Source organism: Amblyomma maculatum, chromosome 2 (genome assembly GCF_055883805.1).
Source record: "Amblyomma maculatum isolate TAMU_Amacu chromosome 2, ASM5588380v1, whole genome shotgun sequence".
Classification (NCBI taxonomy): domain Eukaryota; kingdom Metazoa; phylum Arthropoda; class Arachnida; order Ixodida; family Ixodidae; genus Amblyomma; species Amblyomma maculatum.
This window is the reverse complement of record NC_139345.1, coordinates 116,263,938-116,385,833: the sequence shown is the minus strand read 5'-3', so window position 1 is coordinate 116,385,833 and position 121,896 is coordinate 116,263,938. Positions and strand designations below refer to the sequence as shown.

The window sequence follows — 121,896 nt, the reverse complement described above, 5'->3', positions numbered from 1 at the left end:
AAGTGAGAACATTTTTTTCTCAGCATCGCCAAGCACTTTGCTTTGCACACACTGTCGGGAGGACCGTTTTCTCAAAATGGAAGGTCCCTCTTCACAAAAGTCTCATCACGTTTTGAAAATGCAGACAGGAGCCATCAAAGCTGTCAACTAAAGTGTGCACCTAGAATTGGCTGACCAATGTGAACAGGCTGTCATCATGCTAAGGTAGCACTAGTATCTGTTACAAAACTCACAAATGAGGATGGAGCTCATGTTATAGTAATGTGCGTTGTTTTCTTTCATCAAGGTCTGTATTCCGATTGAATCAAGATTCAAAGTGAATTTTTATTATTCTTTTTAACACCTAGCCTTAGGTGGCAATTGCAGTCAACATTTCTCGCGAGTTACCCCTGCTTGAAATATGTAGAGCTGTGCAGAGAATAAGAGCTCATCTACTACTTAATGCCATGCCAAATCCCACTCTAGGCTACATTTATTTCAAACAAACCCAGCGGTAAATAAAAAAATACTATATATTAATGTAAGGAAACATGCAGGTATTCTTCGAACTGCTCCAGAGAAAAACCAAGAATTTCATGTAAGTAAAGGTACCTGTGGTTACGGCATGGAACACCACTGTGCCCTAAAATCATTGCACTCGACTATCAAAGGCAACTGCAACAATAAATGATTCTGCTCATGACTGTACCCCATGCCGACGCACGGCAGTTTAGAAAAGTGGCACAAATAGGCTCTAAGCAAAGATACGGTAAGCAGCAAAAAGTTATTGGGGCAGAAATATTAATTAACACAAGGCATAGCGGTACAGCTTTCAAAGCTTAATTATTTATAGCAATTGTTCAGGGTTCTGTTCTCATCATGGTAAAAACACCCCAAGGGGATTCAAAATCCAGTACAGTTTCAAAGAAAACACGACTTTTAGATTTGCTTAACTAGAAAATGATGTCCGATTTTAATTCCCAAGATTTCAAGAACATAAAACCTCCAAAAATAATTGGTTGTACAGAAATATAACAGAAACAGCAATCATTTTCCAGCACAGAAGTGTGAAGGAAGTGACACTGGGCACATCTGCAGCCCATCATAGAAGCATTGTTAAGGTATTTGCGAAGTTACAGGCCAAGAAAGACAGGGGTAAGACTTACTGAGGCACTCCTTTTTAAATACTTTGAGAGATCATTAGGAAAACTCAAGGGATTACAGGGTGCAGGTTTAAATTGAGCACTCACAGCGCACACTAGCACAAAAACATTGCTTACGTAATGTGACGTCTAGGCACCACACTGGCTCTCACCAACAATTGGAATGTCGCATGCATTGATGCTCCACAAATGAATTTGAAGTTAAAAACAATAATTTATTTCTGGTGTGCAATTTTCGCAGGCAGTAAGTGGCATTTGCATGAGTAGCAGTACTGCTGCCCATTTGAGCTTCCAAGTAAAAGCACACAGAGATGCCTTTGACTAGAAGTCAGGCACATACAAGCATGGAAGCAGCATGCATTGATGACCGAGGCACATCAGGCACGGTTAGTCTGAGGCTTCTTTCGATGCTCCTTGACGCAATTCATTGTGCAAAACTTGTTTTCACTGTACTCAAATGGAACTTTTCCAGTAATGTCGGTGCCGCACATAAAACAGCGTCTAGGGAAAAAGAGAAAGAAAAAAAAATTAACATAAGTCTCGTTATACAATGATGCTGTTATCAGGAACACTAGTAAAGAAACTTGCATGCATATCAGATTAAGGTGTGGATATTTTATAAAGTCAAATGACCTTTACATATTATGCACTATGCTTAATCCTTGCAGGGTTGCACATTAGGCACATTGTTTTCTTTTTTTTTTACACATAAGCAACTCTGTAGCACAGATTCCTCCCTAGAGGCTCTAAGTGTAGCTTTCGTCTGCACAAGTACTACCTATCACAGTTCCTTCAAGTTTAGGATAGTACACCACATTGTTAGGAGGCTACCTCTGAAGGAAGGTACCTATTAAAAGAACATAAAGGCCCACTTAAACAAATTCTAACAGATTTCTGCTTGCACACAGACAAGCATGCGTTTGCAAAAATGTTTAAGTATAGGCGACTAAGGTAGAACAGCAATGCAAAACATCCTCTTCAACATATGCAATCAAATCTATTTTCAGAACCAAGCTCACATAAGCACGACGTGGGTTCCATTAGTTTCCAACAGCTGCTTTGCGAACCGCCGTTCAGCAGCCAGCGCCCTCTGAAAAAAAAAAAAAAAAAGCAAGCCGTGTCAAAGAATAGGCATGTACTACAAATTTCAGCACGCACATACCTATTATGCATGCCCAAAACATACAGTACATGCTACAGGATGAGTGACTTGGCCATGCCTGGATTTAATAAGTCAAAGATGCTTCAGAATTCATGACACCTTCCTCCCTAATAGCAAAATCGATACAGTGACACTTTGTGTGCTGTAAACATGGGACGTCATGAACAAAGTAATTCACTGTCCTCTTCTGTGAATTAGGTGGGCATATATGTAGAGAACATTGCTCTAGAGTGAATATTATTCAATCCGAACTGAATGAGACATCATCCAAGTGTGTCATAAGAGCAACTATCTTTGACTGCTGCAACTATCCCTACGCAACTATGGCCCTATGCAACTATATTTGGCTGCTGAAGAAAAAGGAAAAGCACAGAATTATTTTTCTACAACAGCATATTAATGCACCAACCCAGTTTGCTGGTATATTTCAAAACATGCAAGGAATGAACCTCATGTGCATGAGAGGAAACACAACAGACTATGCATCACAATTTTTTGGGACCCATATGACCAATGTTGATGCTCTTTCCTGGTTCTGCCATCACAGCACACTCAGACGTTCACAGAAACAAAAGTCAAAATCGCTCAGTATGAATAATGCAATGATAATTTACCGCACATCTACAAAGACCAGACATACTGGAGCAACACGCGACATTTGAAACAAAGAACGAAGCAACCAAAAATTTGATGTCCCCACTGTTACATCATACTACAATCAAAACTCAAGTTACTTTTCAAGTAAGTACCTCACTCATACTGTATACACTCATGTAAGGGCTGCATTTTTTTTTCCACGGCTTCTGATGGGGCTGTGGCTCTTTCAATGGAATGGCATCTTTTTTTTTTGTTAAAATTTTCTAACCACTGCCCAGCCCTGATTACGCATTGATTTTACTTTTATGACGAATGACGAAAATTGCATGCCATCCCGCTCTATCAGCAGATGCACAGTGAGCATTGGGGTGTCTGCACATAGGCTGACCCATCTCGATAATGTGATGCTTTCGTTATCGCCGCCACGAGAAAGCCGCGCAGCTACCACCACTGTGCGACAGGGCCTTCAGTAGTTCAGGGAAAGGTTTGTTGCTTGTCCAGGCAGTGCATAAGCGTCAAGCCTTTGTCAGCATGCGCTTTATGCTTCGAATTGCAATTTTTGTCTGCGCGACTGCCGTCATTTCCACTTCACTTGGTGGTGAGCTAGTGTGCTAAGGAGTGTAAATGCTCCTGCATCGCTTTGGAATGTGCAATGAAAATTCTGTCTGGCTCAAAGGAACGCATGAAAAAAGTAATAGCATGCACGCATTGGCTATGCTGTCTTCGATAAAATTACGTGCTCAGCAGTATAGCGAGTTAACAGAAGACCATTTGCATCAACACAAACTGGCTTTCTTACACTGGAGAACACAAAGTTCAGCAATGAAGAGGGAAAGAGTGACAGATGAAAAACACTCCCAAAAACATTTTTATGCACACCCAAAGATTAGTAACCAGTAAAGCTCCCACGCCCATTGACAACATCGGCCATGCACCGAGCAAAAAAGTTCTCGTACAAAGAGTAGACTAAATGGGTTGCTCTCGGAGGTTGTCCTACTCATTCTTGACAGCCTCCAAAGGTCATCTGCACCCATGCTGCAGCTTATACACGTTATGACTCCTTTTATGCTTTCTCCAAAGGATCTTAATTATATTCCCACTGGAGTTCTTTGGAAGTTACTTTTATTTTTTACATTGTCTCCAAAATGTATTTCGCCCTGCATGTTTGTAAAATACAGCCGATCGCGGATGACTAAATCAGGGACAACCTAGAGTTTTACGACAAAAATTTCTTAACTGTTGTATCCCCCAGTTCAAGGAAGCCAATCTGCATCGAAGGAAGTGATCCTCAATCAGTTCACTTATGTCATTGAGCACCTATTTGCATCACAAAGACAAAACAGCGAACACATGCACCCTATTCTTGTTTCACACATTTGTTTGAGCCAAATAAAATTTTGACCACGCTTTTCAAACTGATCCACAAGCATTTATATTCCATAGCTCGACATAAACCCGCCGCCAAATGAAGCACAAGCCAGAGAGGTGGTGCCATGGGGCCATTCCTGACGAAGCATAAAATGCATGCCTCCGAAGGTGAACATTTCTGCATGCTAGGGCAAAAATAAACCCTTGCATGATGCATTGAAAGATCCCCTATTGAGTTGTATCGCAGCTTTGCTCATGGCGCCAAAGTGGTGAGCATCAGGTCACTGAGATGGGTTAGCCGGATGTGCCAACACAATTTCGCTCTCTGCTTCGCACCTGCTGATACAGCACGCCGGTACGCAGTTTTTTCCAGTTCGACCACCATGCGCGTGCCCCGTTTTACTTTTGGTGCACCTGTACAAGGTGACACTGGTCACTGTAAAAATAAAATGGCTGCCTTGAAATCATAGTTTTTAGTTTTCATCGGGCCACTGCGTAACAAAGCTCGACTTCAACTGCACACACAGAGCAAGCATGCAGCTAGTGAACTCTCTTTTTTAAAAAACTTGGCTTAGCAATACATCTCTAGTTTTATTAAACAGGAATGGTGAGCATAATATGTTGGCACTACGTGGCCTCAGTATATTTAAACCAGAATACCATAAGTGAGAAAGGCCTGTAATCTTTAACTACACGCAGGTTTCTGTTGTAAAGTTCCAGGGTGAAGACTGGAGAGGGCAAAGTTAAATGAAAACCAATATTAGAAATAAATGTGGATGACATTCCCAAACCAACATTCACACTAAACCTTTGTTCCCGAAGTTGTAAGAACATAGAAATATTTAACGATCTTGTTGATAATGTGACTGCAGCAGCAGTTACCAAATTTCTGCCACCTTGGATAGTGAAACAGCGCTACATACGCACGGGGTGCAGAGAGTGCCTGAAGTCAGCAGGGCACTCTCCACGCTTCCCTCTCCCATAATGCACCTTGTGTTGTGCAGATATAAAGACCTGTAACATAACACTGATATGTTCTTTTTGCCATATTAACGCACCTTTTCCCTGTCGCTAAGTGACAAGAATCTCTGCTTCTCTCGTTCCTCTTGCTGCCTCTGAACTTCGGCAGCTTTCCTTTCCTGCAAAGAGTGAAGAGGTGTTGCCATGCACTGCCTTCAAGGGCGTAAACAAAGACAGCCTGAGAAACAAATACCCACTTTCAGCTTTTCTCTGTGCAGCTTCCTCTTCTCCCGCTGCTTTTCAGCTTGTTTTTGCGAGCGTTCCCTTTCCATTTCCTCAGTTAATGCATCTGGAATCTGCATAAGTGCAACATGAAGTAAGATAAAGTAATGCATCTGGGTTTGTGTGCTGACACCGCTACATTGCTTTGCGTTTAGCAGCCCAAAACCGCTACTTTTCTTTCTTTCAAAAGGTACAAGGCACGAGGGAATTGGACGGCACAAGGAATTTTCAAGGTCATGAAAGGAAAGGCAAAACTAGACTATGAAACCATACCTGAGCTGCACTATAGTCATATTTCTCTGGGTGTGCACCCTTGAAAAGCCTGAATTCATTCCTCGTTCGTTTGTCTGGGCAAACCGCATAAGGTGTCTGTCCTTTAGCATTCCTGTAAGGAAATAAAAAAAAATGCACAAATTCTTAAAAAGGTAGCTTAAAAGTGGCAAAAGCCATGTGCAGCCAGAAACACTTCACCAAAAGACATCTCACCAAAAGAAAATACCTATAAGCTTTTTGCCATGTATTCTGGTGAAAAAACCACACCAGGTTACACTGAGGTACATGATACGGGATAAGAGGTGCTGGATAATGAATGTGCAAGGCTAATTTCAGACTGTTGTCCATTCAGAAAAATGCAATTTCCAATAAAATAAGGTTTGCTAGTTATTCTGACAAACATCAATAGGTCTATCCAGCAGGGCTATTTCAGAATGTTTGAAAGGTAAGGGGCAAAAACACTAGAAGCTTCAAATAGTTTGCGAGTACACTATATATAACATGATTCAATTTGTAAATATACTTTAAATACTGAAGCATTCTGAACGCTGAGAAATTATGAAATTTCCTATTCACATAAAAGTGCAGGTAAACAAAATGCCAATTCCCAAATGACAACTTCCTGCACTTCCTTGTTTGGGCCGATTATAAGCTAAAAGTGTGCTAAAATAGATACACAAGGGCTAAGCAGGCTATGTTTCGTTCATACTGCATTTAAGGCAGCATTTAACGGCTGGTTTGTATCAGGCATCGCAAGGAAGGGTGGAGCTCCATGTCACATTGTAGGCTGGCAGCTCTCTCTGCTTTCAAGCAGTTTTGTTGCAGCAGGGCAGTGCCCTTGCTCCTTTGGAAATAGGCTGTTGATGCCACTCCTCACATAATGACTAAGGTATGACGTATCCGGTCGTATTAAACCACTTCGTGACAATGTTTAGTAGGTTTCTTTAGGTTGTCCTGCGAGAGTATATCAAACAGTAACGTTAAACTTAGTCACTAAACAATTATGTTATTCAAAAAACGATAGTCAGCTATTAGTCTACAAAAAGAAAACTCATTGCTGTTACTAGAGTGAGATTCGATTTGCTGGTACTTTTGGATTCATTTAGTTTGACACTGGATTCATTTAAATGACACAGGCTACACAAAATGGCATAGTGGAGGGCTCTGGATAATTTTGACATCTTGGGTTTCTTGAGTTAATTAATGCGTGGTAGGCCACACAGGCAAATCATGCTGAGGTAGGTGAAAACAAAATTTGGCTGTAGTATATGTGCTTATTTTGATAGCCATGCTCCAGAAAGAGTATTCATTTTTGTTTAAATTGCCTTCATTAATGTTTGGAACTTCGAAAATATTCAGTTCGTATGTAGCTTTTAAAAATTCATAAGCATTTTACAACCAAGAACATTATATATTTGTGAACCTCTACTTTAAACACATGCCTTCATAAAGTTTATGTAAAATCCACTGGAAACCTTCCTCACACAGCCTGACTGCTATTGCAACATGGTATACATGGCTTATGTTGTTGACGTAGCCGAACTACAGCTTTCAAATCAGCTAGCTGGGTAAAACAGAAACACAAAGAAAAGTAGGACATGGCACAAGAATATTCACCCGAGCAACCCAAACAATGCATATGCAAATGGCGAAGAAACAAAACTGAGAGCGGCACACACAACTTTCCTTCCTACCTAGGCATGCACTGGAAATATTGTTGGAGTGAATGCTCCCAGAATAAGCGTCACTGAATTATAAGCAGCTAGTGCACCATTTTCTCGTGCTTTGGCGTGTTATCTTATCACTTCCATTGAAATGCTGCTGCCTCATGCAGGATACCATTTTGCGACCTTAGGCTCAGTTATGGCAGTCAAACGCCATAACCACAAACAACTGCAACAAATTTTTCCTGTGTTTGTTTTTGCTAGTTTATAAATTACGAGCACCAACTGGCCCAACTCTCATTATTACAAGATGAAACTGCAAGTTCATGTTAAGGGGGGACATGGCTCTTAAAATTATTTTTCCAATTATTGACCAAATTTCATGAAACCTAATATTCTGATTCAGTTTATTGCACTGATTTCAAATATGTAATTGTTTTTCCAATTGGCCAATCCGCCTTTTGCGCGAGTTTTCTGCGCATGCGCGAAGCCCCAGCGGCGACTGATGAAAACACATTGAGAGGCGTCGACGGCGCTTCTCGTCGCCGCACTCATAGCCAACGCACGGGGGCTGGGGGCGCGGTACGTTCACAGCCTCGGTAAAACGATGCCAACCACCTGTGCCGCTTACGGCTGCCACTCTCGAGGCGTGCCGGGATGCAAGACGCGTTTTGTTAGGTTTCCTTCGGCGAGCCGCGACCTGCAACGGCGTGAAGCTTGGATTAGGGCAACCAGGCGTCAAGACGTGAATGGGCGACCTTGGCAGCCGACTGCGTACTCTCGACTGTGCGAAAAACACTTAGTTACAGGTATGTATAATGCATCTAAAGGAAATGTGCATGATGAAAAGTATCTACCAGAGTTTGCACCAAGCTGTAACCCACCAGTGATAGCCGCAATGAGCATTTGTTCAGCGCGTCTGCTGGCGATGTATTTTGTCGTTTGTTTTCTTTATGTGCGAAGGGGCCGGGTAGCGCAGATATCACAGGTGGCTGTGTGCGCTAGACCGTAATATTTAGCATGTTTTATCGCGACTGCCGCCTGACTAAAAAGAAGAAAAAAAGGGTGTTTGTTGTGATGCACCGCCGTTAGCGAGCCGAGTGGTTGAGCTGGTCATGAGGCTCGCGAACGGCAGTGCATTAAAACGCCGTATTTTTTTTTTCTTGTTAGTGAGGTGGCAGTCACGATAAAACATGCTAAATATTACGGCCTAGCGCACACAGCCGCCTGTGATATCTAAGCTACCTAGCCCTTTCGCACATAAAGATAAGAAGGGACAAAATACGTCGCCTTCAGGCCCCGATGCAACCGAAGCAATCACGCACCGAAGAAATCCTCATTGCAGCTATCACTGGTGCGCTACAGCCTGGATGAAAACTCCAGTAGGTACTTTTCATCATGCCTATTTCGCTTAGATGCATACATACCTGTAGTATCTGTGTTTTTGCTGCTCGGAGCATATGACGCACTTGACACTTGCACGACGCACAGTATTTTTTTTTTTAATTAAAGGCTCGCCTTCGTGCACGCCAAAGCATCCGGATTTTGTTCCTTTGGTGTACGAATTATCAGATGCACTTCGTTAGGGAGCTTGATAATCGTCGTCTTCGTCCAACCGTTTGCAACGTCAAGGAAACCGCCCGGCACAATAAATTAGTCTCCTGGAGGGTTCATGCTCGTTCACTTGCAGAGTGGATCGCTCTGGACGTAGAACAGGGTTGGTTCCTGACCGAGATGCGCATCAGATATGTAGGAGATTCACATGTGTCACCAAGTTGTTGATTCCGCAGAAATCGCGGCGGAGGCAGAAATGAACGTTGGAGATCCTTTCACAACAGAATGACCATTCTCTGCGCACCGAGAACCTTTTCACCACTGCGACCACATCCGTTCTGACTCCTGAGGCCAGAAACCGGCTACAGCTCTGAATCATCCATTGCCAGAAAAATGCAGCGCGTTTCCTGCAGGTGTGCATTCCGGCCGGGACAATGCCCTTTTCACGGGGTGTGCATGTGTGACTCTCTGCCGATCTTCGTGGATGAAATCCTATAGCTGCACGGTTGTAGATGACGCGAGGAGGAAGCGACGCCCATTGCACCATGCCGGCGCCGCGGTGACCGCATTGTGCTCGGTAACTCAAGACACCCCGCGCATATGCGCCGCTCAGTCACAGGAGACGATTCCACCTAGCTCTGCAGCATCAACAAACCCCTGGCTGCTTTGCCCTTTGAGATCCCTCTCTCTCTCTCTGCCCCCACGCTCTCCTGTCTGCCGAAAACCTGCACGCTGAGAGCGTCTCATTCTGTCACGTCGAACACGGCCCGCGCTACACGCTCTTACAATACGAAGATAGTATATGCGTACGTGCGTTATGAGTGGATTGTGAAAACGCTCTACCTTCCCCCATACTGTGTGAACATGATATGCTGCAATCACTGTCACTACTTTCCGCTACGAGGCCAAAAAAGGGGGGAAGCTTTCGCTTTCTACCAGCGTTGGCGTGGCCATTTCGTATGGTGCGCTCTCGCGTCGTCTGCTACACTGCCGCTCAATGTGTTTCCCGCCCGCTCCCGCATGATGGCGCCACATCATCGCGCAAAAGGCGGATTAGTTCAAGAGATAGTGAAATTAATTGTACAAATATTAGCAATGTTATACCAGTTCAAAGTTTTCAATTTTGCTCTAAATCAAACAGGAGGGCACCCACATTTGGAACAGTGAACTTTGAACTGCTATAACTTCGCTAATATTTGTTATATCAAAAGTGCTCCTAAAGTTGTATTCATTATGCTTTTTTTTTCTTGTAGTGCAGTTATTTTTCCATTATTCGCACAAATTATAAACAATTATTTTAATTTATCTTTTGAACTAATTGGTAAATAGAAAAAATATTTATAGATTTGAAATCAGTGCAAGAAACTGAATCAGAGATACCAGGTTTTATCAAATTCGGTCAAAAACTAGGAAAAATAGCTAAGCTGCCTGGCCAATGCTTCCCGAACATATTTATGCCAGCACTGTTCTGCCATCAAGGCGGTGCAAAAAAAGCTGCTTATAATTTATAAATAATGGCCATTAAAGTGTCCAGAATTTAGAATAAGAAATGAGAAGACGCACTTGACGGCAGGGTCAGCACCCGCTTCCAAGAGGCACTGGATCATCTTGAACGCCGAGTGCTTTGCACAGTAGTGGAGCAGTGTTGAATCTGACGAATCCACAGGACCATTCAGCAGACGGTGTTCCAAGCCATGGCTCCGCACAACCTCACCGCACGTTGCCACTGATGGAGACTCGACAGAGTTGCAACGTTCCAACTTGGCACGAGCTTCCCACTCCACAGCTTTCTCGACGACAGGCGTGGCGTCAGGGTCAGAACCGACGGGACTCAGCAGGCAGTACTCGCCCACTGGTAGAGGTGCAGAAGAGGCTACGTTAACAGACGGTGCTGTTTCGGAGATCACAGTGGTCCCTTCGTTTTGCTGAAGAATAGTATCGCATTGCTTTGCACCAGTTCCTGAGATGGCCTGCAGGATGAACATCAGTGCATCTTTGTTGGCTGCTTTGCAGGCGTTGAACAGCGCTGTCTTGAGTGCTCTGAACTCCCGCGGCACTGGGCATAAAAGGAAAAGTCAATTGAAAGAAAGCTTCTATGGCTGAAATGTACACAAGACCGTAAAGCACTTGGGTATTGAGGGAAGGAGGTTGCCCGCATTAAAGCTACTTGTGGAACCCATGATTCCTGTTATATATTTATGGGCTCCTTATAACCAAGCTTGAAAACTACTGCAGAATAGGACAGATACAGTTGATGACTGAAAATATGGACAACTGTTGTTCCAAACGTGCTTGGTTATTCAGAATTTTTCGTGGCACCGCGACATGCTCTTACAACTACAGTAATCCCTCGTTATAATGAAATCGCTTTATTCGAAATATCGTTTTATTCGAAATATCTTCCGGTCCCGACCCAAGTGCATGCATTTTAAGCCGCATTACTCGAAGTGCACGAAGAGCTTTACCTGCTTACAGCGAAGTGGCGAGCGGAGGCGTCGCCGAGCGGCAGCGTCGCTTTTGCGCATACAGCGGTAACAGCCACTGGCGATGTGTCATGCGACGCCAACGCCTGTCGTTGCCGCTAGCGCATACCGCTCAGCACGGAGCGGGTATCTAAAAACCCAAAAACGGAGCGACAGCAACCAGCAGCAATGCTTTGGCAGTCCTCAGCCGTCGCGCGGCCTGTCAACTCCGGTCGGAATCGTATCGTTGGTATCCCCCGTGATAGAATCTGCACAAAATTGATGTTTTTCTCATGATTTGCGATGCCAGAAAAGCGCGATCTCTTGGATGCTGAAGTGGCCAAAAGACCGCGTTGGCATGGGGTGCGTTCGGTGAGCAAATTTTTACCGCTGGAAAGAGCTCTTCTGGCGCTAGCACAAAAGAAAAAAAAAAGTCCGTCGTTAGCTTTCTTGCTCTTTTGACGGTGGAAACCGACGGATAGCTTTGCGAAAACACACGAATTCGAGCGTCGCAGGCCGCGAGGCCAGCGAGGCAGCGGCATTTGCGGCGCTACCGCGCTACCCAGCGTCATGCGCACCTCCCCCCAGCTCCCGAAGTGGACTCGCCTAAATTGACGGACAGCTTTCCGAAAACATCGGCGGCAAGGCAGCGTCAGCGGAATAAGCGGCGCTACCGCGCTACCCATGCGCTACCCAGCGTCCCGCGCTAGGGTGCCTCTATGCGCGCCAAGCGCGTGCGCATGGGGAGGCGGGAGACCGCGCGCATCAAGGCACCCTCTCCCGCGCACCTCCCCCCCACCTCCCGAAGTGGCTTCGCCTTCCCTCACCGAGATAGGCATCTGCGAAGTGCGCATGCACGTCGACTGTGCGATCCGTTTGAACTGCCTGCTGCCAGTTTTGAGTGCTGTCGCTGTTCCTGCCTCCTCCTGACCTCGCGAGGCCTTCCGTGCTTCATACTTCTCGGAACTCCGGTCGCCTTTCTTCCGTCTGCACACGCGAAGCCCGCCATTGCAACCGTCATCCCCAGCGTGCTCCGACGAGGACAGCGAGATGACCTGAAGGCATGACCACATTTTGAAGCTTCTGCCGTCTTCTTCGCCCGCCGCTTTCGCGCCGACGGCGCATGCATTTGGATCTGTGCTGCAGGCCACGTGGTTGCGTGTTATTCGGAATGCTACGTTAGTCTTGCCTCGCGTGTGTTCTTGTGGTCTACAGTGACAAATGGCTCCGTCAGTCTCCAGGCGAAAATTTCTGACTTTGGAGCAGAAAGTTCTGCTGATAAAAGAAGTGGAAAAAGGCCGCCGGCAGAAAACTGACATCGCGAAGGAATTTGGCATACCGCCGTCAACTTTATCAACTGTGTTGAAAAATAAGGACGCTGTGCTGGATGGCTTTGAAAAGAGCTTCTCGTCAAAGAGAAAGAGGAATCGTGATTCAAAATATCCGGAAGTGGAGGGTGCACTTCTACAGTGGCTGAAGAACGCCAGGAGCGCAAATCTCCCTGTAAATGGACCTGCACTTACTGCAAAAGCCGAAGCTCTCGCCCTCCAAATGGGGCATAAGGATTTCAAATGCAGCAATGGCTGGCTTGAGCGCTTCAAAAAACGACACGGCGTGACCTTGAAGACGATCGTTGGCAAAAGCGCAGCCGTGAGCCGTGACACTGTAGACGTATGGCGTCAACATCGGCTCCAAGCTCTACTTGAAAAATATGAAGACAAAGACATCTACAACCTTGATGAGGCAGCATTTTTCTACAAAATGCTACCGAATCGCACGTTCACGACCCCTGGCGCATCCTCATCCGGAGGAAAACAGCAAGGAGCGTGTCACAGTGCTTTTTGGTGCTAATGCAACAGGCGAGGACAAGCTTCCCTTGTTGATACTGGGAAAGGCGGAGAAACCGCGGTGCTTCCGAAATGCAACTGTTCCAAATGAATGCGTCTACAGAAGCAATAAGCGAGCTTGGATGACTGCTGCAATTTTTGAAGACTACGTGCGCCTAATGGATAGACGGTTCGGCGCAAAGAATCAGCAAGTGCTCTTCATCATTGATAATTGTCCGAGCCATGGGAAGATCGACCACCTCAAGGCGATCACTTTGGAATTTTTGCCTGCCAACACTACCGCGGTATTGCAACCGATGGATCAGGGCATCATTGAGACCACCCGGAAGCTGTACCGTAAGGCTCTTTTGCAACGCATGCTCACAGCGTATGATGCCAGCAAGAGTTACAGCATTGATTTGCTTGGTGCGATCCATTTGCTAAACTTTTCATGGAAAGAACTTGCACCTTCGAAGATCGCCAACTGCTTTGCGCACGTCGGCTTTTCCCGTGCCGCCGTCACCGACCCGGACGATGACCAGCCTGACGATGACCAAATTTGCAGCGATTTGTACGAGGCTGTACATAAAATTGCTGGCGAAGAGGTAGACGGTGACTTCGACACATTCGCGTTGGCTGACGCGGCTGCTCCCGTGGTCGCTCCAGCGACGGACGCGGAAATAATTGACGCTGTTGGTGGCCCCGCCGAGGACGAAGAGCCACGTGAAGTGCCAACTATGGTGCAGACACGGGAGTACCTACGCCTGCTACGAAATAAGGTTAAATGTATGGGCGGCGACCACGGCCTCGTGCAGAGCTTGTTCAAATTAGAGCAGGGGTTGCTTGCGCCCGGTAAGAACTTCAAGCAACCAAAGCTCACTGCTTTTTTTTGCACATGAATAAAGTTTTGATTCGCTGAAAATATTTATTTTGACTTGCTTGCAGTTTTGGTGCAATTAAAGCCCGACTGGTCAAGACTTTGTCAAGTGGTCGCGTATATCGAAATACCGCTTATAACGAATTTTTTCGCTGTCCCGCTGATTTCGTTATAACGAGGGATTACTGTAAATGTATGTGAGCTCTCGAAATTTCTGGTGCATCACAAGTGATTTTTCTATTTTTTGGACTTCAATCACATTCGACACGGCACCACTGCCAATACTCAAGCCTCTATATAACATTTATTGTGGAATGTCATTACACCAGGCTTCAAGGGGGTCGAAAATGTGATCCCACAAAGCAAATTTTAAGCTAGAAATACGGGGCCCTGTGCGCAGTGCAACGCAGTAGTTGCAGATATGACCTCGCCACCGCTTTTTCGAGGATCCTTCATTGCACGGCAAATGATGACTATGCGGTAAAGCATCCTTAAAACGCGACAGTTCAGCGAATTCGCACTGGCAAATTCGCTTTCGCGTCTGGACCTCATCTAAGCCAGTGCACGTTTGCCCGCCAGGTGCTGACAGCAGTACAGCCATCGAACGACGATTGCTGCCCGATGTCTTAGTAAATATTACCGTCAATCATGAGACTTGCTAGTGACCCCTTCCTGCACCATAGTGGCAAGCAGAAGTTCGTATAAAGTAATATTTTCTAAACAATTTGTTTTTTCGGACTGCCCGAATTTTCGGACGTTTTTGTGGTCCCTAGAGAGTCTGAAAAATTGGCCTCTGACAGTAAATTATTCAAATAATCATGACGGCATTAGAGCATCTGGGAAGACAACGTTGGGGCTTCCTAAAGAAATGCTTTATTGGGCTGCCCTTGTGCTTGCTGACTTAAGCTTGCAAGGAAAGGAACAATCTGGTGGCAGCAATGGCGGTCGTCAAACTATAGAATGCACACTTCATTCAGGAGCACTCAGTTAAGAGACTGCAAAGAAGCATTAAGATAAACCCACCAAAGGCACCAAAACAATCTTGAATAACAAGTAAAGTCGCGTATAGCTGCTGTCATTCAATATAAACCTTGGCGCATCTTGCGCTACAGGGAAAGTGATAATATTGCGCCTGGTAGTGTTGAGCATGAAAAAAACAAAAAGCTTTCCAGCTTTTTTTAATTAGAAGACAAAAATGAACAACGATAAATAGATTTTAATGTCATTCTCACCTGGCTTCTCAGCATGTTCTCCATCCTTGCGGTCACCTTTTTTTCTTTTGCGCTTCTTCTTGCGAGGTTTCCTTGTTCCGGCAAACTCTCTCAAGTCACCGAGGTCAATGACTTCAGTGGACACTTCCCAGTTCACAGTGGCATCGGAACCGGATCCAGAGTCATCTTCTGTCTTATCCTCTGGGAACTCCAAGGTCCCTAAGTATGAGAGAAAGGCAAAAATATTTTATTAACCTCAGAGACAGTGAAGCAGTTAGGCTATCTTTACATTGCACAATAATGACAGAACTGAAAGGCACAAAAATGAAATTAATGAATAAATCCCTAATCCAGTCCGTACTAGAATATGGTTATCCAGCACGAGGTTTGGACAAACAATGCAAAATTAATCAAACTGAGGCAGGAGAATGTGATCTGCTTCACGTGCTGCCAGTTCAATAACAATGTTTCACCTTCCACAACATTTTCATCTCTAGCTTTGTAACTGCTCTTGGTTAGACGACACACTGAATACTGAAGTTTGTGCATTCTGTTATTAACACTTCTTGCCAAATTTCTTCAAATAATTAGTTAATTGTCTAAAGCCTGCTAGATCATCTAAATCTGGAAGTCACCACTGGCTAAACATCAAGCACTATTTTGCCAGCATGAACACTTTTATATACTGCTGAAATTTCTTTTCATCAACTTGCTCACTGACTGACTGAGTAAAAAACAAGCCAATATATAAGGTTAATTATAAAACGTCTTGATATCTCTCCATTTTCTTCTTTTATCCTTTCTTTTCTGGGGCAGTTTCGATGTCCACAGAGTCATTTGTCATTGAACTCAATAGGAACCACTAGGCTCAGTAGTATTCAGGAGAAGCCAACTTTATGTAAGCCTTGGAGCCATGAGAGAAAGCATGCAGCACACAGAAAAAAAAGAGAAGTAAAGCTGTCTACAAGCATGAAAAGTAGGCGGTGTGGTCCGTTCAGGAATTAAAGGAGAGTAAAAGTGCAGCGAGAAATAGGGAAGGGAAGAAATGACCGAGCATTCACAGCACTGTGCAGCACGAGGCAGCAGTGGCAAGAACTGAAGGCGCGGCATGTGCGATTTTGCAGAACTTAACTGCCGCGCGCATTTCTCATCAATTGCCTTCATACCGACAGGAACAGTAGAAGATGACACCATGTTCATGCAATGCTTTGGTTTTCACATGAAATCAAACTCAGTTGTATTCATAGCCACGTTGCCCTCACGCTTAAGAAGTACTTCCACAAGATGTAAACAAAAAATCTTATAACTGAAAAAGAAAAAAAATGGGATGAAGAGACGATAAGAGAGAAATGGAAGGTATCCGAGAGTGCTTTTTTATTAAGCAACAAGACGTGTTCAGTAAGTAGCTATTTAGTTACCGAATGGCAACTTAGAACCATGTTATCACCAACCACTGATTAGTAAAGACCTTGGTATAGTAAAGATTTTTGCCAGTCCCACTGACTTTACTATAAAGGGGTTCTAATGTACTACTTTTGCCAAGCCGATCAAAGCAGAATGAATAGCTTGCATTTCAACCAGTACAGACATGCACCCAGTGAATGTGTATTGAGACATAAGACATTTTGTTTCAAGGCTATCCCCAGACATGGCTCCCAAAGCTCTCATGGCCTTGCTAGTTTTGCACTGCGTGCCTTTGCCACCATGTAACATGCCAGAATATGGGAAAAAACCGTGATCAATCTGGGTGTGTTGCAGAGGCACAATTAGAATGCTGTTTGAAGAAGCAAGCTTTCTACTCTTCGCAAATGGCAGGCAGGCCCCAAAAACGTACTGTGCCTAAGCAGCACTTGTCCTTGCACACAAGAAAGATAACATCATCAACAGCACTATTAGCTGGGTTGTGGTGCCACCTGTTATGAGCACCAGAATCAAAGCAGTTCCTTTCGCGGCATAAGACAACCAGATGACTACCATCACTTAGGTTCATTTCTGTGGAAGTTGTCTCATGGCATTATTTTTGTACGGCAAAAAATAGATAAGTCATGATTATGCAGGTGGAAAGCCGATATACTGAGCCCGGTTTAGCTGTGCCAAGCTTCTCTAGACTTTAATGGTAAAAGACAACAACAAGGAAATGCCATTCTTACAACTCACCGACACGCAGATCTTTTGGTGCTTGCACGTTGCTCGGTAGGACAGGCAATGAAGAATGTAGAGGGTCCTCAGCAATAGAAACATTTTCAAGTTTTGAACAGATATCACTGTCAGCCACTGCCACTGCCGATGATTTAGCAGCATCTGGTCCTGCTTCCACAGATTTCCCAGATTTCTTGGTCCCGATATTGAGCTTAGGTGAAACTGGGATGCGTCCTTTCAGCTGTGCCTCACTGCCTGGTGAAAGCAAAAAGAATAGCAATAATAAGCTATGGATTTACCATAACAAAGGCTACAGTCACATAAAACAAACTTCACCACACTTTGTGCCATGAGCAAGCTTCCACAAGCGTGCTTTCCCATATAAGCAACATTTCCCAAGACAAGATGGTGTGGTTCTATATAAAAGAAGTGCGAGTGTTGCAGAACAGGTTAGCCAGATTAGCACAATGAAGTTTACTTGACTGGCAATGCTCGCGTCAGAGCTGTCCTCTTCGTAAACTGCTCACTTCAGTGCAATCGCTGTCTTTATCGCTTCCCGATACAAAATAAACATCAGTATCTGATGACGAAGAAAAACTTCTTTTTTCGGGCTGACGGATCAGCCGAGCATGCGTCGCCGCCACCGGATGCCATGTTTTCACTCAACCATGCTTCTCGCAAAGAAGAAAACAAAATCATCAAGCAAGTGCTTCCATCTGGCGTAGAAAAAAACAAAACTATCAAGCAGGTGCTTCCATCTGGTGACAGAAACCAAAAAGAAGCTGCAGATGAGCGTTTCTTGTCCTGGACACTCAAGAGGAGAAACTGTTCAGGGAGGACGAGCTGGGCTCGTCCAAAACACTTTGGGGACGGCTTTGCTTGGACGAGCTGCGCTCGTTCCAAACATTCAAGGGGTTAAGGTATTGTTGTAGCTACAGCAAAAAAGCAGCAGCTCCAATAGTGTCAGTTCCATAACTATTGCTGTGCTACGCACATTCTACAACACAAGGTGCCAGCTTCTTCTTCAGTGACAGGTATTGCACACAGAGCAAGTTGTGGCCCAGCAGCTAGTCTGACGTAAGGTTATAATACACCATAAATAAGCCAGTACATAATTAATAGCCAAATAGGCTCTCACTGCTTACCGAAGCACTCCACAGTGCACAGCATGTGGTGAACCCGCTTCACCTCCTTGTAGGTGGCCCGATTAGTGGGGAACGGGATCGGCCGCATCCGTGGGTCGGACTTGCGAAAAGGTGGATTCTTTCCCGAAAACAGCACCGCCCGGTTCGCCCCTGGGGCACGGTAGAACACAGCCGAGCACTTCTGGAGCTCCTCAGACCATGACTGAAGGAGGTCCTGAATGTCCTGGATGGACAAAATAAACATGGGTAGGAATGGGCAGTATGTCAGCAGTGCTAAGAGAGATATAATGGACAGAGAAGTGCTGGCAGTTGTCAAGCAAGGAAGGGGCCACATATGATGGCCGCACAGAAAGCTTGTATTGACAGAAGTATACGCAGTGGTTTCAAGTGCTGGCACAAAAAAATAAGAGTATTTTTTGGAGGGTGAGTTACCAGAACGGATAATTTTTAGCTGCAAAGTGAATATGAATGATGAATAGAACAGAGTGGAATAGAAAAGGCAACAAATAAAGAAGCAGGAATTGGGCAGCAATAACTTTTTACAACTATCTGACAACAATAGCTGTCAGTGAAAGAAAGTCTGTCACAGTTAGACTCATTGCTCACATGAAAAAGCTAGTTTACTGAAAGCTGTCATGATGCATTGTACGGGTATACCTCCTTATTAACTCTTTCGCTACCGCGCCATAGGCCATCAGACATATATGTCCGACGATTTGAAAATGCCGCCAAACAAAAATTGAAGCCAGTTTTCACGGACAAGCTGCGCCATCTAGTTTGTTTTTCTGCAACTAACTCGTTTTCAGTTTTGTTTTCTGCATTTCTAACGTGAGGGGGCGCCGCGAAAGCTGGAACTTTGACAGGGCATAGGAGCGTCGGTCCGCGACCATGGCGTCCGTTTCGCTCCGCGCTCGCCAAAAGCAGAAGCCAAAACCGAGCACGTCTGCTGCTTCTGATGCCGCTTTTTGCGATGAGAGCAGCAGTGATGAGTCTGAGAATGACGTACAAACGTCAGATTTCAGCTCGGACAGCGACACTTCGTCTCAGAGGCCACGCCCCCATTCCACCCATAGAGCCCATTCGCCACCAACCGAAAAAAAAAGGAGAAAAGGAGGAACTGCAAGCTCTGCTATCAGAAAACAAAAGCAGAACTCAGAACAAATGTTATGTGCAGCACATGCCAGATATACCTCTGCTTCACTTCCTCACGTGACTGCTTCTCAGAGTGGCACAGCTCTCATGACCCTTGACTTGAAAGGCCATGAAAAGTGTAGTGATTTTTTCACAAAGCTGAGACTTGCAGGAATGACAGCTACGAACATGTGCAGCAGTTTGTATATTTCAGTTTTTTTTCTAATCAAGTTTGGGCTCAGTGTCGCCGCTTATTTGTGTTTTGCTTGTCTTCTTTTTTTGTGTTCTCATCATATATAGAAAATAAACTTTCAAAATCTATGGGACACGCAACTCTGGATTTTGTTTTATTCGAAAGTGTAAATAATAAGCTACAATTTGGTACATTGCGATGCGCAATCCATTGGGCGTTTCTTGAAGAAATAATTTTTGTTTCCAGACACCCAAAATCGGCCATTTTTCCGCGGTAGCGAAAGAGTTAAGGAATCATGTCCCGTTTATTAATGGTTATTGTTAATGGTCAAGTAGGGTACTGGAAAATCCTAAACCAAACTCCCCCCTGCAAAACAAATAGAAGAGCAGCAACCAGAGATGCAATGCTAGTGGGATCATTCCTTCCGTACACCCTTGAGAAGCCTGATTACAATGTGCCAGTTGTGAGATGTTGCCCGAAATGCAGCACTGGCTGTGTGGGCTTCAGCCCGCACAGCCGGCTTAGATCTTATGTTTCAGTTTTATCGGACTGCAAGCCCCATGCAAGCCTCAACCACCGAAACACTCTCACGAACAGCGAAGGTATGAAGACGAAACTCCACTGTTAGGCGCCCCAGCATGCCCTCTTCACTGCACACGGTGCAGTTAGTGGACCAGCATCGAGCCCAACACTTCTGTCATAAGTTCTTTTTAGCCCAAGATGAATATTTTTTAGGTTTTGACAAAAATTGACTATGATCAAAGCAGTTGCCGCGCAAGAACTGCAACAGCGCATATGGGCACAACTTTGCCCCCTTACACTTACCTCCATAACCCGAGACGCTTCTGTGCGCATGTGCATGCTGACATAAAACGAGATTACTGGGGACAGTAAGGCTTACAACCAGTTGGTGACTACATTGTAACTAAACACACCGAATGGCCGTGACACAGTGGCAAAACAGCAAATACTATTTGGAAACTATTTGAAATTAGAACCCCTCTATAGTAGTCACTGGGACCAGCAAGAACCTTTACTATATCAGGGTCTTTACTATATCAGTTGTTGGTGATGACGTAGTCCAGAAGATGCTGTCTCGTAATTAAATGCTTACTTACTGAATTCGTTTCATTGCTGAAAAAAAAAAAAAAAATCTCTAACATACTTTCCATCTTTCTCTTATCATCTCTCTGTGCCATTTTTTCAGTTATAAGATTTTTTTGTTTACATCTTGTGGAAGTACTTGTTAAGCATGAGGGCAACGTGGCTACGAATACAACCGAGTTTGATACTAAGTGAAAACCAAAGCCTTGCAAGGCCACAGTGTCATCGTCCGCTTTTTCAGTCTTTTAAAAGGCAATAAATGAGAAATGAGCGCAGCAGTCAAGTACTGCTAAGCCGCACACGCCTCCAAGTCTTGCCATCGCTGTCACGTTCTTCGTGTTGCACAGTGCAGGAAATATTTGGCAGTTTCTTTCCTTCCCTATTTCTCGATGTACTTTTACTGTCTTTTACTTTCTGAAAGGACTGCGCCGCCTCCTTTCGCGTTTGTAGACAGCCTTCCTTTCTTTTTTTTCCCCTACGCGCTGCATGCATTCCCTCATGGCTCCAAGGCCTACATAAAGTTGGCTTCTCCTGAGTGCTGCTAAGCCTGGTGGCCATTTAAAAAAACTTTTTTTTTTTCTCTCCAGAAAACAAATTTTTTCGCGATTTTAGGTAGCGCGCGTGCGGCGGTGTTAATTCGAAGAAAGTCGTAGCTGCGGCCAGACGCACTTTACTAAAACCAATTTTTACTAAAAATGTCTTTACTATAAAGGGGGAACAATGTAGTCTTCTATGGAAAATGAACTGAGACTTCAGCTTCCCTTTACTATATTCGAGTTCACTATAGCGGGGTTCTACTGTATTCGCACACCCTTGCTTCATAAAAGCATTAAAATACAGCATTGAACAATAATTACTCTGGTAAAAGATACAACGAGCACGTAATGACTACTGTCTATCGAGCCAATAATGCCACCTGTCCCGAGCTGTTCAAAGAATCTCTGACGCTATTAATACAAAAGTGCAAAATAGCACAGGCTTTTTCTACCATGCAATCTCACCTTGTGGGGGACCTAGGACGAGTATAAAAAATTCTAAATCAAAGCATTGCAGTAAAGCAGGGCCAATCTAATTACAGTTGCCCATGAATGCAATGGACACAGTTACACAGAGCGCAGGTTAACATGACAACTGATGAAGGTACAGTGAATCTGCCTGGTAAATATGTTGTGTAAATATGTTGCCTGAAAGTTTTTATCGAACACTGATCAATACTGGACATCTAGGAACATAAGCAATGTGTGTAAAGTTTGTCAACCAAAAACAGTGCAAATTCTGTGCAGAAGTGTGTGATACTGACAACCAAAAAACCAACGTAGATTGCTGAAGCAGATGTAGGTTGCCCATGAAAAGTAAGAATTCATATGTTGTTTGGGATACTTAGCGTGTTCTAATTGGTAAGCGTACAGCACTTTTCCCCTTTCTGTGAAGGAACTGCCAGTGAGTACATGATTATCAACTCCTATTTAGTATGTCAGAAGGATTGATTGTGGAAGGTACAGTGTTAAAACAGATGAAGGATCAGAAGGAAGAAGACCACACAGATGAGCGCTTGTCTGTGTGGTATCCTTTCGTTATGTCTTTCGCCTGTTTTCGTGCTGTACCTTCTATAACGAACCAGTACCAATCTCACCAACTTGCCCCAACTATCCATCCTTCTTCAATGTCAGCAGAAAAATTATACTCTGAAGAGGCCTGACCTGCCCTGCATGACCTTACATCAGCAGGTTAATCAAGCTTTTGAACACAGCTTCTATCATTAGCAGTGAATAAAAACGAAAAGTAAAATGTGTACATTTAAAGAATATAAGTTTTCACTAGCTTTTTCAGAAAAACTAAATACTCTAGCTTGCTTTGTCATCTTAAAGGTCCAAACACACAAGTTTATTAACCTCAAAGACAGTGAAGCAGTTAGGCTATCTTTACATTGCACCATAATAACAGCACTGAAAGGCACAAAAATGAGATTAATGTATAAATCCCTAATCCAGCCCATACTAGAATATGGTTATCCAGCACGAGTTCTGAACAAACAATGCGAAATTAATCAAACTGAGGCAAGAGAATGTGATCTGTTTCACGTGCTGCCAGTTCGATAAAAATGTTTCCCCTTCCACAACATTTTCATCTCTAGCTTTGTAACTGCTCTTGGTCAGCACAAGTTCTGAACAAACAATGCGAAATTAGAGAATGTGATCTGCTTCACGTGCTGCCAGTTCGATAAAAATGTTTCACCTTCCACAACATTTTCATCTCTAGCTTTGTAACTGCTCTTGGTCAGCCCGAGTTTTGAACAAACAGCGAAATTAATCAAACTGAGGCAAGAGAACGTGATCTGCTTCACGTGCTGCCAGTTCGATAAAAATGTTTCACCTTCCACAACATTTTCATCTCTAGCTTTGTAACTGCTCTTAGTCAGCCCGAGTTCTGAACAAACAATGCGAAATTAATCAAACTGAGGCAAGAGAATGTGATATGATTCACGTGCTGCCAGTTCAATAAAAATGTTTCACCTTCCACAACATTTTCATCTCTAGCTTTGTAACTGCTCTTGGTTAGACAACACACTGAATAGTTTGTGCATTCTGTTATTAACTCTTCTTGCCAAATTTCTTCAAATAATTAGTTAATTGCCTAAAGCCTGCTAAATCATCTAAATCTGGAAGTCACCACTGGCTAAACATCAAGCACTATTTTGCCAGCATGAACACTTTTATATACTGCTGAAATTTCTTTACAAATACAAAAATTCTCTTCCTGGTTTTATTTGTCATCGTCCTTTAAGCGTGCTTTTATTGGCTATTCAATAGATCGAGCTCTTTGAGTACTGTTTGTGTTGTTCACATTCTCTCTACTATTTGCCAATGGTCTGTTCCTTGTTGTTAGATATTATGCTTTTCACACCAACTCCTGCCACAGCCCGATTAGGCTGCAAGTATTTAAAAATTAAAATAAACAAACATTTAAAATGTGACGTCCCAGTGACGTCAACTTTCTCACTGACTGACTGAATGAAAAACAAGCCAATATATAAGGTTCATTATAAAATGTCTTGATATCTCCCCATTTTCTTCTTTTAACCTTTCTTTTCTGGGGCAGTTTCCATGTCCACCGAGTCATTTGTCATTGAACTCAATAGGAACCAGCTGGTACCCCATGGCAGCTTTCAGTCAACACAGAACCCTGCGTTAGCCTTCGGCATCTTAGCCAAAGTAAAATTTCACTGTAGTTGGCCTTTAAGATATCACCAAGTTCATTCAATAAATGTACTGTGTCCTAGCAATACTCATTTTTATTTTTTTTGCTAGCTTGGAGGATTTGAAAACCCCATTAGTTTAAATATTTTCCGTCGTTCCAATGGCTTAGAATTGCTCATCTGCTGGTTGAAATTACAGCTCTACATAGTACTTCAGATGTAAACAAGCTAATCCCACTTTTGCTGCATGTCAGCTCCTTGAGATCACAACAGTGGCAGCTTTGAACACAAAAAACAGCCTGGATGGTCACTGGTTTGTGGTTTCCCCTGTGACAGCGTTACAAGAGCGTAGCTTCCAATTTTGCTGTTTCAACTCCTCCACCAACTCTCGCCTACCTCCACCCCATCTTCAAGTTAAACAGGTAAAGGTACAGGACAATTAAGAGAGACACAGCGCTATCTGTGACTGCATCCAAAGGGCAACCATACTTTAAAAACAGACCCTTGATGAACCAAGACTCACCCTGACTAGTGTCATCTCATTGTACCGCCGAAGACTGGCACCAGCAGACTTGGGCTGCATGCCTTTCTGCTTGCTGTCCCGGCCAGACTGGGAGCCACCTTGCTTGGCACGCACGGTGTAAGTGTGGAATGTCTTGTGCAGCAGTGGTTCCGACCTGGACAGAATGTGTTACCAATGATCCCCATCCTCGGTATGTGCAACCCTTGTCTTATTGGTGCTTACTTCTTTTTAACGTTTCCTCTCTTAAATAAATAAAAAAAAGAAAGCACTATCTACAATCCTTGACAAGAAAGAATATTAAGGCCTAGTACCACTGTGATGGCTGGTGTCTGCCAATCTCATAAAACGTTTTCCCCCTTTCTCCCTTCCACCCTAACAAACAAACACTTGGAACCAAGGCTTCAAGTTAGCAATTCCCAGCAGAAAGCAATGCATGTGCAACTGCAGGCGTTATTTTTTTTCTTCCTCTTTTTCATCACCAGAATGATTCCAAGGAAGCATCTTTTCCCTGGGTGTTAACTTTTATTATTTACACTTGCAAAAGTTCATTCGACCACAGCTGAAGCAAACCGTAAGAAACGAGAAAGAATCAACAAGGGCTTCTAACATTCATTAGGAAATAAGTCATGAAATGACAAGCTGTAATTAGGTGCACTGTTGATGCCACAAATGCCTGCTCACTGAAAATCACTGAATATGAAATGGCTGCACCCTTCTCAATTTCTACATACATGACACCTCAACCACATACCAGCAGTTGGCTGTTTGTCACCAGGTGTAGAATATGCCTCAGCTACGAATGAAACAAATGTTCAGAGCTCCATGAATATCATAACTGCAAAAAATGAGGGCATAAAGCAAAGTGATGCCAAGCTATGATTGACTTTGTCAAGTTAGGCCAATGAGTGGTGCCACGAGGGAGAAGGAATGCAGGAAATGAATCCTCAGCACACGCAAGAATTCTGACTGCTGCTCTTGATGCTCAGCGCTACCATTATATCACGGACGCATTTCCAGAGCCCAGTCACATCCACGAGGGCCAGCACAGTCTGCGTTTGGTTAGTTGCGTAGCCCCGTTCAATAAACTTAGCCACAGTCAGTTTAGTTCAAAACCAAGCTACAATATGTCTGCCACATAGTTTACATCATTATCCAAGAGTTACAGTTCTCTGTAACACTGCATCCCTTGCCAAAGCTGTTGTTTCAGGCAAAGCCCCAAAAACAGATATATTGCTGTAATTTTGACAGCATTCAAATTATGCGCAGCATTCGCTCATTCAGTTTAGCTTCAAATGTGGTTCATAAGATACCTCAAGGACTGAAAAAACACAACTATCATTTACTACTAAAGCACTTGTATACAATGAGAGATCTACTCAAAAGCAGGTCTATAAAGTCTGTCTGTGGAAGCAGCTTTTTCGAATTGTGCCACATGGACTCTCTCGAGTGCTGACCCTCCCCACACCATTCTAGCATGCCCTGCTGCCTGGTCAGCTCTCTGGTGGCTAGCCACAGCCATGAGTGCCCCAGCAAGAGAAAGCAGTACCCGTTGAACACCGCCGCCGCAAAGTGTCCGCCGCCTACCATGAGTACTGCCCACTGCATCTGCCGCGGGACGTCCCCAATTGCCGAAATCAACTGTGCACAGGTCTCTGGGGCCGCCTGCAGAAAATGGTCACAGGAAAAACGTGTACTAAACGTCCTACAGCAAACTCACAATAATTCAAACAAATTTCAATGCTATGGCTGCCAGGTATATTTTCCAATGCATTTTAAGTGAGCCACCTAATTCATACCACTGTTCAGCTTAATTCAAACAATTTGCTTTGCTACAACCCTCCCACCCTGTGAAAGAGCTATGACCACAGTTGGATACATCAGGTTCGCAGCCCCGAAAAGAACTACAGATTCCGCCCTCCAACCGATTATCCAACTGCAGTTAGAAAGGCACGGCAATGTTGAGGTCCAATTGGCACTTCAAACAATTAGAAGCACTTCTTTGCAGTGTAGTTCCGTTTTATGAGATTCGCCACCAACCACAGTGACAGCGACTATTATGCTCTGTACAACTAGGGTTTTCTAGGAGTACATTAAAGGAGAGAACTAAAAACAAAATATCGAAATATGAGTGCCCGTTCCTCTGTCATAGCCGGCAAGTTGCCCAACCAGAAACACTGTTAATACAGTCAAGCCCACTTATAATACAGTCGAACCCGGATATATCGAACTCGAAGGGGATCGCGAAATAGTTCGATATATCGATAATTCGATATACAGAAATCGGCTTGTGATGGCACTTACGATGCGAAAAAAACGATACCGTATTTGTCGCGTAATCAACCCACTCGCATAATGAACCCACCTTCCACTTTTGCACCCGAGAATTTGAAAAAAAAAAAAAAAAATGCGTTAAGGCCAGCTCGCTCACATGCAAGCGACTGAGCGATCTCAGCGATCTCAGCGACGAGCGGCAGCGACAGAGCGAAAATTTTCAAACTTGTTGGAACTGCGTCGGCCACCGCGGCAGCTCAAAACAAGGTTTCTGTGTCACCGTGGCCAGAAATCGCGAGCATTTTCGCTTGCATGTCGATGGCGCGCGTCAGTCCGTTTCGGTCCTCTCGTCCACAGCTCATTGGCAGCGTGCCAAGATGCTGCGCTGCGATAACGTCAGGGCGCGTTTATCTTTTGATAGCTCCTGCGGTGGCGGGGAGCGAACTTGGCAGAGTGCCCGTGATGGCTTGATTGCACAAGCCTGGTTCGATTTATCACGCCGCGCTTGGGGCGGGTGTCATGATCGCAGCAGCTGACCGCGTGCTTTCGCTGATTCATACATGCAAGGATAAGCGATAAAAATAAATGAACAAAATAAGCATCCCCGAAAAAAAAAAAAATGAAAAAAAAAAAAACCGCCGCTTCTTAACGTTTGCTGCCGTGCCGCCGCACGCACAGGGTTCGCAACACACGCTGGAGAAAGCGTCCGACGTCTGTCAAACGGGCTGAGCTGCTTGGCGCATGTGTTGCGCGTGCTGAAGGAGAGAGCTCAGCAAAAGAATGGGCACACCCACGCACATGGCTTGCAAATGTCATGTGTTGGCGCGCGGGAAACGACAACTGCAGATGCGCGCGCCTTTGGGGAATGGGCGCGGCGCTGCCCAGACCAGCCGTCGCCGAACTGTCCCCTCTCATTCCTTCCGCGCGTGGCTTGAAAACGTCACGCGGCCTTCCGCGCGTGGCTTGAAAATGTCACGCGGTAAACGGCTAAGGGTGATGAGGTCGTCTTTGGGGAAGGCACACTTTTCAGTGCGTGGTGCGGAGTTCGATATATCGAACGACCGGTGAAATTGAGTTCGATATATGACGCGGCTTTCCTATACTTTTACATAGGATTTTCAAGGGGTTATTTCGTGAGTTTGATATAACCAAAATTCGATATATCCGGGTTCGATATAACCGGGTTTGACTGTAATAGCGCTTTGAACAATATATACTTTTACATGGGATTTTCAAGGGGTTATTTCGTGAGTTTGATATAACCAAAATTCGATATATCCGGGTTCGATATAACCGGGTTTGACTGTAATAGCGCTTTGAACAATATATTGGATATAAGAATGGACAGTCATAACACAGTCAGCTTTGCCATGTGTTCTCTATGGTAAAATAACCCACGTATAATGATATTGTAACAGTAGATTATTGGTTATAACAATTGCATTTGGTTACTGAGTGCAAGCCCTAGCAGGAAAAAGCTCGCAAACACTGCGACTATGCCAGCCAAACCACATCAAGAAGTCCTAAGAATAGTCAATTCCCTGTGGGACATCATTTGCGCTAAAAATCATTCACTCGCAGAGAGATATCAGTGCAGTGAAAGCTCGTTAATTCACAACTCGTTAATTCGAAATTTTGGATAATTCGAAATAGTCATCGTGGTCCGGTCCGCAGTGCATAGAAGTCTATGCGCGTAACAGCTCGTTAATTCACTCAAAAATTGGCGCCGCCACCCATAATTCGAACTGCGCGCCGCCAAGCGGCACTGTTAAAAACCATCGTTGGAAGCTTTCACGGCAGAATGATAGATGGCACAACCATCGGGGAGCCGCTAGGGTGCTGGAACAAGTACTAAACAGTCTTTCCTGCCGCGACTCCTTCGAGGAACGACGTTTTAGTGTTATCGACCACGGTTTCGTGTTGCATTTCGTGAGCCCTCGTTTTGCACGCCGCTTGTTGTGAGCTTGTATCCGCGAGATGTGTTCGCGTGGGAAATACTGTGCCAAGACGGTGAAGGAGAAAGTGGCTATTTGACGCGAGGTGGATGAACGGAAGGCCAGCAAAGTGGAAATCGCGAAAAAGCACGGGATTCCACCAAGCACGTTGTCGACGTACGTCCGAAATAGGAAGGCCATCGAGGATGCCGTCCACAATTGCAAACTGCTTCCACCACTGTGGCTTTGCTGCCGGAAGTATGAAAGAAAGTGGCGACGATGGGAGTCCGGAGCCTCTGCCTGCGGCTGTGCGTGCTGTGCTGCAGGACGTCAGTTTTGATGATTACGTTGGAGTAGACAGCGATGCAGCAGTGTGCGGTGCCCTAGGTGATGAGGACATTGTCGCTGAAATTGTTGGGGAGCAGTCTGTCCCAGAAGAGGCAGAAGACGAGGACGACGACGAGGAGCAAGAGCCCGTGCGTCCATCCGCGGCAGAAGTTATCGGAGCGCTGAATATCGCGCGCCTTTTCTTCAGCTTTGAAGAGGGGGAAGAAGACTCCCTGCGTCGCATTCGCATGCTAGAAGACCGAGTGAGTACGGTAGCCCTCAGAGAGAAGAAGCAGAAGATGATAACAGACTTCTTTGCTAAATAAATGTTTTTCGTGCCCTCCGGGCATCAAACGCCTTCATTTTTGCTCACTTTCATTAGTTCGAATTTTGGTTAATTCGAACTGGCCTGGCGGCCCCGTGGAATTTGAATTAACGAGCTTTTGCTGTGATATATTGGCGTGAAGCAGTCAAATTAAATTTAAGCTGATTGATTACATATTTTTGCATAAAGAGAAAGTGTAAGCTACTTCCTCTTTAATAAAATTTCCCAAGTTTCTCATGTTTTCTTCGTTGTTTTGGCTTAGCCCAGTTATTACAATTATTGGTTATAACAATAATATTTTCGTGGCATGTCAATACTGTTACAAGTGGGCTTGACTGTATTAGTTTCAGAACTCACCGATCACATTATCAGGCATTTGCAAAGTAAGACGTCATTGCAATCGGCCTCTAAACAGATGCTATTGCTTGTAAGGAGGCTCCACTTTTACTGCGTCACACGTGCAAAGAATGCTGCAGAAGGCCTTACTATTTTGAAGTAGCGCTGTTATATTCCTAAGAGAATGCCTTTGCGTTTGATATCGGTACAGTGCTCCCGTAGTTGCAACGAATGGACAAATACATGCTTTTCTACTCATTTGGATTGTCCGGAAAGTATGGCGAGGAACTGATTTCGAAAACTCGATGCGCTTTTTCCGCGATTCCTAGTCATCTGTTGTGACCACTACCGGATTTGATGTGATGCTAATTTAGGTTGAAGGAGAGAAAAATAAAAGGCTTCCAGCTGTTTCATGTGCCCGTCTTGCTGCATACCTTATTTCCCGCTATTTGTAACGTACAAAAAGCGTGTAATGTCTTTCGCGTTGGTAATTACGTTCATATGTTAGCCTGCTGTCAATCTCTTCGTTTAATGAGTGAACTGTATAAAAATGTCATTCTACCAGCTTAAACATATCTCACCTATTTTTTCAATAAGTGCGACCGTTTTTTTTTTTTTTTTTCCTTTTACGAGGGAACGCTATGCAACCAACCTAACAGCAATATGTTTTGGAAGTGAAAAGAAATCCAGACACGCGGCATTTGATTAGGACTGCGAAATACTTTTGCGGTACTGTCTATTATCTAGCGAATTGATTGTTAGTTTAGTGCCCATTGGTAGAGTGGTGCATCGTTGACTCGATAATTAAGTTGTTGGAATAGAACCTTCAAGTGCAACACAAGATCAAGCTTGCAAACCTGAGACTCCAGTCTTTACTGAACTCTCTGGCCACAAAAAGATGAAGCCTAATTCAGAGGGAATTTCAATGCAAGTGGAAGGAAAACGTCTTCGTAGGCATCCTTCGAAAAAGCAAGGATTTCTTGTGGGGTCATATGATATGGAACATTTACATCACTCATTCGATATTGCTAAACATTTTTTTCAAGCAATTGCAATCTCTGCTCAGATTTTCGGCATTAAGTTTGGCATTGCAATCGCAAAAACCATTTCGCACTTCTGTGAGTTAACTAGCGGCGGCAAATGCGACGTTAACAGATTCGCCTCATTACATGTAAGCGAATAGCCGCACTAGAAACAGATCGCCTTTTTGATTTCTCTCTAGCTCGGCAAAGTGTCATCATCACAGACTAGAAATCGCGGAAAAAACTAAACCTAGGTTTATATAATGCCCTGTCTGTCTGTGCTAACATTCTAAACGAGACAAAAACAACTATTTTTCGAATCACTTCATCGACAGAAGCTGTGTACTGGGATTCCACATTCAAGGTGCTCTAACAAAGAGCCTAGCTTCACGAAGCCAGCACAAAATCAGCGCTGAGCGAGTTTTGCTGTTCACAGCGCCCTCCGTGACTAGCACAGCGTTCCAAAGAAACGAAATAAAACGCTGCATATGGTTCTCGCTTACATTTTATCATCCCAATAAAGATAGCGAGGGAGCAGCCATACGTCAGCAAGCTTACACTCGCGGCTACCACAGGCGACCGCCACGCCGCAGCTCGGCCCTGTGCTTGCTTCGAAGGCCGGCTGGGCTGTTCGGTTACTTTTGGCAAAAACGGTACATTTTTCATTAGGTAAATTCACTGTAGTGTGAAAAGGTTTTTCAAAACATTGTTTTGTAGCTACCCGGTAGTTCCATTTTTAGATAATTAGTAAGTACATTTTTTATGCTCCCTCTAGTCCCAATTAAAATGGTTTTACTGCAGTGGAAAACTAGTACGTTACATACAACTTTTTTTCCCCCATGCAATCAGTTAGAGACTGCTAGTCAAGTAAACATATCAGTGCCTTTAATCCCTATTTCAAGCTGTACTAATGCTTTTAGGTAAACTTGCAAAAAAAAGTAAAAGGTATAGGCCGCGTTGCGGTGGCGTAGTGGTTAAAACGCCCCGGCTACTGACCCGGAAACCCAAGTGCGAACCCAACAGCTGGCAGTTGCATTTCAATGGAGGCGATACGGAGTGGCATCCATGTGCTGTGCGATGTCAGCGCATGTTAAAGAACCCCAGGTGGTCGAAATTTCCGAAGACCTTCACTATGGCATCTCTCATAGCCTGAGTCGCTTTCGAACGTTAAAGCCTACAAACGAAACCAAAAAAGGTATAGACCTAAAATACTATCCAGTCTTGAATCACACTAAGGCACACTTCTGGTCATTCAAACAACTCTGGTCCCTTGAAATTTGGAACAATGAGTGCCTAATGAGGTAAAATACAGAGAGCCATGCTCAGATTCCAAAAATATACAGTAAAGCTTCATTAACAAAGAAACAGGCAATAATGAATAACTACACATAACAGAAAATGTCAGCACTGCAAATTCCAGAACCAACCACTGCAAAACAAAGGGTACAACAGAAGAATTACAACTACATAATATGGCAATAATTTATTGCACTAGAAGCAAAGCGTGTAAATGGGCCTCTCAAATTCAGCACAACCTGCATAAGTTTGGATCTTACCGGCCTAATGATGGATAGACAGCATGTCTCATGTCTCACTTTTTTTTTCCTTTTCGCACTTCCCTTTCCTCATATCATGACTCCATAAAACGGCTCGAAATAAATTGCCAAATGCCTTTTTTTAGTGCTACCTCTTCCCACAATCAGTGCGGAAAGAGGCTGTTTCTTCCTAGACACTTGAGACATCAGCAAACTTGCATTTCGCTTTTGCACGTGCTGTCTCAACATGCAAGCGCGCACGCGCGCACACACACACACACACACACACACACACACACACACACACACACACACACACACACACACACACACACACACACACACACACACACACACACACACACACACACACACACACACACACACACACACACACACACACACACACACACACACACACACACACACACACACACACACAGCAAAAAGGTGGCATCTGGGTTTAAGTCACTTGCCTGTTTTCCGTGAACAATGCATCTGTAGAGGGCAAGAACTTGGCCATCACTATTCTTAAGGTACACCTTGGAGTTCATGCGAGCGCCCTTGTTCTCGGGTCTATCAGCATCTGTATCTTCTCTGCAGGGTAATAACAAAGAGCAAAAGAAAAGTAAAAAAGGGGCAGTCGATAGAACCATTTTAAACTTCATGCTTTTTGATACATAACATACTAACACTTCTTGAATGCGTCCGACGGCAGCAATACAATGAGCACGTATGGGAACATAGACATGCACCAGTGATCTAGAGCTTGCTTTATAACGTACATTCAAGCAGTTTCTAAGCATAAGCTGCCCCTTCACAGAAATGGATTATCATGTCGATCAAGCTTTTCCACCAATCTTCATCCACTCCACCTTTTTCAAACTTTTATTGCGGGATGGATGACAACCCTAGCTCACCCTTCAGTATCAGTTGATGCAACGCTGCTTGTCCTATGTCGTGGTGCATGGCCGACTTTACCAGGGCTCCTACACGAGGCAGCTCCATTTTTCCCTCTTCGGCGAGGACTTGACTCTCCTCCACTTGCCGACTCCGCAGTCTCATTCGCTGATGTTGTTGTGTCAGTCCCAGACTCTGAGCCAGAAATGCTGGACACTTCCTCTGGAAGAATTTGAGCAACGGGTTTTTTTCTATGACAGCATGAAAGCATCATCGAAAAAAAGTACACGTGTTTCTCTAGTATGGAGCCATTAATAACACACCGCCGTGGTGGTGCAGTGGTTATGGCGCTCAACTACTGCACCCAAGTATGCGAGATCGAATACCGGCAGCGGTGCCTGCTTTTTGAGGAAGGCGAAAATCAAGGCACCCATGTGCTTTGTGATGTCAGTGCATGTTAAAGAAGCCCAGGTGGTCGAAATTTTTGGAGTCCTCCACTGCAGCATCTCTCATAGCTTGAGTCGCTTTAGAAAGTTAAACCACACATACAAAAAAAAAAAAAAAAAAAAAAAAAACAATAAGAAAACATACAAGGAGAATTACACTGACAATAATGCATTAGCGATCCCTACTAAAAGCAGTTTGAAAGATTTTTCAGTTGAAATATTTTCTACTGAAATCAATAACATTGTAGAAGTACGAGCAATTCACCACTAATAGTAACTGGTGCCTGTTCTTTTCACATGTAATTTTTAATGTTGGTTCTACAGGCTGGAAAAAAAAAATAGAACTTGAGAGTCCAGCTTTCTGATCCTAAGGCTGCTGCTGACTAAACATGCACGCCTGTTATTCTTCAAATATCCAGAAATAAAAATGACTAGTTAAATTAGATTCTGCAAAAGACATATTTACCCATCATGTTCAAGAATTCTTGTTCAGTGACAGCTCTTTCTCCGCATAACTTCTGCTTCAGGTTATATCTGTGCCAGTCTGCCTTGTAGTGCTGCACCTGCAGCATAAAAAGAAAAAAAGAAGGAAGCCAAGAAATATTGTGAAATCACTTGTCTGCAGCCAAGAGGCATCATAACAAAGCCTGACCTTTCTTGTGCGGCTAACTCAACCCACTTACAGAGAAGTGAACAATTACTGCTCAATCTTACAACTTCAGGTAAATATACATTTTTTATAACTTCATCTGGTTTGGTTTGGTTTGGTTTGTGGGGTTTAACGTCCCAAAGCAACTCAGGCTATGAGAGACGCCGTAGTGGAGGACTCCGGAAATTTCGACCACCTGGGGTTCTTTAACGTGCACTGACATCGCACAGCACACGGACGCCTTGCTTTTCGCCTCCACCGAAAAGCTGCCGCCGAGGCTTCATCTGGACAGCTAGGCTTGTTGAAATTATCTCTTCCTTATTAGACACATAAAGTTGCCCTTATGACTAATAAACTTGCCATGAATTGAACAAATCTGCATTTTATGCCTGATCTGTGTGCTTACCACGACTCCAATGTTTTTGCATTTGAATGTCACCATGCTTAGAGACTGCTGCAAGCCACAAAGCACCTTCTCTGATTATCATGCTCAAGTGTTCCAATTTCCTAGCAAACAATTTACTAAATAGAGTCAGGAAGCACTATACACTTATTCAACAACTCTGATTGCCAATTTTGTTCTGAGAGTAGCTCCAAGTGACTCAAAATGGCAACTAAGACATTTTCTCCCTAAAAGGGACGCCGAGGACAAAAGCACACAATCAATTCTCTCAGTAAAAAAATTGATTCTCTGGTCTATATGGTTAAGCTGACATTTGCCAACAGCCAAAGACAAAAATAGTCCTGAGAAAATCAAAGTTAAAAATTATGGGGGTGCTTGCTGATCATTGTACCATGCCAATGTGTCAGCATTAAGTTTTCTCCCTTTCTTTTTTCAAATTTTGCAGAGTCATTCTCAGAAATATGAATTTCTGCTTAGTCGCTCTCAGTCATTTAAATTTTTTTTTTTTTCAATTTTTGGTTTTTCCAGTGGCACACCACATTTCCAGCTTTTCCCTCTTTCCCATACAAATGAGGAGATGGGGATTTACTTCTTTCCACCTGACAATGTCGGCAGATGGCAAAGTGTACACAATGCTATGCTTGACATTTGCTTTTCTTCCAAGTGAGATTTATAATGCCAAAGCACAAAACCTTTCGGCCAGCCAACTGAAACCAGTGACGTCCGTGCTGGAAAAAATTCTACGTCAACACACACATTTTACTAGCAAAGTCAATTTTCAATTTGTTCTCAATGGCCCTCTAACAAAGTTCTACTCAACCTAACCAGACTTCATACTGACCAACAAACTGACTGACTAAAGTTTTAGCAGGTTAATTTCCTGCTCTCTTGCAGGAGAGTTTAAAACCCCCCTTAAGGAGTGCTAAAAAAAAACGTGCAAAAACAAAACAAAACAAGGAAGCCCCATTACCTGATCCTCTCGTGACTCAAACTCGGCTCCACAAAGTGAGCAGCACATGACCGTCGACACTTTGAGGTCTTCACTTTCTGGGATGGGCACTGCATCGGCTGGTAAAAAGTCAGGAAAGCTTTCCAGGTCATCCCACCCGCTGCGGCAAATAAACACTGAGCACGGTATCAGCATCTAACTATACTAGCATGATTTCCTTGTATAGCTGCTCCGAGTACCAATGCCGACAGCCCCTGAATTAACCCCAGTTGAAACAAGGTCAAGTTCAAAGGTAACGAAAAATGCAACTTTAAGGGGTACTCTCTTCTAGTGGGTATCAGCAAAGAAATTGAGAATAAAGTAAACACGTGGTGCCTTTAATACATCATTCAACAAGACAACAGAAGAGCCTGAGAGAGTGTTGCTGTCTCTAAAAAATGAAGCGCAGCTGGCTTTTGCTTTCTTCAATAAGTTTTGTTACAGCATAGTTTCATGCATCCATGTTTTTAGCTGTACCTGTTTTTCTCAAGCAAAATGCATACAATCGTGCACTTCATCAAAATGCACAACATAGAAAAAAAATGGATTCAATTTCATGCAATGTGCTTTTTTTCTTGGTTTCTCAGTGTACATCTACCATAGATCACATCGTTTCGAGGCCCTGAATTGGCGCCAAAAACTCGCAGCCCGAGTTCCATTCCGGCAGGCGTGCTTTCCATTATGAAAAGTTGTCTAATGTAATGACTTTGTAAAAAGCAAAAATGATTTTAGTGACACAGACAACTATGCACTTTCTTCAACAGAAGAGTTAATCACAAGTTTCAGCAGCGAAAGTGAGTGAGAGGAAGCCTGTCTCCCCCCCCCTTCCCAGGAGGGTGCTTCGAGAGGTACTACCACACTTTGAAGAAGTTCCGCTGAGATCTTAGCTCAATTGAAAAAAAAAAAAAAAAAAAAAAGTTTCTAATACATGTTTACAGCCCAGTCATTAAGTGGCAATCCCTTTCTTTGTGATGAGTTAGAAGGCCCAAAAGAATGCTGACTGAAGCAGTAGTCAGTGGGGAAACTACACCTGACAGGAAAGGGTTAACCCACAAAAAAAATTAATTTGGAATGCCAATGTATCAATTGCTTTCATAAAAACAGCTTTCGAAAAGGTCAAACAGAAGAAAGCATGACGAATATCTCTATTATGACCACATTTTGTTCATTCAGAATTGATATGCTGCTGCCACAGGTTATCTTGGTTCTTCTTATTCAAGGCTGATACTCATTGTAGGCATGCCTTAAACCTGACACAATTGAAGATCATATGGCACATAGCTCCCCACAAATCCTGCCTCCAAATATGTACGGGCAATACGAGAACAATGGTCATCCAGGATTTTAGGACAGCTAACACCCTTTAGTTAGGGTTAAATTCCAATGTAAAATGATAGCACCTCTGAACCATTAAAGCATTTACGGGAGCAGTGAATTGTAGCTATCCATATGTCTATTGAAGTAATGTCCGCAGAAATGCCTAGAAAAGGAAAAATGAGAGTCACACAAACAGAACGGAGAGGAAAGACACTTGAGGTGTTTGGAGAACTCCATATGTATAATTTTAAGCTATACAACACAATTTCATGAAAAACAAGAATCTGGTACCTTTCTTTGCAACTAAATGAAGCAATCCACTAGATGAGACAGTTAACAAGGCACACATTCAAAATAAAGCAAGATAAACATATTGAACATGACGCATATTGTGGAATGGAATCGCAATGGACAGTTATGGAGCTTGTTCTAGCAAGCCTTGCATAACGCATCAACAGAAATAAAAGCTGCATGATCAGCACAATTAACCAGACATTTGTGCAGATACAGGAAATGCATTGGTGAAATTAAAACCCCACCATCTATCACAGTCCAAATCAATAAATAGCTTGTAACTGTAGCTGATGAAAACATAGCTAAGAGGTGTCCCACTTACAAAGATGGTCAGCTGTTCACACAGAATGCAACCCACTGAAATTTTCAGATATATGCCAGGGAAGATGAACCTATGCTATTGTGAGAGCTTCAGTACATCTAGGTCCAATAGACCTCTGCATTGGGCGAGATGGATGTCGAAACGCCTCCTCTCTGGGCTGTTGCAAACCAGTTCCGCTGACTTCCACCGTGCTCACGTCAGGAGCACACAACAGCTCAGAGAGCAATATGGTGACGCCCAGGGGGCCCTCATTGCCAAGTTCTCATCAAACAGAATACATGGTGGCACCTATTCGATACACAAAGCACGGTGACTAGGTACAAATAATACCAACAAATAAGACCAACCTACTAAAAAAATATTACAGGAATAGCAACTAGTATCATATTGAAAGCATAAGTATCAGCTGCCCCCTCCCACATGGCGCAATAATTTTTTGCTGTGCAGACCAGTTCATTTTCTAAGCAAGGATAAAGCTTCACTAGCACATATTTCACGTGGCAACTGCCACCTTCAGTTTGTGTATTGCATGTTACTTAGCAGCTCATCGATTGCAAACATTATAAATGCCCTTACCATGCCTAGTGTCGGGTGATGAGTAGAATTCCTGTTCCAGCGGTGGAGTGCAGTTGGCAAGTGAAAGACCAATAAGGTAGCGCTCAACCTTGAATGGGTCTGTAAGCTGCCAGGTAAAGAAATTTGGATAGGCCGCAGGCTCAGCAGAAGTTGGGTTTGATGTAGACGGTCCAGCTGATGCTTCAGACATACTGAAAAATATGCAGAAGCATAAAAGATTTTAAATCCAATTCAGATAATTCATGTATGGTAGAAAGCATAAGCCTATTCAATAAATTTAAAACCACGGACGCAAATGTATGGTAGAAAGAATAAGCCTATTCAATAAATTTAAAACCACGGACACAACGGCTTCAAGTCCAGCACACAGATGCAGGCAAACTTCCATGTGTGACAATTTTATTTAGGTAAGTTCCCTAGCAGGTACACCCTAGATGCAAGGCTTGAAAACACTGTTGAGAATGTGTTGTCATTCTGCACAGCCAGATGTGTAATTACATATACGGCCTCACAAAGAACATGATACTGCTTAAGTAACCACCTAAAGAGCCATCATACAAGAATAATCACGCTAATACACGTTAGTGATAGCAACAATGATGACACTATGAATAAATCAATAACTTATAACTCACAGCTAACCTGGGGTTTACGCTGATTGCGTTTGTTATATCTGAAGCTCACAACAAGTGGATTTCCTATATTACTGAGAAAAATAGAGTCAATTAAGAACAGTGTTTATTCTTTTAAAACATCGGTTATGTGCATGCGTTTTCTGAAAGCACTACTTATCACAGCATTTTCTAGCATCCCCAGTGAAGCCATTTGTTTCTCTCCAAGGCCCTTGCTGGAAGATATATATATAGTGGCTGCACAGCAACCATAGTTCTGCATAAAGAAAGTAACAAAATTCCCATAAAGAAAGGTGTTAGGCAAGGAGACACAATCTTCCCAGTACTATTCACAGCTTGCTTAGATAAGTATTCAGAGACTTGGAATGGGAGCAGTTAGGGATAAGGGTAGATGGAGAATACCTCAGTAATCTGCGATTTGCTGATGACATTGCCTTGCTAAGCAACTCGGGGGATGAACTGCAAATAATGATTGATGACCTAGACAGGAAAAGTAGAAAATCTTGAAAATCAATATGCAGAAGACTAAGGTAATGTTCAAAAGCCTCGGGAAGGAACAGCAGTTTACATTGGGTAGCGAAGTACTGGAAGTAGTAGGCGATTATGTCTACTTAGGACAGGTAGTAACCGCAGATCTGGACCATGAAAAGGAAATAACAAGAAGAATAAGATTGGGATGGAGCGCATTTGGCAAGCACTCGCAGAGTATGACTAGCAGCTTGCCGGTATCACTCAAGAGGAAAGTATACAACAGTTGCATCTTACCTGTACTCACCTATGGGGCTGAAACGTTGAGGCTAACCAAGAGAGTTCTACTTAAGTTGAGGAAAACCCAGAGGGCTATGGAACGAAAAATGGTAGGGGTAACATTAAGAGATAGGAAGCGTGCAGAGTGGATCAGAGAAATAACTCAAGTTACCGACATTCTAGTGGAAATTAAGAAGAAGAAATGGGCATGGACAGGACATGTAGTGCGAAGAGAGGATAACCGATGGTCGCTTAGGGTAACAAACTGGATTCCAAGAGAAGGAAAGCGTAGCAGGGGGCGGCAGAAAGTTAGGTGGGCGGATGAGGTTAAGAAGTTTGCGGGGGTAAAGTGGATGCAGCTAGCACAGAACCGGGTTAAGTGGAGAAATATGGGAGAGACCTTCGCCCTGCAGTGGGTATAGTCAGGCTGCTGCTGCTGATGATGATGAAGGCCCTTGCTGTGATGCAAAACTATTGGTAAACTAACTATCGAGAGTAATGACAGTTTTTAATCTATCAACACCGTAAGAACTATCAATAGCACCCCTATCTATAGTTTTTACACTATTTAAAAAATATCAATACAGTCGACAGAATATTTACAGTGTTATCAATAGTAGAAACAATAGTATTGTTATTGATAGTAATGCTATCGATAGAAAGACTGTCAGTGATATGGCCAAGTCATTCCGGTTTCATAGTTTTACGAGGTTTAATGTGCTAAAAGAAATCAGGCTATCATGATGGAGGTCTCCGAATAAACCAAGGACGTGGTATCAAATCCTGGCCTGAGTGGCTACTTTTCAATGGCAGGGAAAAGCAATGCAAGGCCCCCATGTACTGTGCAATGTCACCATGTTAAAGAATCCCAGGTGGTCAAAATTTCCGGAGTCCTTCACTTCGGTGTCTCTTGCAGCCAGAGTTGCTTTGGGGAGTTGAACCATACAAACCAACTAAAACAGCATAATGTCCGGCCATTTGTGCGTCAACGACTCGTTGCCACAATTCTACTTTAGTTAGATTGCGAAACCATTCGACAATCTTGCTCATCATTCCTTGGTCCATAAATCCCACCATAATGAAACAGTTCGAGACACCTCCCCACGGTTCTATTTAGGCAGGCTTAAACATTTCCACAGCAAATGATTCAGAGTAGAATGTTGGCATCTGCTCGGCCAATTGCTATCAGTATCCATGCAACTACACACAGCTCATGTGACTCTTCAGGCGCGTGAATGATGGCCATGCGCAGCGGCTCAATCTTGGACGTTGCATACGGTGGGAGAAAGATGGGTGGCATAGACAGGGAGAGCGGAATGTGGTGTGCTAACAGTTGTCCCACATGAGTAGGACCTTTCTGCTGTGCCCTGTCATGTTGTGGTAGCCAACCAGCCACTCAATGAGCAATCCGAGTATCATCCAGGCCTTTCTGTTGTGTCTCTAACACACTGGAATGTTACTCATTAATTAAACAGTTTACTGACTTTTACAAACTATTCTTTTTCTTCACAGGAAAGCTTCAAACCTAAATTAATTAATACCCAGCTGTGGAGCTGAGAAATATGGCAGAACCATTAAAACTTAATTTTTCCATATGGCAGTCTCATTTTTTCACTGGCAGTCCCCGTCTGCAAACACTGACGCCGTGGACATGACACACAGTGCAGTAACGCTATGCAGCTCTATGAACACAGCGACTGCTGCGCCACTTAAGTTGCGTGCAAAGCGTGTCATTAACTAAGATGCAGATTTTGTTAAAACTATAATTGAGAGTACCAAAATTGCTTAAACTAGAATGAAATGAATAAATAAGCTAAACAAACCTGGCGGCATCTCTGGTGGAGTGGTTTTTCTGTTTTGAACACATTTTAAAACGAATCAGGCAAGATTAAAGAATAAAAGTAGCTGTAATGAGAAAGAGTAGCATGCCTTACGTTGATACGAACACTAATACCAGTAAGTATAATGCTGTGGCATAGTCATAAAACGTAGTATATTCACTTCAGACACTCCAAACAAATGAAATGTTAGTAGCAACAGAAGGATACAGAATGGTGCCACCATCTGCTAAAACCGGACTATGCTGAACAATTTAAAATAAAAATTCCTGGTTAAACCGCGAGTTCTCCCCTCGATACTGCCAACAAGTGGTAAGATATACCAGAACATGCCAATATTTTTATACTCATCTCAAGCAGTAGACTGTTTAAAACACTACGGCCTCCGAGACTTCCCAAAGACAAATGGAAGCTGCCAGAACTGCCAACTCGTGCGCAACAGGATGGTAACGCAAAGGTTACTGTGGTTTCCATCAGAATAAGTCATGCCTTTGAAGGCATGGGTCTTCGACAAAAGCATCTGGCAGAAGAGTGCAGTTTCGAAGCACTGTATACGTCCCACTGAGCATGGCTTGCTACTGTTGGAATGTTATTGGAGTGTTCACAGAGGCAGCTTTACAGATGCCAATTTTGAACAATATTCCACACTGAACTTTAAACTGCTACAGCCACCAATCACCCAGGATGAAATCGAGAAAGTCTAAGAGGGAAGCAAAGCATCTTGCCTTGCAAAACATCAGTGGACTACTGATGGGAATATTTAGAGACCGAGCGCCAACAAACCACTTAAGCAACACACCTCCCAAATCTGAATTGGCTACTTTTCGAAGAAACTTTCTTGCTTTGGGATCAGCATTTATACTTGCAGTTAAAATGTTGTCCCCGCTTTCGGATATCATCAAAATGGTCAACTTTGATCGTGTCTTCAAGTCACAGTTCTTCACTCCTTGAGCAGGTTCAATAAGATTAGCCTTCTTCATTGCGACACTGAGAGCTTTACTTTTCGCAGCTGAAGTAGAACACGGTACACAGCCCGGAATCAATAAGTGGATTGGCAGCTCTTGGAATCATGAAGTCATCCATGAAGTCATCTTGGGGCGTCCAATTCTCAAAATTGCAAGGATACAGCAATGCAGCTAGCACAAGCCACATGCATGGAGAAAGTAGCAATTGTACAAAGTAGCAAAGCATCAATTGCATGCTGCCTGCTAACAGCAGCAGTATGGAATGCCGCCGACTGTGGAAATTATGCTGCCACAAAATCGGCTCGGCTAGTGAGCCATGCCATGCAACAGCGCTGATATGCCTGTCGGCACGCAGCAGGCCTGCCTTCTGCAGTTCCAGGGCTATGTATTTTTACTCCTTTTTTTTGTGAGGGGGGAAAGGAAAGAGGACTTCATATGTCATACATCTGTGAAACTCTACGATTGCCATGCCTGTGGGAAGTGGGAATTTTTAGATAGTGTGGTTGAATTTAAAGGGATGAATTTCTTCAGCTGCGTCTTTTTCTGCATTGTGCTACTTATAACTTCCACTGTTATAACAAACTCTCAGTTATTTCGAATGAGTTTGGTACTACGGTCAAAAAATGTATTATGGCAGTGGCTCTGCAACCCAAATACAGTGAACAACCCTGGCTGCAAAACTGTGTTAGTTAAGTATTATATTTATATACCCTATAGTCATGCTTCTTGCAGCCTCAGTATGACTTCATAAAACACATTTAGGACCTGATACAATGTGTCTAAATAAAATCCACTAGCGTTCAGTGTGATATATGAGGAGGCAAATGTTTAAGCATGTGGGCTTTGATTTTATGACAGTTACTTTTGTTGCCAAACTGCATTCGTTCACACAAATGGTAATTTAACTACTTTGCTATCCTGTTGCTCTAATTCAACTCTCCTGCCATTTCTGTGAGACCTGCTTCATACTCGTTAAATGGCACTTTCTTGCATTTTCTTTTTGGCTCGAAGAGTCTGCGTGCTCTTGCATGCGGAAACTGTGCACAAAAAAAGCCAGGCACTGAAACTTGAGCTGACAAGTGAAAGGTGACGCACAAACTAGAGTTCGAACAGAATATAATATGAATGAAAGTTAATGAAGACGTTATTCAAAGCATAGCGGCATGAGCAAAAGTTGACGACAATGATGGCTCGGTTTGGTTTATGGGGTTTAACGTCCCAAAGCGACTCAGGCTATGAGAGACACCATAGTAGAGATGTCTGAAAATTTCGATCACCTGAGGTTCTTTAACGTGCACTGACATTGCACTGCCCACAGGTGCCTAGCTTTTCACCTCTATCGAAAAGCTGCCACCGAGGCCGGGATTCGATCCCGCATTTTTGGGCATAATAGTCAAGCGCCCTAACCACAGTGCCAACCCGGCAGGGCTGATAAAGACAATGAGGTCCACAGCACAAGAAACCGGTAGTTCAACACACGGACTATGATGCCAGCTGAGTGGTCCAAAGCAGTGGGAAGGAAAGCAGATCTGTTATGCCGCTCCGGGTTCGGATCCCAATCAAGGCCATAAGTGGCAGGTATTTACACGACATGAGCAATAACCTTACTACATGAAATAAACAAGCCCAAGAAATGCTCACTTCATGGTGGACACCTCGACTGTGCCACGAGTGAAGAGATGAAGGTAGGAGTGAAAGTTGATGAAGTCAAAGAGATGATGTAGTGAAGAACGAAGAGGACGAATTTACACAATGTGGTCATGAAAGTGGTGTCCTCAGCTCAGGACCTCATTGGTTCGCTGCCCTTTTTTTCTCTTTCGTCTGAAGAATAAAGGCCATTGGTGCGTCTTGCTACCTCGGTCGCCTTCTGCATTCGATGGCTGCTTGTGTTCGAATCTGCATAAGATATGCCACTAAACAGCTTGTCGCAACTTGAGTGCTTTAATTTAGTGATCATTTCGCCGTTGCCCTAGATTACCATGCCAAGGACCCTACTGAAAGACGCCGGACACACCATATACGCCGACGATATAATCTCTTGGGTGCACAAAGGCAGCGACGGTCACATCGAAACACTGCAACTAGCAATCGAGACAATAGAGGAATACCTCGTGGGTACGGGATTACGATGTTCGCCGAAAAAGTCGGAACTCCTACTCTACCGCCCCACGCAGAAGGGCAGACCACCCGGGAGTTGTCGGAATGCAGCAACGACCAAGCGAGGATAGGAAGAGATCAGACTACGCATGAGAAACAGAGAAGCCAAACCAGTTAGCCGAATATTTTTTTCATTATAGTAAGGCTTTTCCAACATCCAGCAATATGCCAAGTCAACCTGTAGGCATTGAAGGCACAGGTTGTTCGTGGTTGGTCAGCATCACTGTGGAAATCCTTTGTAACCACTATAGGTGGATTCATTGTGATCAAATTCTGCATGGCCTTTAACCTTTCAGTTACGAAGTCTGCAGTGTGTTATGGAGATACTGATTAGCTTCCAGCCAAGCTTTGCTAATGCAAACTCGTGGCTACACATCACAACTGTCGCACGCCATCCACAGCACATCGAAGCGTTTGTTGCAAAACCGATCCAAGAGCTCTGCTGTTGGCTACCAAAAGTGTCACATACATTTCAATTTCACTGTTTTCCTCTTTCACTTGCTCAATTTATTTTCGATGCAGGCAGACATAATGCAAGTGGGCAAAAAACCTACTCCGACATGAGCTATTTTGCTTTTGCGAACCACTCATGCGTCTGAAGAATGGTCAATATAAATGACGCTTTGTTGTGAGCACAAAAACCTGATTTTGTAAATAAATGGTAATTAAAAGGTGATTAACAGCAGAGTATCGCTGCTGCTTTTTTTTTTCTTTTGCACTAGTTTCCTAGATTTATAAGTGGGTGAAAAAACAAGAGCAATCTGTGAAAGAAGCAACCTTGCTGATGCCTGCAGTTTATCTAACGCTAGAACGTAATCCATTCATTCTATTGTGTACTTCCCAAGATTACTCATATATGTGAAGGTACAAGTGATGCAGACCAGTCAAACTTCTAGTTCATTCCGCATCGAATGCGTACAGTGGTTTTCACCCTATTACGCAACGTCACTGGTGATGAAGCGTTTTATTAGCTACTGCGTTCGCATATGGCCATTATGTAATCGTGCGCAACGCAAATCCGACTACAAGAGCTAGGGCGTACTTAATACATCGTTGGCTGTTTGAGAATGAATGAAGCACAACTCACATTTTGGCAGACCACGCGCTCCCGACAAGGATTTTGGCCTCTTGGTCTTGGCCTTGCTGCAATCGCTACAATCGCTCGGAAAGGTGGCGCCACCTGAGGAAGCATTTTGTTTTTTTTTCAGCCTTCGTGCGTATGTGTGTATGTGTGCACGTGTGCGCTGTCTGGAAAGGCTGTTTATGTTTTGCCTTTCTTCGTCCCTCGCTGGGCGGCTGAGTGAGCCGCCAGCTGATAAACCTCGATCAGCAGTTGGACAGCGTCACAAAACTGATCTGGGGTACAAATATTTAAAGGGACACTCTTCGAGAGCTAGCACAGTATTTCGCTGTTCGTGCCGCGCACTATTCCCCTTTCGTATGAGCTGTTTTAAATGCGGTTAGCGAAATATTTCCAAAGTATTTGGAGTGAAAGCCAAGATACAGTTGATAATAGCTAGCGTCTTGAACGTGCCGATCGCTCTTGTAAACCGGCCAATTTGGCAGACACGAACCAAGTAATGAGCGTCATTTTGCTAGCGGTTCTGCGCACGGCTGAAAACAATGCACGCATTGCTTGGTCTGGCCTGGCGGCAGCAGGCGCTTGGAAGCAGTCTGCTGCGATCGCGCGCACAAGCTCCTGTGGGCCAACTGCTCCGGGACTTTGCCGCGCATCGCACGCTCATACACCTGCTGCCGGCATGAACTGGTCGGCAAAATTGCAGCGCTTGTTGGAAAATTTTGACATCACACGAATCAGTAAGTCTTGCGTCGATTAATTTTTCTAAACGCGTACTCTGCACGATCGGATGCTCATCTGTACCATGTACGCCGAACGTGTACAAATACCGAATTTTCTTTGGGATTCTTGAAACACAATCTGCTGCTCCACAAAACAGATTTTGTCGTTGATGTGTTACGATCTTTAGAAGGCATGCAAGTTGCAAAAGTGAGCTGCAAATCTACGAAAATGAAACCACATTTCCAAGCGTGATGCGCGCGGATGCGATGGCTGAAGCAGCCGCGGCGACTTCGCGCTTCGTGGCATTGGAGGCGTTTCGAGCGCGTCTGAATTGATCTCGACGCTCTTTCTGCAGGCTTCTACCATGAGAAGTGCAAGCCATTTTTTATCGGGGACGAGCAAATGGGCTTCATTCGGCCAAACGATTGGATGCACCTTGCTCCCTACAAGGATGCCTTTCAGTACGATGTCAAAACGAATCGGGTTGTTCTGAATCCGAGTTGGAAGACGTACGAGGAGCGCAGCTCAAAGGTCGCCGACGTATTGCAGGATATACGGAGGAAGAATATCTTCAAAACACTGAAGGGATGGAGGAATGAGGTATGTCCACTGCATCGGTACGCTGTTGTTTACGTTTCTTGGACTGAGTTGCGCGCTCGCCTTTCCGCTGGTTCTAAATATAGCTGTTCAGTCCATTCAGTTGGCTCATTATTTGGTCTCGGAGCTAGTTGGAAACGCGATAGTTACGTCGCTGTGTCCAGCACTATTTAAACTATCTGACACCGGCGTTTTCTTTTTCCTTTGCTAGTGCTACGATGTCAGTGCCAGGTTTGGTGACAAGCCAGCTATGAAGATGGAAAGATCCGCAACCTGTAAGCGACCCAATATTGCTTTCGGTTTTTGCTTTCTTTAAATTTCCTTCCTTGTTAGCGATTTCTGCAATGCAGTAATGATATATGTTCGTTTGTTTGCACGAAGGCCTGTTCGGTCTGAAGCGATACGGCGTGCACATCAATGGATACGTGAGACGGCCTGACGGATCTATGAGCGTCTGGTTTCAGAGGAGATCGGCAACGAAGGAAACCTTTCCTAACAAGATCGACAATATGGTAAGGTCCAATGCATGTTCGTGTATATTATTTATGTTGCATCGATCGAGCTCGAACGAACTTGTCCAGAATGAATGAATCAATGAATAAACGGACTTTTTGACATGTAAGCTGCATGTAAACAAGAAGAAATTCGTTTCTAATGAATGAATCAAAGTATAAAATCTGTTACACGGAAGTGAGGAGCAACACAAACTTCATTTATAAAGACTAAATAAAAAAGTGATTGGACTTTAAGTGATATAACTTTACTTAAATAGATAAAAGTGACGATGAGTTTTTGTGATTTGATTAGAAAGAGGTCAGTAAGTAAATAAGCTACCTTTATTACATTAATCTGATAAGTTTCTTCATAATTGGTGTAATAAATGTGCTTTCTCTCATGAGGAGCTCACATTCTGTACTGTGCCTTTGTACAAATTCTGCCCTTTGTAGCCAGTAGCCTGTTTAACCAGCCCTTTATTATAGACAATAACAATGTATTGTGATATCGTGTTTTGGGTGGCATAAATTCATCATTTATAACAAGCCAAAATAAAAACATTGCTGCATGCAAACAGGCATGCAGAGCAATGCGGGCTATTTTCTCTGGCTTGGTACGTAGGGGCTAGCATATCACTTTCCTCTCGAGAAAATGAAAGACGTGAGAGAATGTCGTGCAGTATACTCATGCATATTGTAAGCCAATCCAAAGAAAAGGCGCATCCCCCAGTTCAGCACAGTTTTCTCATGTGGGCTTGTCTCCAATTACTTCCGTTCTTGTCTTCCCACATATTAGTATATGTGGTCTAACTTTGTTTCAGTCAATATTGTCCGTTTATTCTAAAAGCCTTTATCATCTTGGCCCTTTAGGCATCCACTTTTTGCACACATTGTAGCCGTTTCGGTCACTGTGATTTTTGGACGTAGCGAAGGAAGGTTTTCTTGGGGATATGCAGTGACAAGCAGTAAATGACTTATTTTCACGGAGACCCAGGTTTTGCATTTTTGCCAGTCTCAGGCAGCATGAAAAATTGTTCCTGTAAGTGGCTTTAGAAAGACATCAACATAATTTGTCCCATCAAAAAAAGAAAAAAACAAGATGGTTTGGTTTGGTTTGGTTTGTGGGGTTTAACGTCCCAAAGCGACTCAGGCTATGAGAGACGCCGTAGTGGAGGACTCCGGAAATTTCGACCACCTGGGGTTTTTTAACGTGCACTGACATCGCACAGCACACGGGCGCCTTGCTTTTCGCCTCCATGGAAAAGCGGCCGCCGAGGCCGGGATTCGATCCCGCGTCCTTGGGAACAGTGGTCGAGCGCCCTAACCACTGCGCCACCCCGGCTTCAGTATGCATTTGATACAACTAACATCAGGCAGAATTCATGAATACTTAGATACATTTTTCACAATAAGTGACATTAAGTGCCTGTTTTTCTCAGGAGCTTTGCACCCTTCGAATTCACTGTAAGCTTCCGCAAGTCTGCCATGGGAGTGGACTTCACGTTTATTCTTAGGTCCAACCTTACCTCTACTGCAGTTTGTGCTCACTGCAAAGTGTGTGGAAGATGTGAGCACGAAAGGACATGCCAGTCCTGCTTTAGCCGTGCTATGTTGGCTCTGTAGTTGTGGCATTCGACTGCTGATACTGGGGCCGCGGGTTCAATCCCAACCCCTGGTGGTCACATTTTGATGAAGGCAAAATGCAAGGTGCTTGTGTACTGTGCAATGTCAGTGCATGTTACAGAACCCCAGGTAATCAATATTACTAGAGCCCCCCCCCCCCCCCCTCCCAACTGCAAGACCCCTTATGGCCAGTGTTGCTTTGAGATGCTGAACTGTATATAAACCAAACCAAACAAAACTTCTGCTTCATGAAATTTAGGTTCTCGAGGAATTTCTAAATTGTGGCTTAGCTACATTATCAAAGTTTGAGCTTGTGAAAATTAGCTAATTTACAACATGTGTATACTTTTACTCTTTTCCCAAATCTCTTGGTCTTTTCATTCATAGAACTTCGTATTAAAACATTTAAGACATGCATAACTAGCTGACACTTCATGTCTTGATAATGAAACACTGTCTCCATAAATCTGCTAATGCAATGCATAATTCTCGCTAAAGTCTCTTCACTGTTAAAGAATTTGCATAACCAATTCTGTAATATATTTTACAATTGAAATTGTCCCTTTGGTACAGCTTTGAAATTTACAGACTAGCTTTGGACAAGAAAATATTGCGAAAACATGCATTGAAAGAACTAAAAAAAAAAAGAAATTACCATTTGTCAAACAGCAAGGCCAAGACAGCTGTCAGTAGAGAGAAAAAGTGAGTACAGAAAAGCTAAGTGGGCCATGGCAACTAGAGACTTAAATGGCCATTCCGAATTGTTGTGTAGCTTGGCTGGGTCAGGGAGGATAATAAAAAGCAATAAAAGGAGATAAAAAAGAAAAATATGCTAATCATGAGGAATGAAACTAAGTGAACAAGCCGAAAGTAGAAGTTGTGTATTAATTCAGTTAGAATACCATACCTGCACTTGTCACATCATACTGACAGTTGCCTGAATCCAGTAAGTACGAAATATATATTTGTGCATTGGTACTAAATGTTGAGGCTGTTACATTCTTATTGCATCATGATAAACCAGCCAGCCCACACCAGGCCTCTTCTAAAGGAAGATATGGCCAGATGCAAGCATTTTCCAAATTAGGGAATTTAAAGGGAAGTACATACTATATTTTCCGGTTTATAAGACGCACCTTTGTATAAGACACTGCCCTCATATTTCGAGGCTTTCAACGAAGAAATCGGTATATAAGACACACTCTTGTATGAGACGCACCTCTCTTTATTCATGTTAGGGCAGTAGGACTTGACTATATATGTTTGCTCGACTATCACATGCTATGTACCTGAAAAAAACTTTGTTACGTGTGCATGCGAATGATATAAAAAAAAAGAAGCAACACTTATGCTTGAAAAAACTCGCTCATTGAGAGCAGAAACACTTTATTATTACTCAAAGCATTGAATGGCTTCATCCTGGTACATAGTCGCCGATTTCTCGTGATAGTGCTCAGGCGCACTACCGAAAATGTTGTTAGAAAAATGGCGTCTTACACACCGGAAAATACGGTAAGAACATCCAGTCCTTTTTTTCTGCCAGCTAACCTCCCCCCACTGTCTCTCCCCAAACCTGGATCGACACATTACTCAGATTCTTTGTCAGGTCTGAGAACAGCAGTTATGAATAGCTGGTTTTCTCATTTCTTCTCTCTCTCTCTCTTTTTTTTTTAATTTGGCAAAAGGTTTTGTTCGTGATCTTGTAATAGCACGACAGTCTGATTACTGGGAAGTCATGCGCAGTGCGCTGTTTTCCAGGTGACGGGAGGGTTTTGTGTAGGCTACACCCTGACCCAGTGCGTCCGCAAAGAAGCACAGGAGGAAGCCTCTTTGCCAGATAACCTGCTGAGTGCAATCCGGCCAACTGGAAATGTGTCGTAGGTGTCTTCTTTATTATGCAGTTTCTTCCCTCTTTAATGCACCACATTGTGGGCTGTATTTCAGGAAATTGGGAACTACATGTGGAAACTGGCAGAATATGGGCAAACTGGCTAGCGATGAAACCAAAGATGTAAAAAGTTTTCATACATCCACTCACAAAATATTTGGTTAAAATACTTGCCAAAGGATATGCATTCCATCGAGAATTCAGTTGCCTTTCATTACATGGGGACCTTCCTGTACAACACAGACAGTAGGCAGGAGGTTACCAGGGCATTTTTCTTGGGAGTACAGTATGGCCCGGCACACACTGTAAATTGTCCTCATTTGGCTGTCATATGCATTTTCAAAGCTGGATGCAGTATTCATATGGCACTTTGTGAGCTTAACAGTCATTGCATTGAAAGCCACTGGCCTTTCTACTGACTGGCATTCTCAGTGCCTAGCATTGTGAACAGGTTGCAGATGGCAAAAACCTGTTGCCTCTGCCGTCTCTGCACCTATCTTGTTACTTTTATGGCCATTGTCATCCTCACCTTTTTCATGTTGTTTTAAATTTTATGAGACCGAAAGCGCTTTCTAAGTGCATGCTTGCATGCTTTGTGAGCGATGTCGTGTAAAAACACTGGGTAAAAGTGGAGGGCACTTCGTCCTCTGGCTCTCAACTCCTTAATTGGTCTTTGGCATGCCAGTTCCGATAGGAGTACGATATTCTGAATGGTTGTATTCTGTGACCAATTCATTTTAGAAAAAGTTGCTATACTGCACCTCAATTGCATTAAATCAAAAAGGGAAATGCATAAAAAAAATGGAGTGTTTTACCACATTGGCTCTTTATTGTTACACAGAAAGTGATGGGCAAATTTCTAGAGAGGCTTTTTTTATAAGACCACCAACAGCTGCGTTTCGATAGAGGCGAAACGGAAAGACGTCCATGTGCTGTACAATGTCAATGCAACTTAAAGATCTCCAGGTGGTCAAAATTACTCTCTAGTCCTCTGCATCTCTTTCCACTTTTCCTCCCTTTCCTCACAGCATGGTTCAGGTGTCCATGGAGAAAGCGTGACATGTATATTGCACTTTTCTTTTCCTATAAACCAACTTACGATTTTTTTCTTTTTAGAAGAAAGTAAAGAGAAGATGCGACTAGCTGAAAGATTGTCATTTGTCATCGTTTTAAGTTTAGCACCAAGTACTAACTTGTGAATTTGAATCCAGTGTCTCAAAGGTTTTCTTCATTTATTCTTGCAGCTTTACTGTTCAATGATTCAGTGGAATTTCTAGGATCCTTGTTTTGATATGTTTGAATGTTTCTTGCAGATTTGTATATGAAGATGAGCGAGGCATATTCCCGGAAACTATCTTTGTCTTTGACCTGGAGCTTCCAGCAGACTTTCAACCTCAGTGCTCAGACAACGAAGTGGACAACTTCTACCTTATGACAATTCCAGAGGTATTTACATCTGTTGACATGTGCATGCATGGTCATAAGTCGCAGTAATAGGGAAAGTTGAGCTAGTTGGTACATGATTGCAAATTATGAGCGCTGCGACGGAGAACAACAACGAGAGAGTAATGACAAGAACAGGCACTCCTGTCCTTGTCATTACTCTCTCGTTGTTGTTCTTCGTCGCAGCGCTCGTAATTTGCAGTCATAAGTCAAGCCATGCTCTGTAAGAAGCATAAATCTCGGAGCTCCAGACTGGGAAATTTTGAGCATGGGGGCATGGTGTGTAATATAACAGTGTATGCATTCAAAATATGAAAAGCTGCAATGTATCAATTTGTTGTTGTAGCTTGTGCTTGTAATGATTGCACTGCTGACTTTGTTACTTGGTACTTTCATCATGATCTTGTTGTGCACATTAATAAGGACTTTTGTTTGTGCTTCGAACATCTTATTTCGTTTTTCTCTCCTACTCTCAATAGACATTAAGGCACATGTTGATCAAGGATCTGGCCATATAGTTAAAAAGGCATTTTACATTCTCTTCTTGGTTGCTATTGATAAGATTTTGTATCATAGTGAGGATTTGCACAGAAATGTTATTACTATATCATGGTTTGTGTATGTGTTCAATTTCTCTTGCTAAGAGCTGCTGATCAGAGTTGCTGAGTTACATAAACTTGATGAATCATCATTCAAAAGTTGAAACCCTGCCTTCAGCAACTTATTAAAAATGCCTGCATGATCCTGATTGGGCGTTAGTCGCAGCTGTACTTGTATTGTGCAAGTAGAAGCAACCAAGCTACTTTTTGAATTTCTTGCTTGCCGACAGAGCAGCAGCTCCTCTAGTATAGCGTAGTGTTGCAACTAGTAGTATAGTCATTAAATCTGGTTGCCTCATGTGGTGTAGTACATGTGGTCTGCAAATGCATGCTGTCACCCAGTGGCCCTGAGTTGGGCCCTCTTTTATTTGACAGTGGCTGTCCTGTTCGCAGGTCAGAAATTTAGTTTTGTCCGAAGAGTTCAAGATTACAAGCTGTCCCATCCTGCTGGACTTCTTGGTGAGGCATCACTTCCTGTCACCCGATGAAGGTGAGCAGTCTGTGCTCATGGCACTTGTGGCTCTTTGAAGAAAACTTTGTGGCGATGTATGAACAGTTGAAAGACTGAAAACAGACCAAAACCTATCATGAGGTTGTGGCGGAAATAGAGTAATCTTATCTCATATCATAAGGATCGAGCACTTCATATCCAAATATCCATAAAAAGAGGACTTGACATGTTTACTTTGACAGAAAAATTGCATAAAGCAAAATGAAATGCTATCATTCCAGTGAAACCCTGTCATTATCACTATATCCTACCACAAAGCCATGTCTTGTTAAAGTGTCACTTTTTAAGCCCTTAGCATTTTTTTTTTTTCAGTACTGTTGATCACGTTTTATTTTACATAGTTCGCACTCTTCACACTGTATTCTTTGATTAAAAGCAGCTCTCCATTCACACTGCCTATGACGAGCTTTTAGCTTTTGTCACTAGAGAGTACCACAGTGTTTTCTTTTTTGGATGAAGCTATAACCACAGTACCCAGCACTTTCATCAGCAAGGTGTATGTCATTTTATTTTGCCATAATATGTTAGGTGTGGAAATACTAAAATGCTTGAGTGCTGTCTGGTAAATGAGATTTATGTTAGTTTCTGGTCCATCACATTCGCTGATGTGCAATCAGGCTTTTTGATCATTGTTTCCATCACTGTGATGTACTAAAAAAACGGGCACATTCAAAGATAACAAAATTCTTTTCAGAAAGACTTCTTACAGTGTTTCTAACAAAACCATTGTGGAGTGGAACACAATATAGAACAAGTTTTCCGTTACACCAGAATAATTTTAGTGCTTAAATTTTAGTAGTTGATTCCTTCAACCTTTTGAAGGTAAGGCTAGCTAGGTGTGAAACTGTGGGGGCACTTCAGTCATTCATATGGACGTCATCTTCAGGTGATGTTTATTGCTGCTTGCATTGAGTGACAGGACATATGGAACCTGTTCTTGTGACAAGACGTGTTCATGGTTCGTTGCAACAAATGTTCGTTTCACTGTATTTATGTCGCTTCTTCAACTTGTTAATGTGATAAGAACCACAACATTTCTGTACAGCGCCGAAGGTTAGATTTTTGTTTCCGCAACCACTATTATAATGTATTGGCGGTATGCCACATACCTACACATAGTGTTTCCTTTCTCTTTGTGTTGTCAACGGGACAGTACTTTACTGAGTAGTAGGGTTGCCATTCATTTGTCAGGCCAACACTACTGGAACAAGCATTAGAAGTGAAGAACTTGTGAAGTGAGAGCACCTTGTGGCATGAAATTGGTGGGGTTTGTCATTTAAAGCCTGCGGCTCTGCTGTCCAGAGTTGCCAACATTCTTGTCTCCCACTGGCCTCTTTTCAGAGCCGAACTACTGTCAACTCATCGACACTGTGCACATGCCACTGCACAATTTCTACCCTTCGGCAATGGTGCCCACTGGGGAGACCAAGCATCGCTTCCACAACAACTCTTCGGCAATATAACTTATGCATGAAACGGTTCCTAAGTTAAACAGATCCTATGTACATATATTTATGCATATGCAGGCATACACATATTATTTATTATACACAAAAACTTACATGCGCACATACATGCAGCTTGCATTGCTGGGATCGAATCTAGCGAACTGCAGCTCGGAGCGAAAGACTGGCACATAATCTGTAAGGGAACCTAATCCACCTCTCTCATTCCACCAAGTGATTCAGTGGACTAACCCAAGTATGTGGAGGTTACATCATTGGCTACCAAATGAGAAGGCCTGTCTTTAAGAAAGCACATTTCAAGACAAGTAGATGCACTAGCAGAGCAAACGAAATAGCGAGTTAGTTTTTAGGCATGCAGTGATAAAGTTGCTCATCTGGAAATGGCAAGATTAATTTTTAAGGAGTAAGAGTGGCAGTGCCTTGGATTGTATGATTACAGCACTGTAATAGACACGGCCGCAATAGTGCCTCGTGGCAATGAACACATCCCACGTGCTGTCCACTAGCCCCTTCTTGCTGGATTTTTTTAAAACTGAGAACTGGCGTAGTTCCTGCTAGCTCTAGATGCTATAGGGAACTGCAGCAGCATGGGGCCGCTGCTGTTTTTATTAAAGGAATTTGTATTTATGTTCTAGTTTGATGCTGTTCAGTGGCAGATGCTTTGTTTCGATTTTGAAACAACTGTCATCAAATACATTCTGTCTCGACAGAGAAGAGTACTAGTGTGCTGTTTTAACCCTTGCAGATGTCATTTATTGTTTTGACTCAAAAAACAATTATTTCTTGGCCTAAATCTATATCTATGCCTCAAGAAAGAAGCTTTGTTAGCCACTATAGTTTGTTTTTTAAACGCACATAAAATTTCTTAAAAACTGTTAAAATAATTGGAACTGTAATATAGAAATACCAGGATTTATGAAATATCTGAGGATCGGTGAATCATTTCGTTCTTCAAAGGTACACATGATGTAGGAATTCAGAGAAAAATTTTAGGTATTAGTATTAGAGGCAAAATATCTCATCAGGAAATGGCCAAAGCACGGGTGGAGCCAGGAAATTTGTGGTGGGGAGGGAAGGGAAGGAAGGGAGTCTGTGTATAAATGTAAATTTTGGGTAGGCATGACTGCTGTGTGGCATCGCTGTGCAGAAAAGTAAGGAAACAAATGCAATGGTTAGGGCATCATATGTCAACTTCAAGCGAGTCAGTGAGCTTGTTCTCTCCAGAAACTGTGCGACTTGCTCAGGAAACTTTTCTTCAGCTTGGAAAATTTTTGGGTGCCGACCGCGACCTCTTGCCTCCCTTTAACAATGTCACTGGGAAGAAGACGGGCTATCATGCTCCCATTTTTCTGATATATTTCTGCATCATTTGCTAGCTCTCATTAAAAATGGCTTTATATTTGCAATGTGAAGGATTATAAATTTGCCTGAAACAAAGAAGTTAGAGCACACTCTCAGGAGAAGCTGCAAGTTTGTAATTACACATTTGTATGCAAAGCGCCTTGACGGGTTGAAGAAAGGTTAAGGGCACTATATCAGTTTGTGTGCATTAAAAATGGTGTCATTTCTAAGGTGTCTTGAGTGCTTCTTGTAGACCTTGCGTAGCCTCAATTTAACCACAGTGCACTGTCAGAGGATTGAAACCTGTGTTTTCTTGCTGGCATGGTGTGTCATGTCCTTCTGAACATGTATTTGTGGGTGATGAACTTCTTGCTGTCAGGCACATGAAGAAAGTCAATAGTCACTGATGCCAGGTTAGGCTTGAGATGGTAAAGCCTCGAGGCAAGGCAAAGGCTGCAAGAAGCATATATAAAGGTGAAAATGAGGACCTGACTTGTGTGCTATTACAGTGTGAAGTGAATAAGAGGGCACTTTGTTTTTGAAGTCATGCTTTTTGAAGGGCTTTAGCCTTGACACTTTATAGTAATATGATCTCATCTCAAGAGATCATGCTAAAACACTGTGCTGCTGTAAGTTGCTGCCAGTTGTTCTTTATCACTTCATGCTATGCTGAGTATGTGCAAGACCAGTTCACGTGTTATAGTCCACTTACTCTTTCAAAGTGCCCATTACATTGTCATTGCGATGTTTGAATAAGTAATTTTTTTTTCTTGACTCTTCTTTCACTAATTTTTAACAATTTTTTATCAGTAATTTTTTATAGCCTCTAATGCCGCATTTATTCTCAGGAACTATGTAGTTTAATGTAACATCTATGGCTGCATGAGAATGGTTGCTTACCTTATTATATTTATGATACTCACAGGTGTCATTGCAGGTTATTTTTTTATTCAACTTTTACATTGCAGACAAAGCAAAATGTATGCTCGTATTGTAACAAGGGCCCTTCATTTTTGGATAAAACCTGATTTTAGAGCACAGCTCCTATGCACCCATTCTGCAGTCGAGCGTGACGCCGTTGGTGCCATTGCCGGTGTAACCGAGTGAGAGAGTCACAAGCCAAAGCGAATTTTTCAGAGAAAGAGAAAAAAGAGCCGCGAGCTCTGCTCTGCTCCCTTGTGGCTTTTCTTTCTCTTTTGAGAAATTCTGTTTGGCTCATGAAAAAAATAGAGTGCTTCTTAACTGCGCATACATGCAGACAAGCATCTCTCGAATCCTTTGTCACAATATACCACAAAAATGCTTAAAAAGCTGCACTCAAATTTTGCATTAGGGAGTATCGTAAATGCCCTTAGAAATTTTACCCAGCTATCCTGCCAATGCATCTTAAAAGTTAGTTTTCCACTGCACGAAACTTACACGAGAGTTAGCTGATGTCCTGCAATTAAATCGTTCTGGGTGTTCTAATTTTTCAAATATATTTTAATGCTTGTTATTCATGATATAGCTTAATTTTAAGACAAGCTTGAAAAGCATGATTCAGAAGCGAGAGGCAAAAAAGCAGGGGCAGAGCACAGTTCTTAGCAGCATCACTGTACCAAGTGCTGCCTGCCCACAGTAACATCATGCTGCTAAAAGGCTTTGAAGCATTCTAAAGCGCACGCTATGTTGCTAAATGAATAATTTTTCATATGCAAAGGTAGGCGGGCCTTACACAGAAGTGAAAGTGCTATGCAGGAGAATGGCATAGCATGGAACAAAATAATTGCAATTGGTGAGAAAAAAAAGCTAATATCTAATTTGAAATAGTTTTTCAGTGCAACCTGCTATTTACCTATTGTTTACAAAATAAGGAAAAAGAAAGCAATAATTTTATACCCACTCAAAGACGAGTAGTTATAGTAAATTGTCTTTTTCTGCAAAAAGTAACCCTCAGCAAAGAAACGCAAATTAGGGAACATTTTATGAATAACCCAATCCCTATCTGAGTTCAAGCTTTGTAGATACTGACCGATCTTACCTGCAAATTCCAAGGAAAACAAAACCAGAAAATGAAGGGCCCTATTTACATAGCGTGCTACATTTGCATCTTTATGGATCTCATTTTGTTCATGGAATGACTTGGTCTTGCAGTGCATGCAACTGAATCCATGAATAAAGATTATTTGCAGACCTCCTACCAATCACAAAGATGCCATTTCATTCACTGTGAGGTTTGATTGCGCACAGTTTGCATCTATAACGTGCTTTACTTTGATAGTGCGATGCAGTTCGAGTCTGCCCAAGCCGTCGGATACAACTGACGTTAATGAGCACAAAACTGAGTCAGGGTGTAGCGTGGTGATACTGTTCCGATAATCAACAGTGCTGACTGATGTTTAATGTGGATCACTGATGTAGCACGTTTTTACTACAGTCACTTGCACAGAATAGCAGTACTGGCTCGTTAATTCAATTAGGGCCAATTTCTTGTTATGATAGTTGTACTAGTTGAAAGCTCCCTTGCATTCTTTTTATATGCATGGACAGTTTTGGCACTGAGCCCTCCATATAGCTTCAGTGGAACGCACTTGCAGTTTATGCCACCATGAGGATAGTAATAGAAGTTCAGGAGCCGTAGGACCTGTTGGGACGTAACTTGTGAGCTTTCTGGACATTCTGAACGCTAGTGAGGATATCTTTTGAGGATATCTGCACAATGAACAGACTTTCCCTACTTTCTATTTAATGAAAAAAGATAGCACAATAATGCATTTATAGATTGGTTAAATTGCACAAATTGATCCACAGAGCAATGTAACCAGTGTAAACTGCATTGCCATCATGTAGTGCAACACCATAATGATGTATGTGGTGTGTACATCTATCTACACTACTGCATGGTGCAAGCTGTGTAGTTGTTTTAGATGGCGTTATGGTAGTAACAAAGCAATCTGCAGACATGCTCAGCTTGTTCCGATTCCCTAGTGTCAGTTTCTTCTATGCTTCTTTAAACTGATTTTTCATTACCAGATTGGTTCTCGGGCTATTTGAGCGTCCGTCTTTTTTTACTGAACTTGTGCATAAGCTTTTAAAGACATTTTTCCTCTCTCTCTCTGCGTCTCTGATGCTCTTCATTCATGCAGTGCCTGCGAGGCTATGAAAGGATTTGAAACTGATTTCGCCTTTACTTATACAACATTTCAAAAAAGAGATTGAAGGGTTCTGTCTGGTTCTGTGTTCATAGAATGAAAAAGAGCCGAGGATTAACTCTCCTGTACTCTCTCCGCTAGCCAAAAAAAATTCCATTTGCTCTGAGGGTCATGCAAGAGCCCATTAGTAGGGGTTGTGTGGTGAGAGTGCGACTGCTCAGTAGATCCATCATTGTCGTCAGAAGAGAAATGGCATTGACTCTCGTACCATTCGAGCAGAGCAAAATTATCAAGGCACGTGCACATGCAGTGGTAAGCTTAATATGCGGTTTAACTACTTCGGGCAGAGGCACGAGCGTGCAGTCTTTTTTTTTGTGTGAGAGGTTTCTTAGTTTTAAACAAGTAGAATGTGGTGCCACATAGAAGGACTAACTGGAACTGAAAAAAAAAAAATAATAATAATAAAAATTGTTTGAAGTTTTACTAGTGGCACTGCACTATGGCCTTTTGTGTTAATTTTCACCATGCTTGTAGGAATCTTCTAGTGCAAAAACATTGATACACAAAAGCTTTGTTCCTGTACCACTTTAAATAAACCGAACTGACACCTAAAGTAGGCCTTGATATTTAATCCAATGTGACAAAACTTTGGTTCACGAATAATGCTTTGTGCTGAGGCCTTTATGTAGTACCTGTGCACTCGTATGTCATGTTTCCAGTAATGAAGTAATCACCAGTTTATTCTATAATAAATTACTTTTTCTCTTGACAATGAACAGAATGTACCATAATGCTGTGTATGTGCTGGTAAAAATTGCTTTGTGGAAAGTGTTTAAAATTGAAATAGAACCGGCCGTTTGCTTCGACTAAGGAAAATACTATTTATGCTGAAACACTGTGGCAATGCAGTTCATCATCATTTATACCGATGCATTGCGTGTACAGCTGTTTGGAATGTTTACGTAGGTCTCATTGTTCTGCGCTCAGGGTGCTAGACTATGGTTTTGCAATTCCCACTCCACTTATGTACCTTGGTAACTATGTTGCATTTCGTGATAATGACTGAGCAAAATTTGTACTTGCCTTTGCAAGTAATTGCAGAAATGAATCATTTGGTGTGAAGTGTTCATGCCTCCAAACTTATAATTTAATCATTCGCTTGAAGTAAGGCTATGCATAAGTGAAATGAAAGAGATACAAAGGAGCCACATATGGTGTGTTATCTCTGGGTGTTTATTTTGTTTTGGAATGTGAAATTTAACAGGCTTAGTAATGTGTTTAAGCAAGCACACTTTTGCTCAGGAGTGCTATGTGCATGGATTCATTGCATTATGAATTTTTTTACCTCAAAACCCACCTTGAGCCATGTAGTTTTGCTAGGGAAATTCTACTTTGCTTTCTCGAGGCACTTTGAAAGAAGTTGTGATTCGTTTTTCATATTTAAAAATTAACATATTGACGTAACGAGATTAACTGGATTTTTATAAAGCGCAGTCAAGTGCTGTCTTATTAGCATGCTATTTTGGTTGTTTAAAACTCGTACCTTTGTAAAAAGGAAATTAAGGCCAGCCTAAAGCAGTACTTCCCTGCAGGATCCCATGATTCCACTCATACCTTCACACTTTGTTTTGTTAAAAATTTAATGCCTACATTCGGACGAAGGCTTACATGTAGCTCATGGTGCCCATATTTCATCTATAGCAATTGAAGGAAAGGTCCAGAATAGTCTGCACATTCCAGACCTTACCCCATTTCCGTCTAGTAGGCCTAGTTCATCACGCTGTGTGTATTGAACACAAGAAAGGATCTCAGTTTTCATGTCGCATATCATTAAACTTAATGGAAATTCGAACAGCAATTCATAAAATGAAGTTTGTTTCCTTCAAATGCTGAGAGCAGCCATTTTGGAAGAGTCAGCTCACACTGGTTTGCCGAGAGGGGATGCACATGGGTAGCATCATGCGTAAACGTTTTGTACACTATTCGCAGTTTTTTCTAATATTAAAAACTTGTGGGCTTTTACTATGCTTCTCGTTTCAAACATATAGTGGGGATTTTTTAATGTCTGCACTAACCACTTTAGCAGTAGGCTTCACACCAGATGTTTGTCAAGGCTCAGGAAAAAAAAGGTTTTGAGCCTGTTTTTTGCTGCCATCTTATATTTTGTGGGTGGGTTACTGCTGGGAAAGCTTAGGTTTGGGTCAGAATTAAACTACCCATTTGTGCCTGGAGAAGAGAACCTTTTATGACCCTAGGTCATCATAATGATCTCTGAATATGCACCCATTACTGAGATGGCAGTTCGCCTTCGGTTCATTCTAAGTTCTGTACCTGATACCCACTTTGTGAAGCATTATCTTGGTCACCTTCGTTTATACCTTACTTCGTCATATGGTATAGTTTCGTTGTGACTGTAGTAATTAGTTTCAGGTACTGAAGGGCTGACATACCAGCAATGCAGACCTTGGTTTTTTAACTACTGATTTATCCCTGCAGACTGGCTTTTCCAGAATGTCATCACTTTACTTACAACAGCCACGCTTTTGTTGAGATATTTTTTGAGTCTCAGCCTTTATCCATCTTGTTGAATTCTAATGAAAGTCTACAGACAAGAGTCTACTGGCAAATGTGTGGGTGAACACTGCTGAAAAAAATGAACATTTCGTCAACCTTTTATTAAACACCTTTAGCAGACCGTGTTGTGTGTTGCCGTCTGCATTACCGGAGTTGCAGGATCCCTCTCACCAGCAGTGCTTCTGCACTGATTGGTCCCGACGTGGTGGGCGTGCGCTAAACTGACGGGCAACCAGCGCCATCTGACGGCCTCAAGGCGAGCTGCCACGCGTCAGGACCAATTAAGTGCGTGTGCACTGCCGGTGGGAGGGATTCCGCAACTCCAGTAATGTAGACAGCAATACGCAACACGGTCTGCTAAAGGCGTCTATTGTAGATGAATGCCGACTTCATTCTGATAGTGCTCAGCAGCACAAGTTATGACAAGCCATCAGGGCAGATTAACTTAAAAGAATATTATGTTCAATGTATAGGATCAGACAGTATAAGTAGACGAACTGATTATGTCATCTGTGCTATTTTCCTTTGCCTTCGTTGTGAAAGGGGTGCCTTGGCATCCATTGCTGAATAGTGTGTGTGTATGTGATGGGTGGCAAGTTAATTCTGAGGCTGTATATTTAATCTAGGGCAAGTTGTGATCTGCATGCAGTACCTTGCACTCTTTAAAGTGGTTATTATATTTGTCTCCAGATGTGTATCTAGTTTGTGTACCTGACACGTTCAGGCGTGGCCTTATATGCTGTGCTTTATTTATTATTGTTTTGGGCCGGTGGCGTTTGGGTTATTTGGTTTGGTTGTAGTTTATATGGTTTTATTCTTTTCTTACGCGTGTGACATTTCTATGAAAGCATGCCACAGCGCACAGTTTCAGAGCCAGTCTCGGGTTTCATTGGAAGTAATGGTACTATGTTTTATGTCAACCATCTTGAGCCTAGCAAAATTCTGCTGTTTTGTTGAGTAGTTTGGGTATCGACCTTCACTTGAAATATCCGGATTGTTAGATGAGCTTCACGGCATGGCCGGTTGGTTCAAATTTTGGTGCTGAGCTGGAGTGGGTTTTTGAGCTACGGTTCGTATTAACATTTTCTTCCCATAGAAGCAACCTTCAGAAATGTAAGCAATTGAAGGTTATTTTGGCATTCACACCTATTTGATTGCAACAGTTTATTCTGTGGAATTATTGTTTAGTGTGCACTAAAGAAAAGTCAAGGAAGTAATAATGGTAATGTGCACACAGTGAAGTAGGCACTCAAACAATGGTGTACTGCGATGTTGTTAAGACGCAGATGCTCGTTTTCAACAATTGCAGTAAGGGGACCATAGGAACCCTGTAGAGTAATAAGGATCATGAAATAAATCTCTGTAAGGGCTATCTGCACATGCTCAATAAATTGTCGTGACAGCAGTAACGGTAGCATCACAAAAGAGAATTTTAGCATAACACATGCCACTACAGCTACCGCATGCTGTGCAGCATACAGTAGCATTGCGCATGCGCAGATTGATTTGTGGTTGCCAGATGCTGCCATGTGCAGGCCAGTAGCATGCACGCCTGCTGCATCTGGATCATTGCTGCTAGACATGAACTGCACATTTTCAGTGCGACAATCCCAGGCAGGGGCGGTGGTGGTATTGCTGCAAAAATTTTCATCTTTCTCTTTATTGGTTCAATGCTGAATGACCTTCATCTAAAAGCTTTGGTCGTGTCGTGATGTAAGGCTTGTCAATGGAATTGTGATGCACAGTAGCCATTGTGGAGTCGATTTTGGCCGATTACTGTTGACTTGGATTGTAGCGATTAATTGCACACCTGCACTGCTAAGTTGTAATGAATTTGTCAAATCGCACTTATTCTGGCTGCCCTGGTGCAATTGCTGGGAATGAGAACAGAGTCTGTGAACTTGCTTTGCATGTGAAACTGCTGAAGCCCATGCTCCTTGGTTTTCAGAGAGACGTATGATACCTGTATATGGGGAATGTGATACATATACGCGAGAATGATTTTTTGGCCAGTGAATAAAAGTTTACACTGCGTGCGTCGCACTATAGAATCTATTGTGGTCTTTGTTTTTAAGGCAAAAGCCTTTAATGGCTCATGCTGTCATGGACAAAATGTGTCCCGCTTTTGAGGCGTTCTGGTTGGCCTAGGTGGGATGACGTCATAGAGGTCTTGACCAATCTCAGAGCCCCACCACAGTATGCGCGAATGCATGCCTTATATGGTCATATGGCAATCAATGATCAATTACTAATTAAATAATTATCAATTGGGGACTAATAAAAGTAATTGGATAATTAGCTAATAAATGATTAACTAAATAATTACTCATTAGTGTCAGTTGCGCAGCAGAATGCAGCTCTTAGGCATTCGCCTTTCACTACTTTAGTAGCTAAAGTCCGTAATTTTTTATTTGGTTGTTGCGTTCAAGTTTAAATAAACGTCCCTAGCCATATAATCGAGGAGCTGCACTGTCGAGAAATGAATTCGCAAACGTTCCGAATCATTGCTGTGTGGGTGTGAGAGCATGGAGCCTGCATCGATGTATATGATCACGCACAGTTTTGGTCAAAAGTCTTCAGGCAGCATAGTTTACTTCTCAGCCATGTAGTCAAGGGCTCACAAGAATACTCTTCAAGCTAGAAACATCTGCATGGGGAGAAGAATTCTTGCCCTTAGTCTTTAAAATACATTGTGGTTGTTAAAGACGCTGAAGACTTTTGATAAAGGCTGCACATGTGGTGATGAGGAGTGTGTAACCTATGCTGCATGATGCTTGAGTCATTTAAAGGCACAGAGAACAAACTGGTTGAAAGTATGTAGGTAAAGTTGTGTTGTCTATGTACGTTGCTTCCGTACAAAATTACCTTTGGGGAAAATATTGTTACGGAGCACAGTATATCGAGACGACGACGACGTGCTGATGTGAAGTAGTGAAGAAGACGACGCTCAGGCCTAGCTAACTTCGTTCTGCGGTGTGTGGTGTGCGTCTAAGAGTGAACTAGCGTTTACCACTGTGTTCTTTCCTTAACATTTGGTGGAGGATTGCTGGAAGTACGTAAGTCGCCAAACCTGGATCTCCGTAGTGGCCGCCAGATTGGTACAATCACTATGCAATCCGACGCGACACCTTCTTGAGCGGCACCATCAGCTCCCACCATCGTCATGACGCAGCCTCGCAATCCAGGCACCTTTTGCGGCACCGACCACATCGACGTAGAAGACTGGCTCGCCATGTACGAGCGGGTCAGCAAGCACAACCGTTGGGACGCGACCCTCATGCTCGCCAACGTAATCTTCTATCTGGCAGGTACGGCGCGTGTCTGGTTTGAGACGCATGAAGACGATATCACATCGTGGGAGATGTGCAAGGAGAAGCTTCGAAACCTATTTGGCAAGCCGATCGGACGCAAGCTTGGCGCACAAAAAGACCTCGCATCCCGTGCCCAGTCTTCGACGGAATTGTACTTGTCTTATATTCAAGACATTCTAGCACTATGCCGAAAGGTGGACAGCGCCATGTCCGAATTAGACAAGGTGGCCACATATCATTATTAAGACGATGTTTATAATCTGCTGCTTTGCAAAGATTGTCCAACGGTCGACTCAGTTATCCAAGTTTGCCAGTTATCCAAGTTATCAAAAGTGATATTTGAAGTAGCAAGAGTGAATACTAGTGCTGCTTGCCTTGAGCCTTCACACATCTTGTGGTGTGCATACTTGAGGCATCTCACACACTGAGAGAGCTCATGCATGTACTACTAGAAGGCTCTCCATTGCTAAAGCATGGTGGCATATAATTTGCCTCATATGCGCCTACCTGCTAAGCAGAGGCATATATTGCCACATCTGCTTAACATTGTTACATGCGGCTCGCGGCCCCATCGGAAGCGTTGGCCTGGCGGCTCCGTGGCTCGGCGGAAGGCCTCAGCGGTCCCAGCAAAGACGAAGCATCGACTAACAAAACAATGTTTAATGCAACACCACGTAGGACTGGGCAGAGAAGCTGGCCCGGAGAGAAAACTGACACGCTCGCAAAGCTAGTGTCTGGCGTCATCCCACGGTGTCTGAAGTCTCTTTCGTAGTAGTCTCCCGCAGCGGTTGTGGCTGTAGGAAGAAGGAAAAGAAAATGCATAGGCCTGCTACTGGCTCTGTAGCTGAGCCACCTCCGCTGCCTCGTGCGAACAGAAGAGAAAATAGAGAAGAAAAAGAAGAGGGAGCGAAAGTCGCTCGCCGCAACAGCTGTCGTCCACCAGCGAAGCAGTGGCGGGTACAATGACGGCCTACAACAGATAAAAATTCGGTGGCAGGCTAACCCCCGCCGCAGCCCCATCAGGGCCAGGATGAGCCACCCTCCTCCCGCAGCGGAATCTGCCGCTGCTTTTTATACGCTCCTTAGTTCAGAGGGAAAGGGAGAGAGTTCATGTCCGAGCAAGCTGTGATGACTCAGTCTCGGTGTCGCGACAGAAATCTCCTCCACCTCCTGCAGACAGGTGAGGGCGACGCTCTCTCCCTCGAGCGCCGGGCTTGGCCAGCGTTTGCACACACATGCACGCAAATACATTACGGCACGTGTGTTTCTAACGTACCGGAACACGCCTTTATGATTTACCTTTATAATCTACACTTTCAAACAGATTGCAAAAAAATGCAGGTTGTTAAAGCTGTAGTAATTTACAAAAAAAAGAGTTGATGAAAATGGTTTTGAAATATACCAGTTTGTTTCTATTTTACCTTGACTTTCTCGGGGTCTTGGAAAAAAAAGATCATATCCAGATTAATTAAGTTTAGTGATCAGTGCATCCTTTCGCAAGCTTCCAATTGTTCTTGCAAGCATAAATCTGTCGAAAGCCTTGGATTCCATGAAACAATTTATTTCTGTAAAAGTTGGAACTATATGCCATCAGAGACCTTCCATCATGACTTATTCATGATACCTCTCTTGTTGCAAGCGGCAAATGTAATAGGATAGCATGCTCTTTAATTTTTGTATATTGATATATAGCAAACGTAAATAACCAGGAAGTGATTTTTATTTACAGTAATCATACCAGCCTTTTTTTTTCAGCTGATGATTGTTACAATCTAATAAAGAGATCTTCTGATTAAGTGTTTGCACCATTAAGTTATGCTAAAAATTATTCTAATAAGCACTAAGCTATTACATTTCAGCCTGCAAATGAAACTAGTCATTAGGAACGCATAATTCTAATATAATTTAAATTACAAGCATATTCAAATCGCCTGGTGTTGTGTTTCATAACAAAACTGTAGGGACCGTCATACTGACAGCATTCTTTCAGAATTGTCGCGAATTGCTGGACAAATTTGAAGGACAAAAAACTATTATCCTCGTCAGCATTTATGTCTTCCTATCTCATTAGTTGATTTGCAATTAAACTATTATCACCTTGTCCGAGATACCATGTCTCTGGGTAACCTTCAAGAAATTTATTATGTTCTCCATAGAAGGTCATAAGATGTGTGCTAAGCGATAGCTCATATAGCTCCTGTTGTGAATGCCAGCTTGAACTTTGGGACAAAGGAGGCAAAGAACACGTCACTGACTAACAACTTTTTAACACAGAACAGCGATGTGTTCTGTGTCTTCTTCGTCTCGCAAGAGGAGTCATACCAATTAGCCTGGAAGAATGTGCCATTATGCAGCTTGCTCGGCTGAAAAGCCTTTGATGTTGTAGTAGTAGCAGTCATAGTTGTAGTTAACACCGCTTGTCAGAACTAATCAGGGGCTGTGCGAAAAAATCGTAATATTATAATTTGTGGTTCTAGTGGTTGATGATTGATTGGTGTGTGAGCCAGTGATGAGCGAATGAAATCATTGTAATTAACTGTTTAACTCCAGAAATGAGAAAACTGATAAATTGAAAAAAGGGGTTCAAAGGTGTTGAAATGCTAACAATGAAAAGTCAGGGCTTTATATGACACCAATTAACCAAATTCAGATGTGTAATTGATTAATTAACTGAATAAAACAATTAAAAAATGAAAATGAGAAAAGGCAGGCTTCAAAGGTGTCAGATTGCTCAGAATAAAAAGCCAACATTTCCTTATGCTAATTAAGAAAATGCAGAGCATGTAATTGATCAATTAATAACTGAAATAATTTCAAAAAGGAAACATTTGTAAAAAAAAGGGGGTCAAAGGTGTCAAAATGCACAATGAAAGTGAATGCTTGATGATGCCATTTAAGAATGAAGCATTAATTAATCAATTAATTAAAATCAGAAGGGTGTTCAGATGTCAGATGTTCAGAACGAAAAGCCAATGCTTGATTATAATTAAGAAAATATAAAGCGTTAATTGATCAAATAATTGAAAAATTGGCAATTGCTTAGCTCAGCTATGGACGGATATACGTAGCGCGAGATGCATTTTTCTGGCTGAGCTTGTTGTGGTCATTCATGTTTAGCAATGAGAGACAGCTTTATTTATGCCATAGGGGACACTTTGGACCACTGAATTGCGATGAAGCGAAAGCGTCTGTTGCGCGGTGTTCTGAAGCCCTTCGCTCGGCACCTCTTTATCTCTATTTTCAATCCCACCTTCCTCCTTTTTCTTATGACTCGGTTAAGGTGATCGGGTGGAATTGTGACAGATACTGCGCCTCTTCTTTCCTGTAAACCAATCTGAAACGCCGCTGATGCTGCACTGAGTCTGCTTCTATATGCTATGTGGTTGGCGTTCGAGGAAGCGCCAAACAAATGGCGCCGCGCGGACGCCTGGATCGAACGGCCGGCGGGGTCAATGATGATGATCAAAACGTATTTTCCGCTGAGTTAGGAGACCCCCTACTCGCCGCTCCTGGCACGCAGGCCTGAGGCCATAGCCTGCCGGCGAGGTCAAAATCGCCTCGTGACGTCAACAGTCGTGACGTCATTATGACGTCCCTTCGGTCATTAGATATGACAGGTTGTGACGTCACAATGACGCCACATTCGATCATGCCGTCACAGCCGATGGCGTCTACATGCGATGACCTCATAACCAGTCATTCATGAATATTTAGTCATGAATAAAAACTAGTACTAGTTAGATATTAGGTATTAGTACTGGTGACTATAGTTAGCCAATAAGCCAATAATTAGCACTGATTAGTGATATAGTTAGCCATTAGTCATTAGTACTACACCACTGTTGCTGCGACTTTAGGAAGAAGAAAAACAAAATGCACGGTCCTGCTACTGGCTCTGTAACTGATTGATTGATTTATAGGAGCGGAAAGGCGCGGTAACTGTCTCGCTTGTTTTCTGTGGACGCCTCAACCGCGCCGTAAGGGAAGGGAGAGAGGTGGGAGTGAAAGTGGAAAGAGGAGCCGTAGTCGAGGGCTATAGAGTAATTTCGACAACCTGGGGATCTTTAACGTGCGCTGACATCGCACAGCACACGGACGCCTCTTCGTTTCGCCTCCATCGAAACGCAGCCGCCGAGGTCGGGTTCGAACCCGGGTACTGCGGCACAGTAGTCGTGCGCCTTACCACTCCACCACCCCGGCGGGGCGTCTGTAACTGATTTCTACTGATTTATTTTATAGGAAGGGAAAGGCGCGGTAACTGTCTCACTTGTTTTCTGTGGACACCGCAACCGCGCCGTAAGGGAAGGGAGGAAGGTGGGAGTGAAAGTGGAAAGAGAGAAAGAGAAGCCGTAGTGGAGGGCTACGGAGTAATTTCGACCACCTGGGGATCTTTAACGTGCGCTGACATCGCACAGCACACGGACACCTCTTCGTTTCGCCTCCATCGAAACGCAGCCGCCGAGGTCGGGTTCGAACCCGTGTACTCCGGCACAGTAGTCGGGCGTCTTACCACTGCACCTGAGTCACCTCCGCTGCCTCGAAGATTCGGGGGAGGAGGTGGTAAAGGGTGGCTGGTCCTGGCCCTGATGAGGCCGGGATAGGTAGGTCACAGCCGCTTGCGGCGGGGGCTTAATTAATTAAATTGGTTCACAAGAAGGGAAAGGCGCAGTAACTGTCACACTTGCTCTGTGGACACCCGAACCGCGCCGTAAGGGAAGGGAGGAAGGTGGGAATGAAAGTAGAAAGAGAGAAAGAGGAGCCGTAATGAAGGGCTGCAGAGTAATTTCGACCACCTGGGGATCTTTAACGTGCGCTGACATCGCACAGCACACGGACGCCACTTCGTTTCGCCTCCATCGAAACGCAGCCGCCGCGGTCGGGTTCGAACCCGGGAACTCCGGCACAGTAGTCGGGCGTCTTACCACTGCACCACCTCGGCGGGGCGGGGGCTTGCCTGCCACCGAATTTTATCTGTTGTAGGCCGTCATTGCACCCGCCACCATGTGGTGGACGACTGCTGTTGTTGCGGCGCGCGTCTTTCGCTCTCTCTGCTTTTTATTCCTTCTCTATTTTTTTCTTCTGTCCGCACGAGGCAGCGGAGATGGTTCAGCTAGAGCCAGTAGCAGGCCCGTGCATTTTCTTTTCCTTCTTTCTACAGCCACAACAACAGAAGAGAAAATAGAGAAGAAAGAAAAAGAAGAGAAGAAAAGATGCACGGCGCCACAGCCGTTGTCCACTACCAAAGCGACATGGCGGGTGCAATGACGGCCTACAACAGATAAAAAATCGGTGACAGGCTAGCCCCCCGCCGCAAGCGGCGTTGACTTACCCAGGGCCTCCTAGGGCCAGAAACCACCACCTACCCCCCCCTCCCCCCCAACCACTGTTGTAGCTCGCCGATATGATGTAGGAGCGGTGCGACCACCACTTGACCACCGGCCCGGCGCGGCCAGCGCCACGGCGAAAGTGCGACTTTGCGGCCCGTAGCTCTCGCTACAAAATGAAACGTTTGGAAAAAAGGAGGGTTGCCCCGCCGGGGTGGTGCAGTGGTAAGACGCCCGACTACTGTGCCGGAGTTCCCGGGCTCGAACCCGACCGCGGCGGCTGCGTTTCGATGGAGGCGAAACGAAGTGGCGTCGTGTGCTGTGCGATGTCAGCGCACGTTAAAGATCCCCAGGTGGTCGAAATTACTCCGTAGCCCTCCACTACGGCTCCTCTTTCTCTCTTTCCACTTTCATTCCCACCTTCCTCCCTTCCCTTACGGCGCGGTTCGGGTGTCCACAGAGCAAGTGTGACAGTTACTGCGCCTTTCCGTTCCTGTGAACCAATTTAACTTTAACTTTAAAAAGGAGGGTGCGAAGATGTAAAAAGTTTCATGTTTTCTGATGCTATCATGTATACAAAAAGGAAAACAAAATTTTTAGCATAAAAAGTGGGAAAACGCCCTTACCGATGGCGACTGCGTTTCGATGGAGGCAAAATTTAGAGGCGTCAGTGCATGTTAAAAGATCCCCCATGTATTCGAAGTTACTCCGTAGCCCTCCCCTGTGGTACCTCTTCATGTCTTTCTGGTTTATCTCTCCCGCCTTCCTCCTTTTCCGTAATTAAGACATGATTAAGACATCCTCGGATAAAGCATGACAGTTACTGCGTATTTCCATAGAGAAAGGGATTAGTATTTCCTTCATATTGTCACGTGTTGGTGACAATCCCGAAACCCGTTAACAAAGAGATTGGTGTTGAATTGAAAGAACACATTATTGGGCTGACCTGCGCCAGCAAAAGAACCAACTCGGCAGCGGCGATAACAAGCTTGCTGTAGGGGGCATGGATGCGTGCGCCCCCTCTCCGCCGCTCGCGCGTCGAGGGCGCGCGCATCGAGGCACTCTATATTAAACTGATTTATTTATAGGGAGGGAAAGGCGCGGTAACTGTCTCACTTGTCTTTCTGTGGACACCGCAACCGCGCCGTAAGGGAAGGGGGAAGCTGGGAGTGAAAGTGGAAAGAGAGAAAGAGGAGCCGTAGTGGAGGGCTGCGGAGTAATTTCGACCACCTGGGGATCTTTAACGTGCGCTGACATCGCACAGCACACGGACGCCTCTTCGTTTCGCCTCCATCGAAACGCAGCCGCCGAGGTCGGGTTCGAACCCGGGTACTCCGGCACAGTAGTCGTGCGCCTTACCACTCCACCACCCCGGCGGGGCGTCTGTAACTGATTTCTACTGATTTATTTTATAGGAAGGGAAAGGCGCGGTAACTGTCTCACTTGTTTTCTGTGGACACCGCAACCGCGCCGTAAGGGAATGGAGGAAGATGGGAGTGAAAGTGGAAAGAGAGAAAGAGGAGCCGTAGTGGAGGGCTGCGGAGTAATTTCGACCACCTGGGGATCTTCAACGTGCGCTGACATCGCACAGCACACGACGCCTCTTCGTTCCGCAGCCTTGTGCGGACAGAAGAAAGTAGAGAAGAAAAAGAAGAGGGAGAGAAAGACGCGCGCCGCAACAGCCGTCGTCTACCAGCTAAGCGGGGGCGGGTGCAATGACGGCCTACAACCGATAAAAATTCGGTGGCATCTAGGCTAGCCCCCGCCGCAAGCGGCGTTCACCTACCAATTCCAGCGGACACTTAACCCATTGCAGCCAATGGGTGAGACCAACTGCACACAATTGGATCCAATGGGTCACACCAACTGCATGCAATGGGATCCAATGGGCCACACCCATTGCATATGGGTCCAACTGGACATACCAATTGGGAAAAAAGGAAGACAGACTGACGATTTGCATGTCGAAACTGATAATTACATGCTTGATGGAAATGAAGGAGTACAGGCATGAACACTTCTCACACAAGAAAAATATACATTTGCACATTAACATATATATCACGAGATCACTACATATACCGCGCAAACTCAATTCTGCTCCTGCTTATTACACCACTCATCCTACTCTCATGCTGGCGCCAGCGATTCTTGCCATTTGAGTGCAGTTATTTAATTTTGTTTGCAGCGATAATGCAGATAATAAATTTAGTTGGTTGGTTTGTGGGTTTTAACCTCCCAAAGCTACTCAGGCTATGAGAGACGCCGTAGTGGAGGACTCCGGAAATTTCGACCACCTGGGGTTCTTTAACGTGCACTGACATCGCACAGCACATGGGCACCTTGCTTTTCGCCTGCATCGAAAAGCGGCCGCCGAGGCCGGGATTCGATTTCGCGTCCTTGGGAGCAGTAGTCGAGCACTGTAACCACTGCGCCACCCCGGCGGGGATGAATTTAGTTTAACAGGTTAAGCTGCTCATAGTTGTTATTATGAACAGAATATTGTGTTTGCTTTCTTTGCAAATACGTGAATGCTCCCATGAATGCACTCGGTGCAGTTGGACTGGCCAATTGGACTCAATTAGTAAGACCCATTGGATGCAATGGGTTTGACCAATTGGGCTATGCAGCTGGCAAAGATTCGTCGAACTGACTTTTCATTTGGAACATGAACGTATTAGTGCTATAGTTATGTACAAATGGCGCTCTATAGAGTTTGCACAAGTAGCAGATCCAATTGACCTATTCAATTGGAACCAATTGAATGGTAGATTTCCAATGGAACCAACTGAACTCTCCAATTGGGATGTGACTTCCAAATAGACTTTCCAATAGGTTCCAGATGGAATGGGAATTCCAATTGGACCGCCCATTTGGAAAGAAAATTCCGAAAGGAACATATATTAAGTACAATTGGTACACATTGAGATTCCAATTGGTTCCAATGGATTTTTTTTACTGGAATGCCTCGCCATCGTGTGGTCTATTTCGAAGTTTCGAGCATACCTATATGGCAGACCCTTCAAAGTGGTAACTGACCATCGCGCGCTTTGTTGGCTGGTAACAAAGCTAGCGGAATTGATGGCATTCCAGCTGAGTTGCTTCAAAACCTCAACCATGAGGACGCTGTTAACGTTCTGTATACATTATGTCAACAAATTTGGACAACCCTGCAGTGGCCACAGGATTGGAGGAGGTCAGTTTACATCCCCATTCCAAAGAAAGGCAGTGCCAAAGATTGTTCCAACTACCGCACGATCGCGCTTATTTCGCATGCTAGCAAGGTGATGTTGAAAATCCTCCAAGGTAGGCTGCAGCAGTATGTGGATCAGAAGCTTCCGGATGTGCAAGCTGGGTTTCGCAAGGGCAGAGGAACTAGAGACCAGATTGCCAACCTTAGCTGGATCATGGAAAAAGCAAGAGTTCCAGAAACCCATCTACTTCTGCTTTATTGATTATGCGAAAGCGTTTGACTGCGTAGATCACAGCAGATTGTGGCAAACTCTCTAAGAAATGGGAGTTCCAATTCACCTCATCTGTCTCCTCAGGAACCTGTATGAAGGGCGAGAGGCCACGGTCAGAACTGATCATGGTCTTACTGATTGGTTTCCGATTGAGAAAGGAGTGAGACAAGGCTGCATACTGTCGCCCTGCCTATTTAACCTATATGCTGAGTGCATCATGAGGAAGGCCGGTCTGGACGAGTCTTCAGCTGGAGTGAAGATTGCTGGGAAACGTATCAACAACCTTAGATATGCGGATGATACCACTTTAATGGTAGAAAGTGAAGTGGAACTCAAGAGACGTCTGATGCGCGTACAAGAAGAGAGTGAGAAGTTTGGGCTTAAACTGAACATTAAAAAGACAAAGAACATGGCGCCTTGCCCTAGCAAGTCCTGGACCATCGAGAGACAAAAAGTGGAAGCTGTGACAGATTTTCTCTTCTTGGGCTTCAAGATTACCCCGGAAGGAGACTGCAGCCATGAAATTAGGAGACGCCTGCTTCTGGGAAAGAGAGCAATGGTTAGCCTTGATCGCCTAATAAAGAGCAGAGACCTTAGTCTGCCAACCAAGATCCGTATAACTCGTGCTATGGTCTTTCCAGTTGTGATGTATGGATGCGAGAGTTGGATTGTGAAGAAGGTTGACCGCCGAAGAATTGACGCATTTGAATTGTGGTGCTGGCGGAGACCCTTGAGAGTTCATTGGACTGCCAGAAGATCAAATCAGTCGATATTGTCAACCATAAACCCTGACTGTTCATTGGAGGGTCAGATTCTAAAGTTAAAGCTCAGCTACTTTGGTCATCTGATGAGAAGAGAGGAGTCGCTGGAGAAAGATTTGATGTTGGGAAAGGTTGAGGGTCACCAGAGAAGGGGTAGGCAGCGAACGCGAGGGTTAGATGGCATCCTCGAGGCGCTGCAGATGAAGTTATGTGATGTTAGGAAGATAGTGAGAGACCGGAAAGCGTGGCGTGATATGGTCCATAGGGTCACGAAGAGTCGGACACGACTGAACGACTGAACTGAACTGAGCCTGTCCCTGCTAAGAGTGTACTGAGGATCAGAGCTTATCCGGAAGTGAGACCGCGGGCAAGCTTATCCGGCTAGTATGGGCACCAGCCCACTCCCAGCTTCAGGGAAATGAGGGCGCTCGCGCTAGGCCCACTCCCGGCGGTTCAAGGTCAAATGCTCAACGAAATGATCATGGAAGTTACTATACGAAGAGTAGAGCTATGCTCTAATATGTGGTCCGCTGTCAACGTGGCACAATCTGCAAATTGTAGTTTTTTTTAGAGGTTTTGGATCAGACCAGTTGGGAGACTCCGCTTAAAAAAAGTGACTGGTTTTAGTACAAACTTTTCGGGTGCCTATGAATTGTCACACCATCTAGAAGCGTCAATACTACAAGCTTTCTGCTATTTTCATCATCGCCATCATTTCCTTTTGGAAATCACCTCTTTTCCTTCCTTTTCACCTTAATTAACTCTACGGCTTTTATTTCTAAGAATTTCCGCTCCTGCAACTCTTGAACATATTTTATTTTCATAATGATTGTGCATTTATCAAAAATTTGAAAGTTTGCAATTTGGACAGTTTTCTTCAATTGTCACCGGCTACGCCACTATTCATGACATCCGAATTCTGAGCAATCAAAACCGCTGTTTTTTTATACATGGGCCCTGTGGGAACTTTTGCAACTGGTTTAATAAAGAGCTCCGGTTTTTTACAATCATTCCTGCAAAAGAACAAGCAGAGGCGAATTTACCAGCCACTTTGTTCTCATGAAACATCAAAACAGCAAAAAATAGGTCATCATGCGTAAGCATGAAATAACAATATTTCATGACGTTCGTGCGTAGCGACTCGGCGGACTCGAGCAGGCGCCGTTGCAGTGTGCCTATATTATTATAACGAGTCACACAGAGACATTTTGGAGTTTCAGGCCTTTATTTTTAGAGAGGGTGCTCTATTCTCCGGGCTGCAACCCTCGAGTTCGCCGAGTGTAGGCGCATGACATACTTTGAGCTGTCCAACGAGGCCTCGCCTCATCTTGTCCTTAATCCACTGAGTAGATATTGTTACAAGGCCCACTCCGTCGTAGCCGCAACAGTTCGCCGTCAAGGACACACTCGCAGGACAACCAGAGCCTAGCTTCAGCATCGTCGTTCTTCACTAGCCCAGCTCTTCGTAATCGTCTCCATGACTGCGTACCGTAACAATACCCCCCAATAGGGTGCGTTTGATATAGAACAGTTTGTTATGGGCTTGTTTATCTACATGTTGTATGTGAGCATTCCAGCTAAGATCTAATGAAATGATCACGCCCAAGTATTTATACTGAGTAAAATTTTGAAGAACGATGCCATTAAAACCGTACGGCAACAGCAGACTTGAATATTTCTGTGATACCGTCATGCAAACAGTTTTGTCAGAGTTTATCACCATTTGTCAATCCGCGCATCACTGCACTACCCTGTTTAGACAATTATTCAACTTTATTTGGTCCTCATGGCTTCTTATGGTGTGATAAAGCATATAGTCGTCCGCAAAAAGGCGAATGGTGACGTCAGCTTGGTTTGTTATGTCATCTTGTAATCGCAAAGCCCAGCGACCTGAGCGGCTGGTAGGGTCCTTAAGTGAGGACAGCCAACACAAGGCATGATGGTCCGTCACTATGCTGAAGGGCCGCCCAAACAAATAAGGGAAGAATTTGGTCAACGCCCGAACAAGTGCGAGGCATTCGCGTTCCGTAATGGAATAATTGCGACTGAGATAGGAGGCGGCTGGCATAGGCAATCACACGAGAGTGGCCGTGCTGCGTACTAGGCAAGTATGGCGCCAATACCATGTCCGCTAGCGTCTGTGCGCAGTTCTGTAGGTGCAGGCGGGTCTAAGTGCGCCAGGACAGGAGGAGCGGGGAGGACGGAAGTGAGCGTTGTGAAGGTCTGAGCTTGCTCACGGCTCCACGAGAAATTCACGTTTTTCTGCAGAAGATAAGTAAGGGGACGTGCTAGCTAGGTTAGCGAAGTTCCGAATGAAGCGACGGAAGTAGGAGCAGAGCCCGACAAAACTTAGCACATCGGTGTAGGGCACTCGCGGACTGCATGAACTTTATCAGGGTCGGGCTGCACACCATCTGCGTCAACCAAATGTCCCAGGATTTTGATCTGGCGGCGGCCGAAGATGCTTGATTTGCATTGAGTTGAGGACCGGCGCGGCGGAAGACGGCCAGTATCGTAGAGAGCCGTTGAAGGTGACTTGTGAACGTGGGAGAGAAAACGACAACGTCATCTAAGTAGCATAAGTACGTTATCTACTTGAAGCCACGGAGAAGTCGGTCCATCTTGCGCTCGAAGGTCGCAGGAGCGTTACAGAGGCGAAATGACATGACCTTGGATTGGTACAGTCCGTCAGGGGTAATGCGGTTTTCTCTCGATCCCGTTCGTCGACAGCTATTTGCCAGTATCTGGAACGCATGTCGATCGAATAAAAATAGCTGGCACCATGCAAGCAGTCGAAGGCGTCATCAATTCTCGGGAGCGGATAAACGTCTTTTTTAGTTATCTGATTGAGGTGGCGGTAGTCGACACAGAATCTCCAAGTTTGACCTTTCTTTTTGACTAAAACGACAGGGGACGCCCAGGGACTGCAGGAAGGCTCAATAATATTGTTTGTCATCATCTTGTCGACCTCCTTCTGTATCACGTGGCGCTCAGCAAAGGAGACTGAATAAGGCTTTCGGTGATGGGGGCTGGCATCACCACTATTGATGCGATGGGTAACGGCAGATGTCTAAAAAAGTTTAAAAACGAACGTTTTTGCAGCAAACTGAATGAACACGCTCTTAACACGTTTTAATTTGCCAGTGCCAAGAAAGTTCTGATAAAGTTTCCGATTCAAAGGTATAGGCAACAAAGACTCAGTAAGAACCTTGGCCATCTGCTTTCTGGATAAGCTATACAGTTAATCTAAAGCAAAGCGCGCAGTGAGGAAATTGACGGTGTCTGCAATCTCCTTAAGGAATCCCCCTAGTGGCTTACCAAGATACTTTGTTGGGCGAGTTGGTATATACATCCATTATTAATTTAAACAGCGCGAACAAGAAGACACAGGACAAGATACAAGGAAGTCACAGTACGAGCGCTGACTCACAACTATGCCTGAGCCTTTACTCCAAGGCCCAGATAAAAACAAATATGACGAAAACGAAACAATCACGTGAAACAACCCCTGGGTTCACCTGATGCACAAAAAGTCACTCAAAAAAGACATCTCTTTGCTTGAAAGAGCAAGAGAAGTCTTACTGACACACTTATTGTCCGTTGAAATAAAATATGATTCAACTATCTCTTTTGCCATCTTTTCTTTGTGGCAATACAAAATCCTAACCTAGTCATACATAGGAGTACACATCTTCTTCTCCTTTTTCCCCTAGTGGCCATTCATGCGCCTGTCCGGTGGCGTATAGATAAAACAAGCGAGAACTAAGACTCCTAATAAGCACTAAAAAAGGATAGGTTGCCAATTTGGAAAAGGAAAAAAAGAAGTTAAACTATCTGACGACCGGAAAAGTGAACAAGGCCTAATAAGCCAAAATCTAAGGCAAGAAGAAAGTTGTCACGACGCATGAGTTCCCACTGAGAGAACTACACGAATGTTGGGAATGTTCTATGTAATGCCTATACATTCCTTCTCGCACAATGTAGAAGTTGCAAGTAGTATAGGCAAGCTTTGCAAACAAGAATGTATTGCAAATTTGCGCGCGGACAAATGCCGAAAGTTTCCGGCCCCTCTATGCCTTAGTTTGTCGCCTAATCGCATTATGCTCCACTGTTGCGAACCTGGTGCAGAGGAACTGTCACAATCCCAGCTTATGTCCCCAAAAGACTCGGCCTCATACTCTACTGACCCAACCGAAATCCTTCGGATTTGCCTAAATTAAGAGCCGCACCTGATGCCGCGCAAAACTTCTCAGTTAAATTTAAAGCCTCGAGTACACTCTTTTTGTCGCAAAAAAGGGTGACGTCATCAGCATAGGCTAAAAGCTTAATTTCATGTTGAGCTAAGGAGAAACCTTGAATAGCAGCGCTGTTGATAATGCTGGCACAAAGGGGTTCACGGTATAGGGCAAACAACAAAGGCGACAATGGGCACCCTTGGCTAATGATTTCAGTGGAATCGGTTTGGTTAGGTCTTGATTATCAATTAGCCTTGTATAGAACTAATTGTAGCGCAGCCTCATGCTCTTGAGCAAAATGTCCCCGATATTAGCATGCTGCAAGAAATTGTTCGAGAATTTATCAAATGCTTTAGCAATTTGAATCTGAATTAGAGCTACTTGGTCAGTTTCATCTGATACTGTCTCTAATACCGAACGTAAAATATGGACACGGGTTTCTATACTGCGGCCTCTAATGCCACACACCTGGTGTGTTCCAATTAAGTTGGTGACTACTAGCTGCATACGGCCACAAAAAAAACCTTAGAAAAATTTTTGTGATCTACATTGCAGGGGGAAATTGACGGTACCCATCAACAGTCTTCAAGTGATTAGCGCCTTTGGTATTTGGTATGAATATAGTATGCCCTGTATAGAAAACAACAAGCATCATAACGTGTTTGAAAAACGTCCATCGAAATAGGTGCAAGGCAAGGCGAAAATGTTTGATAAACTCGCTTGTAACACCAACCGGTCTAGCGGATTTCTTACCCTGTAATTCAGAAATAGCAGATTTAACCTCGTCCAAAGTGATAGGTCCTATACTACAGTACACTGTTCACCATCAAGTTTAGGAAAAGCTTCTGACAATATTCAAAGAAAGAATCAAGAATTCCAGGTGCGTCACTGTAGATAAAACCACCGTATTAAATTTCCTATATTTGCTTGGCAAGAACAGCTATACCTTTCATCGCTAAAGTCCCGTCGAGATGGCTGGTCGCCTAGAAACATATTGGACCTAGACCTTATTAGGGCCCTTTATATCTTTCAGTTGCAAATTTTTGAAGGTCCGCTTTAACAGTATTGATTTCTTCTGCACAGGATCCATGGCGAGTTCTCTTTAGCTGATGTAACTCAATAAACGTACACCCTAGCTCACGAAGGTGATGCCTCGTCAGGAATGCGATCCTTGCTGAATCTTCAATAGCCAAATTCTTTGTCTCTTCATTCAGTCCAACTTTTGAAAAACGGAAAGTTCAGTGAGAGAGCATGTGCCTTTCAAGCAAGCACGTTGAAATATTCCATCTGACAGGAAATAGCTCGTGAGAAATCGATCGTAGCTCTCTTTGTCTAGCGTGAGGATAATAGTAGTAATGACAACGACGATGTAGCCAGTGAATATCATAGTGATGATAGTTGTGGTAACAACGACGCTGCGTTTAATTGATAATATTGACAGCAGCGATATTGATGATGCTGATGATGATAGCAGGGATGATAATCACGATGCAGTTAGTGAAACCAGTTCTGTAGAATTTATTTCGCCATTTCCGCTCAAAAGGAGACGTAAGCCCAATCTTGTAATTATTTGGTAGTAGGAAATGAAGGGTGGCAAGGGTTTCACGCGGAGAAACACCCTCCTGTCTTCCAGCTGGTGGAAAGTGTCTCCTCACGCCACCACTGTTGCTCGTTATATATAAGCCGCAGTGGCATATTGTCTTAACGAATAATTTGACGGCACCATCGACCTTGTTCGTAATAAAGGAATGTTCGTTACAACTGCGGCTGTTATAAGCGGGCTCTACTGCATATCTGCCTAGGCGGATACATTCGCCAATGCTTGTCGATCGTTACAAACCGCATGCCGTACAGTATCCCCCGGCTCTGTTTCACTCATCGTCGTCGAACGAGCTAACTTCTGTCAAAGAACCACACTGACATTATATGGGCCCTGCGCGCTCTCCGAAAATTGCCTAAAAATTCTTTCCTGGGGAGGACTATTACAGACCGAAATATCTAGAAAATGACGTTTTTTCGCTGCTGTGAAATTTATATGCAAGCTTACCCACTGCCTTTAATGGTTTAAATTTCTCGACAAATTTCTCCCTCTCTCCCTCTGGACATTATGGCTAACTGTGGTCGCATTTTACTAGACGAAATACCTTCGTCTCAATGCACTAAACTAGTCTTAGAGAGCTGCTACCTAAGCTAATATACTAGGATAAAGTCCCTGGCTTAACATTTATCATAAGGTTAACTATTAAATAATGATTTCGCTCCTTCTTCTCAGGAATCCCTTGAATAACGAAGAGTGTAAAAGAAAGAGTGCATGTTTTCAAGATATAGTAGCTTAAGATATAATATCCAATATACTGTAGCGCCTGAAGAAGAAGAAGCGCGATCGCTTCCACAAAGACGACATCTAGTGCAAAATCTGTTACAACCTTTGCACGTAGTCCTTTCTAACATCTTTCCAACAAAAGTAAGTGCATCGTCGGTTCAAATTATCTTTGATGACATTTTCCCAAATAATGCGAAACACTTAGCACCTCACATTTTAAATGGATTATTAGAAGATCATTTACAAAGTCTTCCAGTTAGCATAACAATAGCAACGGATGCTTCTCAATTTAATGAAAAAGCCGGCGTTGGAATATACTGTCCGCTTTTAGACTGGGCTTTTTCAGTCCGTCTTCCGGATTTTACTCCAATTTTCCAGGCGGAGTTGCTGGCGGTGGTGCTTGCTCTGCGCAAACTAGACACAACATACTCAACAGTGGCTGTAATTACAGACTCTTATTCTTTGTGCTTGTCGCTTTCTTCGAATATGGATTCGCAAATTTTAAACACCTTTCTTTCATTGCTCCCCTCACATTTGAGGCTCATACATATAGTGTGGGTACCAGGACACAGCAATGTGACAGCCAATGAGATTGCAGACAGACTAGCCAAAGATTCTCTGAACGGCCCTGTATTGCCCATCCTCCCGGCAACAGCGTACATAACAGCAGCAAGATTTCGGCGGCGTGCCTTATTAAGCACGCAGTCTGGATCTATTTTATCCTCGGATGACTACCTGCACCTCAAGTATTCGTGGAATAGGAAATCATGTCAATCAAGGCAGACTGAGGTCTCTCTAACAAGGCTACGCTGTCGTATTCTGCCCCTAAATTTCTATATGCACAGGTCTGGTTTGGCGCTTTCTCCTGTCTGCGCATTCTGCGGGGAACCGGAAACAATAGACCATTTCTTGATATTTTGCCGCCGTTTTACCATGATGAGAAAACGGTACTTAGAGAAGCCGTTACAACAGCTGGGTCTTAATTTGAGCAGCCAAATTTTATTATCGTTCGGTGCCACCATGCTTGGGTACAGCCACAGGTATGTTTTCAACGCCATTCAAAACTTCTTAACAGAAACAAAACGTCTACCTGACTAATATGCTTTGAAGTTTTATTCTGTACATATAAATCTTACTATTCTCTTACTGCGTGCGTTAGTATTTACTATTATATATTTTGGTTTATCATATCTACATTTCCTTTTCTATTCCCTAGCATTTATTATTATTTTTTTTCCGATGTAGTTATACATCTCAAAATCTAATATCTCTGCACCCCAATTCTTGGCCGATCCCCCTATGTGGGTATGTGCCATCACATTAGAGGAGAACAACAACAACAACATCCCCCTTCGTGGGTATGCGCTAAATATCAAGGAAGAAGAAGAAGAAGGAAAAGAAGGAGGAGAAGAAGACGCTACTGTCGTGACTCTCACGCTTGCTGGTTCCGCTGCTGTTGTGCTGCACAGTTCCGTTGCCCTGTTGACCCGAGGTCTCTGCTGCCGTCGTGTCCCTGTATATCAGGACGTGACAATATTTATGGCTTAGCACCATAGTTGGCAACGGTGACAGAAGCTCTATAGTTAAGGTTGTCTTGCTCAGAATTAAAGGCAGCATCAATGTGTGTCAAAAGTAGCCTTCGGGGCAAAGAGCATTGAGGGCTGGCTGCAGTACGTTAAGTGTTCTGGGAGCACTTGTTCGTTGTTTACTTCTTCGTTGTTTCCACGAACAAGTGCTTCCAGAGCCACGAACAAGTGCGCGCGCCCACGCACAAATGACTTTCGAGAGCCATACACCAAACAGGGCGAGCCAAAAGACGTGCTCAACGTGGCAGATAATATGCACGTATGCATGCACGCTCACGACACAGATCCCAAACAGACGAAACCCTTGCTAGCCAGCTAGGTCAGCACAAAACGCGTACATCCTTTGGCGCTCTTTTCTCCTTGCGCTATGCGCGCACATTTCTTGTGCCTCCTGCGGTCACCAAGACGAGAGAGGGGGGCCAAAACCGCGCGCGCTAGAGACTCGGGTCCCCCGTTGAGCTTCGGCTAATCCTCGTGAAACTAACCTTTGCCGCTTACAACGTCCCTCGGCTTTCCATTCTTTTTTACCGTTGCTTTTGCCGTTCGCGGACTGCAGGCTTAAGGAGCGACAGCTCGTTGAAGCCCCTGAGGTATCGTTCATCCCGCGGCGTCCTCCAAAGCGACCGAACGTTGGCATGGTGGCGCTCACTGTAAAACACAAGTGTATAAAGTGCGAGCTCGATCGGCGGGACGGTGTAGTGACGCTTGTGCAGAACTGAGCATCAGCGGGCAGCCGGTGCAAGGAGTGCTACTCGCTGTGTGGAGCCGAATCAACGATGTGAGCTTATGGCTAAACCTATGGTGGCTCCAGTGCTCGTCGAAGACAACGACCAAATATCCGTGAAGCCTTTGCTGAAGATGAAACTCGGTGCATTTGATATCTGGCTTCGTCCTTCAGTGATCTGAAGTCGAACGTCCCAACGCAACTCTATTTGTGGCCTTTGAAGGCCGGCTGCTTGATGACGTTTTTGGCAGCCAGGGAAGAGGGGCGCGCTGGGTGGTGATCAGGTTTTGAACCATAAGTCGATCGCGCGTATTTTAGTTATGTGAGCCTTACTGGTTACGTTCTTGTTGCCCTCTGTGCAATATCTCGTCACCTGTTTCTTCAGAAGCCTCGTAACTGCGGGCTTGCCTTAACTCTGCACCGCACTACTGGAAAGTCGCGGCGTCCTTACTGCGGGGGCTTCCCTTGGGCAGGTCAATGCAGCACAAATTTAGCATCGGTTGAGTTGTTGCCGTGCGTGGCGAAGGCCAAGGGGCGATAAGGGCCGGCTGAGCTAGTAAGTCCAAAATGAACGACGAACTCTCGGCCGCTGTCGGCTACAGTCTTGGAGAAACAACTAGTGAAGGTGTGTACTGCGACCTGATGGACGATTTCAACCCACTTTGCATACAGGAATCCGTGTTCGACGACACATTCGACACTGACGCGACCAACACCTTTTCAGGTAAGAGAGCACGTCACGCCTTGGGCCATGAATATTTTGGTTGTATATATAGTTTAGCGATCTACTGAGCTTCGTTTTGCATCTGTGCTTGTGTAAAATCAGAAATTTTGTTTTCTTTATACGCAGCCCGCGACATTGAAGTAAAGGTTCTATGCTAAGTATTCTGACATATTCGCCGTCTAAATCGACATAAAGTCTTACCGTTTGATGCGATGCTGGCAAACGTGTCATTCACCCTGAAAGGTTAACTGTAAGCGCAAATTTTGTTCTTCATAGAAATGACGCACCTGCCCGTTGAAGGCTGATTCACGAATCCATTTCTAATTACTCCATCCATAGTGCTTGACCTGGTCGACTCTCATGGCGGACAGAGCCAGGTAGCAGCACAACGTTAGAACGATCTGCCTTTTTGGCTTCCGTCGAACTTTCATGCATTGTACTTACCGCCCTTTCTTTAGCGTTTGTGAAACGTTACCACGAGTAAACATTCAACAATACCTTTCTAACAGGGCAAAACAAGAAAAAAAATAATATAAGAAAATTTCTCTAAGATTGTCACGTAACACTGTTAGGTTTACCCATCAGTTATGAGAGCACGCAACTTTAATGAACATCTTGAAAGCAGTAATAAAGGTAACACATGCGTACGGTAATCCAGCTGATATACGTGCAGCCTTTGTAAAAAATGTAGAGCCCAAGGGGTCTGATTCTGAGTCGTGTAGTGGGGCTGATTTGCTATTAGTGGAGGTGCTTCCCAAGGAGAGGGTAGGACAAAAAAATCTTCTTACCATCAAGAAATTTGGAACATTGGAATTGCATTACAAGTTGCACGAAGTGGCTCATAACCATACTCTTTGGGCTCTACACGTTTGATGAAGACTGTACATGTACATGCCACTTATATCTTCGAGCGGACACCATGACCTCACGCTTTTAAGGCGATCCAGTAATAAATTTTCATTACTGATAGTGGGGAATAGAGAATAATTAAGCAACCTTTTCTGACGAAACTTTGTCCTTGGGATTGCAATTCATGGCAGGCACCATCTGGGAGGCTTATGAGAACATTCTGCGGGTTGAGCGTGGCTACTTTGCAAGCAATGGGAAACAGTTTGGAGTCATATACCTTGAAGTATTTTTGTAGTGCTGGTTTATAGTTATGATCGGAGCAATATAATAACGTTTAGAGCGCAGTATCAGTAAAATGCGCGGTAAGAAAGAACTTTTAACTTTAATTTGCAGTTCATTTTATAACGTTATAGTTGTTAATACTACACTACCATAATGTTCTTCAACATGCGCACAAATTTTATATCATTATCATAACGTTGGGAAGCAATCGTTCAGAAATCGGGAATAAAATTCCACACAAAACGTTAAGAACTGTTTCGTCAGTCTTGGACGATACGCTGCCTGGCTAAACTGCGCCGGTGTTGGATGCGCCTCTGACATCAGTGATACAAAGGTCGACTTCTCAATGCCGTTAATGCATAGGAACGTCCCCGTCACCTTGGTTATTATGTAAGTCTAGTGCCCGATGCCTGGGGCTCAAACTCAGAAGGGACGAGGCGCGTGCACATTTGCGGTAGGGGACCAGATAAGAAACTTGTTCAAATTCTGAAATTTGTCTCATTGTGCTTTTTCACTAAGTAAACTTCGCTTATTATTCTCATGCGTGGCGGATTACAAAAACTTTGTACTCGAGCAATACACTACACTGAGTTGCAGGAAAAACTGTAGAGCGGGTGCTCCCGCCCCGAAACCTTCATTCAGTTTGTCTGCCCCTTCCCACATTCGTCTCTTGTGCACATGCCCCCGTGTAAGGAGGAAAAAAAATGCGGACACACGCGAAACTCTAGGTGGAAATTCCACTGAAGTGCATTCTCACCCACTGCCCTAGGAAGCCCCGATAATCCATTGAGGCCACGTTGTTGCTTACCTTTGCTGACAGGTCACATACTCAGGAAGCGGGATTGACATGGGTGTCGTGAAGGTTTTCAGGAAGGCTGCTTGAGATGATGAGGTTGAGGGCGAAGAGAGCGTATACGAATGAGAGGTAAATGAATGAAAAGGTTCTAAAGAGGAAAATGAGCTTCAGGAGCAGCCTTACCACGAGCGCACGGCGTGAGATCGAGTTGTTGGGGCAAAAGCCTAGGACGGTCGCTTGTGGAGGTGCTGAGTCGACCCTTCTTTTACCATCCTGGAGCTTTGCCGCCGCACCATCGCACCTAGTCTGATAACAGACCCGACGTGAGCCAGCCCTCTGCTTCTTCGTCTACCCCTGTCGTTTGCCCCGGCGTGCTCTGACAGCAGGACCCGGCCATTAAATGAAAATTAAATGAAAATGAAACGCACAGTTGATTGTGTCTGATAAAAGGGCACTGAAAATTTTGAAATTCGAAACAGTGAACAAGACAGCCGTCGTATGCAGTAAAAGAAGTCGTGAAGGCAATCGAAAATAGGACAGAGCCGGTGACGCTCGCCGCCAGCACCGAAGAAAAAAAGAACGGGAGCTGACAAAGCGAGTCCTAACACTGTGAGAGATATTTTTAGATATGTCCGTCTTTGAAGTCCCAAATGCCGGCAAGAGAGCATATAATGCTCTACCGAATCAATTTCCCCATACGCTTCAAAATGTTTTTTCGGAGTGAATCCACATCCACATATATGCATACATATTTAGGCGAGGGATTCGGCATTGTCACTTCACACTGCCGAGCCCTAGAATGCACACGTACATTTCAGGGATACATTGAATACCGATAATCGCCGGTAGAAAGCAAGGGATCATGGCATCGGCTGCATATGTGTTGGCAGCGCTGAAAACTGGACATTGCCAAGAGTATTAGTTAGGAACGCCGATAAGCAACGGGTACACTAAGACCCAATTTGGCCAAGAAGTCAGCTACTTCGCTTGATGAAACATAGCAGAGACAGATGACTCAGATAAAATGCATTTTTTTTTTTTTTTTACATTTCAACAAACAGAGAACTCGAGAGACCGACTCTAAACAGCGTTTCCTGAAGTTACAAGGGATAACAAAGAAAAGGCGAACCAAATATCGAGCGGAATAACTCCAGGACATCATAGTGTCTGCGCATAAATCCAGATCGCCGCCTTCTGGCTGCTCCCAGAAGAACCTTTTGAAACGACAGCGTGGTTGGAGACGTTTTTTAGGTGCTCAGTGAGTAGTCCATTTAGTGCATTAGTGGGAAAGTTCTTCTATTGCTTCCTCTTTGTCTTTTTTTTTAATCAGCTCGCTTGATAGCACGGATGACTTATCCACATGCCTACATCTGTGTTCTGTGAGTATGGTCAAGTGCAATCACGGGCAGAATTTTGTTGGATGCATGTCTTAGAATAAAAGCAAGTATTTCTGTGCGGTCGGGCAAAGCAGCTGTTAAAAGCGTTGAACCGCGAAGGACCCACGTGCTGCATCCTCTGGCTAACTATTAAGGCAACACGGAAATAATTTTTCCCCGAATCCGCATCGCGCAAACTTTGACCGACGACTGCACACAGTGTACATTACTAATGACAAGAAGGGTCCTTATTTATGCGGGTTCTGCAGTGCAGACGCATAAGTGGAGGAACATGGAAAATTTGGCAAGCCCTAGAATTCTTTTTTATTCGTTCGTTAGTTAGTTAGTTAGTTAGTTAGTTAGTTAGTTCGTTCGTTAGCTCGTTCGTTCGTTCGTTCGTTCGTTCGTTCGTTCGTTCGTTCGTTCGTTCGTTCCTTCCTTCCTTCCTTCCTTCCTTCCTTCCTTCCTTCCTTCCTTCCTTCCTTCCTTCCTTCCTTCCTTCCTTCCTTCCTTCCTTCCTTCCTTCCTTCCTTCCTTCCTTCCTTCTTTCCTTCCTTCCTTCCTTCCTTCCTTCCTTCCTTCCTTCCTTCCTTCCTTCCTTCCTTCCTTCCTTCCTTCCTTCCTTCCTTCCTTCCTTCCTTCCTTCCTTCCTTCCTTCCTTCCTTCCTTCCTTCCTTCCTTCCTTCCTTCCTTCCTTCATTCATTCATTCATTTCTTCCTTGCTTCCTTCCTTCCTTCATTCCTTCCCTGCTTCCTATCTTCATTTATTCATTCTTTCCTTTTTTCCTTGCTTTCTTCATTCTTTCCACCTTTCCTTGCTTCTTTCTCTCCTTCTTTTCTTTCCTTTTTAACCCATGGGTTACACAGCTCGTTCGGTCGAAACGCCATCGGCGTAGTAGTTGACACCGTGTGTCAGAAATAATTGGAGTATGCGTAAAAAATTATATCATGGTAATTTGATTGGTGTGTGATAGGCGATGACGAGCTAATGAAATCATTGTTAATAATTTATCAATCAAAAAGTGAAAAAAACTTGGAAAAAGGGAGTTCAGATGTATCAATATGTTCAGAATGAAAAGCAAATGCTTGATGATGCTATTGAAGGAAATATAGAGCATGTAATTACTCAATTAATTAATTGGAATTATTGAAAATTTGAGAAATGCTCTCAGAGGTATCAAAAGGCTCAGAAAGAAAAACCAACGTTTGCTGATTTTAAGCATCTCTGTACGAAAATAAATAAAAATACAGAAAGGAAAAAAGCATTGTCCGTTTTGTAAAACTCTATCACGTCATACCTTTAACGGCGGAGATTGTCTCCCGCTAATTTTTTCTCTCTTCCGATCTTTCTTTCTTCTCCTTTCTCTCTCTTTTTTCTTTATTTTCCTTCCCATGCTTTATCTTCCAGTTTCTTTGTTTGCTTTTTCTTTTCTTTCTCTCTCAAAGGAATACATGTTCCAGTAAGGAAATGAGAAACTATGTACTGACAGCTATATTACCAACCATTTCGATCATTCATCTCCGCATTTCTTTGCAGGGAAACATTTGTCTTTTTAATGATGGACAGGCCAAGAACCGATGCTTAACGTACGCGACAGTATGAGTGGGCTAACACAGGAATATGAAAGCTAATGTTGAATATTAAAGCAGCAGCAAAAATCTCGTGAACTGTCAATAGAATCAAGTGAGCGAAAAAAAAAGTAAGCTATTTTATGTACCAATTTTTGCGTGTCAGCTGCGTAATTTCTTACTACTAAAAGCTGCACTGAGCAATTATTGTCCGTGGTGGTTTTTGCTAACCATGGACACCATCTGTTTTTGTCCACCGAAGCAGTGGAGCACCTGGACGCCAGGAGCTGTGCCAACACGGCAGCCTCCGAAGACGGGATCGAGGTGGACTTCAGTGACCCACTGTCTTCGGAGAACCAGGAGAGAAGCCTCTACGAAGTGAACCCGGACGAATCATGTCAGGCTAATGGGCAAGTGCATAGGATAGCTGACACCATAACAGTTTTTTTTTTTTCAGTTATTGATGTGTACTGATCGCCCAAAGTGACAATTTGGGATCAGATAACTGTGCGTAGTATATTGTTTTGCTGTGTACTACACAGTACATGCATACGTGAGCCACGCATACCTTGTGCAACGGCACAGACTGGCGCGCTGCAGAGTGCTCAATATGACATCCTTGAGAACAAGTTGAATTTACCTTGTACAATGGCATTTTTTTTGTGAAGTTCCGTAATGGCACGAGGTGATCAGGGAGATATCAGACGTTGCCAGTGATCATCTTTGCTAGGCTCTCCGCGTGGGTGAAATTCGATTCTTTGGCGCTGGCTTGCATCACCGTGACTTTTCAATAGCCAAGTCGAGCGCCCTAACCACTGCACCGCCGTGACATAAGACTTGGTTCGCGAAACTCTCTACAAGTGTATGTCGGGCCTGCGGAGAGATTTCCGACATCCTCCACGTTGTTTCGAGCTGCCCTGAGCAACGCAGACTGTACATATTTCAGGAAATGAGCCATCAGCAGTGGGATGCGAAGTTGGTTCACACAGAGTTCCCCCTTTAGCACCAGCTGATAGGTCAGGCCTGGAGGGTCATATTCGCCAATGTTTTTCTGGACCTGTGTGAACCAGGCGCATACTAATTACTTTATATTAATAATGTTTATTCTTTCTCTCTCTCACCAACAGACATGCAGATTAAGTGGGGTTATTTCTTGATTACGTGTTGCCACTTTGAAATCATACCTTACATGACCACGTAAAAAACCTTCGTAATTTTCTTGATCGCTAAAAAAAAAAAAAAAAAAAACTTTCTGGTAGGTCATCGCCCCTTTGTAGCCAACGAGAATATGGCAGTCCCCAACCTAAGTCTTTGGTCAGCCACTGTTCTTGAAAGTTCAATGTTGCCACGGTTAGAACAGCAAAAACTGGCGTGAGAGATGCTAAGCTGGATCGAGCCCTTCTGTGTCTACTTCGCTGTCCCTTTTAGCATGAGAGACGCCTTTCGCAATCCTTGACCCGGCCATGCATACAACTCGCACCTTGAACTAATTTGGTTCGGGTTATATGCTCTTTAGTTCTATTACATCTGCTTGGAACAGATAATAAGTGCTTAGTTCACCGAACAAAATACGTTCCCTCAGTAAAATTGTTCCTTGAGTAATGTTTTTCAAGCAGACCACGCCGTTTCTTGCGACAATACCCTCTGAAATCAACGCCCTTTTTAATGGCCTCTGTTCTCATCAGCAGCAAACCGATGCCTAAATGCCGCATTGCAGCATCGCAATGCATTTTTTTTTTATCCCGATCAGCTATCAGAGCCTTTTGTTTAAGGATTCTTCCGAATCCGCTACTGGAGGCTGAGGCACAAATCTGCTTTTGTCTCCTGATTGTTGCGAACGCTATACGGAAAACTGGAAACAAGACACTCTTGATTACAGCAAAGAAGTTCCAGCAGATACAATACGCGCTTCGGTAGTCACGCCTTCGGGATTTCATTCGGTAGCAGTAAATTTACTGTTTGGCGTCAAGTTCGAGCGGACTCTGATCATCAGGTTTTCGTAGTGCGACAAACCCTTTTGGCGAGCCACACGATCTGGTTGCGCGTTCTCACTACCGTCGCTTTTCCTCGCCTTCTTCGTGCATGTGTGTGTGTACTACTGACATCCGCTTTGTGACGCAGTGGCGCAGCCGTCAACGGTGGAAGCGGTCGCCGAGAGCGGCGCAAGCAGCGTCGCTACCGCACCACGTTCACCAGCTTCCAGCTGGAGGAGCTGGAGAAGGCCTTCCAGCAGAGCCGCTACCCGGACGTGTTCGCCCGCGAGGACTTGGCCGCCAAGATTCAGCTCACAGAGGCCAGGGTCCAGGTAACCATCATCTCGACAACGCTGAAACGGGCATGCCAGAGTTTTTCACCCGTTAGAAAGAATGTAGGTTGTTGTTTTTGGCCTGCTGGAGCGTAGCACATACCCACGATGAAAGGGGGGGGGGGGGGGGGGGGGAGGAGGTATTGTAGTTGTATACACAAGGAAATTTCCACAGACTATTACGGCAAAAATATTCGGGCCAGGTGGAAACTTTGAAAATAATAACGGCGCAAAACGCTAGTACACTAGAATAACGAGCATAATATTTTTCAAGATAAAGGAAGATATTGAAGAATATTGAAAAACAGAAACAAAAAAAAAAAAAACGTTAACAAGTCAGCCTACCAGTTGCTATTATGTAATCCTAGAAATTCTCACGAATTGCACCCAACGCAAATCCTTTGGCGCTCCCATCGAACCATGTGCACAACGGGTCAGAGAAATAACTCCAGTTTATGATATTCTAGTCGAAATCGAGAAAATGGTCACTGAGGGAAACAAATTGGATTCCAAGGGAAGAAAAGCGTAGCAGGGGGCGGCAGAAAGTTGGGTGGATGGATGAGGTTAAGAAATACTCAGGGGTCAAGTGGATGCAGCTAGCACGTGGCCAAGTTAATTGGAGGAATACTGCAGAGGCCTTTGCCTGCAGTGGCTATTGTCCGGCTGAATATTATGGTGATGAGGCTTGGGAGAGAGATACTTCTGAGTAGATCTGTCTTTGAAGTGCGAACCTCTATCTAAAGCACTTCCTCTTCGACCTTCAATGTGTTTCTGAGATTGATTGATTGCTTGAATGTCCTTTATTGAATGGGAAGGCTCATGGCCATGGATAAGGGTAAGGGGGAGTAGAAGCATTTCTGGATTTGATATTATTTCCTCAGCACTTTGCATCGTTCTCGATGACGCGACCTATGACATTAATTGATGTACAGAGTGAACTAGCACAAAAGAAAATACCTAGCTATAGTTTTCACGAACAAGTTATGCATATTGATTTGCTAAATTTTAAGATGAAATGAAGGAGCTGTCAACGCAGTGTGAGTGTTGCCTTCATATTTAAGGTTCAACACGTCCCGATGGGCGTGACACATGTGGACATGATGTTGAGCAATTTACAGAATGATTCGCAACACGTTTTTTTAGCGGAATAAATTATGCTGGGACTTCATTTTGGTTATTTTGTTGTCCGCCATATGGAGATAAACGACGATGATGATTTGAGCCATGCAGCAGGCTGTGTTCTACGCGGGCGCTTGCACGGGGCAGCGGCAACAAGATACGGTCCCATAACGGCTACCGTTTGGCGTTTGTAATAATTAGAACTCGGTTCAGCAGCATACCGCAACTGTACTCACATGCAAACATTATCGGGCAAGGTGATCGCAGCACGTGTATACAGTGGCTGATGGACGGTTGCAAAAAAAAAAAAAAAAAAAATTGAAGAGCACTGCGTAATCTGCATTGGAGTAATGCGAAAGCACGGATGTTGCTGTTGGTTGCTTCTGGGTGCTTCTAGTTGCTTATTTCACATCTTGTTTACCCATTTTAGTCTTTGGTACTTTCAAATTGCCCGCCAATCTCTAGCTAGCTCTAGCCAATTGCTAGCTGCCGGTTAACACAACACCACTCACATAGGCACAGTTTGGTAGTTCCTGCGCAGACCGCTAACACTCGCTGCTAACAGTGTAGTATTGTTAGTTGCGGAAGATGTCAGCGTTTGAGTAAAGACGTGTCATGCTCTTCCAACTATGTATGTACGTCTCTTTCGCCTACGCTTTCTGATCTTTAGCGTTGCCGATAGATTTCACCGTTGCATATGGATTAATTTTTATTGCTTCGTCACATTCATAAAGTGAAGGGAAATTAGTTCAAATATGCATGGGTGCGCAAACGAGACCGGATTTGTGTGGTGCGCAGGTGTGGTTCCAGAACCGCAGGGCCAAGTTCCGCAAGCAGGAGCGTCATGACGCCAAGCGCCTGTCGTCCCTGCTGGCCGAAGCTAGCTTCCTGGGCGGCGAAGGCGGCGCCGATGCGGCGGTTGCCGTCGACGGCCTCGGCGGCCTCAGCGTGGACGTCCTCAAGGGGCTCCTCAGTGCGTACACCCGATCGTACTTTCGTGCCTTTACAACAGACTGCGCCACTTGGGTACGGCTGCAGTAGTCGCTAACATAGCATCGCATGTGGCGAACCCTGACCATCCGAGCATGTCGGATCGAAACTACGTGGCTGACGAATGCGCGCAACTATACACGTGCCCGCCGCCGCTCGCTACTCCATCCCTCTCCCTGGAATGTGCAGAGGTAGTCACGTGACACGCGCACCGCTAAAATACAGTGTGCTGATTGGTTTGGCTACGCGTGATCGGAAGTATCGCACTTTCCGTTTGACGTGCTCGGATGGCGATAACTAGCTGCACCAGAACAAGCATAAAAAAATTAAGAGGGCACTTTGGCGACTAAAGTGATGAAAGGCGAAAACCTGAGTGCTGCGCCAAATTTGCGCCTGTCCTCCGGTGCAAGCATTTCGGGGAGACATGAGCTCATTAGCGACGATCGCGCAGTTGTTCTACGTTTACTGTTGTGTGGTTGATTTTACCGGACGCGCGGCAATAATTAGTCGCTAAGTAACTAATTACACAGCAGCCACTAATTAGTAATTATTATTTATTTATGTATCGATCAGCAATTACTTATTTAGTTAATAATTATTTGGATAGTCATTAATTAGTGACTAATCACTGATTGACATATGGTCATATAAGACACGCATTCTCGCATACTATGTGGTGCTTTGTGATTGGTCGAGACCTTCATGACGTCATCGCGTCTCGGCCAATCAGAGCCGCCGCAAAAGCGTGACACTTTTGCTGACGACAGCGATGAGGTAATAAAGGCTTTCGCCTTAAAACATTTTGGAAACTGCAAACGCAGATAAGGGTATTACTAACGGTCTGCTACAAATCTAGAATTGTAACGAGGCGCTTAGCTTTGATAATTCGAGGTATTCAAGATTAGTCAATCCGTAACACACATCTTCTCACATGCACATCTGCGTTTGTTGAAATGCTGCGAAAACCACCTCTATAAGGCAAAAAAAAAAAAAAAAAATCGAGGGAAAAGTTTCTTAAAATACCTTGCCATAGGTGTATAAAGGTGGCTATGACCTTGCACATTTTCAGAATACTCTTTTTTGCGCTTGTTGCTCCATCGCAGCTGTGCAGTGGTTACGGCGCTCCATTGCTGTGACCAAGGAAGCGAAATTTAATTACGGCCGTGCGACCGCATTTCGATGGAGGCGAAAGGCAAGGCACCCGTGTGCTGTGCGATGTCAGTGCACGTTAAAGAACCCCAGATGGTCCAGATTTCCGGAGCATTCCACTACGGCGTATCTCATAGCCTTAGTCGCTTTGGGACGTTAAACCCCATAAACCAAACCATCAAACCAAATCTCATAAACCAAAGTCAAACCGCCATATTTCGCGCTCTGATGCTCCTCCTGCAGCTGTCTTCGTTTCCAACGCAGCTGCTCATTTAGAACATAAGCTTAGACCTTTTAGGTGCCAGTTTGGGTAAAGGAAGAGTGGAGCGTTGAGCGTGGCCCTGCTGCTCCGGTCACTGGCTGCTGGAATCGAGTGAAGACGAGGAAAGCGCGCGGGACTGTTTAGTGGCTCTGAATGGGTGATTTTCACCATGCTACCTGGAAGTAGGCAAAATGCAGTTGATAGGAATAGATGAAAAAGATCGAAAGAGCAGGCGAGCGTCGCAGCTACCCTTGCCATCGAAGCAAGGACGCCGGCTTCGAAGAAAATATATTGGGAACAAGAACCAGGAATACAAGAAGGCGTTTCAGTACTTTAGTTCTATAACAAGTAGTGAGTTCATGCAAATTGAGGTACATAGTGCAAATAAGTGCAGCAATTGAGCAGGCTATGGTAAGGAAATGAAGGGCTCGTTATGACATACGTATAGAGAAAGCCAACCGCCAACGCAACCACGAAAAGCATAATTTCTGTTTATATTTACTTTCATTGATACATTAAGAGGGATCTTCCACGTCCCACGTGATACTGGTGGCAATGCAAGGCCAACTACGTCCCTCGCTGGGGACGGGGGTGGACCAGGTGCACACTATGATATATATATATATATATATATATATATATATATATATATATATATATATATATATATATATATATATATACTTTTGCCTTAATATTACTTTTAAGCCACAAATTCATGACAGTTTCTTAAACAGCAACACCGAAAAATAAGAAAAAAAGGAAATAGTACACGTGTTTTCCTGAATTTCGGTGGATGCGGGCTTTCTTCCCCTTTAAGTGAAGCAATGGTATTTTATATTCGCAGTATTGAAATGTTTAGAACTGTTTTGTATTGATTATTAGTAGGTCTTGACCACTATGCACAAATCGAAGAGCTTTGCACGAACCAAAAAATGGACGCAGGAGATGTCCCTTACCCGAAGATCCTGCTTTTGTGTATAGATAGTTTAGTGCCAGCTCATCTCTAAGCGCTGTAAATCCCGTAAAACATTCCTCACATATCTATTTCGAAAAAGAAATATATACATGCAATATGAACAATCAAATTTATATGCTTCAGCCATGCTTGTTTACAACGGCCAGCCAAGATTACGCTGCCGATCGCGAGAAAGAATTTATTCCGTGTCCCTTTTGCCGTGCTTAGCTAGCAGCTCACCTTTTCTTTCCACGTTCCAGGCGGCTTCTCCGTTGACGCCTTCGCGGACCCGAGCCAGATAGGCGTCGTCGAACCCCTCCTGGATGCGTTCGGCGGCGGATGCAGTGTCGCCAGTGGTTGCGACGTCGGCTCTGCGGGTGTATTGGGAGACGCTTCTGGCTTCACAGCTGCTGACTTCGAACAGCACCCGGCGACGTCGGTGCACCAGGTCGCGTCCCAAGTCACCGAGGCGCAGAACCAGCCCGGAGGAGCCGGGGTCGCGCCAGACGGTGACCTTCTGCAGATTGCCTTTGGCTCAGCAGTGGAAGACCTGACACCGCCTTCGTCGCTGGTCGACTGCGGAGACAGTGCACTCAGCGACTCTGTGCAGAGCATGTTTGTCGAGATGTGCTTTCCTAGCGGTGTGCAAGAGGGCGAACTCTAAACGAGATGTCGGAACCGGTGGTGGCAGGACGTATTGCGATAGCAGATGCCTTCTTCCGCCATGTGCGATATTCGAACTTTCACTTGGTTGTTGAAGTGTGTTCTGAATGCGGGCTAAACCTGTAACCTTGCTTTCACCTTAAGCTCTCTGTGAGCTTTTGATTACGATCGCCACAGGGGGCTCAAGGGCGGGCGAACCAAGGTCGCCGTCAGTTATTCTTTTTTTGAGTGGCGGAGCTTGTAGTACGTGTCGCCGTACTCTTTGACAGACCGTCCACGTAAACCACAGGTTCGTGATTTACAAAAGTAGAGGTAGATAGGTTATAGGATCCAAAGTCCGGAAGCTGCATCGGCTACGAATTGCGCTGGAGGGTTCCAGTCAGAATTCGACCAACTGGGGTTCATGTAACATACGAAGGCGGGCTAGTTGGTGGTTGACTATGGAATGCATATTGCAACCGCGCGAAGTGACAGGGTGCTTTCTTCTCTTCGTCCCTGTCACTTTTCGCGTTTGCAATATGCATTCCATGGTCAACAGTTGTTCTTTGGCCTGCACTGAGATCTCACAGTACACGAGTGCCTTGTGTCTTGCCTCCGTCGAAACGCTTCCGCCGGTGCTGGGATCGAACTAGCACCCTCGGACTCAGCTGTGACTGACTTGATACGTGGCTTTAGGCTTTTCTTGGGAGGGGATGGTGTTTGCGACGTATGTTGGCCACCTTCTCTGGCATCACTCTTGGCGACCAGAAGAGTGGGGTAAAGGAGTTGTTCCACTGAACCACCAGGGCGTGGCACACAAAAGCAGTTTAGCCGCTATGAAGTCCTTGCATCATGAATCTACGAGTGCACGAAAACAAGAGATAGCTTGTACAGGCGCGAACAACAAAGGAAGAGCGCCATATACGATCAACACGAGATGAACGTACGTGAGACAAGTAGAAGTAAGCGAATACCTGAAAATTTGTACCTGGACTCGAGTTCTTCGGATATGAACACGTAATAACTTAATTTGTGGGAATAAATCCCATAAGTTCTCGAGGAGCTCCGAGAGATCGTTACTATATATACGGTCGCCTATGTCCACATGAGCACCAAATAAGGTTGAATGAGTCTTTGGAAGCGTCGTTCTGGATATCTCCAAGGGACATTCTCCGCCGCGAGCGCTCATATTCAAATCGAATATCCACGTCTCAAGGTGCCTAAATTTCTCGCCTTTCACACTCTTCTTCTCCGGCACCGTTTCGTTGCAGTAGAAAATTATTGTAACTCGAAAGCGCTAAGGCCCTCATCTGCAGAAAGTCCTTTATTGACAGCATTATGGGTGAAACATCGCGGGCACAGAGAATAGGAATTAACCTTCCAGTGCTCTTGGATGCCGAATCAAGCAGTAAGTAATTGAGCGAACAGACACTACACGTACGTGAATGAGGAAACGCAAGGGGAGACGCAGACGAGAGCCCTTACGCGCCATACCCTTAAGGGAGGTGATTAAGTGCCCCTCATAATTTTTTCTCATAAGCACTTGTGAAACCTTACTGAGCTATATGCTCATTACTCGCCTTTAATAGTGAATGCACAACTTGCGGCTTTGTTCTCCTTTCTATGCACCGCTTTGCTCCAATTGCCTGTTGAATCTGCACCTAGCTCCATAACCGCAAAAGCGACATGTATAGACATCGAAGGGAAAATCGAAACACGCGCGGTCTTCGGGTTAAATTCAACCACCCGGTGAATTAAAACGGGCTGTAAAGGATAGCGCACAAGCTTTGCATTTCGCATCCACCGAAACGCTCCGCCATGGCCTGGGTCCAAATCATCGTGCTCAGTCGCCATACGTGTCCATAGCGTTTCGGCGCAGTGAGGAGGCGTAACTGCGGACTCCAAGTCATTACTGATCCTTGGTGTCGGCTCGCAGGCTCTAAGCGAAAATTGCGCTTCGAGTGAGCCTAGCCTATATATGAATCCGCTTGTGAGGGACTACCAAAGAAAATTCGCAACTGTGGCACCAGCGCTTCCTGCACATGACCGCATAGAACTCGAACAAGTGATACGAGTGCATGTACGGTGATAATAATGATGGTTGTTGAAAATAAATATGCCTTGTGCAAAACGATCAGAGGTTCTTCATTTAACCATCACTCGGCATATACGCGTCCGTGGGCCCTTATAGAATATCCCACGCTGGTCGTCCGGATGTACTTAAAGAGCTCATGAAAAGCTATCAAATAAGATAAACTAGAAAACGCGCATGAGCAGCAAATATTCCATTTCTCCTCTCCAAAACATAAAAATTTGTAAGCTAGCTTCATTAGCATAGAACATATAGGCGACCAAAAATGATGCTCTTACCCCACCTCCACCAACTCAGCGCAAACCGGCGGGCAAGAAAAAAAAATTACCGACGATTACGTTCCTTCCTAATGCGAAATTTGAGCGCAGCAGATAAGCTGTTTCACCTTTTCGATAGATTGAGGCAAAGAAATCGAGCAACACATGTATGCGCTATCACAGAATTTTTTTATTTTTATTTTTCACACGTATTCCTTTAACAAAGACTCCCTTCTCGGCGGTGGCGATGAGCTTCTGCTTCAGCCTCGCTTACACCTGGTTGCTCTCGACGGTGGCGATGAGCCTCCGCTTCGGCGGTGCAAACGGCAGGGTCTTCTCGACGGCGGCGATGAGCTTCTGCTTCAGCCTCGCTTACTGCTCTGGATTCTGGCGGCGACGGCGCTGGGCCTCTGCTCTGGCAGCTCGTTCAGCAGCAGCAGCAGCAGCAGCAGCAGCAGCAGCAGCAGCAGCAGCAGCAGCAGCAGCAGCAGCAGCAGCAGCAGCAGCAGCAGCAGCAGCAGCAGCAGCAGCAGCAGCAGCAGCAGCAGCAGCAGCAGCAGCAGCAGCAGCAGCAGCAGCAGCAGCAGCAGCAGCAGCAGCAGCAGCAGCAGCAGCAGCAGCAGCAGCAGCAGCAGCAGCAGCAGCAGCAGCAGCAGCAGCAGCAGCAGCAGCAGCAGCAGCAGCAGCAGCAGCAGCAGCAGCAGCAGCAGCAGCAGCAGCAGCAGCAGCAGCAGCAGCAGCAGCAGCAGCAGCAGCAGCAGCAGCAGCAGCAGCAGCAGCAGCAGCAGCAGCAGCAGCAGCAGCAGCAGCAGCAGCAGCAGCAGCAGCAGCAGCAGCAGCAGCAGCAGCAGCAGCAGCAGCAGCAGCAGCAGCAGCAGCAGCAGCAGCAGCAGCAGCAGCAGCAGCAGCAGCAGCAGCAGCAGCAGCAGCAGCAGCAGCAGCAGCACGGACGGACGGACGGACGGACGGACGGACGGACGGACGGACGGACGGACGGACGGACGGACGGACGGACGGACGGACGGACGGACGGACGGACGGACGGACGGACGGACGGACGGACGGACGGACGGACGGACGGACGGACGGACGGACGGACGGACGGACGGACGGACGGACGGACGGACGGACGGACGGACGGACGGACGGACGGACGGACGGACGGACGGACGGACGGACGGACGGACGGACGGACGGACGGACGGACGGACGGACGGACGGACGGACGGACGGACGGACGGACGGACGGACGGACGGACGGACGGACGGACGGACGGACGGACGGACGGACGGACGGACGGACGGACGGACGGACGGACGGACGGACGGACGGACGGACGGACGGACGGACGGACGGACGGACGGACGGACGGACGGACGGACGGACGGACGGACGGACGGACGGACGGACGGACGGACGGACGGACGGACGGACGGACGGACGGACGGACGGACGGACGGACGGACGGACGGACGGACGGACGGACGGACGGACGGACGGACGGACGGACGGACGGACGGACGGACGGACGGACGGACGGACGGACGGACGGACGGACGGACGGACGGACGGACGGACGGACGGACGGACGGACGGACGGACGGACGGACGGACGGACGGACGGACGGACGGACGGACGGACGGACGGACGGACGGACGGACGGACGGACGGACGGACGGACGGACGGACGGACGGACGGACGGACGGACGGACGGACGGACGGACGGACGGACGGACGGACGGACGGACGGACGGACGGACGGACGGACGGACGGACGGACGGACAGACAGACAGAAAGTTCATAACTCCGAAAGCATTTAGAGCTCTTGTGGTTGGATCCTTATTCCAGGACTCCCGCGGCCAGCAGTGCTGCCCGTTGGCTCGTTAAACTAGCCAGTGCTAGTCTTCAGAGTTCTTGCTGGAAAGTGTAGCCTTATACTGCTTCTGCGTGGCGTTGAGGATAATTAACACTGCATCAACGTTTTGACAGGCCCAAGTTGCGTGATAAAGTGTGGTCTTTGCTCCGCACCAGGGACATATGTCTCTGTATGCAGTCGGTGTGTCTTACTGTATATTGAAAGACTTGGATAACATTTTGTCTGCAGCTGCCGCCATGAGACCCATTGCTCCCTGTTTAACATCTCGTGAGGCGGGGGACATCGGCTGCCAGTCCCCTGGATGTGCGCCAAAATGTCTGCGCAGGTACGGGTCACCGCCTCGGTCCCTTTGGTCTGACCTCACTCGGTTTGAAAAACCTTGCACTATCGAGATCGTTCTGGTGGTTCCTTGTAATGCCGTCGTGCCCCGGAGTCCAAATTATCTAGTGTTCTTCAGTGCTCTCCCCGGCGCCCTTCAAGATTGTAGCCGCTTTTTTTACCTAGCCTGCTGTTGGTGAAACTCCGGCAAAGTCAGAATAAATAGTGAACGCCCGGGCCTGTTGCCCCCAGCGATTGCTAGAGAAACAGCGGCTAGGTGTACGCCCACGTGTCGACGGCAGCAAGGATTTTAGCGGCGGCCTGCCACAGAGATCAGCAGACGGGCTGCGTCAATACACGTGCGTCGTGTGAGCCAGGAGAGAAGCAGCTCTAGCTTTGCGCAAGGGTCCCAACACCGTTCCGCACCGACTGCCTGCGAGCCGGCATGAAAACAAGTGAGCTCATATTGCTCGCAATTAACCGCAACGAGAGGCTCATTCGGAGAAAGGCAAGTGTTGCATGACGCATTCAAGCGATCAGCCTTTGCATGCACGGATTCCAACGAGCGGTTCCATTCATACGTCCCACGTGCTCGCAGCTGCGTTTCACTCTCTCAGATCAATTTCTACTTCCTTGGAAAAAAAAAAAAGACGGAAAGGATTGCACAATTTCGTCTTTCAGGGGACGGGTGGGATGCTAAAACTGCATGGTCTCTTGAAGGAGGTGATTGAACAAAATCACTTGCGCCTTTCTGAACTGGAATGGCGACTTACGAATCGTTCCTAAGGAGCCCTCCTTTCTACAGTACTACCCACATTGAGCGAACGTCACCGTACTCCAGTTTCGGCTCGAGTGTTGTCGGCAGTTGTCAGAAGTGTTCGGAACGTGGCATAAAAATGGAGGCTGGTAGTCGATCGATGGGTTCTACGTAATGGATGGGAAATGTGATAGACGATTGATGGCTCTTATTAAAACCATAATTGATTACGTATACATAACTAAAGGTACGTAAAAAATTCAAACAACTGATAAATCAGTAAAATAAAGAACGAAATATTAAAATAAATAAAACTTAAAAATCGAGTAGACGCGATAGCGCGCGAACTCATTGCCTCACTTCTAATGCTCACAACTCTTCATCCCGCCTTTACTTCGACCATCTAGCTACCTTATATCGATCGTTTAGCACCTTCTCGGCATTCATCTTACGAAGTCTCCCTGATAGTGGAGCGCCACATTTACGAGAAGATCCATCTTCAAACGGTGTCCCCATACTATTACAGACATATGGTAAATGTCAGACGACGTTGCCGCAGTAGTACCAGCCACAGGTTCCATCACACGTGTTCAAACTAAGCGACACTGACACAATATTATTAATCTAAATCACGCTAGTTTAAGTATCCGGGTAGAAAATATCCTAGCTGATGCAAGGCAGTATTCGCAGCGAGTCCGGAGGACGGCCAGTCTAAGACACGATGACCGTTGCTGCATTGACAACTCGACCGTTCGGATAGTGGCCGCAGCCACTGACCGGAATCTGTCGCCGCCCAGCAGCCAAGAAAAAAAACATTTCTGGTTGGCCATGGGATGAGGAAGTGGGAATTAGAGGAATGGGCGCTGTCTGTCACAGCGAAATCTTATGTTAAGAGCCCTCTATAGACCTCTCGGGTCAAGCGGTTTCGGGTTTATTATAATAGTGTTTAAGTTGGGGAAATGGCTCATTTCCTACTGTCTTCTTGTCGGGATTGTAGCATTCCAGCTTGCAGTTGCTGGGGAAGTTCCAGGGGGAGCCGTGGCGGGCCCGAAGCTTGCCACGCGCTGATTGACCGACAGAGCGTTACGCAAGTGTAATACAAAGACGTGTAGGTATGGTAGCGCCGTTGAATATTGAATCAAAGTACTCAAACCATGACAGCGCGACACGCTTGGACATTGATGGCACAAGGAGGCGACGACGATGGCAAAATTGCCGGGAAACAGGAGACCGTGTTCTTTTTTCGCAGCACGTGGTCGGCCAGCAGAGTCCCGGCAATGCCTGCAAGGGAAAGCTTTCCCTACAGCCATGCTGAGCCGTGGGATATGCCCCGATGAGCTCAAGGAAAGGCTCGCTCATATAACGTCCGCCACCATCAATCGCTTTTCAGGTAAGCAAAAGCAGGTGTCGCGCAACTCATGGTAGGAGAGGGCTCGGGGATATCTACGAGTGAATCGGCGATTGCTGCGATAGATGGGGGCACATCGAGAAGTGCGAGAAGGCCCCCGAATCCGAGATGGACTGAAACAGCCTGATAGGACAGGATGAGGAAACCAGCCAACATGGTAGTCAGCCGAGAAGTCTGGTGCTACGCACCAGGCGGGACATGAGATAAGTAAGGCCTTCTGGCAGCTGGGGTCTGTGGACGACTCGTAGATCGCCCATGGATACTAGAGCGCATGTATAGGACAGATGGAATGCAGGAGGCCCCACGTGGACCGGTAGTTGGCCGTTCATACACAAGGCTTAGGACACGAGCAACTGCACGAGCAACCGAAGGCCGAGTACATAGCCCACCGAGTTGGCAGGTTAGGGTTGGTAGGTGCAGGATGATTGCAAGACGGAACTGCAGGAACTACCATAGAATGAAAGATCGAGAGGCAGCTGGAAGGACCACTGGTAGCTCCTGCAGTGCAGATGTGTAGCGGCAGTAATTGAGAACTGACGCTCAGGGTGGTGCGAAAAACTACGTGCGCAAGCACACACGTGGTGACTCAGCTGTAGCCCGCGTGTGGCGGCAGGGTGAAAGGCCCGAGGGTGAGAATCGCTCTCCACCGGGAGAGAGACGAGAGACGTACGTCTGTCTCCCTTGGCAGACTAGAGAATCCTGTGGCTTCGCTAACTGGAGCAGCTTAGCATCCTGATGAGCGATGAGCACGCTTTCGCAGCCCCCCGCTGCAGCGGCCACAAGGAGAAATGAAGCAAGCCGAGGGCGACCTGTTCGATCAGCTGCGGGTAGGCATGCTAAACGCTACGTTACGGAACGACGCAGTACGTAATTGCCCGAGTCTGACTGCCAGCACGTCCCCCAGGAAGTTGACCGTGACCGACTGTCAACAACGGCTGAGGAGGGACTGGCGATAATCCCCCAGGAAGTTGACCGTGACCGACTGTCAACAACGGCTGAGGGACTGGCGATAATCAAACTTCATGGTCAACAACAGTGGCCGTGGGCTCTTGCTTTCCTTGCGGTACCCAATGACCTTCAACAATAGCTTTGTTGATTTTGAGGGGGAACTTTTCTTCATTAGCGTAACTTTCCTTTAAATGGTTCATGTGTTAGGGGGATTTAGCCGGCCTTACTCGTTACCTTCTTCGGTGAATACTTGGTCATACGGCAGTTTTAAGGAGAGGGTAGTTTGATATATACAAGAATCCCCTATTTCACTGTAAAGGCCATGCCTAATTATCACGCGATAGGTGCGCCGTTCGAGAGGTTGGCAAAAGGAGGGCATGCCCGCCGCCTTCACTACCTTTCGTGTCCTCGCGGGAACGCAACCGCCTAGGCCTTCCCTTTTTCCCTTCGTAGAGCTGGAGATACTTCTTCACAGCTCGAGATGAGCCTGCTCTTCCTGAGATCCTGTTGTCTTTGGACGGGGAACCGAGTGTTCGCGAGGATCGCACATCTGCCAATAAATATAATTTCGCATACCGGAGGTGCACCAGCGTAGACTCGCACACCGGTTTAACGGACGCATCTCACGCACGCGCAGTGACGTCCCCTTGCCCTACCACTGCCACCGGTCTTACGCAGCGGCGTCCGGTAAACCAGTATAAATCTACGCGGGTGGAGGCCACCGTCGTACCCGGCGTGCCCAGCTGGCTATCTTGTGCGACTGACCGCTGTGAGCCGTGAGCGTCAATCCATGCGAGGTTAGCGATCTGAGCGTACAGTGCCTATTTGTGTGTTGCCGTGTAAATGTACTCCAGAAGTGAACAATTTCTCTTTACTCCCTCCGACCTGATACCACCCGTACGAGTTGCCGCACCTCGGGCACCATATGCGATAGGGTGGCACACATGGTGCTATAGAGTGCGACTACCATGTCTAGCCATTTTAGCGTTACTACGAGAATAATGCCTTAATATTTAGCACAGATAAAACCGCCATTTTGTTGTTAGTGCTGCAGTGTCCCGCCATCTCTGGCTACCTTGTCCCCGTTTTAAAGTTTCAGCTATTACGGTGACATGTTTTTCGACACATTTACTAAACGCGAAGGCGTTTAGGCGTCACAATGCCGGCGAAGTGTTAGTTCATGCACATAAGCCAAGATGTTATGATGTTCAGGGTAACGATAAGCGATTTCAGAGTCGCCAGTGTCCTGGTAAGCGAAATTCGCGTACATATACTTTTGCTGCATGGAGCTCATGACTATAAACGATAAACATATTGAGCTCCATACAAGCGTTGATCGTCCAGTGGTAGAGCGTTGTGATCTTTCTCAACAAAAGAAGTGTTGCAGAAACTAGAGCCGGTACCAACCAACAATGAAACGAGTGCAAGAAGGTACTCCCAAAGAAAGCTGGCCACTCACAAGCGGACAGCTTCAGCGAGTTCAGTTGCTCACTGCATGATGTCGTCCACGCACTTTCCACAATGCCATACAATTTTTTTTTTATCGTTAGTATGGAGGGCTAGTGGTTTTCGTCACGGGCAACAAGGCATGGGACACATGACATGCATACGCACGTGCGAAGGTACGCGCTTGGAGCAGGACATGCACGACGTCATATCGGGAAAACATCCCCTTTTCCTGGAAGTGCCTGGTCGAGGTTGGCTGAGCAAGGAAAGGTTGGGTGAGCAAGGAAGTGCGAGCGTGGATCATTTATTCGCTGCTGATTCATTATTTACGTTTTCCCGTTTGGCTTGGTGAAGACACGTTGCTAACAGAATGCTATAGGTGGCCTCAGCGTTGTGTGACGTGCAGGGTTGGTTCAGGTGAGTGGAACTGCGCTTTGCCTACTCGCAACGAAACAGACAGGAGCTATTGGAACAGCTGAAAGGTGGTCTGAACATGTCTGGACTCACGTAGTTACCCTACTGCTTCGTTCAAAATTGAGTTTACAAATGATATGTATTTCAACAGAGAGCCAGCTCATATCATTCAAAGTTGTCATCGACGTACAAACGAACGCGTATATCTTGTTTTAAAAATTGCGGAAGTTTATCCCGGTTAAACTTAGTTATATGAGCCGAAGCTTTGTGAAGCATGGCTGCATGTTGGTTTCGCTTATTATATATTTGCTCCTTCCCGGCAAACTACCATCTGCCGGATAATCAGATCCAGCCTGGTGCCTGCGCCAGAGTTGATGCACTCGGAATGGCGCGCGCCTCATTCATGGCGATAATTAAGGACCAAACGCCGACGAAGCAGGTGCTATACCTTCGCATAGTCGCATGGCACACAGTGGGGCGGCTCCAAGCGAGCGCAACTGCGGCGCCTCTTCATACTGAATCACGTGACGCCATCAGACATGCACACTTCCACTTCGGCTGGCAGCTGAAGTTCAAAGTCGCTCCAAACTTGACCTATGGAGTAGCAGTGTAGAATCTATTTTGCTTTAACGAGCACTTAGTACAAATATAAGTGGACGCATAACGGGAGCTAACCGAATTCTGGAGATAGAAAGGATACAGAGCTTTTATGAACTAGAAAAGGGGCGTAATATTAAATACGGATGTTTTCACTACCCGCATATTTCCAAAGTAAACAGCGGAGTGGCGGCAAATTTATTTTTAGCACAGGTCCCAGAGGCTAGGCAGAATATTAAATTACTTGAACATGGTTAAACATCTTAAGAATAGGAGTTACAAGTTTGAAATTTGCGGCGGGAAATTTGTAATGCAATTTTCTCAGGAATGTATGTGTCGTTTGACGCCATGCATGTGAGAAAGAACAATATAGTAGAGCTAACTGTTGAACGTAAGCGGATGTGTTCTCCTTTGGCAAAGCATAGAAACGACCTTTTCGAGGGTCATCCGCGTTTGGCAGGATGGCCCTCTATGGTCACCGGCGTGTTGCAACTTGCACGTGTGCGGCTGTTGTGATGTCGTGCACTAGATAAAACACTGCCTGTTTCTTCCCCGCCTTCAGCTGCACGTAGACCGCCGCAAGCGAGCAGTGGCAGCCAGGCAAGCAAGCAGGCAGTCTGTGTTCGTCAACTAAGAAACCGAATATTGCATCTCGATCCCCGAGATGAGCGCTTTCCTCTTGTTCTACAAAAAAAAAAAAAAAAAAAAAAAAAACAGATCTTTAAAACATCTTCTTCGACTTGTCACCATTGTCTTCAGGATTAATTCTACTGTGCAATGACTCTTGCGCTCTGGTCCTCCAAACTAGCCTGCATTGCCCCAGAATGTGAAGTGTGTACTTTGTGATGAGGTGCTAATCGAGCGAGTAGTTGGCACTGGTCCAGATGATCATTTAAAGGAGCGCAGTAACACTGACACACATTGTCTTCTCTGCTTTCGTCGGATTTGTCTAGCACTGTTTTGCATTTACAAAAGGAATTCATTTTCACATGAAACCAGACACAGACAGAAAAAAGAACACAGGTGTGTCTATATGTATAGTATTCGTTTTCTGTTCTGCCTCGATGCTCACTCGTGAAGAGTCTCTACATTATTTTCATTGCGCTGCCAATGCGAACGGTTAGCATTATAGTATCACCGTAACATCACAATAGGCTGCTCTCTTTTTCACAAATATTGGATAGCTGCCTGCAATACTCGTGGGGAGAAGAGCATGGAACAGGAATACGGTTGTAAATGCCGCGAAAGCTTTATTGCCATCGTAATTCCTTATCTACATACTCCGGAATAATCACGCTAACTGGAAGGCGAGAGCGGATGCGCTTAGGCCATTCGCTCATATATTTATTTTCATACCTATCGTAAACATTTGTTCACAGTATTTTCATTCGTGTTGCCGGTGCCTCTTGGCCTCCCGCATTTCAATTAATTCCATATCTGGATATGGCAAGCATTGTTGTTTGCTCCCATCAATGAGCGTTGGGAAAATTATCCTAGAAGAAATAGGTCAAGAGAGGGAGAGAAAATGAAATAGAAAGGCAGGGAGGTTAACCAGGCGATTCCCAGTAGGCTACAGTACACTTGGGGAGGGGAACAAAGGGAAAAAAAAGGAAAGAAAGAGCGCCAAGGAAGGAAACTACCACAAGTCTAGAAATCTATAAGAGCGTACAAATAAAGTCTTGAACTCAACCTCGAGTCCTTTAAAAACTTTAGGAGCACCTTAAAGTTCGTATGTGCATGTGCATGTCGTATGTGCATTCACAAAGAGTATAGACCAGTATACGCTGAAAGCGGGTTGTCTTTGGCGAGTGCAATGCTTCCCAGTGTTAATGCGCTCCGAGGGAGACCCAGGCATGTGCGTAGGGCCTGACCCTGTACTGCCTGGAGGGCACGCAAATTAGTCTTGCACGTGTTTGAAAGCACGGGTGTACTGTATCGCAGGAATCCTAAAAATATTGCTCTGTACAACTGCAGGATTGACTGTACCGACGAGCCCCATGATTTCCCGCCAAGAAAGCAGAGTAGGTGAGCGATGGATGTTATCTTTTGTTTTTCAATAGGGCCCCACCGAAAGCCGGCCGTTGCTTTGGGGTATATTTTATAGTGCTCGAGGTTCCACTCAAGACGCGTCAAAACCATTTTTTCCACTACCTTTCCCACGCAACTGGTCAAAGCTGTTGGCCTGTAAGAAGTGAGCTCGAGCGGAGATTTTCCTGGTTTTAGGGGATGTGTCAGCCGACTAGATTTCCATTCCTGTGGAACAACACCGTCGAGCCAAGAGTGGTTATAATGTTTGAGGAGCTCTTCTCGCGCGTCGTTGCCAAGATGGGACAGCGCAGCGTATGTGATTCCATCTGGCCCTAGTAGAGTTCTTCCCGAGAAAAAAATGACATCCTTTGCTGATTCCCGTGAGGCAGGAGAATCACGATGGGAAACTGAGGTAGTCGTTGCCCTCGCAATTTTCTTGCATAAGTCAACTGCTACTTCCATGAGCAGCCAAAGCACAGAATGGCTGTTTTTGCTGTGGAGACATATGAATGCCTCGCACAGTCCGCCAGCTGATGTACACGGGCTTTCGGGGATCCAATTGCTGGCAGAAATATTTCCAGCGCTGGTCCGCTGGTGCATCCATTTTTCGCCTGATATTTTTTTGCATACGTCTAGCTGCTCTCAGATCAGTTAAGCACTTTGTTCGTCAGTATCGTCTTTCTGCTCGCCGCTGAAGACCACGCAGGCGTTCTAATTCGATGTCAAAGTAGCTGCGTATTTTGATGACGAGCTGTGATTTAGCAGTAGCCATATCATTTGCTGTAGTTTTCTCTAACCTGCCAGTGAAGGCTTCTTTGCATGCCTCCTCCATATGCTTTTGAAATACTGTTCATCTGCTTAGCTGGGGGGGACGCACTAAGTCCATTTATTTTTAAGTATGTAGGAATGTGGTCACTGCCATGGGTCTCCCCATCACAAAATCATTGAACAGACAGGTGCAAGGACCGAGAAACTAATATGAGGTCTAGGCAACTGCTGTAGGAACAGCCACGCAGGCAAGTCGGAATGCTGTCATCCAGTATACAGAGGTCATTATCGGAAGCAAATAAGGCCAGATTCCTTCCTTTGACATTGAATCTTGTACTTCCCCATAGTAAGGGGTGGGCGTTAAAATCACCGGTGATGATCCAAGGAGCCCGGGTTGCCGAGCCTGTAGTATATGTCGAATGGCGTTGACCACCGTCCGTAAGGTCACAAGGATTTGGCGATATTGCTCCGGGAGCCCGTCCTCAGTGGTGGATGTGCTCGATGATGGGAGCTTACGTCGTGGTGTCTCAGGCGATTTAATGGTGGAAGTGCTGGCCAAGAATCTGACCTTGACGCCACCTGGTCTACCTGGTCTTCATTGTTCATAGTGCGCGGACGGGTCACACTGGGACGAGGTGGAACCGGAGGCGGAGAATGTTGAGGAGCAGGAGCCAGCTGCGCGTTTGCGCGGCTGTCGTAGGCAACAGACTTTCTGGAATTTCTCCTGCGTCTGGCACGTCTTCTGCGAATAACTACAGCGGTATCGCGGTGCGCGTTGAATTGTCACGGACCATTTGCTTTAAGACAGTACACTCATATTTTATCCGCGGCAATCTCGAGATGAGGCGTTATGGGGACCGTTGCAGTTTGAACCAGAGCTCTTCATACTACCAGTTGCGAAACTTCCCCTAGGGCCCATGTATCAAAAAATGACGGTTTTGATTGGGCAAACTTCGATTGTTTACAAATGGTGGCGGCACCCGTGGCGATTAAAGGAAAGTGCGTCTAAATTCTAAACTTTCTGATTGCTGATGAATGCACAACGATTATGGAAAATAAAATTAGTTGAAGACTTGGAGTGGCAAAAATTATTAGGATAACAGCTTATTAATTCATTAAGATGGAAAAGATGAGATAAAATTTTGATTTCCAGAAGGCAATGGTGGAAATTGCAAAAGGCTTGTACTGAGCGCTTCCAGATGGCACAACAACTCGTAGACACTCGGAAAATACGGACTAATTCGGTCACTTCTTGAAGCGGAGTTTTGCAACTAGTATGATTCGAAAGCTCTGGCTTGAACACCTCGAAACTTGGGCGGTACATAACTCAGCGTCATGCCATTCGGCACAACGGAAGCACAACCTCGCGTTGCTGCAGACTCCGCTAACATGGCCCAGTTTCATACATTTCTGACATTGTAGGTGCTTTGGTATGAGTTACCGTACAGCGTGACGAAAGTGGCCTAACTTCAAGTGTGACGGCAGGCTGTCGCCTTTGAAGATGGTCTTCACACAGCGAAAATGTTCAAGGCGTGACACCCGAAGATTCACGGTACCTTCTTTTGCAGGCTTCACGAGTATGGTGAGATCAACATTCGTGATAGCCTCGTCGACGTCATATGACGCCGGAAGAAGACTCCTCCCCCAGCGGGATAACTGTATGTACTGGTATTCCTCCGAGTTCAGTGATGGACCGCAGTGATTCGAGCGCAGACGCGTGATGGACGTCAGCTATAACGACATTCTTACGCGAGTTCACCCGAACATCTTTAATTTCGGTAGGCACTAGGGCCTCAAGTTGCACAGAGACAGCTTGCCCGTTAAGCCTCATGTTGTCCGATCGATGCACAGGCATGCCTGTGCAATTCTCATCCTGCAGGATGAGAATTGTGTGCTTCAGTTCTTGGCCTCTTGTCTTCACCGTGGACTTACTTGACGACGAAGCGGCTCTTAATAATCGCCTTTTGGTTCTCCGACTGAGGTATGTCTGAAATTCGCCTTCACTACTGCCCTCACTGAGGTACAGTATGGTATCCTCGCTGTTAGCGTCACTCGTAAGGCTCAACGTTTCCTCGAAGAACTCGAGGAGGGAGCCGCCAGTCTGGTCCGATGCCCAGGAGGATCCAGGCCCATCGCCGTATGACGAGGGATGGCGTCCCCGCGATACATACACAACAAAATACTGAGAAACGCAGGATACAGATAGAACGCGTTCCACAGGTCAAGTTTTCAACAGACAGGCTTCATCTCTCTGCCGAGTTCGGGAAGCATATTCAGAGAAAATAACAGGCTAGCAATTGTGAAGCGGAAAAATTCGACGAAATTCGTGAATCTTGCATTAAATTTACGTCATTATGATGTACAGGGATTGTTTCACCTTAGATAGGTTGATAGACAATCGTCTTGCGGTGTGTCATCTTTTCACCTGCGTCGTACATCAGCGCCTGGATGGCGACAGATCGTGGGCCTTTCATGTTAAATTTCTTGAACGCATCTTTCCTGTACACCTTGCATGTATAAATACGAAAAGGTTTACTATCGCATGCAGATTGAGGCAGCTACCACGAGCTGGGAAGCTCATGATCATAAGCGGCGTATTTTTCTCTCTACTCGATAACTTAATGTTCCGGCACAATTACCACATATACCTAACCAATGATTACAGAAGCAATTTCCCGAAAGGTTTCCTGAAGAGCCTGACGAACATAACTCCAGTCTTGTCACGAACGTCACTGCTGAGCAATCGTTGGTGAGCAACAAAAACATATTCATGATGAAGCGAAAAAAAAACAATTGCTGTGGCTTAACTCGTGGTTAAACCTGGAGTTACGTAAAGGAAATCTGCATGGCTTCGCTTAGGTTCGGGTTGAAAGTAAGGACATAGCTTTTGCACATAGTAGTTTACTCTACGGTTTCAGCTTTATGCCATAGGGAATCATGTCAGTGCACGTTAAAGAACCCCAGGTGGTCGAAATTTTTAAAGTCCTCCACCACGGCGTCTCTCATAGCCTCAGTCGCTTCGGGACGTTAAACCCCACAAACCAAACCAAACCAACTTCACGTATGAGCACCCCTTGCCTCTCGTCGTCTACCATTATCATTCGGGTGTAGAAGACTTCTAGGGGTATGACATCGTCTCCACGTGGAACTCAGGGGCACACCGCCGCCACAACGTTCAAACGAACCTTCTATCCAAGCACCTCGCTGTTGTTGTTCACCTCTACCAACTACCGAGTTATCTGTCTTCTTATTTTTCTTTTCATTTTTCTTTTTCTTCTTCTTTCGAACAGGACACAGGCACGGACAGGCACGGCGAAATGACGAGACTATGGCCAATGTAGCTCTCGCTACAAAACAACAACAACAACAACAACAACAACAACAACAACAACAACAACAACAACAACAACAACAACAACAACAACAACAACAACAACAACAACAACAACAACAACAACAACAACAACAACAACAACAACAACAACAACAACAAAAAACATGCCACTATTGATTATAATTTCCTCTATTACAGCACAAGAGCGCAACCGCAGCTCACACCATGTACAAAAAGAGGGTTGCCATTTGGTATAGGACCACGCGACAATTTACGGAAATGAAAGTGGTAGGGGTAACGTTACGAGAGAGGGAGAGATCACAATCAGTGAGTGACATAGAGAAAGATTAAGTAAGTAAATAAAAACGTGCACTAGGGGGTGGGCCTTGTAGTACAGAAGCCCCCTTATGCTGACTGCAATTTCCCCACGCACGTTGGAGGGGTGACAGCGGGAGGATGGGCGTGCTTGATTTCAGGTGAACGGAGGTGCCTGTGCCTGGCAGCCGATATCTGACAGCTCCCTCCCTCCCTCCCTCCCTCCCTCCCTCCCTCCCTCCCTCCCTCCCTCCCTCCCTCCCTCCCTCCCTCTCTCTCGAGAAAGAGTGCTGTGCGGTATGAGTACATGCTGGGGTCCTCATGAGGCAGACACTCTGCGCATGAAATGCGCACTCAAAACCTACTCGGCAATGTGGATCGAACTCAACTTTCCTGCGACGAATGCGACCGGGGTGACAACGAAAATAAGGATGTGATGATGCACCATAGCTTAAAAATGTGATATAAGAAAAATATTCTCGACAGAGAATAATACTTGCGGTATTTGGAATGTCCGCGCCAGATGGTTCAAAAACAGACTAACAAGAATAAGAAGGATCAGCTCTTCTGATCATGATTGATAGCATGGTGTGGGAATAAATTGCTTCCAAATTATATATGATCGCCTAACCAATGAAACTGATACTAGGATGACACACTTTGTATAGCTTTTTTTTTATTCCTCTATATGAAGGGAATCGATTAAGTTTGTGAAGCAGTGCACACAGCTGTGATCATGTCATCAAAATAACACCGCTAGCACATTACATATTATAATCCAGTTCTTAATGCAATAACGCTGACATTCAAAGCAAACTCGAATTATAACACCCATTTTTTTTCGCGCGCTTTCGATCAACGCATATCCAGGCTCATTTATAAACACCACACACTCAGTGAGCTGACGTGGACGAATGCCCTGCCGCACAGTAGAGTATCTGTAGTGTTAACCGTATGACTGCGATTAGGCGAAACCAGGAAAAATGTAGAGGAGGTTGACTTTGCATTTTTGGTTCAACATGCTTCAATGTGAAAAGTCGGGTAGGTTCGTTAGAAATTCACTTGAATAAACAGTCAAGCAAACAGAAATAAAAAGATGAAATTGATGCAGGACTGTTTCCCTTTGCTTCAAGTGATTCCTGTCATGCTCTTGCGTGCTCTTTACCCGCCGCAGTGTAGCCCTAACAAGACTGAACCAGCTCTCAACTGCCATGCGAGGCACGGCGACGGCCGGAGCGGTTCTGGCTGGTATTCACACGTGTTCTGCGTTGCACTGCACTTTACAGCATGAAACCACAACGGGCAGACTTCCTCCACGTGTTGCTACACGCAAGCTGACGACTTCCACTGCCGTGTGACGAGTATGCGATTCATTCACGACAAATGCTACGTGCGCGGAGTACGACAGACGGAAGACCTCGGCCTCATTCCCTCTGTGCGCCGAATATGCAACTACGCACGCAACTGACTGGGCCACGTGCGTCTCATATGAGAAATTTCTGGGGCACTGCGCCCTGAGAGAAACTTTTTCTTTTATCAACGCGATACCGTTTAACGCCCCGTTCGACTATAAACGACGTGCCATAGTAATGAACAGAAAACCCCGATTAGCATAAAAGGACATGAGGCCAGAGTCAAACAATTTCGCTGATAAGAAAAAAAAAAAAACTGCGGTTCAACTAAGTTAAGCCCTAAGCTGAGAGGTAGCTATTTGTGGTTATGGTACAGTCAAAATTCGATTTAACGAAAGTCTCTATATAACGAAAATATTCCGATCTTCCGTTAGACGCTTAAATGATCCAACGCTGTGAGTAACTCGAAATAACGACACCAATTTCGCTATCTTGCCGATTTAACAAACTTTTTGTCGAAAAATGAAGGTTAAAAATATATTTCAGTCTATGTTGTTGAAAACGTCCAAAATGCATTGACTGTGAGCCAACGGTAACATCAAGGAGAAACTTCTTCCCGCTTTTACCAAAGTGAGCGGCGCAAAACGGGATATTTATTGATCTGAATTCACGAGATATAGCGAACGGTAAAAAAGCCTGCTCTTCGGCCGGCCGCGGGTCGCATGCCAACACGGGGTCTAGATTCAAATGCCCTTGATCTGCGGCGCGAAAGTCTACCGGGACACACGAAGGAAGAATACGAAAAATCAGTGCAGTTTTTGCTCACAAACCGCAAGCAAGCAAATATCAGCGACTTCTTTGCCAGGAAAGAAGTTTGTAGTCCCTTGGCCCCTTTCCCGCCGAAGCGAAATTTTATGTGATTGTTTTCATAAGCGCTAGCTACCAGTGTCGGTCGTTTACCCGAGCCGCACTTCCATTGTAGCAACATAGCATAGTGGGTAATTAGTATTACATTTCGAAATGACGTAATACTGCGACTTCCCTGGTTCTTCGTTTAAGTTGCGCTGTTACATCCTCTCAAAACGAAATTTCATTAGCATCGAATCTAAGCTTGCAAATATGATGCCGCGGTACATCCTTGATGGCGCTGCACCGTACAATAATCGATCGCATTGGAATAAGTGAGGGAGAAACGCCTCCTTTGATTTAACGAAGTTTTAGATTTAACGAAATAAGACGCGGATCCACTCAACTTCATTAAATGGAGTTTTAACTGTATAGGTTTTCCACTTTGTTGGAGACATGAGGTTCTTATACGGTGGCTTGACCGACGTACGGCTTGTGCAGCGCGCTTCACACTCTTCTTTCAGAGGTGCGCTCCTAGGCTGCTAGTTGTGCTTCTCTTTGTTCTTCTTGTTTATATTGGCTTGCTTTCGCTGTCACTGCTTCGCCAATTGATTTTCCCGACAGATTATAACCGCTGGGGGATCCGATTCCGCTATTTTTGGCCACGCCTGAAGTGGTATTGCGGGCTTCATGATTCGAAGGGATCGGCTTCTGATCCATGAATGGTAAGGCAGCGGCTCGGCAGCCTCTGTATACAAAGTTGTCACGAGATCTGGTAAAGTTAGCCTATACAGTCCTGAGCTTCTACTTTATCCAGCTACTGGCCTTAAGCGACCAACTGGCATAGGTACAGTGCCCCGCTTTAACTAAGCCGTAAGAGCCTCCCGGAATGACATAGAAGAATCGTTCCTGACTCGGTATCCATGGGGACTGGAAGGTTACTTAACCCTCTCACCTCAAATGAGCAACCCTAGATGGAAGCCCCTCCCAACTTTGTGATATCATGTATCAATACGTCGCTCAACCCATCCACTAACCAGTGTTCTGCCACGTCATCTGCAACAACAGCCTGGCAGTTGGCTCCGGCACCGAAGCTCAAAGCTGAAAGTCACTGGTCAATGCTGATGCTAATGTGGTTTGAATTTGAAGGTTTGACCTTGAAGTCGGCCAAAACTCAAATGCCCCTCGCTACACGAATCTCGACTTTGGCATTGAGTTGACTTATCGCTCTAAAATTGGTTGGCGAAGTGCTGAATCTAACCTCTGCCTTTCACAACGCCAGCTGGGCACGCTACCTCAAAGCCACGAAGGTACGCGGTCGCGTAACACTCTAGGGCAAACCGAAGTGTTTATTTTTTTTTTCGGGATGTCAAATGTCCCAAAGCGACACATGGAGGGCCCTGGAATAGCTTAATCCATCAGGGGCTGTCTACGCGCTGATATCGCACTGTATTAGAGATGGGTAACATTAGAGGCGCCGTCTTCATGACGTCGACCTCAACCTCAAAATGGCACCTTTCATAGCCTGAGTTGCTTTGAGACGTAAAACACCACAAACCAATCAATCTCAAAATGACCTCAACCTCACGGGTGAGGTGAGGTCGGTTCCAGCGCAAAATATTTTTGAGACAGGCCAGCAAAAGGAACCTCAACATCACGTTTAAGTTTGAGGTTGGTGAGGTCGTCTTGGGAGGTGGAATTCTTTTGCAGTTTGGGCTTATTTCTATTACAAGCGCCCCTTACTCTCCGAAGCGTATAGTTCAAGTGACCCGCTGCGGTCATTGGCGCTTGCTCATTGGTTAACACTCTTGAAAAACCGGATATAATGGTTTGCGTTATCTTCTTGCGGCTCCGATGTAATAGCCCTTCTGCTCGGTTACTGTGTAGCAGTTCTATTAGTATTCTGTCTTCTTGGAAATAGTGCGGCTAGCATGGCGGCTACTAGGCACGGTTGCGTATTTATAGTTTAAAGAGCTGCGCGGTGGTAGAATGAAGCAGTAACAAAAAAAAAAAAAGAAAACCCCAACATATAAAAAACAAAGCTAGTATTGTCACTGACAAACAGAAATAAATACAAATCGTGTCAGTCGCGGCTTAATAATCAATATTCAAGGGAGCCTACAGATTGCTTGAAAGTTTGCACAATTTCTATTCACGCTGCCGTCTATCGTAATGCCGGGTAGAGCTACGAAATCAAACATATGGTATGCTAGTGCGTAGACATAACATCGGCAAATAGACAGATTACGACCAAGTTTGTTGCATTACCTGCCTATATTTAAACTCGAAAAGACTATCGGGTTTAGCATCCGACTACCAGGTAGTTAATTTCCAAGTTATGCGATGGAACATTGGGGTTAGCTGGCTTCGGATATCGCGTGGACGATACCGGCTTTCGCAAATAGCAGGTGTATGCGGAGTGGATTAAGAATATTAAAACTAATATGTTTACAAACATTCATACAAAACCAGACGCAGCTGCAGAATTAATGGAACCTGTGACGTACTAGTGATCACAGTGGCAGCCACCCCTCAGCCCAGACGCTGTTAGAGCACTGCAAGAGCCTCACGACGTGCTGGACTGCCTACATAACCCTAAAGAAACTGTGAGATAGAATATTTTCTTTGTACGGAAGTCATGAATGAAAACCCTCCGATGTTCTATGCCAGAATATCATTTTTTCTTACTACATTGACTGTGAAGCTTAGCCTTATTTACTTACGCATATGCAAACACTAATTTAATAATTATGCACTCAAATTCTGTAAGTAGCCATTATAACGGCCCCGTAGCCATTTGGGCTTGTTTCACACACATACTTCTTGACACAATATTTTATTTCAAAATTTAAGAGCCCAGCTTATTTTTCCAAGTATGTTTTTCTCCCCGCCGGGGTGGCGCAGTGGTTACGGCGCTCGACTACTGTTTCCAAGGGCGCGGGATCGAATCCCGGCCTCGGCGGCAGTTTTTCGATGGAGGTGAAAAGCAAGGCGCCCGTGAGCTGTGCGATGTCAGTGCACGTTAAAGAGCTCCAGGGGGTCGAAATTTCTGGAGTCCACCGCTACGGAGTCTCTCATAGTCCGAGTTGCTTTGGAACGTTAAACCCCACAAACCAACCAACCAAATGTGTTTTCTTTTTCTTTTTTGCAGACGCCGCCTCAAAATGAGGTTGAGGTTAGGCTAAGTGAGGTCGCTGGTGGCCTTTGAAATTCAAAGCGAGACGAGGGCGGATGAGCAGCATTCAACCTTAAATAATGAGGTCGAGGTGAAGCGCCGTCAGAAAATTTCATTTGAGTTTAAGGTGAGGTCGAGTCTTTAGAGCTGAATTGCTAGCCTCTGAACTGTACACCGATGTTGTTTGTATTTCGCCTTCATCGGAATACGGCCGTTGCGAACGGGCTCTAACTTGCGACTTGGGGACCAGCAACCAAACTACAAAATCACTGCCATAGTGGCGAGTCTTGGCAAGGCGTCTCTGATCGTGTAGACTGAGCAATCAAATCTGCATGGCTTTACAGATCTCGTCTCTGAGGTGATGGCGTAAGCTCGAAGCCACTACTGTGTTGCGCATGCTTTTTCGTGTCGAGCGTGACTTATCCGGTGGTTGCGAAATGATTTGTATACAAAACCGCGCAAGCTCTCAACACTATGGCGTCATGGTGCGCATCAAAGCGTTACAGCCAAGTAGTGTGCAATAACATTATGGTGCGGTAATAAAGCGTTATATAGCTCTTCTCTGCAGTTATCAGATGACTGCCAGGAGTTACCTGACCGTGCTGTCGACTTCCGACATTGAGGGCTTACAGTCTGAGAAAACAGTCCACAACGGACTCAACAGCAACACGCTGCAGAAGTTCTTCAAAAGCTCATTCCGCTCGTTGAAATCGGGCCTTTTATTCCTCTAATCTACATAAAAGATGTTCAGGTAAATATTTTGTTTTCTGAAGAGGTTCTGTGTAGTATAAGCTAATAATTAATGACAGTTTTTGTTTCAGTGCTTGTGCTACAATAATTGTTATTATGAAAGCAATAGAACGGCTAACCAAACGAGGATACTAGCGCAGGCGTCTTTCGACCACAAGCTTTGAGAAAACTGAGGCAAAATTTACCATACTCAAAGCCGTGAGTAGTATGCGAACCGTGTCTGCGTGAAAGTTTCAGCTTCGAATTTCGCTGCTTTAGACTATGCAGTCGCCTGTCTCTGCAGATTTCTCTCTCTTTTTTTATTACACAAGTATGTTTTTAAATTTATTGCATGTGAAAGCAGCAAACATTTTAGTCTGCCTTGGTTTGTAGATTCCATCTGTTCACCACCACCAACGGACACATCCTCGTATGATGGGCGCTTTAAAGGAGCACTGCCGTCCTAGGCCTCTGTTGAAATGGCGTAGCCTTCAGCCCATGACACCGAGTTCAGCTCGTTAGTCACATACTCACTGAAAGTTGACAGATCCCCGAAAGCGCTAGTGGCGGATGATACATTCGGTACAGGGCTGCAGGCCAGCGACTAATGAAAATCCACTGCGGAACATGCACGGCACGCATTCAGAGTTAGCAGCGTTTCCACTATTTCCACAGAAGTGTCCAGCTATGGCCGCTTTGGAAAGAGGAAAAGAGGACTTTCAGCATGACAGAATCATAGCCCACTGCACAGGCCCGACTCTTTCAATAAACAAAACAATGCGCAGCAAGCCATCAGGGTCATTCCATCACGGTGGCCACGTACCCAAGGACAGGCAAGCCCAGATTCACAAAGCTACTCCCACGTCTCATTGTGCGACATTGACTGATTACTGATCGGTGTCCTTATACGGTTTGATCGCAGTAGTCCAGGAAATGATGGGCCGTCAAAGACTGCTGTTGGCAATATTGGCTGACAACGAGACTGTGCACTGGACAGTAAATAGAAGGCAGAAAAAAGAAAGGGATAGAGGAAAATTATTGCAGAAACTGGCCCTAATAAGGGATCAATGATTTCAGCAATTTGCGGCTCATGCTAGGTTATATTTTTGGGTTTGACAACATATTTGTGTAAATTGAATGCTGCCGTTGGATGGTCATTTGAATTTTATAATAACTGAAGTCTCAGTGAATTTTAAACAAAACCCTTGGCCCGGTTGTTTCAGAGTGCACGTGACCGATAGGTTAAATGGCAGCAACGCCATTTTGAGCACCTCGCCTCCGCTGCAGCAAAACAAAAAGCACAAATGCACATGTGTCAAAACCAGGGTATAATGGTCTCGATGTTTATTAGTGACTGAGCGTTTTCATTGCAAAGGCAGGCTGCGCCGAAGGAAAAGTAATGTTATTGACGCTAAAGCGATACAAGCACAATAAAAGCAACTTTGTTACGTACGTATTGCATCAGGCCTGGCATTGACGCGTAGGGAAACAATCAGTCCAATAACGAGTGCATAATCAGATACTTATTTGCCCGAGGCCATGATTCGGAAAGCTGGTGCGTTCAATCGGAACATGAAGCATCCTGCCCGGGAAAATGAGCCGTGTTAGACCTATTCCTGATGTAAACAATGGGGCGCCAAAGGAGCGTGGCCTCCAATTAGATAAATCGCCCACTTCCAAATCTGAATCGTTTTTTTTTTTTGTAAAGTTTATTGCCTCAGGGCATAAAATGAATGTTATGATGGATGAAGGGTGTGGTAAAATAAATGAAAAAAGGATGGCTGATGCAATGAAATCGAGGAGTGAACTATGATGCGGTCCCAGCGTCCAAACGGCATATAATTGCGGATTATGGGGGAGAGGTTCCTCGTGGCGATTGCCACCCTGCTGTCTTTCTTCTCCCAAACAGAACTCCATCGGCACCCCCATATTTTGCCCTTTGGACCAGAAACGTCTGCTTTGATGACATATGCCGGAAGAAGCCCATCGCATGCCGACGTAATAATTTAGCATACAAAGAAAACGCGATTTCACTGAAGTGACGCTGTTGCCGGCTTATTGTTATTACCTATACAGTTTCGCTCAAAGACTACATAGACCACTTTGTTGTTGTTCTGGGCGCTGGAATTAAAGACAAGCGCGACGAGACGAGAGGGACAGTTCGGTAAGTATCAGACCATCACTTTTAAAAAGTGATTTACAACCATGTATCGAATAATTAC

General features: G+C 44.9%; 3 protein-coding genes across 4 annotated transcripts; 2 read left to right on the top strand and 1 right to left on the bottom strand.

The window, feature by feature from the left end:
- Positions 1–320: 320 nt before the first annotated feature.
- Positions 321–46,015, bottom strand: LOC146199641 (tRNA endonuclease ANKZF1-like). 2 transcript variants are annotated; one of them, XM_084595161.1, is made up of 17 exons: positions 45,881–46,015; positions 38,455–38,645; positions 35,928–36,025; positions 34,372–34,468; positions 33,480–33,681; positions 33,036–33,156; positions 26,356–26,471; positions 24,810–24,963; positions 18,663–18,885; positions 17,536–17,772; positions 15,400–15,597; positions 10,566–11,058; positions 5,785–5,896; positions 5,487–5,585; positions 5,328–5,408; positions 2,162–2,232; positions 328–1,643 (listed from the first exon to the last, which is right to left on the bottom strand). In XM_084595161.1, the coding sequence occupies exons 2-17, from the start codon at positions 38,642–38,644 to the stop codon at positions 1,520–1,522; spliced, it is 2,616 nt and encodes an 871-aa protein (XP_084451287.1). In that variant the 5' UTR covers position 38,645; positions 45,881–46,015; the 3' UTR covers positions 328–1,519. The 2 variants fall into 2 exon arrangements, with proteins under 2 accessions (XP_084451288.1, XP_084451287.1); XM_084595162.1 differs by lacking the exon at positions 5,328–5,408 and having other exon boundaries at positions 321–1,643.
- LOC146199640 (uncharacterized) lies at positions 46,013–64,312 on the top strand. The gene is made up of 8 exons (XM_084595163.1): positions 46,013–46,611; positions 46,950–47,194; positions 47,403–47,466; positions 47,573–47,703; positions 51,067–51,185; positions 52,510–52,642; positions 53,632–53,728; positions 55,091–64,312. Exons 1-8 carry the CDS (start codon positions 46,374–46,376, stop codon positions 55,210–55,212), a joined length of 1,149 nt encoding a protein of 382 aa, XP_084451289.1. The 5' UTR covers positions 46,013–46,373; the 3' UTR covers positions 55,213–64,312.
- Positions 64,313–84,556: 20,244 nt separating this feature from the next.
- On the top strand, positions 84,557–97,032 carry LOC146199639 (uncharacterized). Its single transcript, XM_084592793.1, has 5 exons — positions 84,557–84,713; positions 89,851–89,995; positions 91,707–91,890; positions 93,808–93,982; positions 96,629–97,032. The coding sequence occupies exons 1-5, from the start codon at positions 84,557–84,559 to the stop codon at positions 97,030–97,032; spliced, it is 1,065 nt and encodes a 354-aa protein (XP_084448919.1).
- The last annotated feature ends 24,864 nt before the right edge of the window (positions 97,033–121,896 follow it).

Excerpts from the sequence above, each read along its gene's own strand:
- LOC146199641 (XM_084595161.1), bottom strand. The coding sequence starts at position 38,644 with ATGTCTGAAGCATCAGCTGGACCGTCTACATCAAACCCAACTTCTGCT. Across the intron at positions 15,598-17,535 it reads ACCAAAAGATCTGCGTGTCG|GGACCTTGGAGTTCCCAGAG; the intron begins GTGAGTTGTAAG and ends TCTCATACTTAG. Across the intron at positions 5,586-5,784 it reads ATGACTATAGTGCAGCTCAG|ATTCCAGATGCATTAACTGA; the intron begins GTATGGTTTCAT and ends GCACTTATGCAG.
- LOC146199640 (XM_084595163.1), top strand. The coding sequence starts at position 46,374 with ATGAGCGTCATTTTGCTAGCGGTTCTGCGCACGGCTGAAAACAATGCA. Across the intron at positions 47,195-47,402 it reads TGAAGGGATGGAGGAATGAG|TGCTACGATGTCAGTGCCAG; the intron begins GTATGTCCACTG and ends TTCCTTTGCTAG. Across the intron at positions 47,704-51,066 it reads CTAACAAGATCGACAATATG|GTGACGGGAGGGTTTTGTGT; the intron begins GTAAGGTCCAAT and ends GCTGTTTTCCAG.
- LOC146199639 (XM_084592793.1), top strand. The coding sequence starts at position 84,557 with ATGAACGACGAACTCTCGGCCGCTGTCGGCTACAGTCTTGGAGAAACA. Across the intron at positions 84,714-89,850 it reads CGCGACCAACACCTTTTCAG|TGGAGCACCTGGACGCCAGG; the intron begins GTAAGAGAGCAC and ends CCACCGAAGCAG. Across the intron at positions 93,983-96,628 it reads CGTCCTCAAGGGGCTCCTCA|GCGGCTTCTCCGTTGACGCC; the intron begins GTGCGTACACCC and ends TCCACGTTCCAG.